The 139447-nt window shown below is 43.3% G+C and overlaps 12 protein-coding genes across 14 annotated transcripts; 7 read left to right on the forward strand and 5 right to left on the reverse strand.

Annotated features, from left to right (window-relative positions):
• Positions 1 to 5011: 5011 nt before the first annotated feature.
• Positions 5012 to 13410, reverse strand: LOC128438422 (outer dense fiber protein 2). The gene is made up of 17 exons (XM_053420996.1): positions 13194 to 13410; positions 11941 to 12057; positions 11694 to 11821; positions 10645 to 10774; positions 10388 to 10519; positions 9899 to 9973; positions 9733 to 9804; positions 9496 to 9612; positions 9111 to 9326; positions 8623 to 8732; positions 8167 to 8302; positions 7953 to 8063; positions 7518 to 7781; positions 7161 to 7261; positions 6889 to 7051; positions 6390 to 6515; positions 5012 to 6287 (listed from the first exon to the last, which is right to left on the reverse strand). The coding sequence occupies exons 1-17, from the start codon at positions 13350 to 13352 to the stop codon at positions 6141 to 6143; spliced, it is 2304 nt and encodes a 767-aa protein (XP_053276971.1). The 5' UTR covers positions 13353 to 13410; the 3' UTR covers positions 5012 to 6140.
• Positions 13411 to 16992: 3582 nt separating this feature from the next.
• On the forward strand, positions 16993 to 19955 carry si:ch211-51h9.7 (uncharacterized protein LOC558400 homolog). The gene is made up of 2 exons (XM_053420729.1): positions 16993 to 17973; positions 19708 to 19955. The coding sequence occupies exons 1-2, from the start codon at positions 17556 to 17558 to the stop codon at positions 19860 to 19862; spliced, it is 573 nt and encodes a 190-aa protein (XP_053276704.1). The 5' UTR covers positions 16993 to 17555; the 3' UTR covers positions 19863 to 19955.
• An 8-nt stretch (positions 19956 to 19963) lies between these two features.
• On the reverse strand, positions 19964 to 23784 carry seta (SET nuclear proto-oncogene a). Its single transcript, XM_053420728.1, has 8 exons — positions 23553 to 23784; positions 22328 to 22385; positions 22019 to 22161; positions 21795 to 21898; positions 21601 to 21714; positions 21246 to 21416; positions 20927 to 21058; positions 19964 to 20838 (listed from the first exon to the last, which is right to left on the reverse strand). The coding sequence occupies exons 1-8, from the start codon at positions 23623 to 23625 to the stop codon at positions 20815 to 20817; spliced, it is 819 nt and encodes a 272-aa protein (XP_053276703.1). The 5' UTR covers positions 23626 to 23784; the 3' UTR covers positions 19964 to 20814.
• LOC128438236 (serine/threonine-protein kinase N2) lies at positions 21018 to 37697 on the forward strand. The gene is made up of 20 exons (XM_053420727.1): positions 21018 to 21028; positions 25863 to 26050; positions 27257 to 27408; positions 28498 to 28714; positions 29852 to 29968; positions 30436 to 30545; positions 32989 to 33132; positions 33381 to 33450; positions 33534 to 33705; positions 33796 to 33927; positions 34471 to 34533; positions 34636 to 34693; positions 34772 to 34863; positions 35125 to 35301; positions 35762 to 35824; positions 35904 to 35980; positions 36254 to 36396; positions 36860 to 36991; positions 37183 to 37263; positions 37494 to 37697. Exons 2-20 carry the CDS (start codon positions 25888 to 25890, stop codon positions 37695 to 37697), a joined length of 2367 nt encoding a protein of 788 aa, XP_053276702.1. The 5' UTR covers positions 21018 to 21028; positions 25863 to 25887.
• Positions 37698 to 40093: 2396 nt separating this feature from the next.
• LOC128438240 (palmitoyltransferase ZDHHC12-B) lies at positions 40094 to 45522 on the reverse strand. Of its 2 annotated transcripts, none has more exons than XM_053420731.1 (5): positions 44960 to 45522; positions 44087 to 44220; positions 42881 to 42973; positions 41541 to 41704; positions 40094 to 41073 (listed from the first exon to the last, which is right to left on the reverse strand). In XM_053420731.1, exons 1-5 carry the CDS (start codon positions 45054 to 45056, stop codon positions 40758 to 40760), a joined length of 804 nt encoding a protein of 267 aa, XP_053276706.1. In that variant the 5' UTR covers positions 45057 to 45522; the 3' UTR covers positions 40094 to 40757. The 2 variants fall into 2 exon arrangements, with proteins under 2 accessions (XP_053276706.1, XP_053276705.1); XM_053420730.1 differs by having other exon boundaries at positions 41541 to 41707; positions 44960 to 45521.
• A 1020-nt stretch (positions 45523 to 46542) lies between these two features.
• slc25a25a (solute carrier family 25 member 25a) lies at positions 46543 to 53761 on the reverse strand. The gene is made up of 10 exons (XM_053421575.1): positions 53500 to 53761; positions 51867 to 51993; positions 51649 to 51736; positions 51442 to 51553; positions 50167 to 50325; positions 49197 to 49349; positions 49005 to 49112; positions 48721 to 48888; positions 48343 to 48493; positions 46543 to 47911 (listed from the first exon to the last, which is right to left on the reverse strand). Exons 1-10 carry the CDS (start codon positions 53659 to 53661, stop codon positions 47727 to 47729), a joined length of 1413 nt encoding a protein of 470 aa, XP_053277550.1. The 5' UTR covers positions 53662 to 53761; the 3' UTR covers positions 46543 to 47726.
• Positions 53762 to 54684: 923 nt separating this feature from the next.
• Positions 54685 to 57204, forward strand: LOC128438143 (tripartite motif-containing protein 16-like). The gene has a single exon (XM_053420571.1). It carries the CDS (start codon positions 54788 to 54790, stop codon positions 56462 to 56464), a length of 1677 nt encoding a protein of 558 aa, XP_053276546.1. The 5' UTR covers positions 54685 to 54787; the 3' UTR covers positions 56465 to 57204.
• A 1359-nt stretch (positions 57205 to 58563) lies between these two features.
• Positions 58564 to 69008, forward strand: LOC128438532 (E3 ubiquitin/ISG15 ligase TRIM25). The gene is made up of 4 exons (XM_053421115.1): positions 58564 to 58717; positions 59987 to 60106; positions 61100 to 62913; positions 66220 to 69008. Exons 3-4 carry the CDS (start codon positions 61246 to 61248, stop codon positions 67984 to 67986), a joined length of 3435 nt encoding a protein of 1144 aa, XP_053277090.1. The 5' UTR covers positions 58564 to 58717; positions 59987 to 60106; positions 61100 to 61245; the 3' UTR covers positions 67987 to 69008.
• Positions 69009 to 70892: 1884 nt separating this feature from the next.
• On the forward strand, positions 70893 to 93390 carry eeig1a (estrogen-induced osteoclastogenesis regulator 1a). Of its 2 annotated transcripts, XM_053420784.1 has the most exons (12): positions 70893 to 71027; positions 71136 to 71412; positions 83866 to 83986; positions 84798 to 84827; positions 85923 to 86039; positions 86302 to 86348; positions 87124 to 87275; positions 88155 to 88262; positions 88521 to 88716; positions 88847 to 88968; positions 89433 to 89502; positions 90254 to 93390. In XM_053420784.1, exons 2-12 carry the CDS (start codon positions 71270 to 71272, stop codon positions 90297 to 90299), a joined length of 1152 nt encoding a protein of 383 aa, XP_053276759.1. In that variant the 5' UTR covers positions 70893 to 71027; positions 71136 to 71269; the 3' UTR covers positions 90300 to 93390. The 2 variants fall into 2 exon arrangements, with proteins under 2 accessions (XP_053276759.1, XP_053276758.1); XM_053420783.1 differs by lacking the exons at positions 89433 to 89502; positions 90254 to 93390 and having other exon boundaries at positions 88847 to 89405.
• Positions 93391 to 98065: 4675 nt separating this feature from the next.
• LOC128438757 (C-X-C motif chemokine 10) lies at positions 98066 to 99718 on the forward strand. Its single transcript, XM_053421441.1, has 4 exons — positions 98066 to 98225; positions 98651 to 98768; positions 98926 to 99006; positions 99470 to 99718. Exons 1-4 carry the CDS (start codon positions 98153 to 98155, stop codon positions 99531 to 99533), a joined length of 336 nt encoding a protein of 111 aa, XP_053277416.1. The 5' UTR covers positions 98066 to 98152; the 3' UTR covers positions 99534 to 99718.
• Positions 99719 to 104502: 4784 nt separating this feature from the next.
• On the reverse strand, positions 104503 to 112599 carry cnot6l (CCR4-NOT transcription complex, subunit 6-like). The gene is made up of 12 exons (XM_053420947.1): positions 112485 to 112599; positions 110600 to 110721; positions 109666 to 109852; positions 109135 to 109220; positions 108826 to 108915; positions 108586 to 108654; positions 108306 to 108463; positions 107756 to 107910; positions 107406 to 107557; positions 106335 to 106556; positions 105680 to 105882; positions 104503 to 104724 (listed from the first exon to the last, which is right to left on the reverse strand). Exons 2-12 carry the CDS (start codon positions 110709 to 110711, stop codon positions 104503 to 104505), a joined length of 1656 nt encoding a protein of 551 aa, XP_053276922.1. The 5' UTR covers positions 110712 to 110721; positions 112485 to 112599.
• Positions 112600 to 113492: 893 nt separating this feature from the next.
• On the forward strand, positions 113493 to 120300 carry mrpl1 (mitochondrial ribosomal protein L1). Its single transcript, XM_053420847.1, has 9 exons — positions 113493 to 113541; positions 114380 to 114488; positions 114639 to 114906; positions 115787 to 115870; positions 116212 to 116283; positions 116991 to 117102; positions 117241 to 117341; positions 117520 to 117601; positions 119953 to 120300. The coding sequence occupies exons 1-9, from the start codon at positions 113511 to 113513 to the stop codon at positions 120054 to 120056; spliced, it is 963 nt and encodes a 320-aa protein (XP_053276822.1). The 5' UTR covers positions 113493 to 113510; the 3' UTR covers positions 120057 to 120300.
• Positions 120301 to 139447: the final 19147 nt, after the last annotated feature.

Here is a 139447-nt window from a genome sequence, read left to right on the forward strand (position 1 = left end):
CGTGTGCTTTGTCAGGTTAGGTCTGTGTCCCCTCTGGTCTATACTGCAGCCAGCCACCAGGGGGCAATCAAGACCCTTTAGCTTCCCTTCTGGGAGCTGTCATGTTGCTGTTATATCTGTATTTTCATACAGAGACTGAATGTAATTACTCGGGCGACGTCCCTGTTAATGATCTGATGTGATAGACGACACACACAGAGACACACACACACACACACACACACACACACACATAAGCACACACACAAACACACACACTTAGTAGAACTGAATTTACTAATAGGAAACATTGTATTTATTATCCTTTTGACCAGGACTGGATTTATATTCATCTAGAAAAAAACGGTACTTTCCACCAGAGATGATTTAACTGTTTTCTCTCATTTGCATTTCTTGTTTTCCCAGCGAGCAGAGATGATACAGGTAAACAGCAACAGGTGTAATTCTTCTACTGTCTCTATGTATGCAGTGGATCATGGTTAAAGTCAGTGGAGCTGCAGTGGAGGAGAAACAACAACACCTCCGTCAGCTCCACTGAGACGCTGATAATCTCCCGATTGAGACGTCTGATCCATCTCTGCTCCACGTTGTGAGAAACTCAGGTAAGGTGGTTCAACCGTTGACTGTGTGTACAGAATGGAGAGGGACAACCACAGTGACCTGGATCGTGATTTAAATACAGCATGTTTACAGGAAAAGCTATTTGCAAATATGTCACCAAGTTTTCAAGAATCAACTCTCATCAGGGAGGTTGATATAAATGTCAAAGTTTTTGGAATGTATTGTGTTACAGCAGCAGCACATTGTTGACCAAGCAGGTGTCAGGACAGCGAGTGAAGCTCTTAACTGAACAAATCAAACTGTCTGAAGCTGATCACATGTTTTTTTAATGTCCTCGTCCTGCTCAGAAACAGAAACGTGATTTTAGAAGCCGCGAGCGTCTCGTCCACACGTCGCCTACGTCCTCTGCCTTTCTGCTTCTCACACTTCCTCTCCCAGTGACGCACAGAGTTTGACACTCTCCCAGTTCGTTGGCTCTTTGTTGGAGTCACCTCTATCCTCCATGTTAATCACTGCTCTGTCACACGGAGGAACCTCTTCCTCCAGCACAGATGTGTTCATCGCCCCCGTCTGCCCTTCACCTCCACAGCTGCATCACAGTCAGGGGATCAGGACGGAAAGAGAGAAGAAGAAACAGCCGAGCAAAGCAGAGCAGTCATCAACGAGGTGTTGGTTGCTCTGTGTGTGTGTGTGTGTGTGTGTGTGTGTGTGTGTTTAGGTGTTGAAGGGATTTCGCAGTGTGAAACCTGAAGGACACAATCTGCTCCTCAAGCCTCTGACTGTGCTCATAATTCTTCATATTTATAATTATAACCAGCGCTGAGATCGACTGTGAGATGAACTAAACCACAAACTGTAAACAAAGATGGACGACTGGTCTCCACTTTCTCCCACGGTTCAGAAATGAAGCTTTAATTACCTCGGATTCCAAATGACCGTTTCAGCTTCCTGTGGGTAATAATCTCCGTCCACACTGAAGTCACATGACCATTTACATACACTGGTCATGTGTCGTAAACAGGAAGCAGATTGTTGACTCTGTAGTTGGTTGCTTATTTACAGAAAATACTGCAAATGATGAGAGCAGAGGTTTTTTTTCTTGGAGTAACGACATTGTAATAACGTTTATGCCGCTCTTACACTGCCCCCTACTGGTCACGTGCATACTGCAGGCCCATAGCATCAGTTTCTAAGGAGTGTGCACGACCAACGCTGCAAACACAACGTCAGGGTGAAATCTCAACTCATCAACTTTCATCTCCACGTCTCCGTCACCTACACCTGCCTCAACCAGAGCGGAGGACAACACCTGCACATCTGGATGGAGACAGTGTGACAGGAAGTGTTCACACTCTGGTGTGTTAGAGCAGAGTGAATGTTCTGGAGGTCTGTCGAAGAAATAACACACCTCATGGACCCACATGTTGTTTTCCCACATTAATCATCCAGTGAAGCACCAACGCTGCTCCACACACACACACACACACACACACACAGATCATCATCTTCATATTTATATTCGATATAAACATCCTGTTGCAGCTGAGGTGTATATTAAACTACATATTATAAAAGAAACGCCAACATAACTCCTGTAACACTTAAACCATCATATTCTTTTAGTCTATGGTTTGCTTTAGTCCCATGATCTGAACTCTCCTTCAGAACTCTGTGTTTGTTTTCCTCTTAGATTTTTGAATCATAATATAAATGCAAAGTAAGGATTTGGCCTTGCTAAATATGAATATATTTATATAAAATAAATAACCCTGAATAACAAATGATGCCCTGAACTTTGCATTTAACCAAAACAAACTGTCTAGAGCAAAATGTCATTAATTACAAGAGGTTTAAGTGAAATGTTGAACCTGAGCACAGAGAACGTGTCCATAACAATAATATCTCTATTTTAATTGATTAAATAAATAACTGATTGACTAGGATTGTTATTTTGTGGATTGTCTCTTTTACACGTGGCATTTTTTGTACTTTTGTCTTTTCCACGAGAGGAATCTGTCACCTGCGACTCTCCCTGAGGTTTCTGTGGGTTCTGTTAAATGAGGGTTCTCAGTTTTTATCCCGTGAAGCTGCTCGTTAGTGTGAGCGGTGGATTTGACTCTTTCAGCCGGGACTCGACACGCGTCTCCCTCTCCTCTCCTCTCCGGCAGCCGGCAGCCCGAGGCCGGAGCAGGAAAGACCACATGAACTCCTGGATTAGATGGAGCTCTAAATATTTGATGAGCTGCTGTGTGTTTCCAGCAGCTTCACGGGCGTCCAAGGTTACAAGACTCTGCAGCTTCACACACACGCGGTGACAAGGACAAACACACACACACACACACACACACTCAGATAAACACACAAACAGACAAACACACAAACACACTGTCAAGTATGTACACATATTTGTGCGTCTATACTTGTGTAGAGCCCTACGGTTTGATTTTCTTCCAGACATCCACCAATGCACCAGGAACCACCAGGAGAGAAAAATCTCTCTCGACATTCTAAAGGACAATAAGATGTAGTATTTTGAAGAAGAAGGGATGAGGGAGCGAGGGCAGCAAGGATGGAGGGAAGCGGGATGATGTGGAATGATGCCTGCAATGATGGGTGAAGGAGGTTGGTGGATGTAGGTTGGAATGAGAGAAGGTCAATGCATGGATATGGGGGAATGAGGAGGAAGGGATGAAGGGAGGAGGATGAAAAGATAAGTGTTGTGACCGTTTTCTTTCCTTCTCTTTCTCTGGGGAAGGGAGAGGGTGGGTAGAATAATCTGAGACAGATACATATATATGTCCATACACTTGTTATACAAATCTTCTCATAAGCCTAAGTTAACTAGAGTTAACAAAACCAGGCGGAAACTTCCTCAATGTTTTGTGTCTTCATTAATTTAAATCTTTGGACTGAGCAGAGGAAGATGATTCACAAATGTTTTCTTCTCATAGATCAGTCCTCTTTCCTGGGAAGTCAGTGAAAATGTCAGATGACATCCGATATCACAACGTTAAAGAAGACCCATGTCCCTCCTCCAGGCTTGGTAGAAGTCCGGTCGGTAGTTTTTTGTGTTATCTTGGCCACAAACAAACAAACCCGAGGATATGAAATACTATCAAAGAGCTTGACTGGATTAACAAGTAAAAGAAAAGGCAAAGTATTGATCCGCTCCTGAAAGTAGTGAAGAACCACCGCCTGCAGGCGTCATGACTCCACGCTGGTGTGAACGGTTCCTTCACATTCAGTCAAGCTGCACCAGATAACACACACTCATAAATATCAGTCCACTAAATATAACTTGTTTTTACGTATTACTCCCTGAGAAGAATGTTCAAAGGTCTCATAATATTAAAAAAAGGAGACAAAAGAGTTCCTTCCGGACTCAAACCATCACCAAGTTTCATGGTTGTGTGGTTTTTGTGTTATCTTGCTAAATAAGAAACCAACAAATAAGAAATCCCCATGAAGAAATTCTGGTGTTGTTGATTTAAAATCGAATCTAAATCTTATTTCATGTGAATTCTGGTCAGTGGTTTGGTTCCAGAAGTAGAAAAAAAGGAGAAATGAATCCACATGTGCTCTTGAATGTTGTGTCACTATAGAAATAACATGGAGGGAATCCGATTGTAATGGATCCAGTCGTCTGTGATCGATCTGGATCTGATCATTGGTTCAGAATCACAGGAGCAGTGACGCCGTGTGTTTAATGAATCTGAAGTGATTTAGAATCTACTCACTGGAGCCCAGTGAGAAACCATAAATGAGCGTTTAGGGCTCGATGGGCCAGATGGTGCCGTGAGTTGAGGGACACATTTTAATTTGATTAACCAGATGTCCTCCTGTTCTTCATGTTTATTTGTGATAAAGAGACGTTGACAACATCGTGTCAGACGTCTTGTTTCTTTAACCGGCAGATGGTGGAGACAGAAGAGTCCTCCGGCAAGAGACACTTCCAGGGACCCGTCCAAGCTTTTTAGGGAGACTCTCCTGCTTAGCTGCTCTTAGATCAGATCAGATCAGATCAGAACATATCAGATCAGATCAGATTAATTCTGTTTTCTTTTTGTTATGATATCAACTTTGTCAATAAAGGTTCTGTGAAATTAAAGTGACTGATCTTTGTTTCTGTATCGTCCAGCTTCAACATCACAGTCCTGCTGCAACACGTGATCTGTAATGAAATGTTCTTCAGCTTCATTTTTTACTGTTGATAGTTGAGAGTTTCTTTTTTCTTCTTCTTTCCTAAATAAAAGCACCTGAGTACTTCAACACTGTGAGAGGACGTCTGCTGCCACACTGTGGACAAAACCAGAGCTTCAGCCAGGGTCAGAGTTAAACACAATAATTACAATTTTAAAATATATCACTGAAACTAACAAATGATCATCATAAAGATCAAATAGGATTATATGAAAATGTATTTTATTGGTAAAATAATCTTTGCCTTGAATATGGCCATAAATATAACTATTTCCCTGTATAAAAGTAGTCCTGTGTACTCAAATAAATACCAGTACTTTACAGTATGAAGCTGTACATCTTCTGCTACTGCAAATATTTCACAATAAAGCCACATTTTTAAACAATAGAATGGATTCGGGCAACAGAAACGCTGGAGTGCTTTTATTTGAAGCGCGTACAGAAAGTGTTGCAACTATTTATATTTGTGGCATAAATCAATAAATCATATAAAAATCAAAACATAATTTGTTTCTGTTTATTCTGCAGGGAAACACAATTTGTATCTGTTTATGACACTTACGTATTTATAACACTTCCAAACCCGTTTCAAAGTAAAAGCACTCCAGTGTTTCACTTTCTAAATAAATAAATTTGTTCGAACAGGGCTTTTCAGATTTGTATCGACAGACCGGAAGTCCTGACATTCAGTTTAGTACATAATTCAAATTCTATCGAAGGAAATGCATTAAACATTATTTCCAGATGAAAACCAATTTATCTAGATATTTTGGAGGGAAAAATAAGAAAATGAACGAAGCGAATCCACAACTAAACGAAGGTCGACAACTTAAAGTGTTTTATCAATTTATAAAATCACTCGAAAGTCATCTCAAAGTTTAAGAGAGTCATGAGATGTCATTCAGATGATCCACCAGAGGGAGATATCTTGAGGTAAAGCTTTTGAACCCCAGACTTCATGGAGTTTCCAGATCTTTAAAAGGCAAACCTCTTATTTGTGTTTCATTTGATGATCAAACTTTCATTATCTGTGGTCGATCCAAAATAAGTCAGTGCTAGAAGGGCGGGTACGTCAATGGGCGCGTCCACGTGACTGCCTCTTGTCCAGTCGTGCACGCATGATGCGATCTACCCACAATGCCTCTGCCATCGACCGGTAGATCTCTGCTCTAGAGTCTCTACCGCAGTCTGTGTAGAGGGGATCTACCTCCTGATGACGTGAAAAAAGTTATTTACTCCAAACAAAACAATATTCTTTTCATTAAATAGAAATCCTGTTTAATTTCATCAACAGTGTAAGACTCATGTAATAAGCAGTTACTCATTAAATGTGATTTAGATCTGCTATGTTGTGGGATGAGCGTGGGTGAAGTTTGAAGTCAGTCTGTGAGCAGACCGTCTCCGAACACGTTTCTGTACGAGGTCTTCAGGAACTGGACGTAGTTCTGCAGACTGCAGTTTGTGGAGTCCGACTGCTCCAGTCTGTCCTTCATGCTCTGCAGCTGACTCTGGAACTGACGCTCCATCTGGAGAAACAGAGAGGTCACAGAGATACAACTTATCCACATCAGCATCATTCCCCTGTTTTAATCCTGTTGAAATGTTGGGGGGGGGGACAGTGACGCTACCTGCTCCTTGCTGCGCTGGTGCTGACTCAGCTCTGTTTTAGCATGACTTAGCTGGTCCACCAGGTCCAGGGTTTTAGACTGGGACACTCTCTCTTTGGCCAAAACCTTCTGCATGTTGTTGTCAACCTGCAGACCAGCGAAGCACAGGGTTTACCTGACTAGAATATTACTTTATATACATCAAATCACTCAAAACAGGAATAATGCCTTTTTATCATCACATTTACAGAACAGAATCCCAACCAGAGTGAGTAAATTACTGATTATATTTAAACTATGATTATATTCATTGTTATTGAAGGCCACTGGTCACATGTAGACAACCTATTGGACCCAAGCCCAAAGACAAACATAATAATTCCTGAAGGTAAATTTGTGAAAGCAACACGGAGACACCAAGACTTTTTGACACTTTTGGACATGTGTGAATAACAAAACTGTCGAGGTCATCAAGACTGGGAACGTGTCATATCAGACCAGTGACATGCTGGTTTCACACCTGTCTCTCTGCAGCGTCCAGAGCTTGTTGCAGCTGTCTGGTCAGAGAGCTGCACTCCTGCATCTTCTCCTCCAGCTGCTGCTGAACGCGTTGGACTCCGGCTTCTTTTGAGGTGAGAGCCTCAGACATCTCTTTGTGTTCTTCCCTCGTGTCCTCCAGGCTCCTACAACACACAGATCAACAGTCGCTGTTTTCTGCAACATGTGGAGGGATAATTTATCTCAGAAACATATGTGCACGTGTTTCAGAGATAGTTTTATAAGCGTTGGCACCTTTCTATGCGGTGGATGGTTTCTTTGAGGATGTCGTTTTTCTCCTGAAGCCGCAGGTTCTCCTGCTGAAACATCTCCAGCTGAGCGTGTTGTTGCTTCACCTGTGGAGGAAAACAAACCACACTGAGTCAGCCATGACAGAAATCCACCTGGGGCAGAAGATCACCAGGTAGAGCTTCTCCACAGCGGCATGGGTTTGATTTAAGACCCAAGCATTTAGTCCCCCCTTTCCAGCACCTCGAATATCACTATCAAAGAAATGCCCCAAAAACCTTTAGCCTAAAAAGGAATCCACTTCTACATGTTGTCCTGGTGGCCTGAACTATGTGAAGATGTTTCCAGTGTCCTGCTGTGTACCTGGTGCCTGACTTCAGACAGGGCCGAGCTGTTCTCCATCGTCCTCCGCTCGTGGGCGTCGACCTCCTGCTGGGCGTCTCGGAGCTGCTGCTCGGTCCGGCTCAGTCTGTCGGGCAGCGCCTCCAGCTCGCGGAGTCGGCCCAGCAGCTCCCTCCTCACCTGCTCCTTCTCCCTCTCCAGGCTCACCTTCACCTCCTGCATTTCCTTCTGCATCATCTCCAGCTTCAGGCAGTACTCCTCCGACTCCAGACGAGCCTGCTGGACCTGAACACAACACACCGGTTTCTCAACATCGGATCTGTCCGTGCAGAAACCTGGATCTGGATCAGCACTAATTTAATAAGTGATTTTAGTGAACTAACCCTCATTTAGTATTTAATTAGCTGTGTGTAAAGTTTGTAAAGTGACGCAGCTCCACTGAGAGTCAGTCCGTACCTTCTTCTTGTATTTCTCAACCAGGTCTTCATACTTTTTGATGGATGTCTTCAGCTGATGAGCTTCAGTCTGAAATCCCCGGAGTTTCTCCTCGAATGTTGTAAACTCAGCCTGAAAATGACATAAATACCAGTTAAATACACTTTCCTCTAGTCGACGGAGATTATGAAAGATTGGAAGAAAAAGCCGAGATAAAAAAAAATTCTGAAGGTACCTGGAGTCTCTGGTTCTCCAGCTTGGTGGAGGCGTTTTCATCCATGAGGTGATGAAGCTGTTCCTGGGACTTCTCCCTCTCCTGCCGGGTCCGGTCCTCTGCTGAGTGAAGACGGTAATCCAGCTCGTTCACGTGGCTGCGATGGAGGAAAGGACGATCGTGAAAGAGTAAAAGTTAGAGTACAATCAAAGATACTTTTTAAATCTTAACAGTTTTGCTACACAACATTGTGTTTGAGACTCAAGCTGTTTGTTGTCAGTTCTATTTTCTCTCAGTTGTAATTTTTTTGTTGTGTAATTTATCTCATGACCAAACTTAAATCAAACCAAGGAGCAGTATTATGACTGTAGCCCTAACTCTACCACATTATGAGAAATTCAAGTGTGTAAAGGCCAAATAAATAAATCATATTGTCTGTGCACATCCTGATGTTTACACAAAAAAGAGTTCCCTCACAGTTTGAGAACAGACACTTCCTCCTCCAGCTGCTTCTTAGCAGCCGCCTCTTTAGAATGTCTCAGGCACCAGTCACTGGATGTGGCCAGAGCTTGAACCAACTGGGTTTCCTTTAAAACAGAGAGAATATTATATTTATTAGTGTTTCTCTACTTCTCTATCAAACAGTAGCACCAGGAAGGCCCCTGATTGGTCCAGAAATCGATCTTCTCTAGGGCAAGTAACTGGAACACACAGGTAGAGTCATAAAGAGTTGTCTCCAGAGACAAGAAGAACAAGGAGTCCAGCACCAGATGGTCTGAAGTCCACAGACCTGATCTCAACCTCACAGAGTTGGACTGGGATCATGTAGAGAAAAATAAACTGGTGTTTCCCATCCTCTGTAATGTTCCATGTTGATAATTTATTTCAAACCTCACAGATGCTGAGGAATGTGGAAATCATCCATTAAACTCCAGGATTTTGTGGAGGCGGCTCTGAATACTGACCTTCTCCTGAAGTCTTCCTTCCATCTCCCTGGGGGCCTGCTGGGTCACCGGAGCTTTCTGGTCTCGCCTCCACTGCGTCTCCTCGTGGTCCTCCTCCCTGCGCTGCCTCTGAGTCTGTAGCACCTCCTGCTTCGGCTCCTGGTTCTCCTGCATCCTCTGACCCGCACAGGGAAGCGGTGCTGGCGTACTCCAAGAAAACGGTTCCCAATGCGGTCCCTGAATTACCTCTGAATAATTAGGACTTTGCTTCTGGACAAACATGTTGCTGTTTAATGTTTTTAAATTAGGTACGGACCATATAAGCAGTAACAAGGTTGTATTTGTGTTTGTTATTTAGTTTTTATATACATAAACTGCTGAGCTGTTGTACTTTACGCTCACAGACCTGAATCTGAGCAGACATTCGAGCCGTTCCAGCCTCAGCTGTGTTCATCTGAGACTCCATGTTGTTGCGTGTTGACTCCAGGATTCTCCACTGCTCTTCCGTCGTCTTCAGGTTGTCCTGAGGGAAGCAGAGGGTGAGGGTGAGTTTCTCCTTTATGGACGACCTGAGGATGAACCTGTATCCGATGGTGTGAGAGACATCAGAAACAAAAGCACTGCTCCACTTTTCATTCTTCACCTTTTCTAAGTCCAAGTGCAGAGCGAGCCTGGACGCCTCTTTCTCCGTGTTGCTGAGTTGGGCCAAAAGTCGCTGTAACGGGAAAAACAAAAACATGGAGGACGTCCTGAGATGACCTGGTGGCACGTGAACACATGAACCAAGAGGTGATTAACAAGTCGCTCACAATGTTCTCAGCTTCACTGTCGGCCATTCTCTTCTTCAAGGCGTCTTTCTGTTCGGACCAAGCCAGTGAATCTCTCTGTGGATTAAAGCAACAGCAAGAACTATTGAATATCAGTGTTTATGGGGGAAATGTATAATTCTTTAATAGTTTCTCTATAAACAGAAATCATATCAACTCGTCATTTTCTTTTTCGGTTTCCTTTCTGTTTAAATGGCTTTAATTTGGCAGAGTGAACTCACCCAGTCAACAATGGTCCAACCAAGATTTTAATTTATAATGAAATAAAACAGTAGAATTCTCATATTTCAGATGGAAGCAGCAGATTTTTGGAATTCTTTGCTTCGTAAATGACTTAAACAATTAATTGACTATCCGAAATACTGCTGTTACTTATTATCTGATTACTTGTTTTGCAGTTTCATGCGAACTAGTTGTTTTGAACCTTTGAGAGTCGTTTGAACAGAACTCCGGAGAGGGTTAGTTCTGTACCTGGTTCTGGGTCCACTCTCTGAGGAGCTCCCGGAGGCTCTGGTTCGTGTAGTCGAACATCTGTAACTTCTCCAGCAGCAGCTCCTGCTGTCGCCCCACTGAGGCTGCGTTCAGCTTCGACAGCCGCTTGTCCTGAACCACAAGCAGATAAGTGACACCGTGAGCATGTAGAGAAACAGAAGTTGTCCTCTGTGCATCCATCATCCGTTGTGATCCACCGTGTACACACAACAATCCTTCTGGTGGCAGATTACAACCTTAACGAGGCTGTCGACAGTCTCCTTCAGGGCAGTGAGCTGATTGGCTACTGTTACGCCGTCGATTTCTGCTTCTACTAAGGCCCTCAGGAGCTCGTCCGTCTCTCCATGTGAGCTCCTTGAATCCTGTCTGTCAGCAGGAAAACAGAAGGAAATCATAAGAACGAGTGTGTTACACAGATGTCCTCGGAGGTATACGTGTCATCGGCTCGTATCTGGCTAATTTGCTTAAGTACAATAGGTACTTATCCTTTACTTGATTATTCACATCTTATTTAAACTTCCCCTCAAATCCAAAATGACCTCAACCTGCATCAGTATTAAAAGAAGTACTTTAACATCCATGACTAGGGACAATTTACTGTATTTTTAGGATCTTGAATGCTGGGATTATACTTTTGTTGGGAGTATTTATAAACTGTGGTACTAGAAGTTATGTAAACTTAACTTTAGTAAAGGATCTGAGTACTTCTGCAACTCGACATGACTGACAATGATTCTGAAACAGCATAAATACGACAGCTTTTCAGTAAAGACTAAAGAACTACTCTATGTCCTATAACTTTGTATAAATTGATCCTATTTTACTAATACTTTTCAAACTGTCTATCGAAAATCTGGCAACATTCTTATTGTAGGACTAGAAAAACCTAAATGAAAGGAGCTGTTTTTACTAGTGTTTAATCATCATCTCTAAACTGTATGTATTGTTATTTGCTTTACTCTAGAATGGGCCTTTTATATTTAAATACTTTATATTTAAAACTTTATATATATATATCAGGAGCGGTCCCTCTTTACAGAGGCCGCCACCGTTTTTACAGTAGCCCAGACTGGACAAACCAAAAACCCTTTGAGTTTTTATAACTGAACGCTACCACAGGTTCTCTGTCATGTTTGGAAGGAAAGGGTGAGGTGAGCAGAATTCAGCTGCAACATTCAACTTCACCACTAGATGTCACTAAATTCTACAAACTTGACCTGTAGGTTGTGTTTGATTTGAATATGGGATATTCATTTGAAGCTTTGATGTTTGTCGTGGCTCTGACCTCTTCAGATGACGGACGTCTTCTTCCTCTCGGAGCAGGACGCTGAGGGTTCTGGGAACTGGTGTCGTGTTCTCCTCCTGCTCCTCTCCACCACACCGATGTCCGGACTGAAGCTGCGCTCGGCTTCTCTGAAGGAGAGACACAAACAAACACAACTCATGCTCGGTGAACACACACACAAATAATGAGGAAGGTTTCATGGGTCAGTTTATTCATGGTCTCTGGTAGACAACATAAATAAAGAGACCTGGCAGGAGTGTAAGCCCAGGTCTTTACGGGAGGACGGTCCTCCTGGAGGAATCCACGGAGATCGAACCTTATGCCTCGCTCCATCTCCCTTCTTCTGATAATCTTTTGTCCTGTTCTGCAGAACATGGAGACAAATTCCTCATAAGACGTATTATAGCGTCAGCTTCCTCTTCTTATGATGTTAGAATATTTCATTGTAAACACAGGTAGAGACACAAAAATACAACATGTGTTTGCGTCCCTTTGTGGATGTTTTGTGTGTCTCTCATGATTTTGAACAACTCGACGTATAACAGAATATACTTAATAGACTGATTGATGTGCATTTGAAAATATGCTTTCTTTATTCAGAGTGTTAGTATGGGCTGGTCACAATCACTCCAGACTTACACTTGACTTGTTCATAAAGCTGCTGTATGAAGAAGATGATGAGGAAGATGAGGAGGCATTTCCCGGTCTTGATTCTGAGTCTTTAACCTCTGACGCTGAGGACATAGACTATTTTCTACAGGTTCAAACTGGGAGTTGTGGGTGTGTCCTGGAAATCCAGCTCTCCTACATGAAGAAGGAACCTTTGATGATATGGGAGAATCATCTTCTATGCCATCAAAGGAGTCATGATTTCTGTGAGTTAGTTTTAAATTTCCAAGGAGTCAAGATGACAATCACCCAATTGGAAGTTGATCTGATGAAAGCTCTACGAGGAGTTTGTTCAAATAAACGACGTGTAAAACGGCCACAAAATCAAAAAAAATGGCCGACTTCCTGTTGCGTTAATGAAATTAGTGTGTTTGGCGAATTTTCAAGTATGTTCAAGCCGTCAAATTTATTTCCCTAGAACCAACAGAAAAACGATAGGGCCTTTGAACTGTCAGTGCTCGGGTCTTAATAACAACTAATACTAATCACAATATGTCAAACTAATGAAGTGGCTCCTACAGTGGGAGTTTTGTGCCTCTGCGATCATTTTATGAATTAAATTTGACATTTTATCTCTTTGTGGTAGTTTTTTGCATCTATGTTGGTATTTTGTATCGCTTTGTGTTAGTTAAGTGACTCTATGTTGACATTTTGTGTCTCTTTGTGGTTGATTTGAGTCTTTGTTGTAGTTTTGTGTCTCTGTTGACATTACAGAAACTGGCAAGAACTAACAAATCAGAGCAAAACAAATCAGAATAACTGAGCTTGTGAATTTCAAATATGATCTTCACTGTGTATTGTAGATATTTAACACTAGATCATCGCACGTACTTTACACGTGCAGTAAAACTGTCGGCCTGTGTTCCCAGTTGAACGAACCAGTGTAACCAGCTGCGGGGGTTTGCTGCTCCTCACATGCACGTGCACAGGTGTGTTCCCCGCTACGTGGACATGACCCGGAGGCGGTGGGGGGGACTCCCTGGTTCTCATTCTGTCCAGACCCGTTCACACGTCACATCATCATCCAGGGTTCAGGTTGCTCTTCTGTCTGCGGAAGCGACGTTTGGTCCGGTGTCCTAACGAGCCCGCTGATTGGCTCCTTAGCAGAACCTCGTTCTGTGATTGGGAGGGTTTCCATTTGCCTCGCCCCTGGTAGCCGTTGAGAGGCGTTCAAGGACCGTTGATGCATTGTGTAAACTTTGTGTAAACTTTGAGTGTGTCACGCAAGAATTGTATAGAAAACTGTGTCTCTAGTGAAAAGACAATTTCCTGGTTAAGATAAGGAATAAGAAGGAAATTAATTCAGATTTTAAATACAAAAGCAAAACTGGTTTCAAACAGCCTTCATGAACACAACAGTGAGTTCAGTGAACTCCAGTTTCTAACATTAATAATCATCTTTATTTATAAGTGTTTTATTAAACTGATTTGTTGTTTTCTCACTTCAGGTTGGGCCATTTATGACAAGCACATCATAGTAATATACTACTTACGACTGTTATATTATAGTAAGATACTATTTATAACAATTGTACTATAGTAATATACTATTTATGACGACCATTTCATAGTAATATACTATTTATTATACTATGTATACCTTAATGTATGCATTGAACCCTTAAAGCTCTGTTCTGTTTAAATTACTTTGTTTGCTTATGTTTTTTTTTTTTGTCCAGCCGAACCCAGTGTATGTGGATGAATGAATCTACAGTTGACTTTGTGTGATTTAATGTAAATTCCATGAGAAGACAGGTGTTTATTATTTATTCTAAACCCTTCAAGAAGTGAGCTTCAGGATTTACAAGCCTTTCCCCCATTTATTTTTTAAAAACGGAATTGTAACTGTTTTAATGAAAAAACTATTTCCAACATCTAACATTCTAATGAAATACTTCTGGCATAAATTGCATCAATCAACAGTTGATAACTCATTTGGGATCAACTGATCATTTTAAATTTCTTTACTTTTAACAGAAAAGAAGTCATGTTTATTTCAGCCTACAACTTCCATTTTTTAATCCAGATAGGAAGTAAGAAAACATCATGCTTTGTTGCCCTCTGGTGGTTTTATCAGGGAAGGACACAATGGTACATACTAAATGCAGCTCCTTCCTTCCCCCTCTCCAGCCTCACCCTTCACCTTCCTCATCCCTCATCCCTCATCCTTCATCCCTCATTCCTCATCCCTGCTGGAGCTGGACACAACTCACCGGTATCTAAAGATCTGATCTGTCCGTGCAGAAACATGGATCTGGATCAGCTTCACAAGATCTGAATGAGATCCTTTTGAATTTGTGATTTCAGTGAACTATCCATCAATTGCTGTTTCTTGACTAATGGCGCTAATGGCGCTAGAGGCACTAATGGCGCTAGACCACCAGGTCTTCATACTTTCAAGTCAACTTCCTCAGCTAAGTCCCCTGAGTTTCTCCTCCTCCGTCGAATCAGCCTGAACATGATGCACATTGTAAATAAAACGCCAGTTGAATACATTTCCTTCAGTTGACAGAAATGTTGAAACAGTGGAAGAAAAAGCTGTTAAAGCTGAGATGATTCACGAACACTGAGTATTTACAAGTACAAGGAGCTTTATTATGACTGTAACCCTAACTCTAGAACATTATGAGAAATTAATTTGTGTAAAGGCCAAATAAACTACAACAGATTCATATTGTTGTTATACTAAATCATAATATAATCATAAAACTGTCCTACAGACAATCAGAGATGATTCTGTGGCACAATCTGATAAATAAAAAAAAATTCTGACACGATTGTCTGCGCACATCCTGATGTTTTACACACACATTACACAACCAACACACACACAACACAACAGCTCCTCCTCCAGCTGCTTTCTAGCATACTTCTCCTGAAAATAATCCTGGCAACAGTCATCAAATTAGGTTTCCTTTAACATGGAGAGATTATTATATTTATTAGTGTTTCTATACTTCTCTATCATACAGTAGCATCAGGGAGGCACCTGATTGGTCAAGAAATCATTCTCCTCTATGGCAAATAACCGGAACACACAGGTAGAGTCATAAAGAACTGTCTCCAGAGACAAGAAGAACAAGGGGTCCAGCACCAGATGGTCCGAACTCCTCAACACAGAGTTGGACTGGGATCATGTAGAGAAATGGAAACTTGTGTTTTTAACTGTGGGGCTGTGATGGAGCCAGTTACGACTGTGAAGAGTAAAAACCAACACTTTACAGTTGTTTTGCTTTTTGAATCTTTAGTTTCGGAAGAAGAACACATCAAGCACGAAAAGGGCGGTAAAAGAACAATGCTCCAAGAGCCGGAACCAGAATGAGTTATTCTTCTTCTTTCCGGCAGACTAGGCCACGTGTAGCGCGTTGCTGCCCCCCACCGGTAAGGACGCATCACTGCAGTTCATGCCCTCAGTTTATATCTTGCGATAAGAATTTGAAGTTTTAAGGAAGTGCCAGACTTCCCCAGCTCTCTTCTTCTCACACATCCCATCAGCAAGCAGTGTTTTTACAGGAAAGGGTTCACTACCCAGTTTGCCTTTTGCTATAAATAGCTCCCTACTGTCTTTATCACAGAGTGGACAATACATCAAAATATGTTGGACAGACTCCAGGACTCCACAGTTGCTATCTATCTTTCCCCACAAGCATCATCCCACTCGTCCACAGGGCCCTCTGCTGTCTCCATCCCACTCTTCTGGAAGATTTCAGGATCAGGCTTTAATGCCAAGCAGAATTACACATGCAAGGAATCTGCTGTTGGGTATCTTTGTGGAAGTATATATATAAAAAATAAAAGACAAAAATTTAATGTCATAAATAAATAAATTAATGTAAAAATACTGCTCCAGTGACATTTGCCAGAGACAAACTGTCTTCTGATGACAACAAGGGGATTCTCCATGTCACAAAGTGTGAGGGAGATTTCTTCAGTCCAGCTCCAGCAGATGAACTCAAAACATGAACAAATTGTTTCACCATGAAGTAAAATAACTGTTTCTAACCTTCATAAAAACATATTTTGTGTAAAAGTGTTTTATTCAACAGACAATGGTAATAGTCAATCGGTTGGCAAATATATTATAGTAACATACTATATCTAACAACCATATTATAGTAATGCACTATTTACGACAAACAGATTAACATGTAATAGCTGCTATTAAAGTTAGCTGCTTTGCTTGATAGTTTTAAAAAACACTCAAGACCTATTTCTACGATCTTGCTTTTAATTAATTCCGTCTGTTTTATTTATTTTTTCCTGATTCTTTGTTTTATAACTAACGTGTTCTAATTGATCTCTTATTCCATGTCTTTGATTTGATCGTACTTTGAGCAGCATTTTATGTATGACAGGTACTGTATAAATCAAATGTGTCATTATTATAATATAATGTACTATATATAACAACCATATTATAGTAATATACCATTTCTGAGAAGCATATTATATTAATATACTATTTATGACAATCATCAGATAGTATATTATTATAATAATATGCTACATTTTTAACCATGATATATACTATACATATATACACCTTAAATAACCTGATACAGTGGCTCTGACCTGTGTTTACGTGTGCTGATTGTTGCTGCACTGTGGGTGAAAGACAATAAAGTTGACTTATCGTGTGATTTAATGTAAATTGTGTTTATTTTAAAATCACTAAGAAGTGGGAGCCAGACTTTTAGGTCTTTATTAAAAACAGTTTTAATCAAAGAAGTTTCCGGGACCAGTGGACTCCATGTCGCACCGAGGGGAAGCGGCGGAGTCCCCCGGCCTCATGGAGGGTTTCCCTGGGGCTGAGTGAGAATCGATCCGTGTACCTGAGGATCGTTTCTCACTCATCCAGCTGCTGAACATCTGCTTCTCCTCTGGTGCTCACTCGGAGCAGGACACGGTGGAAAGGACCGTGTTTCCTGTTTGTTCACATCGCACTTCCGAGCCTTGGCTAGCCCTACAGAGCGAGCTAATCTATCGGCCTGTTGGTTAGACATTAGCTTCAGTTCATGAATCACTATATGTCGTGTTGTTATGTCTGTGCTGTCAGTTGTTAAACAGCCATGAGATGAACTGTTGACAACAGGGCGCGACTCGACGATCCGCCTCGGCTAACAACAAAGCTAAAGCTAGCACGCGTGACTGCTAGCTTTAGCGCTAGCCGTCCATGTGCGTGCGGGAGCAGCGATGCGGTGCGTGCGGAGGCTGTGGGGATTCACATTGACGCTGATCCACGTCTCCGCGGTGCTCCTGGTGTGGACCGGGGCTCCGCGGGCCGGGGAGGCGTGTGCTGCCGCGGAGGAGCAGCGGGGAACCAGCGCCGACGCCCTCCTGCTGTGCCGGACGTGCGGACACGAGCTGGCGACCGGGGCGGACATTCGCTCCGTCCCCAGCCGACTGGCGCTGTCCTCCCGCAACCACACGCTGCCCGGGGGCCGGCGGGTCAACGTGCAGCTGTTCGAGAACCCCCACGGGCTCCGCTTCGAGGTGTTCACCTTCAGGAAGGCGGATGTGGATCAGCACTGGCCGGCGGACAAACACTTCACCTGGTTCCCCGGGTTCTCGTGGACCGCGGCCACCTGTCCCCGGTGTCGGACCCATCTAGGTGGGTACCGACCTGCAGACTGTGGTACCGACCAGGAACAGTGCACACACCACAAATCCACACATTTTATTTTATTTGGCCCATATTCACAAATCATTGTGTGTCTCATAGGGCTTAAGTTAATTTAACTTTTCATTGTTCAAGTTAAGTAAATCTTGATAAATATATTCAAACCAGAACTTTACTGTTTGTATTGGCCACAATCTATTAATCAGAATTAATTAAATTCCTCATTGAAAACTGAATTGAATACAAATATTTAAGCCTCACAATATAAGTAGGGTTGAACAAGTGTTGTCATTATTAAATCAAACTCAATATCCCCAAATTCTAATTTAATCCTTGTGTTGGTTTGATAAGACATTTGAAATCACTATTCTCACTTAGTGTCTTGATCATGGAGCAAATTTCAAGATATAAATAAATCATATTAAATGGTGACAATACAGAACCGGGATCAATGCAGCACATTGTCAGTCTGGTTCATCAAAAATCCACTTGAATTTTAAAATGCTCATCATCAAACAGCTGTTACTGAGGTTGAAGCCAATCCTGGTGAGAAACAAATTATTTTCCACTATCAAGAAACATTTGAATGTCAAGAAAATAAAGACTTTAACCTGGTTAATCAATCAATCATATTATGTATGAATAGCCCATGTTCACAAGTTTTCTCATAGGGCTTTTAGTTAATTTAACTTCCCCTCAAGTAAATCTAGAGGGGAAATACATTCCAAACAGAACTTTACTGTTTGTATTGGCCACAAACTATTAATCAGAATAAATTGAAAACATTAAATTCCTTCTTGAAAGCTGAATTGAATTTAACATTCATCCCTCTCAATCTAAGAAGGGTTGAACAAACTACATACCCAGACTGACTTAATTTAATTATTGTGTTGGTTTATTGAAATCACAATTCTCACTTATTGTATCAATTATGAAGCAAATAGTGAGATGAGATATATAGAAATAATCTTAAATGATGACTCAATTGGGATTAGTGCAACTCATTCAGGATGTAGTACTGTCAATCCTATTCATGCTTGTGACAGCTTTATATTTATAATGAATGAAATTACACAGTATAATGCAACTTGCATTTATGTCTAATGTTTTCCAGTGAAGACTTAGTAGATTATGAGACTTAAGGTCTTAATTATGGTGTTAATGACTTTGAACAGCGGAGCTACAATAATTAATAAAAGAAAACAAACTACTTTGATGGTTGAATTAATGTATGAGTAATTAGTTTAAAGCAAAAATGCTGAGGATTAGATACTTTTACTTCACTAATTATTGTCAATTGAAAGTCTTCTTACTTTTGGACAGTTGTGTTGTGATGGATATTTTTCAGTCTAATTTTATAAAAGACACTGGTCAACTGGTGATGAAAATAAACCTTATTGAAAAGCTTTAACACAAACAATACATTATTTAAATTTGACCTGCTCAAGTCATTTTGTAGATATTAAATTTAGAGCTAAAATATTCATTTTTATTGTCTGGGTTTAATATATGTACCTTAACTTTGGAGAAAATAGTACTGAAGTTGCACCTAATATAAATACCTTAGAAATTCTAATTTACAGTCAGCAACTCATTTTAAATTTCCTCACTTTTAACAGATAAGTAATTTGTGTTGTATGATCCACAATATACTGTGGTGCTAATTTATTAACATCTTCGTCAACGTGTGTTTTATACCAGTGATTTGTCTTCCCCTCCCTCCAGGATGGGCCTTCCAGCCGAGCGTCTGGCCCAACACCATCACAAAATCTCAATTTGAGGAGTCAGATCAAACCTTCGTGGCTTTAATCACCCATCGACTGCTCAGTGAGGACTTTGCTTCCAGCCTGCTGATGACTCCCAAATCCTTCACCAGCTGATGGACTCTTGACTGTTCAGTTAACCTTGGTGCCTTCTCTGTGACCTTTCCCTTAAATAAATGTCTATACGCCTCCTTGGTTTGAAGACTCCCACACGTGTGTACACAGTAAGTTTTATTATTGTAACAAAGCAAGTTGTACACCTCAAATTTAAAACAGTTTCTTTTCCCCCCGGCAGAAAAGGAAAGGGTGATTATATGTAAATTCTTTGAGATAACAGGTGGTTTGTTTTAAACCCATGAAGCAGTGGGGCCAAAATTTACAAGCTTGTTTTTTTCCATTTTGTTCTTTATTAAAAATGTCATTTCAAATCTCATGGATATCTGTAAAACAATACAATGAAAAGAAAGAAAAAAAAAAGTCCCATAGAAATGATGTCAAAATAACCACTCTCCCCATAACCAACATACTCCTGCCCCTCCCCAGCTTACCCCACCCCCCGCCCCCTAAACATTACAAGTCAAAAGGAATGAGCTGGTACTTGTTAACCACATAGGGGAAAAATAACAGTTTAAGGGACCGACGCCCCAACTAAAAAAATAAAAAACATGGGGAAAAAAATATATCGAGGTCTGCTAGCGCTAGGTCACTACACCATGGCTTTAGTCAATTTACCACACAACCTTAAACAGAAGGAATTCTGTGTGAAGTATCTTCAAATTCTACTCAGGATGCCGTGCTGATACTATTGCAATACTTTTTTATTATCATTTTTTTAGATGACTGCGGGGATGGTACTCATATTTCAGGGCAAAGTGCCATTGGCCTTAAGATGAGTCAAAGGAGAACATAACATGGCACCAACAGGTGAAGAGGCTTCAGAATGGAAAATGAAGCACACACAATAAAAAAGGAAAAAAACAAAATAAAAAAAAACTTTGCTCCCTAACATGAGTGGAAAAAGCAAACAGGGAATCGAAGGTTGAGGGTCTGGGTTGGTGAAGTTATTTCATTAGTCATCTTCTCCCTCGTCATCCTGCAAGAGCAAGTAAATACCGGATTGTCAGTGAATGTTCAAAAATTACTGCAGACATCATGCGTTTTCTTTACTTTTATCACATTACCTCTCCATCTTCTCCATCATCCTCTTCGTCCTCCTCTCCATCTTCATCGCCTTCCTCGTCGATGTCCTCCAGACCCTCTTCATCCTCTTCCTCGTCTTCCCCTTCACCTTCTTCGTCATCCATGTCGGGAACCTGGGGGAAATAATCACTGTCAGCACTTCTGTGTTTCAATAGTAGAGGATGTTATGTAATTACAGTTTCCTGTTGTGGAACAGCTCAAACATCTCTGCTCATTGTGGGAAATGGCATCCAGGGAAATTAATATACCACTAGAGTATGAGCAGTAATAAGCACTTTTATTTGCGTGTCATAAACCTACCAGGTAGTACTGCAGAGGGTTGGGCCAGATGTCGTCCTTGATGACCTCCCCAAGCTCATCAGCGCCAGCGTCGGCATGATCAGTGAACCAAGTGAAGAAGCTCTCTGGCTCTTCGTGTTGCCTCTTCCTGCCGGCTTTGTTCTGTGTCTGGCTGGAGCGCTTGGTCAGGTCCTACAAATTATAGAACATTTAAAATGACTGCTCACCACAGGTGGTCTTGCTTTGATTGAGCTCTTAAGTAGTTCAGGTCAAACGTTGTCAATGAGGGACAATCATAATAGTGCTGCCCTGCCTCAGGTCTCGTCATATAAATTACTTTAATGGCAAAGACAACATAATAAAAAGACCAACATACCTTTCCTGACTTCCATTTGATTTCTGTTGACTTTGAAGATGGGTCTCCACTCTCGTTCAGATGGAACTCTTTGGAAAGTACTTTGTTTTCGAAGTACGGATTTTCATCGAAATACTAGAAGACAGAATGCACTCAGGTCAGAACACAGGAAACAACTTCTTGGTGGTGCGAGCGTGCAACAGTACAATACTTACAAAATCTATTCTGTAGCCCGACTTGATGTCTTCAAACTCTGTCACCTCCACCCGGCTCAGGTAATGAAGCGCTTCTTCATCTTCCTCTCCCAGTAGGGCAGATACTGCAGGGGAAACATTCAACAGAGCAAACATCAACTTCAATCCTGGTGGAAGGTCACACAAACATTGCTGTGCATCTAAAGGCTTCCAAAAGACCAGATACCTAATCTTAAATCACTGACCTTGTGGATGGTTGACAAACGTGGTGACCCAGAAGTTGGGGATTTTGGCGATCAGTTCTGATCTCTTCTGAAAGAATGGCTGACGGAGTTTGTTGTATTTCTGTTCTACTTTGAGGATCTCCTCACTGGCTTGCTCGTTCAACCTGAAAGGAGAGAATTAAAGAAACTATAAAAAACAAATTAAAAATATCATCCCGGACTGTTTGTTCTCAGTCACACGGCAGAAAAATTATTCCCATTCCTATCATTTCAATAATACATTTTATTTATACACTAACCCTTTAACCCAATAGGACAAATTTAAATTACCTGTCAATTTCATTCTGAACTTCGTCGATGTGTTCAATAGCTTCTTGCTGCTCTTTCTCTGTGGGACAGAAAAAAACAAGAATTGTTAAAAATACATAGAACTTATTATTACAGATAAATTAAAATCATCAATAGAAACATACACATCATATTACAAATCTGACGATTATCTCATATCAAAAACGTGTTTATTTACTTGTTCCCGCTTAAAAAACAAACGACATTTCTTAATTTAAAAGTCATATTTGAACCATTCAAAGTATTTAATTAGCCCACAACTAAGTTCCGTCTGTGGGATACGTTTGTTGTACACATGTTTCCGGATCTCACGGGGTAACACGCCACGGTTTCGCGGTAGATAATGGTAGTTTGTCCGGATCTCCGGCAGATCGCACGCCGGAGGTTCAGGCAGCGCGAGGGGCCAATGGCTGCAGCTCTAGCGGCTCAGGCAGGCACCGTTTCCTGCCGGTTGCTGTCGACGAGGCCGCGTGGTTTAAATGTGGGACATCGGACTGCACACACACGCAGCTGCGGTACCATGAGAACAGATAGCCCGGGGTGGACACTCACAACCGCCCGCTGCCCCCACAGCGAGGTCCGGGGTGCCCCCTCCCAGAACCCGGTTACAAATATAAAAAATTTCCCGCGGGGCTGGAGGATTTAAAAGCTTCTCAGTCCGACACAAAACACAACGTCGTGCGCTAGCGTTAGGTAACATCACGACAACAACACGAGCGGGCTAGTGGCTAAAGTCCGAATGAAAGGCGCAAATTCCCCCGGTTATTAGACACAATAACACTAATGGGGGCTCCCGCCGGGTGGTGCGGGGCGAATTAGCGCCATCGCGCAGAACAATGACCCCCTAGCATCGCACACGGCCACTGGGTCCGCAGCCGTCGACACAACTGGCCACGCTGGTGATGCTAACTCGGCTAGCTAACATGGCCTCTCTGCACCCGGTGTGGATGGAACAAGGAGTAGCGGCATGCTAACGAGCTAATGCTAGCTGCTGCTGCCGCCGAAACGGGAACACACGCAGCGGTCTCCCGGGGAAGAGAGGCCAGGGGCCTCGGTGCGAATAAATAAAAAGCAAGCCCACGCAGTCGGTGAGATCCCCGCAGAACCGTGGCACAAAACCACGTTAGAGAAAGAAAGTGAAAATGGCGGTGAACAGGAGGCCGCCATTCTCTCCCCCACCCCCCCACACGCCACCACCACCACTTACCGGAGGTTTCGTCCGCTCCGTCATGGTTCGAGTTCAGCTCCTTTTTACTCGCTTTCGCCGCCGAGGCCGACATGTTTCCGCGCGCTGGGGTTGACCGAGGTGCGTCCGAGAGGGTGGCGGTGGATCTGGTTTCTCTCCCCCGAGCAGGAGCGCGCTAATCGGGCGTAAAAGTTCAGCGTGGAGGAGCCGACAACGTGCTGCCTTCCACACAATGACGCTGCCGAGGAGCGAGGAAGTCACGGCCCGCGCCGCTCACGCGCTCCTTTCATTGCGCCGAGCGGAGCGGCGGCGAGCTCCGCCTCCCAAAGTAGGTCCCACTGCGCGGGCCCGAGCTGCGCGTGCACGCCGCTCCCCTCTCCCCAAACCTCCGATTTCCACTTGTCTACAGCGCGCGCTTAATTTATATAAAGTCAAATAAAGAAAAGAGGAAAGTGCGTTAGTTCAGGGCGAAGCAGCGGCGGGACCGACGCACGCTTAAAGGCCCAGTGCGTGAGGGTCAAGTGAAATGGATCTATGGGCAGAGAATGAATGTAGAACAAGCCCACTGATCTAAATTGTATGAATTGTTGTTTTCTTTACCCTAGAATGAGCCTTTATATTTAAATACTTTATAAATACTTAATATTCAGGAGTTGGTCCTCTCTACGGGGGCCGCCATGTTTTTTTTTTTGACAGTAGCCCAAACTGGACAAACTAAACCTTTTGAGTTTTCATAGCAACTGAAGCTACAGCAAGTTCTCCTTCATGTTCGGAAGTGGAGAGGGGGAGATGAGGGGTGTTCAGCTGCAACCTGACACTTCGCCACTAGAGGTCACTGACTTCTACACACTGAACCTTTAAAAAACATTTCCTGTGAACACTGCGTTTATTGTATTTTGTTCAAATAAGGGTCAAGTTCAGAGAACATTTCAGTTCACTAATATCAGGGCTGGCATCAAAAAGCCTGATTTGAATCGTGCTTCCTGCCAACTGTTATCTCTGTGGGTGTTATTTGTATAATCCAGAAAGTGAAACCACTCTGACAGCATTAATAAACAGGGTGTTTTATTAGAGGTTGAAGCAATGTCTGAATATTAACCATATAACATATAATAGGCAGTTATTCAGTGAGTGGGCTGCTATGCTGTTTGCATAATTATGAGAATATTATGTGAATATTGATGATGTTCAACTTGAGCTCACAAGTCTCCATTGTCAATAAGACAGCTGAGAGGCGCACAGAGCAGCCATGTGTGTGTATGCAGACATGACCCCCCCCACACACACAGACAGACACACACACAGTGTTTGTCAGAGGACCTCCATGTCCAGGATCATGTTCAGTACATCAGCAGCTGCTCCCTCATTTCCTGTCCTGTGCATGTGCATATCGACTCCATCACTGTGGGTTTTATTGTCTCTGAAACTCTCTGTCTCGTCCGAGCAGGATAAACAGATCTGCTAAATGCTGCAGACTGTTCTCGGCCCCGTCCCAAACACAGAAGCAGCAGCAGCTCGGTGTTTTCTCTTTTTTGGTTGGTGGCAGCACAGGAACATGTGGTCACGCAGCGGCCAATGCCGAGCCCAGAGCAGGCGATCAGCACTGTCAGAGCAGCAGCAGCAGCAGTGGGGCTGGCACTGGAGAGGAACTCTGCCTTCCCCCTGCAGAGAGAAACCCCTCTAGAAGAGCGAGAGAGAGAGAGAGGGGGAGAGAGAGAGGGAGAGGGAGAGAGGGGGAGAGGAGGAGGGGGTTTGCTTACAGAGCAGAGGATGAGGATGCAGCGTGAAGGGGATGTTGCAGAGGAGGCTGTAGGGATGCACAAACAAACAGGAGAACATGCTGTGTGATCCAAATCTCAAGATGTAGGAGCTGCACCAGAGGAGCCCTCAGACCAGACTGTGTGAGTGTGCGTGTGTGTGTGTTTGTGTGTGTGAACGCACCATAACAGCAGCAGACTTGTTATGTTTCAAGGATAGTGAAGGTGGAGAGGCGCAACCTGAGAAGCCCCCCCCCCCCCCCTCCCTCCTGCACTTCCACAGAGGATGACAGATTAGTCCTTATTCAGCAAGGAGCCTGAGCATCTCTCTGAGGTGAGTGAAGTGCAAAGTCATACTGTCTCCATCCGGTCGGGACCTGCTGTTCTCACTTAGTCCACTTGTTCTCCTCCCTTATGGAGCTGAGTTGCATGTGCAGCACTGTCACTGGTGATCTCCTCTGCTCCACTTGTTATGGTAAACTATGGCTGTGTTTTGGTCGGTGTGTTGTGTGTGACTGTGCCTCCTGCCCACCTGAAGTGTCAGTGGCGATGAAGTCGGGCTTGTTGTCTCTTGATGTGATGTCGTTATCCAGGATCAGATGTTGTCCACAGCTCAGCAGATGCTGCAGGATAGCCGCTCCAAGATCGAGCTGATCCGGCTTCAGATTATCAGAGTCACCCAGGCTGGCAGCAGCAGCAGCAGCAGCGGTGGAGGAGGTGGAGGTGATGATGGTTGCAACCACGACAGCTCCACTAACAGAGGTCAGAGTCCTGAGTTATTCCTCCTTTGGTCACATGTGATACACTGGATCTGAAAAAGCACGAAATCAACTCAAAAAGTCAGAATTTGCTTTATACTTTGGGGACAAGACATCTCTGTTTGAAATGATGTGTTATTACCAGACGAGGTGGAAAGAGGCATCAGATGAATCAGCGTGCAGATACTACATGTATGATGCTATCATGATAAATGTCACATTATTATTTATGATAGGTTTAAAGACTTGATATTGTTTTATTGCCCCTAATTTGTTTCCATTTTAAACCCTTAAAGCTAAAATATTTATCTGGTTTCTCTCCTGGGGACAGAATGCAGACATGTGGTTTTAAAATCGTATGTTTTAATGATTCAATTCACCCAAAGGTCTTATTGTCAAAGAATCTAATTCATCGAGGAGTTGTAGTTTGACGAGCTGCAAAAAAACTGGTGATTTTAATGTCAGTCCCTCAAAAACATGACTGTGAACACTGTGTTTATTGTATTTGGTTCAAATAAAGGTCAAGTTCAGAGAACCTATCAGTTCACTAATGTCAGTGCTGGTATCAAAAAGCCATATCTGTTGAACCGTGCCAACTGCTGTCTCTGTGGGTGTTATTTGTATAATCCAGAAAGGGAAACCACTCTGACAGCATTAATAGAGACAGACAGCAAACGCCATGATTAAATTCTGAACTGAGGATGTGTGCCGTTTGAAAACCCTCAAACCAACACTGACAGCAATATCCTCCTGGCTTGAAAGCGAGAGGAGGAAATAGTAGATGAGTAACTCTACACCCGGTTTCCTCTGCTCACGTTTCCCCTCCCTGACTCTCGACCTCCATTCTTCTCCTCGGCTCCTGACTGTCGGGCCTTGGCGGACGTACGCGCTGACCGAGTGCCTTTCTAGGTTCTTGGGAAACTCACAAAAATGTCTCTAGAAACACCCAATCTCTCAATTTAGAAAGAAAGTGAAAAGGCAATGTTGGATCCTCCCCCTTAATTGCACCCGCTCCAAAAGGTGATAGGCTTCTCTTGACCCGTGTTCTATTCTTCCACCAAGTGTCAACAAAATGGGTTCTGTAGTTGTTGTGTAATCCTGCAGAAAAGCAGACACACAGCAATGAAAACATAATCTCATGGCGTTAATACTGTGTCACTGCTCTGAACTGAATTCAGTTTTCTCCCCCGTCCTCGTCCCTTTCCCTCAGGAGTGTCTCCGGTCGCGGTCGCTCCTGTGGACGCTCGTCTGGCAGAGCTGCAGCACCACATGCAGAGGGAGACAGATGCTCTGGTGCTGGCCAAAGATGTGGTGAAGCAGCTGGAAGGGATCTCCTCGCTGGACCAGAAGGCGCTGACCGAGGTGGAACCCTTCAAATACGTTATATCTCATGAGCAGACAGTAATGATTTCAATATTTGCTGTCGAAACATAGAGAAACACTGGATGACAGAGTGTGAAGTTATATTCAATTAATGTTTCCGATTTGAATTTGGTGTAAAAAAGAGCTTGTCTCATTTGACCTTCAGGGGAAAACAACCTCTAGCTGTAGAGAAAGACGTCTCCTTGGCTGGAGCGACTCGGAAAAGAGCTGATTAACCGTTTCGAAGGCAGATACAGATATTTTGAGATCGGAGCTGACACTTTTAAGTCGGCCTCATTTTCCTGTCAAAACAATCTTGAAGTGAGTTAGTGTGAAGGTGGAGAAGCTTCTCAACGAGTCGTTAGATCGTAAAAACAGTTCAGTGGCACCAGACTGACGATCAGCAGCGTGTGTCTGCGCTTTATAAATCATGTGGATTCAAACTTAGTCTTACTGCCGATCACTTTCCATCACTTCTATTCAGTTTGTGTGGTAAATAAAAATAATCTAGTAGCACTGTTGGAGCTTTAGCTGTGGAATCGGGTCTGTATTGTAATTGTTTTTGTAGTAATGAGGTCTGAGTGTGGTAGATTCAAAATCTGACATCAGATTTTTAAAGTCACATAGAAATAAAATGGAAATGTGTCTTATGGGTTTAAATTTGTGCCACAAATGGCAGATACACCCATAAACCGAAGGTTCACTGATTAAAGTGATGATAATTAATTAATCTGTCTGATTTTATTCCTCAAGATCCATAAATTAGTTTCTGTGAAATCAGTGAAAATATCTTGCAACTTGGTGAGGGTGATGGATTTACTCACCAAAATGTTATGATTTCATCCCTGAGTCATCCAACATCTTTCCATTGAGGTGTAATCTGTGTTGTTTTTGTTAGATCTCGCTTACAAACAAACAAACAAACAAACAAACAAACAACGTTCAGTTGAGAAAATTCCCTGAAGGAGGTCAAGAAAGAAAAAGTCAATTCCCCTTAAAGTCTAAAGTTAAAAGTCCCAAAAATACGACACAGCCTCGCTATGTTTAAAAAGAGTAAACACAACAACGCGATGTTTATCTTCCCATCAGGCCCAGTCCCGGGTGCACGAGTCCTCCCAGAAGCTGGACCTTCTGAGACGGTCCCTGGAGAAATGTCTGGAGGAGAAGAGCCAGGAGCCGGAGCCACAGCAGCCTGCAGGGGGCGTCCACCCCTCACAGGGACCCCCGTCCTCCCAGTACCAGAGACCTGGATGTCCCCTGTCCACCTCCCCATCCGTCTTCTCCATCAGACCTGCCTCCTTAACTGGTATCAACACACAATGTTTTCTGAAGAGAATCATATCCATCTTTTTTTAAAGGTCCACATTTACCTTATAATGTCCAGGAAATACCGACATGGTTCTAAATATAGAGAAAGTAGCAAAACACCTTAATTTAGACCCAAACTAAATATGAACTAAGTCTTCTTTTGGAGAATTAACTTAAATTATTATCCTGTTCAGCTACACGCCAATTAATTTTAAGTAATTACTGAAGTTAACTTGAACACTGTTTGTATTTCCTGCTTAATTTGAACCAGATTATAGATTTTAACCGGACATTGTTTGCACAGCAGCTCTTTGTCTTGTTCTTCTTCTGTAATCATCTGAAAAATGACCATTAATTCATTCTTCACTTATTATGGAAACTTCCTTCTAAATCTATGCTGCATTATGGATGGAGGCAGATTTCAGTTATCAGGAGCTGCCCTGGAATGAGCTGTAATATATGAATTGGGGGAGAAATTAGAGTAAAATAACAGATATATAATCCTTGATGGAAACACCTGGAAACTGTTTTAAAGGACGTCACTCTGTTCAGCATTGATCTGAAACACTTCGAGGGAAACCTCAGCGAGTGGTATCATGGACGACCCGGTGTCTGATCACGATTTGCCGTCTACTGACCTCTGGCTGTGGATAATCTGGACGTGTAATCTGTTGGTTTTTGGACGGTTCAGTTGTGAGCCAGTCGCTCGGCGGCAGCAGAAAGAAAGAAAGAGGCTTTTTGATGATGTAACGAGGAGACAAATCCTTGAGTTGCTCTGTTGGCAGCGGGTAATGAGGACGAGTCTCAGGGCGGTGAGAGACACTGGGGGAGATTTTCTGCTGCACGGCTGTTAGTGCCACGGTGAAAAGAAGAAAATGAGGATGTGAAAGCTCCAGACAGCTTCTGAGTCAGAGGCCCTGACTCAGATTTATTCATGCTGACGAGTGAAAGGTTTTATTTTGTAAATGCTGCCTTCACTTTGTTGGACTTTCTTTCCTGAGGTTCATTGCACTAGAGTCACACTCAGTTAGTTCTGGAAGGTGGAACCGCACTTTGTTTCACTTTATGAGTTATTTTCTCATAAATTCAGAATTTTAGGGCTAAACTTGAACTTTGGTTTTGTCTCTTTTTTAAGGTAAACTTGAAGTGAAGCTTCTCGGATGTGAGGATTTACTGAAACCTCAGACGAACCCGGAGCAGGAAAAGTCTGGGGACGGTTCATCAGCTGCTCACAGGACGGAGGGACATCCGGGTCAGTGGACCTTTTTGTTCTGGAAGAATTTAGTTTGTGGTTTTACATGTGAATGTTTTACAAAATATTTCATCTTGTTTCCAGCCTGGACAATAAAAGAATATAAATAATCATCACACACATTTCATCAAAAACTATTCAACATTATATCAATGTAATGGTTATGTTAAAGCACAGATCTATGTGTTTTGCCTTTAAACCACATCTTTTAATAAAAAATTATCTTGATATTGTTTTTGGCCATATCTTCAAGCTCTATTGTTTCCTATGTACAGGAAAGATATTCATAAAGAGTAAAAACATATTTATTATGAGTTATTACTTGGGAAGGATTCTGGAAAGAACTGTATTTGGGTAGTAGAGTAAAACAGAAAGTTCAAATTGGTAAATTTCCAGTCGGTTGAATGTGTAATATGTGATTTTTCTAGTGCTGCCTCGTTCATGTGTTTCTATGTGTCCTCCCACAGCAGAGATCAGTGCAGTGCTCAGGCTGGACGGCAGGGTGGTCGGCCGGACGCGGTGGGCGACCGTCAGCAGACTCTGCTGGGATCAAACGTTCTGCATCCAGCTGGAGCGGGTGAGTCCACGGCCGCAAACCTGAGGTCAACCGGACGATGACGTTTACATGAACATCACAGAACTCTGCGTTAGAATCTGAAACGCGACACCAGTACAACAATGCAGCCACATTGGGAACATATCCATCCATCCATCCATCCTTGCGTTTGTCCGTCTATCCATCTATCCATCCATCCATCCATCCATCCATCCATCCATCCATCCATCCATCCATCCATCCATTCTTGCATCTGTCCATCCATCAATCCAAACCTGAGCAGCACCAGCCTACATGTCTTTGGACCGATGGAGGAAGCAGGAGTACTCAGAGAAAACCCATTCAAACTCCACACAGACAGACCCCTCGCTGAGCTGGGATCTGAACTGGGAACCTCCGTACTGTGTGGGAAGTGTTAACCTGGGGACAGAATGTATTTGAAGTGTAGCCTCCCCCCGAGGCTTGACCCCAGCTCCACCCACTGCATGATTTAGAAGAAATGCTAAAAGCTGGGGAGGGGTCTCTTTAGAAACCCTCCCGTCCAGAAGCCCCTGAACTGGGCGTTAGTGGGATGAGAACCATGTTGGTCCTGAGTCAGGTCAGCTCAAGACATTGGCTCCAGCCCCAGTTACACCTGAGGCCGGAGCTCTTGTAGCCAAGGCAGTGAGGGGGCAGGGTGGAGGCCTCTGAGACGTAGTATAACACTGATGTGGGCCAATGTCAGCCGACGTTTGAATAAGTTGTAAAGCTCTGTGATGTATTTTCCATATTACTCCTCTCCCACAATCTGCACAGTCCCTGACTTTTGATTCTAATAGCTGGGATTCAACCAGTAGAGGACAGTCAATCTGCAGATTTATCACACAAAGAGTCACTTTAATGTCAAGATGTGGACCTGAATCAATCAACAGCTCAACTAAAGGCCTTCAGGTGTCTGAGTTACTCTTTCTTCCTCCGACAGAGCCTCCAATCAAATTTCAGTGTGAGTTTGCTGCATCGTTTTTTACACCAGAAAAAACCTTCTAAAGACAAATCGTGCTGAGCTCACTGAACAGCTGAGGTGGACTGGAGCGAAGGGAACTTGACCTCAGTCAGGATCGGAGCAGGACTTTACTGGGAAAGTTCTAAAAGTGGAGCCGCCATCTATCAAGATCTATTTGTTAAATCCTGAACTAATCGATGCATGTTGGATATCAAAGGCCCAAATCTGCAGTAGATAGTTTTACTCACTTATTTTTAATGTAGAAATTAGACAATAGACAGAAACTCCACCTCAGATCTCTGCAGCACAGCTTCCAGCACCAGGGACTCATGTCTCATGTCCCACGCTCGACTCGTCCCTCCTTTGTTTCTTCTTCCCCCCCGATCCTCCTGTTTTCTACCTGAACTCAGTTTTATCACAGAGCACGAGCTGAGACGATGTCAGCCCCCCCCCCCCCCCCCCCCCCCTTTCCCCCCAATCGAGACAGGTCAAACACAGCAAGGTCAAGATCCGTGACGCTGGAGCAGAAACAAACAGCATCAGCAGCTGTAGAGTCACTGCTGACGCACATGTTACAGCAGCAGCAGCAACAACAGGACAACACAAGGGCACCGAGTGGGACAGACACACACACCACATATGGAAACATGACTGGGACAGGAGGATTTCTGCTAGGACTTAACTATATAGTTACTAGGATCTTCTTTCATGTTCAAGAAGGTTTTTCAAAGTTTTATACATCATTTAAACAAATAAAACCAATTAACTCACTCAAGCTCTGAATCCTTTTAAAAGACTTGTATTTTACTTGTTTTTTCCAGTTTATGTAACCAAACATCTGCCTCACTTCATTTCAGAGGGAAAATATTTGTCATCTCACTCCACAATGTTTATTTGACAATTATTACAGTTACTTATTACTCATACTGAAATATCTTACACACAAAACCAGATAGGATTTGGTATATATATATATTTTTACAACAGTATTTTAAGTAGTTATATCTTTATAAGTTCTAAAATTAAAATTATATTAATATATGGCATACATAGAATGAAATGAACCAAAAAACATCTGTATTAATGTCTATTTACTAATGATATTTTTGCTGAATGCAGTACTTCTACATGCACGAGTATATCTTTATATTGTTGTATTTACTCAAGTTAAAGCTGCTTATACTACTTGGACTTTACTCGAGTTTACACCACTTTATTACACTTCTACTCCACCAGATTACAGAGAGAATATACAGCTGAATATATTACACTCTGCATCCTGACTTATCGTTGCAGTTCGGGGTAAAACCAGAAGGTGTCTCCCTCTCACCTGCAGATAAACATTCGTCTCTGACTCTGAATCCTCTTGATTCTCAGAGCTCAGAAGGTTGTTGCAGATTTTCATCTCCTCCCTGGTAACAGTGTGATTGCAGTTGTCGCTCTTATTCTCCTCTCGTTTGTCTGTCGTTGGTCTGTGATCAGTCTCGAGAGCTGGAGGTCAGTGTCCTCTGGCGGGACCGGGGCGCCATGTGTGCCGTCAAGTTCCTGAGACTGGAGGAGATGATGGAAAACCAGAACGACAACCAGGGTCTGAGTCTGGAGCCGCAGGGCCTCCTCTACGCCAAGGTACCTATAATGACCTGCCCCCGGGGTCAAAGGTCAACTCAAGTCTCCTCAGGCTTTTACTCTGATGGAGAACTTGTATAAACAACTCAAGTTCTTCAAGTGATGCAATATATACACTATTTATTGCTGTCCATTTCATATTGAGCAGTAGCTCTTAGGATCGATATTATTGGCCAAATATGACATGTCTGTCCATTTTAGTGTCAATGCCCTAAAAACTCACATTCTTCTGTTGTGTTTTGTTCCAGCTTCGGTTCATTGAGGCCGTCGTGGAGCCGAGGCTGAGACGCCAGCGCTGCATCTTCACTAAAGAACGAGGTAAAGAACCAACCACCTGCAGAATCCACAGCTTCCATCGGTTTCTCTGCTGCTGCTGCTGCAGTGAATCGTGTGTCTTACAGGGAAGAACTTCCTCAGAGCCGCTCAGATGAACATGAACTTTGCCACGTGGGGTCACCTGATGATGAGCATCCTCCCTCACTACAGCTCCTTCACCACGTTCAGCTCGACCCCCGACCCGACGGCCAACAGCACCGATGAGAAGGAGCCTCCGATCAGCGCTCCACTGCCGGGGTCAGAGGGAATCTGAGCATTCTCAGTTTTCATGATGATAGTGAACATCCCAGAGTGTTTTGACTGTCTCTCCTCTTTCCTCCTCTGCAGTGAAGCTCCAGTGATCAGACTCAGCGTCACCGAGGATCCTCCTCCGCCCTCCAGCCCGGAGCCGAGAGTCGAGTCTCCCACCGTCACCCCCACAGAACACCACCACACCTCATCTGAGCCTCCACTGCAGGAGGAACTGGTGACTGACCATCAACCTGACCTTCATTTACATTTCACGAGACTTTCAATTTGAGGGTTCTATACTTGTGTATCGGCTCTTGGAGGCTTCACGTTACCTGAGATTTACGCTATGAAGTTATTTAAATGATTTCTCTAGTTTCACAAATAACTTTGTGGTTATTCTAAGAGATTCAGTGAGATTGGTTCAGGATTTTAGATCCAGGAGAAACGGAGCTCGGGTTCTGCTTGTTGCACATTTCCTAAAAATATCTATATTTAATTATATCACGTTTTTTATCCTTTGAGGGTTTTGTATTCTATATGTCCATAGTACTCCAACGTACTATTTAATCATCATTTCATATGAGCTTTTCATTGTCCTCATCTAGATTACACAGGTAACATATTACTGTAAATACTGTAAATTTACATTGTGATCTAGGTTATAACAGCCTCGGTTCTAACTATATGGGAAAAAAACTTCTTCAGAGCAACTTGAAAAACAAGAGAAATGTGTGATGTCTGGATGTGATTTGTGTGAATGACTTGTTTTCTCTTCTTGCAGTCGTCCATAAACAACACAGAGGAAAGTGAAGACCAGCCTGTGTCTGATCTCAAGTAAAGACACACACACAAACACACACACAAACACAGGTATACACAGTTACACACACCTATATGTGATAATGCCCTAACAGACTTTTATTCATGTTTCACAAGGATGCACAGGGAGGATTTCCGATATATCTCGGTTCTGGGCAGAGGACACTTTGGGAAGGTAAACGGACTCAAGGTTTGATCCCTGGTGCTCGTGACACTCCATCACATCCTCCTCAGGGGTTTCTTCTCTCTGCAGGTTCTGCTGGCAGAGTTCAAGAAGACAAAGAAACTTTACGCCATCAAAGCCTTGAAGAAGAGAGAGATCGTGACTCGAGATGAAGTCGACAGGTGCGTGGGTCAGTTTATCCAAATTACACTAAGAGAAACCATGTGGTGTTTTTCTCTATGGATTCTATCAAATGACAAAATAAAGATTGATTAAAACAATAAAACAGTGTAAAGATTAAAACAGATATTTAATCTGATCACATCGGAGCTGAAGATCTTTAAGACGTTATGAGAAGCAGTAAAATCAGATTAAAACATGAAATCCAGTGAAGTGAATGACACACAGAGGAACTGGTGTGAATCTGATCTGTTGTTCTTCAGCCTCATGAGTGAGAAGAGGATCTTTGAGATGATCAACGCCTCCCGACATCCGTTCCTGGTCAACCTCCACGGCTGCTTCCAGACCAGCGACCACGTCTGCTTTGTCATGGAGTATCTACCCGGCGGCGACCTCATGATCCACATCCACAACAACGTCTTCACCGAGGCCCAGACCAGGTCTGTGAGTCGCCCTGTCGCTCAGAGATAATACACATCTGTACTTCCGCTTCCACAGAATCATTTCAAATGTTAGCACAAATGTTCACTTGATGATTTGCATGGTCAAAGGTCAAAGGTCAAGGTCGTAGTGGCGTCATGAACCACGTGTTTGGCCTCTTTAACCTCACATCTCAAGTCTGCCTTCAGGGAATTTCCTCAACTGTTGACCAGTCGTCACTTTGAGTCAAAGATGAACTGATTTGATTTTAGTGATCAAAGGTGAAAGGTCAAAGGTCCATGAATCTGGGATGTAAAGCTCTTGTAACTCAAACTGCACTGGTTGATGGAGATAATTTAAATTCTGTAAGATTATAAGATCCCACTTCATCTCTAGGATCAAGAAGATCCAGTGAACAAAGTTCTCCAGGTAATTAAATGTTCAGCGTCATAATCTAAAACCTGTCGTTGTTGTGTTCAGGTTTTATTCAGCGTGTGTTCTTTTGGGTTTAGAGTTCCTGCATCTGAATAAAATCATCTATCGGTAAGTGACGACTGAAGATTCTGCTAAACGTTCTGCGGCTGCCGGTTTGAATCCTCATCCCACTTTGTGTTTGTGGCAGAGATCTGAAGCTGGACAACCTTCTGATGGACGCTGACGGATTTGTGAAAATCACAGACTTCGGACTTTGTAAAGAAGGTGATTTGAGCCCTGAATACATCCACTTATATAAATATATATACTTCTACACATCTGACCTCAGCCTCTGTGTGTTTTTAAACGCGATTGTTTGGAATTTAAAATCATTTTCCGGGAAATGTTCTTGATCGTAGTTGAAAATCCAACTGAAATTAGATGTTTAAAGACCATTTATCACCTGCACACTCACACTACACAAACGTATGATTTTAAACTACTAAAAGTTAAAATGTCCAGAAAGAGGTAACGAGAGAAACAACGTTCTTTCGACAGGGATGGGTCACGGAGATCGGACCTCGACTTTCTGCGGGACCCCGGAGTTTCTGGCCCCCGAGGTCCTGACCGACGACAACTACACCCGGGCGGTGGACTGGTGGGGGATGGGCGTCCTGATCTACGAGATGCTCGTGGGCGAGGTGGTTAACGCCGGTTCAACTCTCACTGGGGGAACTTGAGAGCTGTTGTTTAGCGTTTACAATCGATCATTTGTTGTGTTTTCTTATTTGCTGCTGGGTTTTGTGATTTGGCTCCATCGTACTTAAACAGCTGATTCAGACAAATCCCCAGCAATGTGTTCAACAGGCGGGTTTTATTTTTTGGAAGAACCATCAGACCAGAGTAGAAGGTTCTTCCAGGGTAAATAACATCCAAATCAAAATGTGTCCAATCCAACATCATTTCCTGACGTTCATTAAAGAAGCAACATGTCAGAGAGGATTTTTAGGTCACAGAAAATTAATAGAAATGAGAGTTTTCAGTTTAATTGTTCTTGTGTTGTTTGTATGATGTTGTGTTGAAATTGTATATCCATTGAAACAATAGATTTCAATGGAAACCAGATGATTGACTGACACTCTGCGTCTCTTTCCCTCCTGACAGTCTCCGTTCCCTGGTGAGGATGAGGAGGAGGTGTTCGACAGCATCGTCAACGATGACGTCCAGTATCCCTCCTCTCTTCCTCCCGACGCCGTCTCCATCGTCCAGAAGGTATCGAGCCACGAGCAGCTGAACGTGGGACATGTTTAAACCTCAGCTCCACACTTTGAATTTCCCCTTCAGCAGCTTTAAAGTCCGAAAGAGTCAAATACAGTTTGAATCTATCACAATAACTTTATATTTGTGTCTGAGGTTTTTGTGGATTTTAACTCAGCTTCACGTTATTTTGTGTTTTCAATAATAAAAACCTGGTTTGTTTTCTGCAGCTTCTGAAGAGAAATCCTCTGAAAAGACTCGGAGCTGGAGAGAGAGACGCCAACGAGCTGAAGGGAGAGAAGTTCTTTGAGGTGAATCACATGTTTGAACTTGTTAAAGTCACCTCTTCTTGTATTTCATTATCTAGACGCTGTGTCGGATGGGATTCTATATTCTATTTTTATCTGTATGTTATGAAAGTTCAGTTTGTGAAACTCTAAGACTAGAAAAAGGCACAAAAACCATTTAAAAAATCAGCCACAACTAAAAAGAAAACACGAAAGTCTAAATCTGTGTGTGTCTGTGTGTGTCTCTGTCACAGACCATCGACTGGGAGGCTCTACTGGCCAAGACGGCCAAACCACCGTTCCTGCCGTCGATCACAGAATCCATGGACGTCAGCAACTTCGACAGCGAGTTCACTCGACTGCAGCCGATCCTGTCGCCTCCCTGCAAACCCTCCGGCCTCTCCGCCGAGCAGCAGGAGGCCTTCGCTGGCTTCGACTTCTGCGCTCTGCACGGATGAAAGACAAGGAGACTAGGGGGGGGGGGGTAACCAGCCATCGTCTCTGAGGTGCAGATCGTCCCCCAACGGCCTGAACACAGAGTGACTCATCACTTCCACAGAAACATCAAACAAGGAGTTTCAATGGGAGCAAACAGTCGAAACCCTTTTGCATCTTTTGCTCTACTGGTCGGTCGATGAGTCAATTGACATCAAATCAATCCAGGACAGTTTCCATGATGGATTTCAGATGAAACATTTGCTCATTTCACCCCAGACGTGAGCGTTTTCCTTCATTTTCAACTGGTTCTTCTGGTTAAGCGACATTTTTCCTCAGCAGTTATTTTGACGTGAAATCAGAGGTAAACCCCAGAGTCATGGTTCTGTACCTGAACACAACAGAGGCTTTATTAGTGGGTTTCGTTAAGCGTGTGTTTACCTAATATTACAAATCAAAATGGCTGCCGTCCGGCCTCGGGTAACACGTACCAGTCGCTGGTTTTTAACCATCAACAAACCTTCAGTTCCCTCAGAGACCAGTGAAGTACACCGTGTACATGATACTGAATGTGATGACCCATCACTTCATCCTTCACCTGACTGCCACTCACAGAAAGTTTCCCTCTCTGGTCTCGAGACGTCTCCATGGCTGACTCCGCCGACTGTTGTCACTTTCATCCCGTCGACACCGAGTCGTCCAATCAGGCAGCTTCTCCTTCTTTCTGTTTTCATTTCGAACACAGACAGTGATTGTAGATCTTTATATTCTCTTTACATGTGTTCCAGCGCTCGACTGCTCCTGATGTCGAAGCTCATTGACGAGACGAGTTCAGGTGAAACGTACAAACAGAGGAGCGTGATCGGACAGAGGCCGGAGCAGGAGATTATAACAGTTTCTCCTCTTTCATTTAACATCTTTTTTTCCTTTTTGGAGTTTAATTTCAATACTGGAATTTGAGATATCGTGTTTAAGAGGCCACTGTGACCTTTGACCTTTGACTGCCCAAATTTAATCTGCTAATCTGTGAGTAAATACATCCACCAAATTCTGAAGGATTCCCTGGGGATGTTCCTAAAACATCCAAAAATGACTGTGATTTGTGAGGTCGCTGTGACCTTGCCCTTTGACCTTCAACCCCCAAATTCTAATCAGTTCATCCTTCAGTCAAACTTGAAGTTTGTAACAAATTTGAATTAATTCCCTCGAGGTTTCCCTGAGATGTCGTGTTCACAACAATGAGGCGGACAAACAGACAACCCAAGGACATGTCTCCGGCCTCTGGGCTTGATTTGTTTTATTCATTCTTAGATCTAAAAGATTACTTTAGTAAATCAACTAATATAAGATAAAATCTCCCGTACAAGCTGTGAAACACCTGCTTCTCTGCACTAAACAGAAAACAGGTCAACTCCCTTTATTTGATTCTGTTACAGAACACATGATGAGAAACCTTCCCAGTCCTCTGACCGTGAACCTCTGGGAGCTCCCAGTGAGCTGGAGACTCCGCTGCTCTGTGGCCTTTGCTCATCACGTTGATTTGAATCTTTCAGAGGTTAAGTTGCCGTTTCTATGCATCACTGTGACAGGCTTCGCCCACTGCCTTGACCAAACAGACAAAACGAGCAAACACACTTTTCAAATATAGCTTCTTAAAAACGTGGAATCCCACGTGGAGAAGTTTCACGTGTTTGTCGAGTTGTTCCGTCGTAGCAAAGACGCTCTGTTCACATATCAGGCTCCTCCTCTAGAGGCGCTGTTTTCTGTTCCCACAGTAGAGGTGCATGGCACTGTGCTGAACGGGTGCTCTAGGAATCCTGTAATCGCTAGCGGTGTAAAAGAAGCCATAGAGAATCTAACATAGCCATAATAGTGAGAGATATCTGTATTTTCAACCTAGCAAATCATATTCTGTGATACAGAGCTGTAGTGATGTCAGTGCAATAAAAGAGGAAGAGGAGGAGGAGGAGGAGGAAGATGAGCCCTCTTATTATGTAGAAGGGAAAAAGATCTTTCAGCTTCCAGTTGGTGGTTGAAGGAAGGTTTGAGGATTTAAAGGAAACCGCTGCTTCATTCACAAAAAGAGTAACTTATAACTTAATATACCATTTTTTTTAATTGGTAAATTCACTGTAGTATCTTGTACTAATTAAATAAATATATATATATCATAAAATGTATTTAATAAAATACTTTATTTTACTGACAGATAACAGTTAGTTTTAATGTAATCAGTGTTTTTGCTGCTGATTGGTTCAAGTGGATGTTTTTCCCTGAAGTTCTAAACTACAGAGGAAATTCTGTGTTTCAAACTGATGATGAACAAACTTCACACTCGGCTCTTTAATACATGAAAATATCTCTTGAACTACTTTCCTTAGAACGACGTTTGAGTATAAAGAGACTCAACGTGGAACAGTTTTAAATTTAAACAGGATTGAAGAGAGTTTATTTTTGTTTCTATGAAACTTTGGTCGATACAGAATTTGAACCATTTTTAATTTAATTACAAAAGAATCTCGATTATTTAAACTAAAATAAAACAACCAGGTTCTAAATGAGTTCAGCATCTGATGCTCGCGGCTCCATTTCCATGATCAGAACCAAATTACGTAGATGTTTATTCGAAATATATAATTATTTTAACATATATGAGCGATAGTATGAAAAATACAGGACACATAAAATAAAGTGACAAAAGTTTCTTATTAGTTGTAGAGTTGTGAGGGCAAATCTGAAAATGTATTCAAGCTGCAAGTTGCTCTTCAGTCCAGAATGTCCCCTCGTGTCCATGTGTCCTGCTGAAGTGTCCATGAGCAGGACGCAACCAACAGGCACCGGTTTAGCTGCTGTAGCACTTTATGTTAATGCTGCTGAATGTTACATGTTACTTGTGTGTCAGTTCTGTACTAATGTGTAAACTGACCTGGACTGTCAGTGTGTGCAGATGTAATCTATTACATGTGTATCATCAGTGGTTTAATGTTCTCTCGTTGTCAATAAATACAAAATCGTACAAATATCGTAGAAACAATTGTAAAAATATTGGGCTCCATCTGGAAGTTGAGTTCTAAAAAGAAGAGTCAGGCTGGATTCAGAGTGTTTCTCTTGTAGACCTGCTCCCACATCACCGTCCTGCAGATGCAGAAGAAGTCCAGCAGGTTGCAGAAGAAGCCGCGGTCGAACGGGTTCTCCTCGTGCTCGCAGTTCTTCAGGTACGAGATGCGGTGGCGTGACATGAACTCCCAGGTGGTGCAGTTGATGGACGCCAGGTAGAGGTGGCAGCCCAGCAGCAGCGCCGCCACCACGGAGAAAACCCCCACCACGAGCAGCGCCGCCAGCAGGAACCCGTTCAGCCGGAACCACAGCTCCCACGTGGCGCCAGGGGAAAACCCCGACCTGAAAGATTCACAGGATCACATCATCACCAGCAATCAAATGGTTTCTTCAAGGCTCAGGTGATTAAGATCTTAGATTAGATTTGACGTCTGATTTAAAATCTGATTCGAGAACTGTGGAGCACTTTGTTCCACTTGTGTTGCTTGTTTTCTAAATTCATTGAACTTGTATTTTACCTGGAGTTTATTTCATCCCTGTTACTGAAGTGGTTGATCTTCTAAAAATCTCCTTTTCCATTCACTTAAACTTTCTCTATTGTTGTTGTTTCTTCAACAGCTGGTCTCACTGCCTCTTCTGTCCTACGTGCTAAATTTAGATCAACTTTATCAAACGTTTAACAGAGTCGGTCAAGTCCCTGACTTTCTCCAAATCTCAACTGTTACCTAATGTGTCAGAATGTGGGAGAGATAAATCTACAGCAGAGTTTACAGTCCCCACATGAAAAACTTCATCACTCAGAGACGTACAGAGCGATGTGCAGAGCCCACAGCAGAGCGAGCAGCTGCACCAGCAGGTACACGATGAACCAGCGGTGGTTCCGCTCTCCCACACAGTTCTCGATCCAGGGACAGTGGTGGTCGAAGCGGCGGACGCAGTGCTGACACGTCTGACAGTGCTTCGCTCTCATTGGCTGCTGCGCGACAGAGAAAGAGAGAGAGAAACACAACTTACTACAATTCTGTGTTTGTATTTTATCAAACTGCAGAACAAAAAAGTAAACCTCTGAACTTAAGCAAAATGTAAAGATATAAAACTACTATATAAAAGTCGTGTGAGGTCACTGTGACCTTTCGCCAAATCGAATCAGTTAATCTGTCGAAATTAACATTTGAGCCAAAAGGATTCTCTCAAAGCGTTCTTCAGATAACATGTTCACAAGAATATAAATAAATAAGATAAATAGATAGTTTATTGATGCATAATAATTTAATTATTATCATTAAACACTACTCATGAAATGTCTTTAGACATAAATACAGCTCCACATGTTGTTTAAGGGTAAAACCCTCCAAATAATAATTATAAATACAAAACGCATTTTCTGCTCAAATGCTTTCCTGAATCAAGCTGAAATATACAAAGTGTGATGATGTCATCAGGTCCTTGCATGATGTCATCGCTCTGGAAATTTCGACAGACGCCAGAATAAAAAAGTACGAGAAGTTGAAAGAAAGAAAAGAGAGAGAGAGAGAGAGAGAGAGAGAGAGAGGTCTGGAACGAGTTGGAATGGTTGAACTTGGTCTAAATCCCAAAATTACGATTATGATGAAGAAACTATGATGATGTGAAAATAGTGTAACTGCTGAGTCAACGTTCACACTGATAATCTGTCAGCTGAAGACGTATAATCGAGTATTTGTCATCTATTATTTCATTGTATGGAAATGCACTGGTGGCATTTTATGAGTGTGACTTTAAATTCTTAAAATTCTTAAATTTCTAAAGTTAAACTGTAACACAGAGTTAAATTTCTTTCATGACCATGGAAGTAAAAGTTTTACTAAAGAATAAGTTGCACGTAACTACACAGGAGAAAGAACATTTCTGTTGATCCCCGACCTGCTGCCCTGATTTGAATCCTCGTACCTCGTGGTGATAAGATGTTCCATCGAGCTGATTGTGATTGAGCTTTTGCCAAAATTGCTAAATACTCGAATACGAATTGAAACAGATCAAGATAATAAAACTTTTCAAAAAAGCTCCAAAAGGAAAAAAGAGGAGCAGAATCAGTTTTAAGTGAAGTTGTGTTAATGACAAACTTATGTGCAGATTCAGATGTTGTGTTACGCTGGCAGCAGCCGGTTACCTGCAGCAGACAGTATCCACAGCGCCGCAGCCGGGGGGGGGTCGAAGTCTGAGGAATCATTGATTCCATTTCCTCATTTGAACCCTCCACCCCCTGCAGGACATAGAGGGATGTGGGTCACACGTATACAGACAAGTACACACCCGTACACACGTACACACGTACACACACGCACACCTACACACGTACACACAATGATGCCAGGTGATGCCAGGAGAAGGTCGTTGATATTGGAGAATCGTGAATCTACAGATACTTGCGGCTACAGACAAGAAACTCAAGCAGGTCCCACTGTGCAAGTGGATGGAGATTTACATTATGAATTTACTAATTAACACATGTAAGAAAGTTATACATGAAAACATTTCACAAATGATTGATAACTAATGATTAACACTCTGAACTAAATACAGAATATAAAGACAAGTGGGGAAAAAAATTTCAGGCAGAAAACATCTTAGTCATTAATTTATGGAAGGAATTATTTTGACTTAATAGATAGATAGATAGATAGATTACTTTATTCATCCCCGAAGGGAAATTAAGTCGTCATAGCAGCCGGTACATTTGAATACAATAAAATACAATACAATAGAATAAAATATAAAATATAAAATATTGCAGTAGAAAGAATAAGAACAGAAACACAAGATAAATAGGTAGATAAGGTGCAGTGGCAGATGATGGTAATAGTACTGATGATATGATGGTAAATGTTATTGTTAGAGAGTATATAAAAAATATTACAGTATATATAGTATGTAATGTATATATGATAGTAATTATACCAAAATAATAGCAGTATATAGTAATAATAGCAACAACAGTATATATAATAATAATAATAGTAAAATATAATAATAATAATAATAACATGTACACATGTATAAATATGTGTATATAGACTTATATATACAAAGAATATACAAAGAGTATGATATAATATATGATATATAGTACGGGTATAAATATAAGTATTTGGCGATACAATAGATAATAATAATATACTATGAGTGTGAGAATATGTAAACAGAGTGTGCAAAAGACAATAACAAACACATCAGATGTGTCAGAGAGAGAGAGAGAGAGAGAAAGAGTGTGTGGATCCCTCGATGTTGATCAAACACATCAGCAGATCAATTAATCAATTAACAAACAAGCGTCCATATCATTTTACGTCGACTTGATTCTTTCTGTTTCTCTTACCTTGACAGTGTCGGTGAGAACGAAGCCAGGGTCCATCAGAGAAACAGCGAAGTATAAGAGAACAGACATCACGACCAGGAAGAAGAAGAGAAGCGGCAGCAGCAGCTCTCCTCGCTCCTCACACCTCCGCAGATCTACACACACACACACACACACACACACACACACACACACACACACACACACACACACACACACACACACACACACACACACACACACACGTAAAGTAAACTCATGTACTTCACGTACCATTCATGTAAAATTAAATCTCACCTACAGATGGATGATGATATTATGTAGAGACAGTCAGATAAGCTCTTTAAATTGCTGGAGGGAAACTTTAATATTGGAAATTGCAAATAGTCCCAGTGTTTGGTTGTTGTGGTATTTTTTTTATTAGCCTTTGTTTGAGATTAAAAACCTCTTTAACCAGAGGCCTGGCCAAGAATGGCAGAAACACCGTAAAAGTAATTAACAGAAACATTTAGATGAGAAACATTCAAACGTGATCATATAAATAATAAAGATAATTGAGGGTCAAATGGAAAATAAATCAACAAAGCTTCTCTCCCCAGTTTATATTAAATACTGGACATTTTTCCTCTTTGAAACCATTAAGCAAATGGCAGAAGACCATGTTTCTTGGGTTTAAATGAAACTGAGATTTCCATTAGTTGATTTATTAATTGTGTCATTTGTTAGATGAAGATCTGTGTTTTGTTTTAGCAGCTTAAACTGTCAAATATACAGTAAACACTAGTAAAAAATTCCCCAATGAACTGCAGTAGTACAAAGTACGAGTATCCATGAGAAGTACAAGTATAGCATGTAAGCTAGGGACTGGTCTTATCCCAGTTGGAAGGGACTCACCAGTGTCGTGCAGGAACAGGATGAGGGTCGTGACCCAGGTGAGCAGCGTGTGACCGGCCCGAACCAGGAACCCGGTCCGAAACATGCTCTGCACCATTTCACCCACATGTACAACTTCTCCACCAGCACCGCAGCTAACTGGTGAGCTAACTGGTGAGCTAACTGGTGAGCTAACTCTGTAGCATCGCTAGCTGCCCTTTAACCACGCAGGGAAGTAGGCTGGGGAAATGAAACATGGATTTTAACTGTGCTAGTGAAACACACATTCGTTTATAAAGTCACCGTGGAGCTAGTTACTGAAGTTAGTGCGTGTTTCATTCACTTGTTTTAAATCTGGGTTTGTTGTGTCGCTCCAGGAGCCGCCACTTCCGTGTTATGGTACGGCAAACAGCGAGGGACAAACTGTGCGGGGGGAAACGCAAACGACCTATGGAACTGAATATAATGTTGTTTTCCTGCGTTGCTGTTACATAACAACACTTTACATCCTCTGATTAATCCCAGTCATTAAACTATCCTGCTGAGCTGCATATATAAGTACCAGTTATAATCCCCATCATTGCATAATGTCATAAATACTGTAAATAATATCATAAATACTCAAGGTCACAATGTAATCATACAGTTTCCCTGGAATAATAATATTGTGACTCAGTCCTTGTTTGTGACTTTACTCCAAAGTACAGTGAGGTAATCTGTCACTGATCTCCTCTCTGCCCGGGACCAGTTCAGGAAGAAGGTGAAACTGTTCTCGGAACAGTCTGAGCTACTTCTCTCCATCTTGTTAACATTTCACTTGTTTTGGGTAAAACATTGTAGGAAATACCATTGACATTAATAAGACTGGTGTGAAATCATTTCAGCAATATTTCGATTGGGAGACTGACAATTTAACTAATTGGTGTTTCTCTTTCCCTGTAGATAATCAGACGAAGAATTTAAACTTACAAAAAGTTTAGAATGGTTTATGGTTAAAATATAAATGTATATATTAAGTTGACTGGAAGGATCATCATTAAGTAGAAGTGTACATAGGCAGTAATGTAAGTATAATTATGCTTATGGGAGAATGTGTAGGGAAGAGCTGTGTGGGGGTGTTTCCCAGTGAAGGATGAGGACTGAGTCAAGGATCCTCAGACAATGACTTCAAAATGTTTTACTGCTGATGTGTCACCATCCAGTCTGCTGGGTTCCCAGGGGGAGGAAATTAAATGTGGCTGTGAGGAGCTCTTCAGATGCATCTTTGACAAGTCTTCAGAAAGTCCTGCTTCAATTCCACTTCTGTTTTTAATCACATGAAAAACCACTGGATTTGTATATGAGGAAAATACCCTGTGACATCTGCATTCAAGTTCCCAGAAACGTCAGATTAGCAGAACTGGCAGCTGAGAAATGAAGTGCGTTTAATGACTGAACTAAAAGCTGCTTCGGGCGGATTTCCTCTGGTCGTTGTGGTTAAAGTGAAACTCTGCTCTCAGTCATTTCAGATACTTTGACAATGATCTGCTCTGTCCAGGTTATAACAGAACAACCAGCTCTTTCATATTGAACCATTAGAAAAAAGGAACACCCAACAAGACATCTGACAAAAAAAAAAATTGCATTTATTTGCATGAAAATGGTCCATTAAAACATTTGACAATTCAAATCTTAATACCTGGATTGAAGTGACATTCATTCAGAGGCTGTTCCAGCATCGATTAAAGTGCATTCGTTGCTCATCCTTCTCAAACCCTTGTTTTTCCGTGTCTTCTTCTGTGCATCTGAAACAATAACCTGCCCTTAAACCTGAGGTGAACATTGAGACATATTCTTTTTTTCTCAAAAGGGCACAAACAAATCTCCACACATTAACAGACATAACCTGAAGCTGATTGAGCATCTAGAACCTCGTCAGCCACAGCAACACGAGTACAAGTTCCAAACCCTGTTTTCAACACGGCACCAGACAACTATTTAGTGTTGTAAGTCACAAGTTAAGGCCGTTGTCTGGTGTTCATTTCCCACCTTAAACACAATCACACTGCATTTAAAAAAAAAAAAACTGTTCTCAATTGCACTTTTGGCTCTTCAGACAGGATACATTTACGAACCGGCTCGCTCTTCTATAAAATAAACAATAAATACGGGATTGGGTGGAAATAAATACTCCAAAGTCATTCAGAAAGTCATGTCATCCATCCATTCATGCAGGAAAGAGGTGTAGGGAGCGCAAACTCACTTGTGCAAAAATATTCTCATTAAGTGACACTTAGAAATACTCTGTTTGCCTTGAACACTGAATATTCTTTTCTTAACTCAAGTTAATCTGCTGGTGATGCGTTTTTAACTCAAAAAGACCGAAACACCAGAGACTGTAAGAGAAGGAAAAGTGGACATTTGGTTCAAAACGGCAAAGTGAAGACAGAGCAAACACTTTTGGTCCTCGACTTACAGTCACTCATCCTCCTCGTGGTTCAGCTCCACCACACGACCTCTTAAAACATAAATAGCAGCAGTCACAGTTCTGACGACCTGAGCTCACAGAGTTCATATCCTCCACTTTGGCCTTTCCAACGTTCAGTGTCCTTTCTTTTCACACGTCAGTGGACATTCACAGAATGAGGAGGCCCCCACGAACCCCCAGAGCGACCAGAAGCTCCCGGGATTCCCTTGCATTCTCCGTGGGAGAGGGGGGGTGGAGGGCCTTTGTCACTTAACAGGTGACATTCACTTGTTTGGGTGAGGGGGCACATGTCATTTGAGCTTTTAGAGTCACATGATGGTGTCAGCGTGATTTGACTCCCAGCTGGGTCTTCAGGTGCTCGTACACGACGTAGCTGATGCTGACGGCGGGGATGACTTTGAGGAAGTTGGGGGCCAGGCCTCGGTACAGCCCGGTCGGACCCTCACTTTGCAGGATCTGTCTGAAGAGACCCGTCATGGTCACGTTCTGGCCGCCCTCGGTCGCTGCTGTAGAATATAATGAAGAAGATATGTTATAAATTAATAATGCAGTGATTAATTAAATGTGAACGATTTGAGAGCATCCTGGTTTGTCCCTCGTTTAAAAAGAAACTCTCTACCCGTAAACCTGAGCTTCAACTGATTGATCTGTTTCAGATTCTCAAATGTTTGATATTTTATTTGTTAACTTTTTAACTGTGGTGCGTGTGTGGCGTCACATTTTAAGATGCTGAGTCGCTTAAAATAAAAACCCATTTATTGGTCAATACATCTATGAATCATGTCCTCCATCCATGATATGAATGCTCCTCCCCAGTTAGGTGTGGCCCTTAGGGAGATGCTACTTCTCTAAATCTCCTTTTCAAATAAACTTGTACAATGTAAACATGTGCATTTAAAACCTGCACGCTGACACATCTCAGGAGCGAAGGCCTCACCTTGTGCTTGCATGCGTGTTCGGACCAGAGCCAGAGGATAACTGGCGAGCTGACCGCACGTGCTGGACACGGTGCCGCAGCCGAGGAGGACCAGGACGCCGGGATCTGAGCTGTTGGTGCTGTACCGCTCTATGTAGCTGTTCTTCAGCGTCTGAGAAGGAACAAGAAGGAGAAATGTTGAGATGAGTGTTTGGCTGCGGTTGCATTCCATCGGATGGTGCTATGTAAACCCGTCAAGTGACAATCAGGGTGTGTGTCGAGTTCCTTCTCAGGCTGATGTGAGTGGGAACAAAACAAGTGTGAAGAAGGCTGGAACAGTACAGACACAATCTGAGGAGGTCATAGGGGTCAACAGTCAGAATGGTTGCGACTGCTCACCTCATAAATGGCCAGGTCGATGCCTGCGTAGGGGATGACGCCGAGCATGTTGGGGATGAAGCCTTTATAAAACGCACCGAGTCCTTCTCTCCTAAAAATCTGCTTGGCACAGTCAGAGATTCCAGAGTACTGCCCGGTGTTCCTCAGAGCCAGACGGGTTTTCAGGACCTGGAGACAGAACCAGAGGAGAAAACGTCTGTTTAATACGACGGTAGAGTTCTGAGAAACAAGGTTCCCTAATTGCCTCTCAGCTTAAGAGCAGCTGCAGTTGAAGTGCCGCTCACCTCCATGGGGTAGATGGCGCTCTGGGCCGTCACTCCTGCCAGAGAGCCGGCAACAAATCGCTCCACGATGCTCAGAGTCTCCTTATCGCTGCCGATCAAATGTTTAATCTGGAGAGAAATAGAGAAGGAATTAGCGACAGGCGACTAAAGTGGTTTTAAATCCAACGCTTGCAGATAAGCACGATTCCCTACCTGCTCGTACGCCATGAACTTGAGCGCCGTCTCTGGGGCGATCTTGATGATGTTCACGCCGTTGCCTCGCCACAAAGACCTCATACCGCCCTCTTTGATCATCTGCATCATTCCGCTCATGATACACATGTTGTTGGTTCGAGTTCCATAAACCTAAGAAGGAAGAATTGGATCAGTTAGGTTGAAATATTGAAACAGGAAATCCACTGCTACCTGGAGATCTGCTCTGAATTTACAAGCAGGTGAAATTAAAATGGAAATCGAAATTTTGGGGTCAATTAGACACGAAGGCCAAGATTTATTTGACCTTTTAAAACCTGGGTCGAAACTGTTTAATCCACTGATGGGACAGAGAGTAAAATGTACAAGTCAAGCATCTATAGGGCTCCAAGTCGACGGGATTGTTCCAAAGTCAACGTTCCAGATAGCGAATGACGTAAATAAGCCATTGACACAGATCCAGAATCTGCACACTTCGACCTTCTGTGCATTGATGACGGTTGAGATTACGCAGCAGAAGGAACGGTCATTGGTTTCCCAACGTGGCCCCGGACTCTGAGCCCTCTCTCTGTTAGACATTAACTTATTTATTGCTTTCAGGCAGCGCACGCTGAAGCAACATCCCTCCACTTTGGACGTGGATCACTAATCGTTCCACCTGCTGCCGCTAAGAAAGACCCCCAGGAGAATATCCTTCACGTTTCCATATTTAGAAATCTGATTTTTAAAGTTAAACTCTCAGGATTAAGAATAAATAATGAAGGGTTTAGTCGTGATGGTTGTGAACGAGGTCATGTGACCCACGAGCTGGTGATAATTCTCTGCTGCTGCAAACAGTGAGCTAGAGTTTCCTCCCGAACTGTCCATTTCACAAAGTCCTCCCCATCTAGTTCAGAGCCAATATATTACTCAGCTTTTGGTTCTAGTTAATTTAATTTGACTTCACTGGGTTTGGATGTGGGCGTCTTACCTGCATCATGACTTTGACTCGGTCCAGGGGAGCCGTGCACGTCCTGGAAACGGCTCCAGCTCCTCCGCCCGCGACCAGGTGCCTCCACCACATTCCACTCCGTTTCTCCTCAAGGGTGAAGTCGTCCGGCACCATCAGGTTCTCGCCCACATCGAACATCTGCAGGGAAGACAGGGAGGGAGGTTTAGAGACACGGTAGATTGAGATGAGAGATGAACACGACAGACCACAGAGGGAGAGGTCACGTGGAATCGTCTTTCTAAACTGGCACCAGTCGGTAAAAACCTCACATGCACACCTCAGTAGTTGACCAGTAGCCACAGAACGGGTCAAACTGGGTGGCCTTCACCAACCACCATGATGGTTTTCACACATACCACAGTATAGATCAGGACTTAATTGACCTCAGTGGTTAATCACAGATAATCACCGCCCGGCTTAGAAATCGGAGCCATGCAGATTGTAAATGAGGCTCTTTGGGCGAAGGTCAAAATACAAGAGTCAGCAAGGAGATGAACTTGAAAATGATGTATACCAGGAACACAACTCAGGCTGACCAGTGGATCTACTTAAACCTGCAGATGTTGATATGTGCCAACAAGAGTTAAAACACAACATTATTGATATGCTGAGCAGCCATACATTTCAAGTTTGTGGTGGGAAACAAACCCGTAGCCACAGAGAATTAAACATGTTTTTTCCCGCAGCCTTTAGTTTGACCTGCTGGGTTTGGAAACTCCAGCTTCCCTCTTGGCCCTGGTTCATTCCGTCAGTGTCTCATTTACACCAAGCAGAGGCTGTTAGGCTCATTAGAGGCACAGCGTAAAAATAACTTGTACAAAACCCAAGATCACAGCGTTTTTCTCCTGAGGGAGCTGCTCTACATCGGTTCTGCCTCCACCCGCTGCTCCCTTTTACATAACAGCCAGACAAACAGGCAAATCCTTCCGACATAATCCTTCTAGAATGGGAGCAATTCCTCGCACGTCCTAATGGAGCTTAATTACTGACGCAGGATGTTTGCTGACGTCGCCCTCCAGGGCCGCCGCTTCTCAATTGACCCCCCCCCCCCCAGACAGAAGAGGCCACATCTTACGCATGTTGATTAGGTCCAGATTGAGAGGAACAATTATCAGGTGCTTTAAGACCCTTATCAAATATAATAATGTGTGAAAATGTACATAAAAGTGGGAGGTGAAACCAATGAATCCACTTTTGGCTGTCTTGGATCTACGCTGTTCCCTTTAGGGCTCCGGTTCTGTCTTTCAAACTCACCGTGGAGCGTTTCCAGTAGAGGATGATCTCAGGAATGGTCTCCGTCTTCTCCACCGTCATGTAGTTGCTCCAGTCTTCACTACAGATAGTTATCATCCCGTTCTTATCCATGCTAAAAAAGGAACAGAAAGAAAACCAAACTAAGACTGGAGACTCTACTTGATACAATCCAAACCTTCAGCGGACAAAGCGGATGAATGAAATCACCTTTTAAGGGCTTTCTCTGCGTGCTGCAGGGAGACGTGGACTCCGAGGTCGTGGAGGGACTGCATGAACTCCCTGGCGTCTACCTGGCCTGAAAAAGTGACACAAAAAAAAGGATGTGAGATAAAAAGGCATCTCATACCGAAAATGATCAACTGACACAAACTGAAAGCAACGGAAATAAAAACCGAAACCTCAGCACGGAAGCAGCGGCCACGTACCAGCATTGTTCCTGTCGACGCTTTGCACCACCAGCTTCAGGTCCTTCTCGTAGTCCTGCAGATAGTGAACAAACTCCTCAAAGTCCAGCTGTCCATCCGGGTCCTTTTCTTCCCCTGTGAAGGTTTTCTGTGAGGATCAGAAGGACACAGGCAGTGAGACAAGGCCCCCTGGTTGGTCGGGTAAGAGGACAGAGCAGAGTCTATATAATAATAGCTGTTGAAGAACTAAGAATTAAGTGTTGGGGTAGTAACAGTTTTAACAGTCATGTGCAGCCACTTCTGAGATGTACTCCATGTACAATATGCAGCTAAAAGCCACATAACAGACAACCAGTCCATCGTGCAGTTCTGAACACGACACTGTTCCCTGGCTCCTGTTTCACGACCCCACAGGACAGCTCCCTGACCCATCTGCCAAGTCACAGCGCACCTGATGTGCTTGAATGACGCACGTCTCTCCAGGACCAGGGGTATTAGGTAGTATCACCCGGGTCTAGCTTGGACCTCAACCACAGGCCCCCACCTGCCAACGGCTGTAATCTCATTTAAGACCTCAGATGTCAGGCGTCCCGAGCTAAAACGAGACTGAGGACAACCGGCATTCCTCCAGCCCACTGGCCAGAGCCGACACCGGACCCGCCGCCCCCGAGGGCAGGCACATGACAGAGTAATGAAACCCGACCTCCACCAAACTACCTGGCACAGAACATATACATGCCACTGGCAGAAGGGTTATAGGGGAAAGGGAAACCTGTGTCCAGTGATTGTACAAGACTGTCGTAGCAGCTCTGCACAAAACCAAGGTTATACAGGAAGCTAAGTGAAGCTGTCACACTAAAAGTAATGTTTACTGATAACTCGTTAACTTTTAATGTAAACAACTGAAAATCTGACAGGTCAGCCTCTCATTGACCACAATTGGAGCCTGAGTCAGAGTTTTAAGAATCGACTGTTCCTGGTTTCAGAGAAGTGCATCCGCAGGTTTCAGTAAAACAATAAATGCATTGTTATTTATTGAAGTTTACACACTAGAGCAGAATTAATCAGATTTGGTGGGGAAATGCTGCAGCTCCTCAGGTTCCAATCTCTCGCATAAGTTTTTCCTTTGTCAGATGAAACTCCTGGAGTGAAACACATTAGAGTTTCTGACTTTTAGCACAAATCATTTTGGATTAGACCCAATTCATTTATATTTTAGGATACTTTTTTTAACCGGAGCAGCTTCCAGATTGAAATGTGGCTCGTAGCGACGGTTCCTCTTCAGGGAGGAACTTCCCTCAATGATTGGCGCCGGTTCCTTTGAAGTTTAGAAAAACCACTGAACGCAGGAAAAGACTCTGTATCTTAATAGAAACTCCGAGTTAACTTAAAGTTGAGCCAATATTCAGAGTTTAAAGTGTTTATAAAAAGTGATAAAGTCGCTTGTAGCGCGTTTTCTCAGAAAGCCGGTCCCCTGTCTGTGAGGCCTAGTCGTAAGGCTGGTTAGCTCCCGGTGCTAACGCGATGCTAATCCGTCCTGAGCCCGGAAAGAAGCGATCAAACGCCGCTCAGACTGACCGGCTCAACACAACAACTGATCCCTGATCCCAACCAGCGACCCCACAGGTTCGATTCCCACGTCTTTTTGTCTCACCTCTCTCCATCGCTGGTAGGTGGAGAACTCCTGGGAGGGCAGGAGCACGCTGAGCCGGTTGAACACGGACTTGAGCTCCGAGGGGAGGCCGTCGGACTCGAAGTATTCCACCGCCACCGGGTCGCAGTTGGCCACGGGGACGTAGAGGCACAGGCCGAGCATGTTGGCGCCGGGAGAAGGAGGCTGAAAGCCGGGTAAATAAAGCGAGCGACGTGGAGCGTGTGTCCCCCTGACCGAATGAGAAGCCGACGGAGGAAAAGCCGGTTAACCATGCCGGCAGGACACGCCCCTTCCCGGAATACTGCCACGTCACTGGCTGCCCCGCCGGCTCCGTTCACGTCATTTTACTACTGCCAATCGCTGAGCCCGCCCATTCAACCGGCTCGGCTCCGTGGGTCGGCCACAACCCCTTTCGACGTAGGGGATTGGTTGACGATTCTATACCATTGTAGAATCGTCGACCAATCCCGTTCCGTCTTACGTCCCACGCGTCGAGAATTGACCAATCCTGGGAGGTCTTTCATTCAAACTGTGGCTGAGGCGAAGATCAGTCGCAGGAGGCTAGAAATGAATAAACAAACAAATAAACAACAACAGCAGTGAAACAACAACAACAATACTACAACTACTACTACTAATCATCATAATAATAATCATGATCATCATCATCATCACCATCATCATACTCATCCTCATCATCATCATCTTCATCATCATCATCATCATCATCATCATCATCATCATCATCATCAATACAAAATGAACTAATGGATTCTTTGTGCTGTTTTGGTATGTATGTATTGTTATGATGTGTATGAGTTGTGTGTGACAACTGTTTACAAACCAACTGGCCCCCCGGGGACAGTAAAGACGACCTTAACCTTAACTTATCCTTTATTCTGCTTTTTTAGTTTTTCATTCTTCGTTGAGTGAGTTAGTATTTGTATTTTTTACGAGGTTTTCTCTGTTAGTTTTGAGATGTGCTTTATAGATAAAGCTGTGATTTATTATTATTAAATGCATTGTTACTGTGTGTTGTGAATGAAGGATAACACACTCTGCCTCTCACTGAATCTCCTCTTAACACCAGGTGTGAAATGCAGTAAATCCTGAAACACCAACAACTTCTTCCTCAAACACAACCAGCTCCTCCCAGGCAGGATATGTCTGTGTCTCCTCCCTTCACAGGTGTGTCAGTGTAAGAGCCAGTGAACAACAAGCTGTGAACTGTGGGAGCTGAGTCCCTGCAGGAAGTGAACGGGTTCTACAGTCTCTAGCAGCAGCTGAAATGGCGCAGCAAGAAATTCACCTGGACAGAGAAAGATTCTGCTGTCCGATCTGTCTGGATCTACTGAAGGATCCGGTGACTACTATCTGTGGACACAGCTACTGTAAGAGCTGTATTAACACCCACTGGAACAAAGGGGAGGAGAGAGGAAGCTACAGCTGCCCTCAGTGTAGACAGACCTTCACACCGAGGCCTGTCCTGGAGAAAAACACCATGTTAGCTGATTTAGTGGAGGAGCTGAAGAAGACTGGACTCCAAGCTGCTCCTGCTGATCACTGCTATGCTGGACCTGGAGATGTGGCCTGTGATGTCTGCACTGGGAGAAAACTGAAAGCTATCAAGTCCTGTTTGAATTGTTTGGCCTCTTATTGTGAAAAACACCTCCAGCGTCATCTTCAGTCAGCTGCATTGAAGAAGCACAAGCTGGTGGAGCCCTCGGAGAAGCTCCAGGAGAACATCTGCTCTCGTCACGACGAGGTGAGGAGGATGTTCTGCCGCACTGATCAGCAGTGTATCTGTTATCTCTGCTCTGTGGAGGAACATAAAGACCACGACACAGTGTCAGCTGCAGCAGAAAGGACTGAGATGCAGAGAGAGCTCGGGCTGAGGAGACAGACAATCCAGCAGAGAGTCCAGGACACAGAAAAAGACGTGAAGTTGCTTCAACAGGAGGAGGAGGCCCTCAATGTCTCTGCTGATAAAGCAGTGGAGGACAGTGAGAAGATCTTCACTGAGATGATCCGTCTGCTGGAGAAAAGAAGCTCTGATGTGAAGCAGCAGATCAGATCCCAGCAGGAAACTGAAGTGAGTCGAGTCAGAGAGCTTCAGGAGAGACTGGAGCAGGAGATCACTGAGCTGAAGAGGAAAGACCAGGAACTGAAGCAGCTCTCAGACACAGAGGATCACAACCAGTTTCTACACAACTACCCCTCACTGTCACCACTCAGTGGATCTACACACTCATCCAGCATCAGGATCCGTCCTATGAGGAACTTTGAGGACGTGACAGCAGCTGTGTCCCAGGTCAGAGGTCGACTACAGGACATTCTGAGTGAGACAGAGACAGAGATTTTACATATTATGTCTCAAGTGGATGTTTTACTGCGACAACCAGAGCCAGAGACCAGAGCTGACCTCTTAAGATATTCACAGGAAATCACACTGGATCCAAACACAGCAAACAAACGTCTGTTATTATCTGAGGGAAACAGAAAAGTAACATGGATGAGAGAAGATCAGTCTTATTCTGATCACCCAGACAGATTCACTGTTTATTATCAGGTCCTGAGTAGAGAGAGTCTGACTGGACGTTGTTACTGGGAGGTCGAGGTGGGGATGAGAGGAGGAGGAGTTCGTGTAGCAGTCACATACAAGAATATCAGCAGAGCAGGAAACTCAGATGAATGTTTATTTGGATCAAATGATAAATCTTGGTCATTATATTGTGGTGGAAACAGTTATAACTTTTATTACAACAACATCAAGACTCCAGTGTCAGGTCCTGTGTCCTCCAGAGTAGGAGTGTACCTGGATCACAGTGCAGGTGTTCTGTCCTTCTACAGCGTCTCTGACACCATGACTCTCCTCCACAGAGTCCAGACCACGTTCACTCAGCCTCTCTGTGCTGGAGTTAGGGTTTGTTCTGGATCCACAGCTGAGTTCTGTAAACTCAAATAGACTTGAGTCATTAAAAGCAGTGATTTAGATTCTGTGTTTAAATCTTTAATTTCTTTTGTCTCCATGTTTGTTGATCAAAGTTTGTTGTGGTGACGTTTCTGCTCCGCACAGAGATCAGCTGTCAATCAAACACTGACCTTCCTTTATCACACATATTCAGTTCTCACTTTGTAAAGACAGAAATCTATAATTACACTGACATGAATGTGTTTGAAAGAACTAATGTTGCTGTTATTTTCTTAATCAATGTTAAAATGTGGAATATGACCAAAATGGCCACTAAATGCAAATGGCGGGCTTCCTGTTGCGTTCTGAGGGGCTCGGGGGGGCACCGTTGAGCCACGCCCATCGTAAATTACTCCAGAATACGTACAAAACATAGTTCAACATGGGACATTCAGAAACAAGTTATAAAATAAAATACCATCAATAATCATGACGTGAGTGATGACGTGCAGAGACATGTTTTAAATTAAAAAGTACCGTTGATAATAATGATGATGATATAATAATCAACAGAAATAAACTGAAAATGTGACGATGAGGCGATTAATGTTCAAACTTAATTAAATAAAATAAAAATGTCTGATTTCATCTTCTGATTCTGATCTGAAAAGTTCAAATAATCAATTGCTACCAACATCTGTAAACTGAGGCCGTTGGGCAGGCGAGTGTTTTAAGTATCACAACATCTAATGTATAAAATAAAACATAAAATAAACCTGATTTATTAACCTCAAGTCATCCTGAGTGTTTCATTTGCTTGTGTTGCCACAGCCCTGCTGCCACACACACTATATAACAGTGTATGTCTAAATATTTACACACTGTATTCTCTCTATACCTATTTTCCTCTTATATTTTACTTTCCATGTTCTATACAGTTACTTCTGACCTTGTTCATCCTATGAAAAATAAAGAAAACATCATGAGGTCACGATCTGTGGAACTAAACTGGGAGATGGACGAGAGCCAAAAGCCCCAAAAGGTGCTGAAGAAACTCAGAGAGCTGAACCCCGAGTCCGTCAGCTGATCCTGGGTTTATATAACACACACACACACACACACACACACCCTCTCTCACTTCAGTGTGGAAGAACAGACGTCACTAAAACATTTGTGGCTGAACTGGAGCAGGAAATGATTTGGTGTCCACACACTTTGGACCAAGCATCAGATTCAGTTACATAATAAAATATCACCACGTCCACCAAAAGTTGTGTTTCATGTTAAAGTGGACGAGGACGTGTTTCTCTGCAGCTTCACTGACTGAATGTTCTGCAGCTGGGATCAAAACTTTCATTTAGCTCAGATACAAGTTACTAGAACCACTGATCAATATAATAACTACTTAATCCACTTCACTGGTTATAGATTATGTAATCAACTCAAACCTCAGGAATTCAATCTTCACTAAAATCCATGTGTTGCTTAAATGGGCTTGTTTTCCTCACCAGTGCAGCTGTAGTCTACATAATAGTTTTCTCACACTCATGGACGGTCACCGCGACCTTTGAACTTTGAAATCAATTCAGTTCATCTTTGAGTTTAAATAACAGCTGATCAAAATTTGACAAAATTCCTCAACGGCAGATATGAGATTTGATGTTCAAGATCCCAAACACTTATGTTTAAGATAATGCGTTGTGAACACAAACCATTAATGCAAATTTTTCAGCTTCTTTTTGAATCTTTAACAAATAATTATCAGGCTCATAGAAATAACTTTTTACCATATCAAATAATTATTGGATATGAATCAACTTGAGAAGTATATTTTGTTAGCTCTCTAGTTGTTTACCTTTAAACTTCTGAACATTTATTGCAAGACAGTTTTTCTTATATACAATATAATCTAAATATTATCATTATCTGGTCGTATAAGCAATATTGTGCTGGAAAATAAAGAAACCAAACAATGACAAGGTAAACATTTTACATAAAAATACAAAAACATTCAAAGTTAAACTCAAAAAGTCATAATGAAGAAAATGTGCATAATAACTCAATAAACTAAATAAAGAGTTTTCCAGTTGCATCTGATCCTCTCTGGATTCAAAGTGTCTGATTGAACCTCCCAGTCTGTTTGTGACACCAGTTAAAGTCCAGCGTCAACACAAACATGTTGTTCTCTCGCTCATTGTCGAATCCGGTGGCGTCACAGAGCCGAGAGTAAACGCCTCCAGGACAGAGCAGCACTTTAACCTGGAAGGAGCTGAACAAACACCATCACATCTGACGGAGAGGAACCAGGTGAGAGGTGAACGGCTGCTCCGTCACAACCTCACACATCTGGACTGAGAGGTTCTACAGCTGGATTAGGAGGTTTTTACTGTTCTTGTGGAGAAACATCTGTTTTCATTAGTTAATCTTATCTGTGGATCATTTAAGTTATAAAAGTAAATATCATATATGATGAAGAGATAATAAACACAACCCCCACACACCTTCAGGAGCTGTATGATTTATAAAAACACATTTTATCCACAGCTTCTCTCATGTACATGAATCCAAAGTGAACGAGAGAAGAAGCTGAAAAACCTAAAATCTCCCAAAGGCCAAATAAACATAATTATATACAATTAAAAACAGAGAAGACGAGAGAAAGACGATTAATAAATGAAGTTGAAACCGTTAACTGTAAATAAAGAATGCAAAGGGTAAAAGACGGCAGGAAAAACATTTGTCTTTAGTCTGAAGGATGTCTCTGAATGGTTTCTTCTTATATCATTCTTATCTTGTTTTACAAAACAATGTAAAAAATATGGCAAAACATGTTTTAATATTGACATATTGGATTTTCCCTGGCAGTTGAAAATGCTGTTGATTTATTGATTGTTAGATTGTAAAAAAAGTCTTTAATGACTCATCCATTTCTCACATATGTGTTCTGAAATATACAAATCAGGCCTTAAATTAAATAAGGCATCATTTACATAATTAAACATAACATTTCAGTGAATGGAACCTGATGCCTGCTTTTCTTACGTTTATTTTTTGTTGTTGCATTAACCAGCTCGAGATGTTTTTCCATCTTTGAATTGTGAGTGCATCATATCACTGGAATAGAACTCGAACAGAACACAAAGTTCACACAGAGATCTGCTGCTCTCTGTTGGCTGACCTGGAATCTGCTGCTCTCTGTTGGCTGATCTGGAATCTGAAGTTAAAACTGACCAAGTTTAAGCTGCTGCTCAAATTCACTCAGTTTCATTCTCATGTTGGAAAGTGAAAATCTTAGAACCTTGAAAATGGTTTGACTCTTTTTCCAAATATGGAGATAAACCTTTCTTTATAACAAAGATAAATATATATTAATAGATGTATATTATATTATGTTTTCACACTCATTTAATTTAAAAAGTTGATCTGAATTTGTAAAATGAAAACAAACTGAGGCATCTGTAATGGAAACGAGCCTCCAGCCCTTTAAAGGCTGGTTTGTTTTTTTCTCCCATGAAAATATTACAAAACATAATCATATTGGTAACTGATTGTGTCTAATTCTATTTTAATGTGTAGAGGCACATGTAACATGTATGACCACACGGTGTCGCTGCTTCACCTCTGAGGCCGAAAGGTGTCAAGTCAACGAGGGTGAGACAGTAACGGACCGGATGGTGGACAACTTTACCTTTCAAAGTAAGATCCCTCAACGTTAAACCATGAATTATTGTTAGTGATTTAAATTGTTCAATGAAATAAAACAATAAAAACAACAGTAACAACTATAATACATATAATAATAATGATAATTGTTGTATTATTATTGTTTGGTACCTTTTAGAACAGCATTATAAAGAAGCCAAAAACAACAGTATCCTTTTAAAAATAAAAGACAGCAAGTAATAAAGTAAAACATCTCCAGTAAGACAATACATTTAATAAAAGTGATGTCACGCCCCTGTTAACCTGGGGGATTGGTTGACGATTCTACGCCATTGTAGAATCCTCAACCAATCCCGTTCTGTCTTTCGTCCCCCGCGTCGAGGATTGACCAATGCTGGGAGGTCTTTCATTCAAACTGCGGCTGAGGCCAAGATCAAGAGCAGGAGGTTGCAAATAAATAAATACACAAATAAACAACAACAGCAGAGAAACAACAACAACAACAATACTACTACTACTACTACAACTTCTACTAATAATCATCATCATCATCGTCATCATCATCATCATTAGCAATAGAAAATAACCTAATGGATTCTTTGTGCTCTTTTGTGTATGTATGTATTGTTATGATGTGTATGGGTTGTGTGTAACTAGTGTTTACAAACCAACTGGTCCCTCAGGGACAGTAAAGACGACCTTAACCTTAACTTAACCTTTATTCTACTTTGTTAGTTTTTCATTCTTCTATGAGTGAGTTTGTATTTGTTGTTTTTCAGAGTTTTTCTTTGTTAGTTTTGAGATGTGCTTTATAAATAAAGATGTGATTTATTATTATTAAATGCTTTGTTACTTTGTGTTGTGAATGAAGGATAACACACTCTGCCTCTCACTGAATCTCCTCTTAACACCAGGTGAGAAAAGGCCGCTGTGAAATGCAGTAAAACCTGAAACACCAACAACTTCTTCCTCAAACACAACCAGCTCCTCCCAGTCAGGATATGTCTGTGTCTCCTCCCTTCACAGGTGTGTCAGTGTAAGAGCCAGTGAACAACAAGCTGTGAACTGTGGGAGCTGAGTCACTGCAGGGAGTGAACGAGAGAGGGAGGAGCAGAGATCTGTATCTGTTCAGAGGAAGTGAAACTGTTCTTCAGTCTCTGGCAGCAGCTGAAATGGCGCAGAAAGAATTTCAACTAGACATGGAAAGATTCTGCTGTTCGATCTGTCTGGATCTACTGAAGGATCCGGTGGCTACTGGCTGTGGACACAGCTACTGTAAGAGCTGTATTAACACCCACTGGGACAAAGGGGAGGAGAGAGGAAGCTACAGCTGTCCTCAGTGTAGACAGACCTTCACACCGAGGCCTGTCCTGGGGAAAAACACCATGTTAGCTGATTTAGTGGAGGAGCTGAAGAAGACTGGACTCCAAGCTGCTCCTGCTGATCACTGCTATGCTGGACCTGAAGATGTGGCCTGTGATGTCTGCACTGGGAGAAAACTGAAAGCTCTCAAGTCCTGTTTGAATTGTTTGGCCTCTTATTGTGAAAAACACATCCAGCGTCATCTTCAGTCAGCTGCATTGAAGAAGCACAAGCTGGTGGAGCCCTCGGAGAAGCTCCAGGAGAACATCTGCTCTCGTCACGACGAGGTGATGAAGATGTTCTGCCGCACTGATCAGCAGTGTATCTGTTATCTCTGCTCTGTGGAGGAACATAAAGACCACGACACAGTGTCAGCTGCAGCAGAAAGGACTGAGAGGCAGAGAGAGCTCGGGCTGAGGAGACAAACAATCCAGCAGAGAGTCCAGGACACAGAGAAAGACGTGAAGCTGCTTCAACAGGAGGAGGAGGCCCTCAATGGCTCTGCTGATAAAGCATTGGAGGACAGTGAGGAGATCTTCACTGAGATGATCCGTCTGCTGGAGAAAAGAAGCTCTGATGTGAAGCAGCAGATCAGATCCCAGCAGGAAACTGAAGTGAGTCGAGTCAGAGAGCTTCAGGAGAGACTGGAGCAGGAGATCACTGAGCTGAAGAGGAAAGACCATGAACTGAAGCAGCTGTCAGACACAGAGGATCACAACCAGTTTCTACACAACTACCCCTCACTGTCACCACTCAGTGGATCTACACACTCATCCAGCATCAGGATCCGTCCTCTGAGGAACTTTGAGGACGTGACAGCAGCTGTGTCCCAGGTCAGAGGTCGACTACAGGACATTCTGAGTGAGACAGAGACAGAGATTTTACAGATTGTGTCTCAAGTGGATGTTTTACTGCCACAACCAGAACCAGAGACCAGAGCTGACTTCTTAAGATATTCACAGGAAATCACACTGGATCCAAACACAGCACACAGACAGCTGTTATTATCTGAGGGAAACAGAAAAGTAACATATATGAGTGAAGATCAGTCTTATTCTGATCACCCAGACAGATTCACTGTTTATCATCAGGTCCTGAGTAGAGAGAGTCTGACTGGACGTTGTTACTGGGAGGTGGAGGTGGAGGTGAGAGGAGCAGTTCGTGTAGCTGTCACATACAAGAATATCAGCAGAGCAGGAAGCTCAGAATGTATATTTGGATCAAATGATAAATCTTGGTCATTACGTTGTGGTGGAAACAGTTATAACTTTTATTACAACAACATCCAGACTCCAGTGTCAGGTCCTGTGTCCTCCAGAGTAGGAGTGTACCTGGATCACAGTGCAGGTGTTCTGTCCTTCTACAGCGTCTCTGACACCATGACTCTCCTCCACAGAGTCCAGACCACATTCACTCAGCCTCTCTATGCTGGAGTTTATGTTGGTTATGGATCCACAGCCGAGTTCTGTAAACTCAAATAGACTCCAGTCATTAAAAGCAGTGATTTAGATTCTGTGTTTAAATCTTTAACTTCTTTTGTTTCCATGTTTGTTGATCAAAGTTCTTCGTGGTGACGTTTCTGCTCTGCACAGAGATCAGCTGTCAATCAAACACTGACCTTCCTTTATCACACATATTCAGTTCTCACTTTGTAAAGACAGAAATCTATAATTAAACTGACATGAATGTGTTTGAAAGATCTAATGTTGCTGTTATTTTCTTAATCAATGTTAAAATGTGGAATATGACCAAAATGGCCACTAAATGTAAATGGCGGAATTCCTGTTGCGTTCTGAGGGGCTCGGGGGGGGGCACCGTTGAGCCACGCCCATCGTAAATTACTCCAGAATACGTACAAAACATAGTTCAACATGGGACATTCAGAAACAAATTATAATATAAAATACCATCAATAATCATGACGTGAGTGATGACGTGCAGAGACATGTTTTAAATTAAAAAGTACCGTTGATAATAATGATGATGATATAATAATCAACAGAAATAAACTGAAAATGTGACGATGAGGCGATTAATGTTAAAACTTAATTAAATAAAATAAAAATGTCTGATTTCATCTTCTGATTCTGATCTGAAAAGTTCAATTAATCAATTGCTACCAACAACTGTAAACTGAGGCCGTTGGGCAGGCGAGTGTTTTAAGTATCATAACATCGAATGTATAAAATAAAACATAAAATAAACCTGGTTTATTAACTTCAAGTCATCCTGAGTGTTTCATTTGCCTGTGTTGCCACAGCCCTGCTGCCACACACACTATATAACAGTTTATGTCTAAATATTTCCACACTGTATTCTCTCTATACCTATTTTCCTCTTATATTTTACTTTCCATGTTCTATACAGTTAGTTCTGACCTTGTTCATCCTATGAAAAATAAAGAAAACATCATGAGGTCACGAGCTGTGGAACTAAACCGGGAGATGGACGAGAGCCAAAAGCCAAAAAAGGTGCTGAAGAAACTCAGAGAGCTGAACCCCGAGTCCGTCAGCTGATCCTGCGTTTATATAACACACACACAGACTCACACACACACACAAACACACACACACCATCTCTCACTTAAGTGTGGAAGAACAGACCTCACTAAAACACATGTGGCTGAATCCAAAGTGAACAAGAACTTGTGCAAGAGAGAAGAAGCTGAAACACCTAAAATCTCCCAAAGTGCAAATAAACATAATAATATCCAATTAAAAACCATGAGGACGAGAGACAGACGATTATTAAATGAAGGTGAAACAATTAACTGTAAATAAAGAATGCAAAGGGTGAAAGACTGCAGGAAAAACATTCGTCTTTAGTCTGAAGGATTTCACTGAATGGTTCTTCTTATATCATTCGTATCTTGTTTTACAAAACAATGTAAAAAATATGGCATAACATTTTTTAATATTGACATATTGGATTTTCCCTGGCAGTTGAAAATGCTGTTGATTTATTGATTGTTAGATAGTAAAAAATGTCTTAAATGACTCATCCAGTTCTCACATTTGTGTTCTGAAATATACAAATCAGGCCTTTAATTAAATAAGGCATCATTTACATAATTAAACATAACATTTCAGTGAATGGAACCTGATGTCTCCTTCTCTTACGTCTATTTTTTGTTGATGCATTAACCAGCTCGTGATTCTTTTCAATCTTTGAATTGTGAGTGCATCATATCACTGGAATAGAACTCGAACAGAACACAAAGTTCACAGAGAGATCTGCTGCTCTCTGTTGGCTGACCTGGAATCTTCTGCTCTCTGTTGGCTGACCTGGAATCTGAAGTTAAAACTGACCAAGTTCATGTTGCTGCTCAAATTCACTCAGTTTCATTCTCATGTTGGAAAGTGAAAATCTTAGAACCTTGAAAATGGTTTGACTCTTTTTCCACATATGGAGATAAACCTTTCTTTATAACAAAGATAAATATATATTAATAGATGTATATTAAATTATGTTTTCACACTCATTTAATTTAAAAAGTTGATCTGAATTTGTAAAATGAAAACAAACTGAGCTATCTGTAATGGAAACGAGCCTCCAGCACTTCAAAGGCTGGTTAGTTTTTTTCTCCCATGAAAATATTACAAAACATAATCATATTGGTAAACTGATTGTGTCTAATTCTATTTTAATGTGTAGAGGCACATGTAACATGTATGACCACACGGTGTCGCTGCTTCACCTCTGAGGCCGAAAGGTGTCAAGTCAACGAGGGTGAGACAGTAACGGACTGGATGGTGGACAACTCTACCTTTCAAAGTAAGATCCCTCAACGTTAAACCATGAATTATTGTTAGTGATTTAAATTGTTCAATGAAATAAAACAATAAAAACAACAGTAACAACTATAATACATATAATAATAATGATAATTGTTGTATTATTATTGTTTGGTACCTTTTAGAACAGCATTATAAAGAAGCCAAATACAACAGTATCCTTCTAAAAATAAAAGACAGCAAGTAATAAAGTAAAACATCTCAAGTAAGAAAATACATTTAATAAAAGTAATGTCACGCCCCCTGTTAACCTGGGGGATTGGTTGATCATTCTATGCCATTGTAGAATCGTCAACCAATCCCGTTCCGTCTTTCATCCCCCGCGTCGAGGATTGACCAATCCTGGGAGGTCTTTCATTCAAACTGCGGCTGAGGCTGAGATCAAGCGCAGGAGGTTACAAATAAATAAATAATCAAATAAACATGAACAGCAGAGAAGAAACAACAACAACAATAATACTAATAGTACTACAACTTCTTCAATTAATCATCTTTATCATCGTCATCATCATCATTAGCAAAACAAAATAAACTAATGGATTCTTTGTGCTCTTTTGTGTATGTATGTATTGTTATGATGTGTATGGGTTGTGTGTAACTAGTGTTTACAAACCAAATGGCCCCTCAGGGACAGTAAAGACGACCTTAACCTTAACTTAACCTTTATTCTACTTTGTTAGTTTTTCATTCTTTGATGAGTGAGTTTGTATTTGTTATTCTTACGAGTTTTTCTTTGTTAGTTTTTAGATGTGCTTTATAAATAAAGATTTGATTTATTATTATTAAATGCTTCTATTTGATTTGACTCTAATTGTTACTGTGTGTTGTGAATGAAGGATAACACACTTGCAGTAAATCCTGAAACACCAACAACTTCTTCCTCAAACACAACCAGCTCCTCCCAGTCAGGACATTTCTGTGTCTCCTCCCTTCACAGGTGTGTCAGTGTAAGAACCAGTGAACAACAAGCTGTGAACTGTGGGAGCTGAGTCCCTGCAGGGAGTGAACGAGAGGGGGAGGAGCAGAGATCTGTTTCTGTTCAGAGGAAGTGAAACTGTTCCTCAGTCTCTGGCAGCAGCTGAAATGGCGCAGCAGGACATTCAACTGGACAGAGAAAGATTCTGCTGTTCGATCTGTCTGGATCTACTGAAGGATCCGGTGGCTACTGGCTGTGGACACAGCTACTGTAAGAGCTGTATTAACAACCACTGGGACAAAGGGGAGGAGAGAGGAAGCTACAGCTGTCCTCAGTGTAGACAGACCTTCACACCGAGGCCTGTCCTGGAGAAAAACACCATGTTAGCTGATTTAGTGGAGGAGCTGAAGAAGACTGGATTCCAAGCTGCTCCTGCTGATCACTGCTATGCTGGACCTGAAGATGTCGCTTGTGATGTCTGCACTGGGAGAAAACTGAAAGCTCTCAAGTCCTGTTTGAATTGTTTGGCCTCTTATTGTGAAAAACACATCCAGCTTCATTTTCAATCAGCTCCATTTATGAAGCACAAGCTGGTGGAGCCCTCGGAGAAGCTCCAGGAGAACATCTGCTCTCGTCACGACGAGGTGATGAAGATGTTCTGCCGCACTGATCAGCAGTGTATCTGTTATCTCTGCTCTGTGGATGAACATAAAGACCACGACACAGGGTCAGCTGCAGCAGAAAGGACTGAGAGGCAGAGAGAGCTCGGGCTGAGGAGACAAACAATCCAGCAGAGAGTCCAGGACACAGAGAAAGAACTGAAGCTGCTTCAACAGGAGGAGAAGGCCGTCAATGGCTCTGCTGATAAAGCAGTGAAGGACAGTGAGGAGATCTTCACTGAGATGATCCGTCTGCTGGAGAAAAGAAGCTCTGATGTGAAGCAGCAGATCAGATCCCAGCAGGAAACTGAAGTGAGTCGAGTCAGAGAGCTTCAGGAGAGACTGGAGCAGGAGATCACTGAGCTGAAGAGGAAAGACCAGGAACTGAAGCAGCTCTCAGACACAGAGGACCACAACCAGTTTCTACACAACTACCCCTCACTGTCACCACTCAGTGGATCTACACACTCATCCAGCATCAGGATCCGTCCTCTGAGGGACTTTGAGGACGTGACAGCAGCTATGTCCCAGGTCAGAGGTCGACTACAGGACATTCTGAGTGAGACAGAGACAGAGATTTTACAGATTGTGTCTCAAGTGGATGTTTTACTGCCACAACCAGAACCAGATACCAGAGCTGACTTCTTAAAATATTCACAGGAAATCACACTGGATCCAAACACAGTAAACAAACGTCTGTTATTATCTGAGGGAAAAAGAAAAGTAACATATATGAGTGAAGATCAGTCTTATTCTGATCACCCAGACAGATTCACTGCTTGTCATCAGGTCCTGAGTAGAGAGAGTCTGACTGGACGTTGTTACTGGGAGGTGGAGGTGGAGGTGAAAACATTAGTTTTTGTAGCAGTCACATACAAGAATATCAGCAGAGCAGGAGGCTCAAATGAATGTCTGTTTGGATACAATGATAAATCTTGGTCATTACGTTGTTATGGAAACAGTTATATCTTTCATTACAACAGCATCCAGACTCCAGTGTCAGGTCCTGTGTCCTCCAGAGTAGGAGTGTACCTGGATCACAGTGCAGGTGTTCTGTCCTTCTACAGAGTCTCTGACACCATGACTCTCCTCCACAGAGTCCAGACCACATTCACTCAGCCTCTCTATGCTGGAGTTAGTGTTTATCATGGATCCACAGCTGAGTTCTGTAAACTCAAATAGACTCGAGTCATTAAAGCAGTGATTTAGATTCTGTGTTTAAATCTTTAACTTCTTTTGTCTCCATGTTTGTTGATCAAAGTTCTTCGTGGTGACGTTTCTGCTCCGCACAGAGATCAGCTGTCAATCAAACACTGACCTTCCTTTATCACACATATTCAGTTCTCGCTTTGTAAAGACAGAAATCTATAATTAAACTGACATGAATGTGTTTGAAAGAACTAATGTTGCTGTTATTTTCTAAATCAATGTAGAAAGTACAAGCACTGAAAAAGTAAAAATGTGGATTGTAAATGCAAAATGGTGAGCTTCCTGTTGTGTTCTTGGGGGGCTCGGGGGGGCACCGTTGAGCCATTTAGCCACGCCCATTGAAAATTACTCTAGAATACGTACTTTTCACCACTTTCTAATTGTGTGTAAATTTTGGTAAGATTTTGATTATGTTAAACCCTCAAAAAAACAATTAATTTACCTGAAAAATAATAATCCTTACAATTTCAATAGGGCCTCACCCTGTCCCACTCTGTTCGGTGCTCGGGCCCTACAAAACAAAACATAGTTCAACACTGGATATTCAGAAAACAAATTATAATATAAAATACCATCAATAATCATGACGTGAGTGATGAAGTGCAGAGACAAGTTTTCAAATTAAAAAGTACCGTTGATAATAATGATGATGATATAATAATCAACAAAAATAAACTGAAAATGTGAGAATGAGGAGATTAATGTTAAAACTGAATTTTGTTTTCATCTTCAGTTATAAAGCAGAATGAAATAAACTGCTCCAGCTCAAACTGAGTTAGTAATGAAATAATAACAGCAAGTCAATTTGTATTTCTGTATGTGAAAATAACTTGAACAAATGAAATGAAAGAATTCTGATTGTGATTCTGATCTGAAAAGTTCAATTAATCAATTGCTTCCAACATCTGTAAACTGAGGCCGGCGAGTGTTTTTAAGTATCATAACATCGAATGTATAAAATAAAACAAACAATAAATCTGATTTATTAACTTCAAGTCATCCTCTCTGATTGTTTCATTTGCTTGGACAGCAACAGCCCTGCTGCTACACACACTATAAACCAGTTTATGTCTAAATATTTACACACTGTATTCTCTCTATACCTATTTTCTTCTTATATTTTACTTTCCATGTTCTATACAGTTAGTTCTGACCTTGTTCATCCTATGAAAAATAAAGAAAACATCATGAGGTCACGAGTTGTGGAACTAAACTGGGAGATGGACGAGAGCCAAAAGCCAAAAAAGGTGCTGAAGAAACTCAGAGAGCTGAACCCCGAGTCCGTCAGCTGATCCTGGGTTTATATAACACACACACAGACTCACACACACACACAAACACACACACACACACACACACACACACACACACACACACACACCCTCTCTCACTTAAGTGTGGAAGAACAGACCTCACTAAAACACATGTGGCTGAATCCAAAGTGAACAAGAACTTGTGCAAGAGAGAAGAAGCTGAAACACCTAAAATCTCCCAAAGGCCAAATAAACATAATTATATACAATTAAAAACAATGAGGACGAGAGACAGACGATTATTAAATGAAGGTGAAACCATTAACTGTAAATAAAGAATGCAAAGGGTGAAAGACTGCAGAAAAAACATTCACACAACTTTTATTTCTGTCGTCTTTAGCCTGAAGGATTTTACTGAGTGGTTTATTGTTATGTCATTCGTATCTTGCTTTACAAAACAATGTAAAAAATATAGCAAAACATTTTTTAATATTGACATATCTGATTTATTGATTGTTAGATAATAAAAAATGTCTTTCATGGCTCATCCAGTTCTCACATTTGTGTTCTGAAATATACAAATCAGGCCTTTAATTAAAAAAAGCATAATTTACATAATTAAACATAACATTTCAGTGAATGGAACCTGATGTCTCCTTCTCTTACGTCTATTTTTTGTTGTTGCATTAACCAGCTCGTGATTCTTTTCAATCTTTGAATTGTGAGTGCAACATATCACTGGAATATAACTAGAATAGAAGTTCATGTTGCTGCTCAAATTCACTCAGTTTCATTCTCATGTTGGAAAGTAAAAATCTTAGAACATTGAAATGGATTTGACTCTTTTTCCAAATATGGAGATAAACATTCCTTTATGACCAAGATAAATCTATATTAATAGATGTATATTATATTATGTTTTCACCCTCATTAACTTTAAAAAGTTGATCTGAGTTTGTAAGATTAAAACAAACAGGCATCTGAAATGGAAACGAGCCTCCAGCATTTTAAAGGCTGGTTAGTTTATTCTCCAATGAAAATATTACAAAACAAAATCATATTTTTAAACTGATTGTGTGTATTTCTATTTTAATATGTAGATAACATGTATGACCACACGGTGTCGCTGCTTCACCTCCAAAGGCTGAAGGGTGTCAAGTCTTATGTTCAAGTCAACGAGGGTGAGACAGTAACGGACCGGATGGTGGACAACTCTACCTTTCAAAGTAAGATCCCTCAACTTTAAACCATGAATCATTGTCAGTGTTTTAAATTGTTCAAATGAATCCAACAATAACAAAAACAACAACAACAACAATAATAATACATATAGTAGTAATGTTAATTGTTGCATTATTATTATATGGAAGCTTTTAAAACAGCATTACAAAGAAGCCAAATAAAACATTATCCTTGTAAAAACAAAAGACAGCAAGTAATAAAGTAAAACATCTCAAGTAAGACAATAAATTTAATAAAAGTGATAAACAAGAAAGTAAAAGACTAAACATTTCAAAATAGAAAATAATGAAGGGAATCGAACATGTGGGAGAAAACTTATGGAGAAAACCGATGTTAGATGTTTATATTTATTTTGATACCAGCCGGAAGTGAGTGTGTGTCACCGTGAAGTTCCTCCCCTCGGTGGCGAAACGAGCAGAAAGACGTGCAGCGTCTCTTTCAGGCTGGCGTTGTGTTGTGGTGTGGTGTTGTGTTGTTGTGTGGTGTTGAGGAAACTCCCGGGACCAGACATGTCTGCAGGTTCGTTTCTTCATCACATTCAAACCGCCCGTCTTCATCATTTCTCCTCCTAAAACACGTGGTTTCTCCTCCTTCTCCTCCTCCTCCTTCTCCTCCTCCTCTTTCCAGATTTCTGCTCCGGAGAATCATCGCGTGAAAACACAAAGTGAAGCAAAACAAACCATCAGCAGGAGCCGCGGACATCTTTTAACCAGACGCCCGTTGTGGGTTCGAATCCCCGCGTGGTGCACGAGAAGCTCGTCATGGCGTTTTTCGTGAAGAAGAAGAAGTTTAAGTTCCAGACGCATCTGACTCTGGAGGAGCTGACCGCGGTGCCCTTCGTCAACGGGGTCCTCTTCTGCAAACTGCGGCTGCTGGAGGGAGACTTCGCCGCCACCTCCTCCAGGTAAAACGCGTCTAAATCCACCGGGAAAACCGGGTTCGAGTCCCGCGGTCCGTGCAGAGATCACCATTCCTCCTGTAAAGTCCACCCAGGACTTTTAAAGGAGATGAATGTTGAATTTATTTACATTTTATTGGACTTAATAGAGTTTAAAAGTTGTCTCTCATCTATCAGATTTCATATAGAGTGATTTCTCATGTTTTCATCCATTGGTCTTCATTTGATTTATCTCCCTTTTTAATATTATAAAGATCTAAAATAGACTTAAATCATTTATTTTGGCATCTTTGACAGATTTACGATGCAGTTGTGGTTGATTCATAAAGTAAGAGGCTGAAAGATCTAGAATAATACACTTTTGATTCAACATTCACAGCGTTTACAAAGGGCTACACAAACATGACAACAAGAAACACACAAAGAGACTACAAACGGAAACCAGTTCTTGCAACAACAATGGGTGAAATAAAGCAAACACCTGATTAAAAGCAATATAATAATATAAACATTAAAATACAGCAATAAAACAGACAAAAGTCAGAAGTTAAAAAACGTTTTAAAAGAGGATCTGAGGTGATTCTGTGATTGACAGAGGGAGTTTTTGACATAATAATTGAGCAGATATACTTTAGAAGATGTTATCAAACCCTTGTGAGCAAGAAATGTAATTGAGGCTTTATATTTTTCAGTTTAATCATAAACTTAATAATAATAAAACTAGCAGTACAAAGAAAACCCCATTGTGTTGTGGATGTCTTTGGTTTTATAAAGAACTAAAAGGGACTAAACTCTTCAGTTTTGTGTCTTTGCTGTAAACCTTCTCTGGGTTCTCGCTCCTCACAGCTCAGACTGTTCCTGAGTCAGATTTAAACGCTGGGTGTTGCCATGTTAAGTGGCCTCGGTGTGTATCTGATCTGTCGCCTCCGCTGGACCAACAGACCAAACACGACCACATCTCTGAAACCAGTTCCCACTGGGGGATATGATCTCTGTCGACTCGCTCTCAACCTGCTTTGAACAAACCCTCTACTCTCAAACTGGGATGTGATGAACTCTGACCACTCTGGTTTGTTTCCTGGACCTTTCATCTCCTAACCTCACAAAACTCCAGATTCTCCTTTGACCTCGATAGCATCGGCCACTTTCATCTCCTCTCCCTTCCCTCGTGTCTGATTCAGAGGATGAGATAACACATCCTGGGAAGTGACTTCAGATGTCAGTTCCAGAGGTTTACTTTTTGGTTAAAAGGTTAAGGTCGGGACACGCTGCACATCTGGAGTCAGTCTGACCTCCGTGACCTCTTTACACCTGTGAACTAACAGCTGCTGAAAGAGTCTCCCGGCTGAAGCACGACAGGAAATCATGACGTCTTTTCAAAATTGACGTCTTCTACGTGCGTGACTCTGCTTTTTTTTCCATCCTGAGATATTTGTAATCTTCTGATTTCACGACTCGCTCGCTGAGTTCAAATATCGGATTCGGGGAAAGGGGAAAATGTTAAGGGAACATCCCAGCCCCTCTGGAAACTTTCAGGATAATGTCTGAAGAGGCTTCATCCTGGTGTTTCTCTTTATTCTAGTGCACCGGCTCCTCTTCACACTCTTTGCTTCACAGCCTCTGAAGCAGCTCGAGGCTTTAAATTGTCGTTAGGGATGGACCTGATGTCCATGGGTCTGGTTTTAGATCAGGGCTGAGAAAGATACTCCACTTCCAACTGTGTGAGTGTTTGTGAGTGTGTGAGTGTGTGGGTGTGTGTGTGTGTGTGTGTGTGGAGTTAACATGAGTGAGTTCAGCTTTCCCTTTTTCTTTTTATTGAGTCTCGTCCACACCCAGTATGTGTGGGTCTGTTAAACTTTAAATCCCTGAGGCTGACAGGCTGCGGACGTGGGAGAATGTTTTTCCTCGGTGAACGCAGATCCAGCTCTGTGGAGGAGCTCGACCTCCCGGCTCTCACGCAGCACCGTGATGGAGTCTGGTAGAAGGGAAAGTAAACACGGATCAGGAGAAGATCAGAGTTTAAGTCTCACAAATACTTGAGTGAGGCAGAGATTTGGGATTTTACTGTTTATTATTTGTGTTTTTTCTTGTTGTCGTGGAACATTTAGTTTGTTTTCTGTCTCCACCTCAATGTGTTCCTGACTTAAGATAAAGATAAGAAAGAGCTCATCATGAATCCCCAGAACTCACGACCATGTTTCCTCTTGTGGAATATTTCCCTGCATGAGCTCATTGGTTTAAAGCTTCTTGGTTTGACCCTTTGTCCAGATGTAAAAACCATGTGGATCTCTGGGTTTGGTTCAGGACCCGATCCAGAGAAACACCCAAATCTCAGATCAGCTGAGAAACAACAAACCGAGTTCCTCCTCCGTCCGTCTCAGGTCCTGTCCTCTCTCAGGGGTCGTCCTGCTCTCAGGGGTCGTCCTGCTCTCGGGGGGGTTATGTAACAGATCCTCCCTCCCATCGCAGTTATCATCTCTGTGACGGAGAACAAGGGCCTCTCAGAGGAGGAAGAGGAGGAGGAGGAGGAGGCGATGGCGCGGGGAGGCTCCCGCCGCAGCAGCAGACCCAGATCCAGTTATGGCACAGATCTGACAGAGCCAGTCTTTGTGTGGGGGGGGTTTGTGTTGTGGTCGACGTGCACTTTGCATCACATGCTGCAGATGTGACCGTCCAACTCACTGACCCAGGGACTGTTATCATTTGACCTCTGTGAAATCTGCAGGACATGGACGTGTCAGCTCAGTAGAAACATCTGGAATAACTCGCTTCACGTCCAGTGTGCTCATGGCTCGCTGCAGATGTTGTGTGATCAATACTATCATATCAGGATGTGAACTAATGTCAGCAGAAAGTTTAACAACACAGTTAAATCCTTGAGTCAGAAATCAGAAGTTCTCATCTGTTTTTTTTGTCTTCTCATTCATGTAAAGGAGCAGATTTGCACTTGATCCGACTTGAGGACAAATGCATTGAGGACTGGTGTAAATAGACGTCCCTGGTTTAGACCCAGCTGTCTGGTCTTTGATGATGTAACTGACTTCATGCTGTCGCCACAGACACAGAAGACCTTTTGTTCTCGGTCCCTGTGGCTGAACTTGTGTGTGTTTTTTTTTTTTTTTTTACAGTTGTAGTTATACAACATCGAGCTGTGCTGTTGTTTTACATCCTTTAAAAAAATAAAGAAGTATTTTAATTACTAACCCACTCCTGTTAATTTGATATAAACTGTTGCTCGTTGCGTTAAAGGAGAACTTGAGAAGTTGTTTGAAATCCTCTGAACCACTTGAATTGGTTCCACGTGTTTTGGATGTAATTGCTCACAGCGTTGGTTGTGTCTCGCCGGCTGAGGCTTTTTATTGTCATTAGGCATTTTTGTGTTGTGTGTGTTTGTTGCAGAATGATTCCACTTCAGTTTGACAGTGTGTTTTCTAGCTGGTGCCTCTGAGGATCCAGGTTGGTTCACGACCCAAAGCTTTTCAGACCCTGCAGAGCGGCTGGTTCACAGACGGTTAAATAAGTTAGTTGTCGACCAACTCCAGACACAGTTGGTAGATCTTTTGAGATCTGTACATCTTGTCTTGTACTCAAGTCATTCATCTTTTAGGAAGCTGTGGTAGCATCAGTTGTGTTGCAGAGATCAAACCTGTGACCCATCTCAGTGGCCACATCCTCCACAGCAGCATGACTGGACTGGCAGCCAACCGCGTCCTTCTGTTACTCAACGATGAGTTCAACCTTCTTGGGCCAAACTATCCCAGCGTTGAAGCTAACAAGTCGAAGCCGATGGTGAAGCACAAGCTGGTGACGCAGATAGGAAACTCTCTGTGGAGCAGAAGGTCTCATCCCGGTTCAGCCTTCACGATCCATCCAGTACGTGGAGTCCTCCAAAGGATGCGACCCCATGATGTGTTCCTGTGCTTGAACCCTTTATCTCTTCTACAGATCCACGTCCACGCTCTGTGTGTTTGTGTCTTCACAGCACATTTATCTTTAGTAACAGAACATCAGTGTAAAGTATTCCGAAGCGATATGGACATTGGGAAACACCCACTGCCTCCGTCCAGTCAGATCTGCTGATGGATCATGTGTTCTTCACTCGGACTCCAGATGGTCTCTGTCCTGATCCAGAAACAGTTTCACTGCAGAAACGATTTTCCACCTTTTATCAGCTACGTCTTGTTTTTAGTGTCACGTTTACATTTACAGATCATTTCTTATCCACACACTCCTCCGGACATTTCCACACCACTGCACGAAGGCCCAGTTGTGAAAAGAGTGAAGACACAACCACTACACCCCTGATTGCCCAGGGAGGGGAGAACGAGGATTTCTGTATTTATTATAAAGGCCAACAGAAAAAAAGCAGGAATGTTGGAGCAGTAGGAGGCAGCGAGCGGCTGAGAGGACGAGGTGGCTGGGTTCAGAGAGGCAGAGGTGAAAGTCTGAGTGGAGCATGCTGCAGGCAGCGAGCGCCTCTGATGTGGCAACGTGGACAGATTGTGTTAATTTCCTGTTCTGATGATGATTTAGCGTTGGCGCTGCAGCAACACACACACACACATGCACACACCAGACTTTCACATATCTACAAAGAAGCTTTAAACACACACCCCCGAGGTCGTTCGTGTCCAACTGTAGTTTGAGAAGAGCTGCCTCTAACATCTATTGTCTTCATCGACTAATAAGTCATTAGAATAAGTAACCATGCAAAGAAATAACATTTTACATTATTGTTGACAATTAATTTACTTTGTCAATTAACCTATTCATTGATTTTTCGGCTGTCAGCGTCAATTCTCAAAGGGTTAACGTGGCTCAAAGCATTGAGGACGAGTAGATCATCTTTATTTGGTACTTTTGTTCTTGAATTCATTATTTGTATGCGACTGTTTGGTGTGGTGATTTCAGAGAGTGCTGGTTTCAGAGCTTCCCAGTAGGCAGGTTCAGGATACCAGTTCTCTGGACTCTCAGGAGAACCAGGAACTCTCGGGTGGAGTTGGCCGAGCTGCTTCCTGAACCGTCTGTTTTCAGGCGGCAGCAGCACTTCACTGGTTTGACTGGTTGTAAACGGCCTTGTTCAAACTTTCTGGTGATCCCTCGTCTGCTTTGACCTATTCAACATGACTCATGCTGGAGATGATGATGATGATGAAGATGGTGGTTTGCTCTCTCTACCAGGAACTTCGTTGTTACAGGGAACCCCCTTCTGGGACCTGATTGACTCTTGAGGTCTGAAATGAACAGCATGTTCTGCCCAGTGTGCGTCACATCAGGAGGTTCACATGTTCCACTTGTCTGCAGCTGGCATGTTTACAGACGTGTTGCACGGAGCAGATGAGAGAGTGAACATCACAGCTGCAAAAATCATAACTCCGGGTTTTGAGTTCACCACATAAAACTTGTTTTGCTACATGTTTTTATATCTTTTCTCTCAAACTGAATCTTTACCTCCGACAAGCTCAGGTCATTTATTTACATTTTACACATTAAAACAGTGTAAATGTTTTTCTGCTTATTATAAAAAAAAACATTTAAAACAGTTTATTTACAAACAAATTAATTGATTTATATCTTAACTTTATCGGTTTATGTTTTCAGTTATTTTACAACAACCCACTTTTGTCTTTTATCATTAACCTTCAATTTAATTTGACTTGTAGCTTGGACTCAAAAGTTTAAAATTATACAACATCACATGAAGAAAAAGGCCAATCAGCCGCCGCTGGTCTGTAGGAACATCCCATCTGCCGACAATCATCCAATTAGAATCATGGAACTGGAAGTGCAACCTGATGGTCTCGTGGCTGAGACCCCGACTCGGCCTCCACATCATTGGCCGACCATCTTTCCAAACATTTCCTGTCAACATGGAAACCATCTCTGATTTGACAGTTTTCCAAAAACAATGGAATTAATTTACTGTTGATTTTGAGCTGTACAGTGTCACTGAGAGCGAGAGCTGTCACTTTACATCACCTGGTCAGGGCTCTCAGGATCGAGGAGAGAGGAGGATAGAGCCCAGTGGATGAAGGAGGAAGGAGGAAGGAGGAAGGGGGGAGGAGGAAGGAGGAAGGAGGAAGTCCAGAGAGGAGGGACCTCTTTGTGGAGGGAGGGGTTAGAAATCGACTGGGACAAGCGGATCCTCAACAGCTGTTTCCTGTTTTCCTCTCACTTCACCAGGCCCTTCAGTGTTCTGCTGGGATGTGAGGGGAGGTGTGGTGTGGATGGGCTGTGTGTGTGTGTGGGGGGGTGGGGCTCCCTCGTTTCGGTGGAACACAGAGTCAGAGCTTCTCTCTCTCTCTCTCTCTCTCTCTCTCCCTCTGAGGCCGAGCTCCTGTGTTTTATCTGTCTGAGTTTTCCTTTCGCACAAAGAGAAGATAAAATGAAATCCTGTGATTAAACGCTAAACAGATAAAATGTCCAACTTCCTGTTGGTTTTCCCGCCTCAGTCATCGTTAAACAGCGATAAACTGACTCCTTCGTTTTCACTGGTATGGACCTTGGGTTGGTCCTTGCACCGTACAACACAAGATAATATATTTAACGACCTCTGACCTCAACAGCAGGGTGACGCAAAAAGACGACCACACAGATTAGGACACAACGATCCTCCCCATGAAGGAAGAGTGTCTGTTAACCTCGTTCTTCTCTGAGCCCGGCCTGAGATAAGTTCAGTGACATCACTGTGAGATAGTCAGCGTTATTTTGACTTGACAAAGCTCCTCTTGTGCCGCGGACAACATCATATCCCAGTTCTCACGGCTATGCATATTTCAAATGTGTGAAATTATTGGTTCTCCACAGAAGTTACACAACATGTTGTTGTATGTTTTAAACTGGAACACTTTCAAGCCTTTTTTGATTCGTGCAGCACATTTCCAGTGAAGTTGATGAACGCAGGGCGGAGGATGGAACACACGGTTTGTTTTAAGGTCATTGCTGATGGCGAGGATCGACCCTGTGACCTCTTTGGGGACGGAAACATCCGAGTGACCCCTCGCCCCTCCTGCTGCTGACTGGTGCGTCCTGACGTCACCCCCCCCCCCCCCCCCCTGTTTGCTTCCTCAGCACTCTGCTCTCAGTGCTGGTTTATCTGAGCCCTTGATTCGACCCGACCCGGCCAGGCCTGCTGTTTGTGTTCCTGCTGTGACCGGGGGGGCCCCCAGGAGCCACGCAGCCAGGATGGGAGATAAGGATCCTGTACTGCTGCATTGCTGACATGTTAAGTCATCACATGGTGGGGGTGGAGTGGGGGGGATAGCTCGAATCAGGGCTTTCATATTTACACTTGGGCCTTTCAGCTGAGGGATGAGACACAACTGTGCTTCTTCTTCTTTAGTCTGAATTGCGCTGTAGGAGTTTATTTTATCGTGTTTGCTTCAGTTTCCCTTCTTCAGAATCAGCTCGGTTTCAGATCCACTCGGACTCCGCCCGGGTTCCTCACAGAATTTTGTTAAACTCGTCATTTTGAAGCCAGATTGAAGATTATTCTTTTGGCTGCAGGAAGAGAATCAAAACAAATCTGATTCCAGTTCCTGTAACTTTGAGCAGCTGGAGGAGAAATGGGGAGAGAGTCTGAAGCAATGGTTTTTCTATTCCCCGGAGGAATGATTTCACTTTTCTGTTAAGTGAAAACTTATTCTTCCATAACTGCTTCATATCTTTGTCGTGGTGGTTTTGGTGGAACGTCCTTTTCTACTCCGTTAAACTGTCCTTTAGATAACGCAGGTCAGAAATCGTGTTGGATTTGATGCTACCGACATCGGAGGCGTCTCCACCGACTAAACAGTTTGACTTTATTCCAGAAGTCTAAACTTTATGGGCGGCTCAGAGAGAGAGACAGTTATCGACATGAACTCTCTTTAAAATTTACTTGCAAGTCAGAATTGTTGATTGGAACAAAGTGAAGATAAAAATAAATCCTGCAACAAGATGTTAAAATAAACTAAAGCAGGTAAAAATAGATGTTTGAATAGCTGTTGGACTCTGTGCTACTTGGGTGGTTCAGGTGCGGGGGGGGGGGGGGGGGTTAACCTCCGGCCCCCGTGGTTCTAGATAAGTATGATTTCTATCCTGCGATGTTATGAGATCTAGATGATTTGAATCCAGCTCTCCACCCCCGCTCCAGGCTCTGTTAGGAAACGTCTTCCAGTCAAACCTCTCCCCTCGTTTCCCGACTGTATCTCCACAAATCATAATCTGAAGAAGAACGAACGCCATCTCTTCTCTTCCCCGTCTCCTCTGTACGTGCTGATAAATCCTCTGTTCCTCAACTCTCTCTATAGTCAGATGAAGATTTAGATTTGGCCTTTGAGTCTCGTCCCTGTTTCTTTAATTTGCGTGTAATTGCTCATGATGCAGGAATTTGAGCTTGTTCTATTTTTGTGGCGTGATTACATTAACTGGTGAAGCTTCGGGGGAGAAGTCGGCCTCGCTGCAGACTGTTCGCTCTGATGTGTGTTTTCAGTTTGAGGTTCTGAGTCTGAGGTCACTGTTGGATGTCCTCTCGATTGGGGATTGTTTTTTCGACACAGCTGATTTTGTTTTTTAAACAACATTTAACAGTTAAGTGACAAAGAATCGGAGCTGCTTCGCCCCAGGGACAAAAAATAAATCTGATCTGACTTTTACTGTCATCGGTTTGGAAATGTTTGTTTGTTGGACGCAGCAGTTTCTCATCTGGTTCGACTGTACAGTGTGATGAAAGCACTGGCTGCAGGACAGGGAAGAGGACACACACACACACACACACACACACACAATCACTGTCTTTGTGTTGTTTTTTCCCCCCTCATGTCGGAGCTCAGTCCTCTGTCACTGAGAGTCTGCTGCAGAAGAGCTGCTTGTGCAAGAGAAGTCTTAACACAGCGTTAAACTCCCCAAATCCCAAAGATTGTGCAAACTAGAAAGAATTAAGAGAAAGTATTTTGAAAGCAAGCAGTGATTGATAGATTCAAACATCCCAGAGACTCCTCTGAACTCTAAATACAGATGGAAGACACGTCTCACTTATTCCCATTGTATATAAATGAAGCTAGAATATCCCGGGTGCAGGTACAGCCATCTTGGACTTTTAACAATCCAGTTAAAGGCTTCAGTGTCAATGGTGGTGATCACGGATTGGAGCCGATGGGAGTTTGGACCATGTCCCATCTGCTAACGTGGAGGAGACAGGGTTATTATGGCCTATACTGCTGCTCGCCACCAGGGGATGATACTTAGATATGCAGTCTTTGCCCGAGCCCCTTTACTTCTTCATTTCACATCAGAGTTGTGCTTTAACAAAAGAGTTCTAACTTCTCTGTGACGCTGGATGTAAGCTGACAAAACACGGGACTGGTGTACGAGTGGTCAGCAGGCTTCCTGATCCAGTGTCAGGTTTTAATCTGGAGCAGATCAGACTGGAAACTGGTTGTTTTGATAACACGTGTGAACAGAGGCCCAGAATAAAAGCTGAACCGGAGGATTTGTGTAACGTGTCGCAGCCCCAGCCGGCTCCGGCACAGAAAGAAATACCAGCGAGGATTAAAAGAGGTGCAAAGGTTGCAGGTGAGATTTGGAACCAAGCGTCCGGGGGCTTATAAAAACGTCGGAGGCTGAAAGGGAGAGTGTTGGTACGAGCGCCTCCTCCTCCTCTGAGCTGCTGGCAGAGCGCTGGTGGGTTCGAGGAGTGTGAGGTTTCCATGGAGGCTGAACAAAGCCATCTGGACTGAGGAATGTGGTGTGGGAACGCTCGCCATTACACACTGGAGAACCGAGAGCGTGCAGAGAGGGGGGGGTTCTGATAAGAGCGGAGAGAGAGTGTGTGTCTGCACGTGCTTTAGAGTTTCTGCTCTTCTGAGAACATCACTTGTTTCCAGGGATTGATGCATGAGGACATTTCCACCTCCTCTCACACCCAAGTGTCCGTTCAGGGACGAGAGAGAATGTTTACAATATGACTCAGAGTTTTTTCTGTGTTTTGAATCTTGTTCTAAATCCCCAAACAGGATTTTTTTAAGGGTTAGGGGAATGACTTCTTATTAATTTAATTTGTATGGAGTAGTATTTGATTAAATAAAGAAAAAAGAACAAAGCCCTGTGAGGTTAGGAGGAGGAATGTTGAAACTAATGCTTGTTTGCATCAGAGATCGATATATCAGCCATTTGTTGTTTACAAATTCATCTTAAAATGTTCCAATTAACAACACATTGCAGTTTATTATAATAAGAACCTTAAAGGACTTTTCAAATTGGACACTTTAAGTAAACAGCAGCACAAAAACACCTTGTACCTCCATATTTTATATATATCAGCTGAAACCAGCTTCAATTACATTGAATACAACAGCTGACACACAAACAAAAGTCTCCTCAATGTGGAATATTTAAAAAATACTTTTAAATGCACAGGATGTCAATAGTAAAATGTGTAAATATCAGAAGAGCTCAACTGGAAGTCCGTCAGCTTCGACGTGTTTTCCCAGAAAAGTGTTCAAAATGAATGGAGGTGATGGGAGGAAGAGGAGGAAGGAAGGAAATGAAGTGGGAAGAATCGCACAACAGAGAGACGGTGATGATGGTGAGTTAGATGAGAGGGGGGGAGGGGAGTGTGAGGAGCAGCTGCTAGTCTGTAGTTCACAATGTGTGCGTCTTTGTGTGTCTGTTGTCGTGCACGAGTCATTTGCACTGTCTGCCCCCCGAGACCAAAAACCCGAGAGCTGCCTCGTGTGCAGTGAGGTTACTGCAGGAACAATGTTAAAGTCAAAACAGAAGAAGAAGAAGAAGTTCCGTACAATCATAACAAAGGAAACAGGAATAGATGAGTTTCTATCTGAGCTGCTCTGTGATTTATGTGAAACCCGGAGAACTCAGCTGATCCACGTCTGCTCATCACGACGCCGAGCTGAGCAGACACGTTCCCATGTGACACAACATCTACACAAATTGCGGTGCTCTCCAACCAGACGGCATTTAACTGAATCACCGTCATTTTGTCGACCAAAACGTTTTAAAGAGCCGTGTGGATTCTCATATTTTAGGAAATGATGAAGATTTCTCTGCTCCGTCCTGTAATTGGCACGTAGCGTTGTGTCGTAGGACTGAGACGTCTCTCTCTCTTTTGGGACATCTGCCTGTTTTTAGCACCAGAGGAATTTATAATTAACTTCAAACAAACCAGTGAAACACTCCCTGTCAGCTGCTGACGGAAATACACAACTGCTCGAGTGTAACGTGTTGTTTTCTCAAAGGATAAACATGTCTGAGTGTTTTATAGACTTTTTATATCTTTAAAACGAGGCCGTCATTTGTACTTTTTAGAATTGAAGGCTGTGCACACACGTTTTCTTGTGTGTGTTTGTGAATCTGCGAGGCCAAAGCTTTGTTATCTCATAATATTTGAGACACAACATTATTCAAATGTCAAAAAGGTTGTTTTGCGGTTTCCTTAAATCCCAGATCTTTAAGTTTAACCCCCAGAGATGCAGCCAATGATCTAATTAGACCAAGACAAATTCTCTAATTATTTAAATAACAGATTGTTGGATCTGTTTCTTCAGCTCTACACAAGTGTTGTGTTACTGTATAGACTTGTGTGGCTGCATGAGATCAGATTTTGAAGGGGAAAGTTTTTTGGGAACATGATAAATATCACACTTCATATGTTCTCTGTTATTAAGCAATTTGGGATGTTTGTGTTTTTAGTCACGACAACACAAATCCACATTCTCCCTTCTCGTGCTGCTGCCGTGTCTCTATGACATTTCGTCTGGAATTTGTTGAGCTGCCTTTCACTTCAGCTTTTGTGTTCGGGGACAAACGGATCAGTGACCTGCTCAGTTGTTGTTTTTTACACACACACACCCCTTGTTTAACCACCAGCGAACCAGGATGCATGGACGCTTAAAGCTTTTCCACTGACACTTGCAGTGTTTTCTCAGAAGCTGGGGGACCATTGTACACTTGTTTCCTCGAGAGGGTTTGCTCTCCTCAGTGAAGCAGGAGGGGAAACAAACCAGTTGACACGATGAAAAGAATTACCGCTTCATCTACCTGCTAGAAAAACTGAGTCCGGAGCTCTGGGAATCGGCTGCGTTCTCCAGTTAGTTTTGGAAAAAGTTGCTCACAACATGTTGGCTCTGATGAACGTGATCCCCCAGTGGCCACGCTGGTCATGAGGCTGTGAGACAGAGATGACATAACTGGAAAAATCCTGCTGTCCTGGAGTCAGGCGGCTGGAGCAAATCAGAATTAGAAGTGGCCTAGAAGTCTTGAGAATGTTTGGGTTGGACCTTAAAGTCAAGAAGAGTAGAGGGGGAAACTGAACAGGCGATTTGAGTAGATGTCTTAGAACCAGAGGAATCATATTCTCAAGACGTGAGAGATGTGCAGAAATAGACGTTTACAAAGCAGAATAACAAAGTTGTCATCGCAGGGATTCATGTGTTTGTGTTGTTCTGTTCCTCTCTCTTACAGACAGGAGGTTCAGGAGAACTGCGTCCGCTGGAGGAAGAGGTTCACCTTCGTCTCCAAAATGAGCGCCAACCCCCACACGGGAGTCCTGGACCCGTCTGTGTGCAGAGTGTCCGTCAGAAAGGTTCGATTCCCCGACGTCTGCAGATAAACTTAGTCAATACTGTTGTCTCACACGGGCCTGGGAATTGAACCCCGATGATTAGAAAACCACACGTCTGCTGAGTGGGAACAAAAACCATCAGCAGTTCTGAATGTACCAGAGTCCACTCGTCCATTGTTCATTGTTTTAGAGACAAGACAACAAGGGGAAGATGCCATCGGGTCGTTATTAATATGTACTATGGATTATTAATGTACTTTATAGACATTGTATTGACTCAGTACTTAGATTCACATGTTTGCTGATGTCTGGCTTTTTCCCAGTATTGGACCAATTTCTGATGCTGGTATTGGAACATCTCTTGCGTCCAAAACCCTCCAAATATTGAATGTACTATTGTTTAAGACCAAGAAAGGATTAATAAGCTATTCATTGCAGCTGTAATATTTTGGATAACCCTTGTTTTAATGGCTGTATTAACCATGTCAACAGGACCTATAGTAAATCCTTTTAAATGATGTTTTAACCATAGTTGTATTTGACCTTTTGGACAGATTTTTGTATTAAATATAAATTCTATGCCCAACTTAGAAGAACATAACTGATCATTTTGGAATCAGTTTGATCCCCTTCACATGAACAAACCTCAGAGTTCATCAGGAGAGCTTCTCACGGAAGCTTCCTGTGTGGTGCTCAGGAACCATGAGCGTGGTGCCGGTCTGTACTTCCCACTCTGTCGCTGGAGGCCTATAATTGGAGGCCTCTCTAATAATATAAAGTTGGATCAGTTGAATCACTGGGTTCATTCCTGTCTTCCTGTTTTTCCCTGCAGGAACTCAAAGGAGGAAAAGCATATACGAAGGTAAGGGCCAGTGTCTCTCTCCCTCCCCCCCCCCCCCCACACACAAACACTTAGCCTCAGATGAGTGTGTGTCTGTCGCTGTACGTCTCCCGATGCGTGTCATGTAAATATTAGCATTTTCTCACAGCCCTGTGACGAGTCTGCCAACATCCCGATACAAACACAAATCATAAACCTGTTCACCCATCTTCACGTTTACCCGGAATCCCCCCCCCCCCCAGATAGATGAGTCACGCCTCCTGAATGAAACCCGAAGGTCAAGCTCCTCTTGGAGGTAAACCTTTGTGGCTCCTCGGAACGCCGCTGCCCAACAGGAACCGTTTCCTCTGTTTTCACCCGCTCTCTGTTTAGATTTCCTTCGGCTAATTTTACCCCTCGCTTCCCTCCTCAGAAGTCGGTTTCCTTAAATACACACCTATGAAAACAGGAGCGCCCTGAAGAAAGGGAAACCTGGGAGGGAGAAGAACGGGGAACCTTACTCCTGAGAGGTTTAATTTAAAATAACAACACAGACAAAGGCAGTTCCCACGTAGACATAAGCTGCTGTGGAGATGGAGCTCCAGCAGACGGACACTTCTCTGTTATCTGAGGCTGAGGAGAAACTCACACTCAGCAGGTCAGAGGTTTTCACATTCTAAGAATAATGACGCCTGTTATTTAAACTCACAAGGCCGCCTGATCCAGAACCAGACCAGAACTTATCAGGTTCCTTCCTTTTTTCACCATCTTGGTTTCCTTTCCAGAAGTAACCACATTTGGTGGAACCTCCTCTTTCTGCAACCTGAACCGATTGGACGGCACTAGCTGTCAATCACACGGTGTCCAAACCACAATACACGCGGTGCTCTATCTTCAATTCAACCTCAAACTGTAAAAACACAGGTTCCACATCTCCGTCTGACGGTCGATGCTCAGACTGACGTGTGGTTCTTTGCTCTCTGTCATTCACTGAATCTTCAGAAGCTCATGAGCTTCAGGAACATGAAGGTTTCTCGTGGGCTAATTGAAGGGTGTTGCAGAAACAGGGAGTCGGGGATGAAGGCCGTTCCCATCAGTGGCTCTAGAAATAACTCTCTTCATCTTCCTCTTCCTCAGCTGGGCTTCACAGACCTCAACATGGCGGAGTTCGCTGGCTCCGGCTCCACGGTGCGCTGCTGCCTGCTGGAGGGATACGACACCAAGAACACCCGGCAGGACAACTCCATACTGAAGGCAAGGAGCAGGGCAGTGAGGGGGGGGTGATGCCCTCGTGGTGTAAACATGAATTTGAATGTGTGATAATAAATTCACGAGGTCCCAGAGCCTGAAGCCGGCTCGACCATTAACTCTGAACCTTTGACCTTTGACACGTGACCTTTTCATTGATTGCTTCCACTTCACAAATTGAGTCTGAAGCAAACAGGAGCTGAAAGGTTGATGTGGCTCTGAATTATTTTCTACTTTTAAACATATATATACTTTTTATTTCTTACAGGTGATCATCGGGATGACCCTGCTGTCTGGAGATCCGTGTTTTAAAACGTGAGTAGTTCAAATCTAGACTCAGGACTTTGTGTGTGTGTGTGTGTGTGTGTGTGTGTGTTTGTATGTGTGCGTCACAGGGAGATGTGATAAGGTTTTAAACCCTTTGAGCTCTGCAGTCCGTGAGACGTGTCAAATGCTTCATATCTCTCATGTCTGTACAGCCGAAGATGAACGATTATTAAAATCAATAGACCAAATGAGATAAGATCGATTTTAAAAAGGAGGATGGAAACAAATCTCTCCGATGGCCAATTACAGGCCTTTTATTTCTTTATCGCCTTGTTTTTCATTATTAAAACAATTAGAAGAAATATCTGGATTTTAAACCAGTAACCAAGATCAAAATAATTATTCCCATATTTAAAAACGACAGATTTCCTGCACATTACATTTGTACTAGTTGACATAACAGCATGTGACTTTGTGCGTTTGATTTTTAAAAACTTTATTAAATTAATGAATCTCAATTTATCTTTCCCATGTTTTTATAAAGTCAAATTTGTCCCAAGTGTCCGTTACAATTAAATGTCAAGCGCCATGTGTCCTTTGTGTGTTTTATGTATATTTACAACCTGTTAACCAGATTGTTCAACATGTTTGATGTTTGTGCGTCTCTGTCCTTCGTTGCTGCAGCGACTCTGTTTACTCCCGGTCGATAAAAATGAATCTTATCTTGTGTTTGTGTCGAGTGAAGCCGAGCCGCAGCTTTGTGCTTCGTTTAATCTGTTCCATACTGATAAGTTGTGTTGTGTTCTCCCCCCCCCCCCCGCAGGCCTCCCAGCACAGCGAAGTCCATTTCCATCTCAGGACGAGAACACACCCTGCAGCTGGACTGCAAGGGGGAGGGAACAGCTGAGACTGGGCCCACTGGTGGGGTTTCACTGGGCCGCTCCGCCAAGCCTCGACCCTCCATCGTCAGCTCAGGTACCGCGACAGGATTGTGCTCTTATAGCAGATCACGTTTAGGATCTGGGTCCAAACTGACTGTGACACTTTACTCAGGCCAGTGGCTCCAGTACTGACCCACTGCAAGACCAGTACACACACATGACCAGGGGGGAATGTGAAGTGGAAACAACGTGGAGCAATGACCTGATGATGAAGATCAGTTCTAGACAAAATAAGACTGTGTTGTGTCTTTTGTGTCTAAAATACTAAAGTTTGTAATATTAAAGTGTAGATATCAAAATATATTAAAACTCCTGTATAAACATGTCGAGTATTTGAATGTTGAACTTTCAGCTTCGCCAGAATAGATTTGATTGAGTGATTCAAAAGAATTTAAGATATAATTTGCTGCTGTTCAGAATCAACAAAAATCAAATGAATCCAAATTAAATTCCATATACGGTAACATTTTGACGTTCACATTGATTTCAGATGAAGTTTAGACGGAGATCAGATCAAATATTATTCAGCGAACTAATAAGCGTCACGTCGAGTGTGTTTTAAATCAGTTCACCTGTTTTTAGAACTATTATATATGATTTAAATGTGATAAATCAGATCTGGAGTCCAGTCTTTCAGATCTGTGTCCAACCTGCCCCCCCCTTCAGCCAGATGTGTTTCACATCTTCAGCCAAAATGTTCTGGGAGAAGTTCTTAAAACAAAACCTGTTTTGGTTCCAACTTGGAAATCAGGAGAGAGTTTACGTTTACCGATCGGCTTGAGTGAAAACCAACGAACTCTCTAACTAAAGCTTATTGTTCTGCTAATCGTGCAGAAGAAGTTGGAAGTTTCATCTCAAATCAAATACACATGAAGTGGTAACATGTGTGTTGTCCTCCTGTCTCTGCCTCCAGGGCTCCTCGATGAATCCGAGGTGAATCATCCGTCTGGTTCTGCTGAAGTCTTCCAGTCGGGTCACTCCCGTAACTCCAGCTACGCCAGCCAGCAGAGCCGGATCTCAGGTTCGTCCCAGCGTCCTTGTGATGGGTTTTTATATTTCATATTTCAGAAAAGTGGAGAATTTAACACTAAATCTGATGGGTCTTGTGATTTTCCTAATCCAAATTCTAGTTTAAATATCAATAATGAATATATAGTAGGAAACCCTCTAGATTACAGGAGCCTCTAACTTTCTCTGTGTTGGTTCATTGTAAATTGTAACACAACCCAACACACAACCTTGTGAAGTCCTCTCACGTGTGTTGTGCTGATCCCTGCAGGCTACAGCACGGAGCACTCCTGCTCCTCCAGCCTGTCGGACCTCACCCACCGCAGGAACACCTCCACCGGGAGCAGCACCTCCGGGTGCCCGGGCTTCACCGCCGACACGCCACCAGAGGGCGACCGGGACGCCGGACGTCCTGAGAGACCCCCCCGACCCCCGAGGCCCCTCCTACCCCTCAACCGGCTCACCAGGTACACGGGACTGAGGGGATTCATATTCATCTTTTATTTAGATCCAATAAAACGACACATCTGTTCTAACTCCTGTGTTTCTTCTCCTCTCCTTGTTGTTGTTGTTGTTGTTGTTGTTGTTGTCCCTCAGGAGGAAGCAGGACTCGGTGGAGACTCACCCTTCTTGGGTCAATGACACTCGAATGGACGCTGACGACATCGTGGAGAAAATCGTCCAAAGCCAAAACTTTGCAGATGTCAACAACACTGAAGGTAAATCGATAAGGACACCTGGTCTTTTGTGTGTTTGTGAAGTTTCTGACAAACGTTGTGTTGTCGTTGCGCCTCATTCGTTTTGTGTGCGACACAGAAGAGAAACGTTTGACAGGATTTTTTACAAAGAGCTTCTGCCAGAGGACGATGTCGTCTCAAGAGGCTTGATGGGAAACGCAGTCTTAATTCAGATAAACACCAGCAGAGGTGAAATCACTGTTGTGCGTCTCCCTGCTCGACACGGCCTCGCTTGTTTATAGTGAGTCTGTTCGTGTGAAGCTTGAGATGTCAGCGTATTGCACTGACATGTAAATAAGTGGATAACCCTGCTCCATGTTTGGACCGAGCTCTGCTCCACTTTCTCCGCTCTGGGTTCTGTCACCTTCTTTATTGTCGGCGCGTTGAAGCCGGTCTGGTTTCTGTCAGACGGCTGCTGACCTGGAGTCTGTGTCTCTGCCTCTCAGACAGTAACCTGCGTCTGTTCGTGAACCGGGACGGAACCACGGCGCTCAGCGGCATCAGGCTCGGAAACAGGTGAGACGCTCGGCTCCTCGCCACTTCCTGTGTCTCTGATCACTTCCTGTGTCTCTTATCACTTCCTCCTGTCTGCGTGTCGCTCTCTCTTCTTCTTTTTTCTCACTTTCATTTTAACTGGAGAGCGATTTTGAGATTTAGTCAGAGAAGCATTTACTACTCGAGAGGCAGAAATACCTGTTTGTGATTAGAGAAGGAAAACCTACAGTGCCGACCGGTCAGCTGACATGAAACTTTGAAGCCACCATCTTCCTCATTTGTGGAGGATGGTGGCTCTTTGTTCAATAATCCAATTCCCCTTTGCACAAACTGTATTTTCAATATGTTCCGGTTCCACGTATCTTCACAACGGAACAACAAATCTGTTCTGCAGGAAATCAGATTATTTGGAATGAATCAAAAGGACTTCAGCTGCAGGAGCGATTCAGTTCAGTGCTTTAGTTCATTTAACAGGAGTCAGAGTTATAGTTATAGATATAGGGACTTTTTGTCTGAGATGTTTATTCGTCATTGGAAATTATAGTTAGCTTATAAAAAAAGCAGAGTAGGATTTGTTTGTTTGTTTGTTTGTCACAGAAAACAAACATCTTGTCAGACTGAGATATTTCAGCGTTAGTGAGTAAAACCTTTTTAATCTTTAACAAAAGGGCTTAAATAGAATGAACAGGTTTGAAGCTGCAGGAGGAAACGTCACATCTTGACTCACAGAGCGAACACACACTGATTGTTGTGCCTGGTTGTGTTGTTGCAGGGTGTCTGCCGGCGGCTACGAGCCCGTGGTCATCGAGAGCCATTAAACCCCCGAGCGGCAGGACCAAGGCGGGTCGACGTCCCGGGGGAATCCTCCCCGTCTGTCTTCCTCCCTGTCTGTCCCCGGAGCTCCAGCTGGTCTGGACGCCTCTGGAGGGACGTCCCTCGTCAGTTTGCACTTTATGTGAAATGCGCGGCAGCACTTGCCTCCACTCCGTTCAGCGGTGTTTGTGATGCTGAGGGCGACTCAGAGTCCAAACATCACGCCATCGTTCCATTTGACCTGTGAGGTGTTTTTAGATACAGACCCCAGAACCATCCATGTGTCCCCTGGTCCTGGTTCTGACCGGTGCTTCATGCTAACGCTTCAGGACACCGCCGTTCAAAAGTGTGAAGGAGAATTCATGTAGCTCAAATTAAACCAGGTCCCAGTTAGATAAGAAATCTGGTTACTGCCCTGCTGCTCATAGTGAACCAGGTCATTACATGTGTGATCTCCATTAACAAGCACAACCCGGTTCCTCTGAACAACCTGCAGAGACCGAAAAGCTCAATGTTTGTGTTTCTTTTCCAGTCGTGAGCAGCTCCTGCGTTTCCTTTCTTCCTCTTTTGTATTTTTAACTCTGTGACTTCAGCAACGTTAAATCTCCACAGACTTGACAACCTGCTCTGAGTCCCTGTCCAATAGGGATCCTGGACTCAGCTGCTTGTGCTTGTAAGTGTTGGCATGAAGCTCAGATCAGTTTCTATTGTCTTTGTGTTACTACAGCACATCAGGGACTCGGTTGGTAAAACACATTTAGGCCTAAATGTAAAATGGGCACATTCCCTTCTTCACTCGTTTGTTTTTATTTCAGGTTTGAGTTTTCTTTGGCACTTTGTCCTCAATCTAGAAAACCTAACACTCAGTGAGATGCACATTAATCTCATTTACACCAAATGGACGAAGGAGTTAAAAAGCAGAACGGTTGTGACCTGGTTCTGTTGCTGTCTGAGCTAAAATAGAGAGCGGCTGTGGAAAACTACCATGTGTTTGTGTGAGTTATGGAAACTATATTAATATCCATCTACAGACAGAGAACAATTCCCAACTGCTATTAAAAGAGGAAGTGAGGCTGAGGCTGAAGCCACCGGACGATCAGGGGACGTATGGATGATTTCTCTGTTTGTTCTCACACGTGTTCACAAACTGGTCAATTTGTTTTCCACTTGATTTATTCCCACAGTGTTTACAGAGTTGCCACGTCACCTCCACAGTGTCACCAGCTCCCAGTGGTTCTCCTGTGAACTCCGGTTCCTCTGTGAGTTACAGTCACGTGGAGCCGCAGTTCACTCTCATGTTTTCTAACAGTCTTTGATTGTAGACTGTAAAAAATAAAGATGGACGACTCCAGTAACTGTCACTGTCCAGAAGCTCATCTCAGACACTTCACTACAAACATCAGCGTGATGAGAAATTCCTAAAAAGACAGAAACCATCTTTTTCAAATCTGGTTCCTGTCCCGTCTGCTAACACGGAGGAGATGGAGCTTATGACTTGTACTGCTTCCAGCCACCAGGAGGCGATCAAGACCCTTTTGGCTTCACTTTGGGGAGCCGACCTGTCGTCCATCTTTAAATACAGTCTCTGTCTATTGTGTTATTTTCAAACCATCTCACGTTTCAAATCCCAGTTTGGATTTTCCTCTAAAACCTGTCGATTCCCATCCTCAGCGATCATAAACACCACTGATCCACCGACTCACTCTAGATCTGCCCTGTCCCCTGTGGATCGGGGGGCGAGCGGTGGAGCCACTTTGTGCCTGATGTTCAGTTTCTCTTAAATGACCCCGAAGCACGATGACGAGGGCGACGACCGAGTGCTGCGATGGCGAGGAGAGAAATGTGCGTCTCCTGTTTGTGTTTGTTTAGTTTCTTCTCTTTTTGGTTATGTTGTGGTTAGAACTGTGGTTGAGCACCGAGCTGCTGCTGCTGCACCGTCGCTCTATCACCACTGAGACAACAGTCACATGACTTCTCCTCACGCCCTCGGCCCTCAGAGGTCAAAACCAAATGTCAAATACTCAGCTGGGAAACAACTCGATCTGTGGTACAAACTGTTCTGTGCTCAGTGACGAGGGAGTTCCTGCAGTGGCTGTCAAAGTCTTTTGTTGCCCCCTGGTGGAGCAGCTGCCTGCTGAGTTCAGGTCCTCCTGTGTTTGCAGGGATGTTCACACAAAGTCAGGTTGATGCGTTTCCACGTCTTCAGATGAACGAACGCCAGGAAGAAGGATTCAGTGTCAGAAACCAGCCGGCTGGTTGATGCAGTGGATTTTTGTTTTTGTTAGATTCAGAAGCAAAGTTTGAGGTTTTATTTGTTTTTTTTAATGTTTTTTTTTCCGACAAGATGCAAGCAGGAGGATTTAGTTTTGAGTCTTTGACATTTATTTTTTGTAAAAAGTTTGGAGAAAAGTCAGAAACACGTCATGCTTGTTGTTCTATCTGCACAAATCTGTTGAATTGGGTTAAATAACAAAATGCTTATTTTTGTCAAAAAACCTCAAAACTGTAAATGCTCACGTCTGAGAACTTGGAGCCAGCTAATAATTAACAATTAACAATTAACGGACGCAAACGTAAACAAATAATTTCAGTCTCAGTTTATCTGCATCAGGAGAAACTCAAATGAGCCTTTTGATCGCAGATTAAATCTTTTTATTAACGACGTTCTTCTCCGGTGACGCAGCAGTTTTCTTTTTTCTCGTTTCACGGTTTTTCGCCACTGGTTGATTTTTTCACGTTGTTTATTATTCTCACGTTTGGGGATGAACCACTGATCGTATATATTCTGAATTTGAGTTTATGTCACCACAGCCTTTAGTTTCCTCTTAAAGCATTTATTTATACATGTTTTATTTCTTCTCATGTGATCTTCTGGTTGTCGGGAGGTTGGTTATAAGCTATGCACACGACTCGTCTCCTGGAGCTTTTTTCTTTTTGTTCTAATAGTAAATCTAACAAATTATTCTACGGTAACAAAGCTAGTATAATCTAAATCTACCCGAGTTGGAGATGTTCCTCCAATCACCTCGTAGATACTGCCATCTTTTATTATTTTTTTTGCAGAAATTATTTCTAAGCAATAAAAATCTAATCTCAGTTTGTTTCTGTGTCGTGTTTTCGATCCTCAGTGTTGATTTTAATGTCTCTAATCATGAAACACAACAAGATTTAATATTTAAAATACCATTTTTAATATAGATATTTGAATTTTACTTTACTTCTTTTGAGTTCATCATGTCCTGTGTAATATTTCAGTGAATTTGAGGGATTTAATGGTATAAAAAGGATATTATACAATTATGCACATTTTTTTTTAAAGCGATTGAGATATTATTTCAGATTAATATATAAAAATGAAAACATGTTACAGGAATATGTCTCAGTGCTGAGGAGTGTATTTAATAAAAAAGCAGATCCTTACAGACCTATTACAAGTTTCTAATTAAACCATCATTTGAAGGTGAGATACACACTCACCGGCCACTTTATTAGGAACACCTGTTCAATGGCTTGTTAACACAAACAGCTAATCAGCCAATCACATGGCAGCACCTTGATGCACCTAGACGAGGTGAAGACGACTTGCTGAAGTTCAAACCGAGCATCAGAATTTGGAAAGAAAGGGGTTTTAAGTGACTTTGAACGTGGAATATGGTTTATGGTTCCAGACAGGCTGGTCTGGGTATTTAAAAAACTGCTGATCTACTGGGATCTCTGGGTTTTACAGACAAAGGTCCAAAGAAAAGAAAATATCCAGTGAGCGGCAGTTGTGTGTAGAGAAAATGCAAGGTGTACCTAATAAAGTGGCCGTTTAGTGTAAATCCCACATTATCTTCGAGATACTTGTAATTCTGTCCTTTCAACAGTAGAGGGCGCTGTCACAACATTATTGGATGGAAACCCGGGTGCTTTTTGATTCGCAGTTATTTTTCTTCAGATCATTTTAAAAACATCTCTACACCACAGGCTCAGACTCTGGTATTTGGCATTAATAACTTAAACAAACACAAAACATATTATTTCACCTTTGTTCTGGAGCTGAGTTGTTAATCTTTGCATTATATAACATAACATGTCATTTGGCAGATGCTTTTATCCAAAGCGAATTACAATTAGTGCATTCAACATCTATGAGGAGCTATTTTAGGGGTCCAGTATCTTGCCCAAGGACACTTCGGCATGCAGATGGAGAAGAGTGAGGATTGAACCGCCAACCTTCTTGTTGGAGGACGACCACTCTACCCGTAGGCCACACCTGCCCAGGGGCATATATATACATATACAGCTGTTATTTGCATTGTATATGATATTATTTGAATACTTTATTTGTTTTGGGTAGTTAACATCCATGAGACAAATTCTGATTTGAGAACTATACACAAATAAAACTTGATTGATAAATATGAGACCGTGTTATGAATCGTCCACTGTGAATAAAGATGGCCGACCCGTCTCCACTTCCTCCTGTTGTTCCTGCAGTTCAACCAAATGAAAGTTTTAAAGTCTAAGAAGAAAAGTACAAGAAAGTGAAGCTTGGCTGATGATTGGAAAATAGAATTAATATTTCTCTGCATGCGATAGATAATCTGCATCTTAATCATGTAATGAGTGGGCAGCAGTTCTGTTCCATCGAGACAAGGTTCTGTGATTCACACTGCCACCCTCTGCTGCACTCAGCCCTCTTGTGGTTCACACCTCTCAATCATCGACTCAAATCTTTACGTCTCTCGTGTACCAAGCATTAAAACAATAAACAGCTCCCCCCCCCCCCCGGTCTCGTATGAATCAACAATCCTTCTCGTTCTCACCTTTAAACCAACGTATCGGGGATTTACAGTAAATTAAGACGTGTGAGCGCTGCAGCGTGTGGTTGAGAGTTTCCTTCTCAAAGTAAAGCAACGAAACAAAGTGTGAGACTGTGATTGAGAGAGATAGAGATTTATTAAAACGTGGGCAAACACTGGGAATCGAACTACTAACTATCGCAACTTCTAAAGTGTCCAGAACATTTCAACCTTGTAGATTTAATTATAAAACTGATAAATGCCTTAAATCCCGTTAACGGCAAAGGGAAAATAGATTTTTTTCATGCAAAGTTTCCGTTTTACAGAAATAAGTCTTGTGGGTGAGTTTGAATCTCGGGGGGGGGGGGGCTGAACATTGTGTTCTGCGGTTGAAAGTCTGGACTTTTTCAACCAGGGGTTTCCTTTGTTGGGTTTAAGATACTGGCAGAGTGTGTTGAAATGACAATGAACACCCTAATATTAGAAGGTGGCATATTCTGAGACAGGAAGTCATGAGGAAGTGTCTGCAGTGTGGAGGGGGGGGGATAACTTTCCTTTTCACAGCTGGATACTTTCTCTTCTGCTTCAGCGAAACTTCTCCTCGTGAATTCTGAGTTTTGTTTTATCTAGAAATTGAGGAGAAGTGAAATACAGTATGTTTCTTCTTCTTATATATTAAAGGTCAATGCAAAGTTTACATTGACAGTTGATCAGTTGTGTATCTCGTTTACAGGCGCCTGGTTTTAAGGTCTGAGCTTCACGGGAGTTAGTCGTCTGGGTTTCTCAGATCATCTCCTTCTCGTTTGTTCCACATCCAACATGGTCACTGTGAGAAGCAGCTGGTCACTGATCACTGGTCACTGGTCACTGGTCACCAGCTGTGCCCCCCCCCCACCCCCCACCTGAACCCTCCAGAGGTTTCTGTGTCTTTGTGAATCCATCTGAGCTTTAACCACGACCTCTGCTGAACGTCTGGACCTGATTCTCTGGAGCTCATGTGTGAAATCATCTTTAGAGACAGGGCGAGACGTTGAGACGCCCAGAGGGAGTTGAGACATCCAGAGGGAGTTGAGACATCCAGAGGGACTCGAGACGCCCAGAGGAAGTTGAGACTTCCAGAGGAAGGGAGGAACAGCTGAGTCCACACTAATACGCTCTTACCTGCCCCCCACCCCCCCCGGCACCAGGAAACTACCTGAATCTTTTCTCTGGTTCAACATCTTACTTATTTCACTTTCTGTGCTGGAGTCTGCTCCTCTACTGTCAATTAAAACTGCACATCCCTAAATATTATTTCCAATATTTCATACAGGACTCAGATTTAGAACATGGACTCTTAGTGTTTTTTTTTACGACATATTGATTTAATTATGTGGAAATATACATTTTTATTGAAATCGTGCCGGTAATATTCACCAGAGTCCTGCCCTGGATGATCAGGGGGTCCTCAGTGTGGTCTCAGTAGAGTTCAGTGTTTACTTCACATGTCAATCAATCAATCAATCAAATGTTATTTGTATAGCCCATATTCACAAATCACAATTCGTCTCACAGGGCTTTAACATGGTGAGACCTCCTCTGTTCCTTAACCCTCAGCAGGAGTAAGGAACAACTACTAAAAACCCTTTAACAGGTAAAGAAGGTAGAAGCCTCAGAGAGAGACACATGTGAGGATCCGTCTCCCAGGATGGACGTGTCTGAGGTCATCTAGTTTTAAATCTTGAAATATACATCAGGATTATTGTCATCAACGGGAACAAAAGTAAATTATTTACCAGCAAGGATGGGGAAGAGAATAAAAATAAAACTTTTTGCTTCTCCAATATTTAAATATTTTCTCCTTCCTGATTTCAAACTGGGACGAACCCACAATCTGTCCAAGGCCAAACTTCACTGTCTCCAGTTGTTAGAGTTTCTACAACTGTAGAATTCAATGGTTCTTTAATATTGAAAAGGCTTTATCAAAAACATTTTTGATAAAGCTTATAGTTAGAGCCGGTCCAGCTTCTCTTCCCAGCTTCTCCTTCCTCTTCTCCATCGTTATCTCATCAAATAAATTCATATCTCATCAATACATGTTACTGATTTGAATTCTTCCCCGGAGTCCATTTGCCTCATCGCCCGCAGATCCAGGGCCGCGGCTGTGGCCACATCGTGGATTATGATCTGTGGATCGCTTATCAGAGGTCGTAATGGCGGATTCTGTATCGTGCTGGCTGATCGTGATAATAATGGTAGGTCCTTTATCGTGTTGGCATCAGATTCTGGTGGTGGACCACGACCGAGGTGGCAGCTGATGATGGATCCTAACTGGCGGCAGTGGACAATGACTGTGGACTTTAGTGGATCCGATCATGATGCTGGATCATGATCTTGCTGGCTGCTGACCATAGATCACATCATTAGATCACAGCAGTACTGCCTGATAGGTAGTATTTCTCCTCAGATACTCAACCATAAATTACAATAATCCATAAATTCACGGACCTTCAGTTATGCTTCAAAATGTTAACCCTTATCGATGCTGCTAAAACCTTTATCCTGATGATGTCCTCCTCTACATGTCTGTCCGTCCTGGGAGACGGATCCTCACATGTGTCTCTGAGGTTTCTACCTTCTTTACCTGTTAAAGGGTTTTTAGTCATTGTTCCTTACTCTTGCTGAGGGTTAAGGACAGAGGAGGTCTCACCATGTTAAAGCCCTATGAGACAAATTGTGATTTGTGAATATGGGCTATACAGATAAAATTTGATTGATTAATTTTGTGCACTAAAGCTTAAAAAAAAAAGAGTTTTACAGACTTAACTCAACCTGACACTTCAACCAACTAGTGATTAAATAAATAAAATAATGTAGGACCTTGTTTTATTTAAATTGCAGTGATGGGTACCGTCCCACATGGGAAAAACTAAATCCAGCTTACTCAGCTAAATGCCTGGAATTGATCAATTTTTACATTCTGTCGAGTCAAGAGGAGTTTTTTCCTCCTCACACTTCCTTCTCTGCTGCTTTATAAACCCAGAGCTCCTGTGTCACATCCTCACTGGTGCAGAGCGATCAAAACAGCCGACAAGATGATGATGATGCAGAAACCCCTGCTGCTGCTGGCGGCTCTGACTCTCTGCTGCTGCATCACCTCCCTGCACGGTAAGAGGATCACTGTTAATAACATAAACAGTGTGATTAATAACATGATGACCTTTTCTCTGTTTAAGCAACTCGAGGAGTTTTCTCCTTGATTAGTTTTAGTATCATTGTACTTTGTAGTATCTTAATGAAACAATAAGGTGTCATCTGCATAGAGGGATATTGTTCTACTCTTAAGAACTACTGTATATTTATAGTATATTGCACACATCTATTGTTCCAGTTACTAATTTAAACAATTTTCCGTTTAATTATTGTGTCTTGAAAACACGTTTTTAATGAAAAATTGTGCAAAACCTATTAAATCTTGTAGTTTCTGCAGCTTTCAGTCAGTTCTTCAGTAAATGGAGTAAATTAGACCCCCTGTGGTCACATGACCGAAGTTTCATGAGTTAACTCAATTTTAAATTTGAATTTCCTCGCAGCTTATCGCAAGCGCGGGTGTCACTGCATCCAGACGACCAACAACCAAGTCCCTCGAAAGTGCATCAGGAAAATTGAGGTGATCCCTGTTTCGGGTCAATGTCGCCAGACTGAAATCCTGTGAGTAGTCGTGACTGATTTCATAAAACTGTGGGTATCAGATATAAAGAGTTTTATTTCACGTCATCAAAATGAATGAATGATCTGCTGCTGTGGAGTCCTACTCTCACTCCTGAGGAAAGTTCATCACTCTTTCATTTCACTTGTCTCTCACCAGGATCACAAGGAGAAACGGCCACAGGGTGTGTGTGGACCCAGAAGAGAAGTGGGTTCTCGAACTGCTCACAAAACTGTACAGGTGAAGACTTTGACTTTGTTTTTTATGAAAGGATTAAATGATTGATTAAGGTTTCAGGGTTTATAGATATGATTAAAAAATAATCATCACAATTTTAAAAAAAAAGGTCACATTTAGCTGTGTGTAGGTTTTTTCAAGGATTCACTTGTCAGTTCATCTTCAACAGACACAATGATGATGGCAGTGTTTTGATCCAGGATGTTTTGGTTTCATTTCTTTATAATGGGAGGAAGTTGGGATGTTGTCCTCGATCTTTATTTACAATCTGTGTGTTCAAAGGTCAGGCTGCATCAGTGGGAGGGCGCCCTCTAGTGCTGACCAGTGATTATTGCAATAACAGACATTTTGCCTTGTCTAATTGTATAATACTGTATATATTTAAAATGTCATCCCCGATCACAACACAACTCCAAACTACCTGATCACTTTTTAATTAATTGATCTCTTTTTGTTTTAATTCCAGCGAAAACGAGACCTCGAGCAGAACCAACGTTTCAACCAACGCTTCTTCAAAACTCGACGCCTGATCACATCCTGTGGCTTCGTGTGACTTGAGGGATTAACTGCAGGAGAGTGTATTCGTGGTCCAACTTAAAAAAAAAAAGATTTTTCTACTTCATATTTGTCCATTTTGCCATTTTAATATAAAAAATGTGATTTGATTCAAAAACGGATTTTTTAAATAAACATGTGATGGTAACATTCTCTAAAACTGCGTCTCTGAATAATTCTTCTTGGTATAAATGAACAACACAATCCGGTTTGTCCTGCTGTCCACAACGTGCTGGTTACTGATGTGTTGTTTTCATGAAGAAATAAATCACAGACGAAAAGTCTCTTGAAAAGTGACAAGTTTATTGCCTACATGAGGAGGTTGTGTGTGTGTGTGTGTGTGTCTGTGTGTGTTTGAGGTGTAACAGCTCACATGTCAGATACAGCTGTAGCCTTTGTAGACGTCCATCACTTCATACATGTAAATATCAACTCGGATTTCCTGTATATATATATATATATATATATATATATATATATATATATATACATATATATATATATATATACATATGAGTATTCAATTGGCAGTTCTTAATCAGTTTTTGGTCATTTATGCCTTGTACAGATCTTATTCTAGTCATTTTCATACAGCAGAGGTGGCTTACAACAAACTGTTTAGCAGTGCAGGGGCCCCCAGGAGCCACCGAGCACCCCCCCCCATACATCTTGTACCAAAGGGTTCTTAGTGGAAAAAACTGCCATCTCCAATGTGGCAACTGAGAGAAAAGGGCTTTCCACTTAATAACTTTAAGAAAATACCCAAAAATAACATCATAAAATGTGAATTCACTTATTCATACATTTAATTATTTGGAATCACCCTGTAGGATTTTAGGTAAAATATATTTCATGTCCAGGTTAATTACATTTCAATAAAAAAACAAAATCAACTTAATTTAGGGACTTTTCATTGATTTTAAATCTCTTTATTTATATATATTCATCCATTTACATGTATCAAGTTCTTTGGGTGAAGTTGTTAAATGACCTGATGACACAACTGAGAACAACTTCATTCGTTTGTATTAAACTGCAATGTGCAGCGGGAACTCGGCTTTCAAAATAAAAGAAGGACCTCTACAAAGGCTAAACCTGTATTTTCTTTGTCGTGTTGTCGAGTCAGAGAAACACAAAGTCAAGCGCCTCCACCGACACAACACAAAACCTCCACTCGTCCCCACAAGCCAACGCCAATTTAGTCTTTGTGACGTTTAATCATCAAAACACGATGCACACGTTGAATTCCACAGAACAAAACCCGCTGTGTCTGATCCAGCTCCTCACCACAGAGCTGCAGCTCCACCTCCCCCCCCCACACCGACACCGACACCGACACCTCCCGTCTGTGGTGGAGGCCGAGCGACTGAAAACCAGTTTGGTGAAATGGAAACTCAACATGCGAGACACACAGATCAGGTTTGAGTGCAGCTCTTTAAAATCCTCTGGAGGAGTAAAGTAGCACCTTGAGTTGGTGACTGCTGGTGGCGGCTGAGGGACATCACCCAGTTTCACTTCACTGCACTTTTAACACATGAATAAAACAAATCTGCTGAAAGTTGCTGGGAAGCAGCGACTTTAAAATACTTAAAATGTTTCCAGGAGCAGAGAGTTTACAGAAATACCAGCCGGGGGGGGGGATTCCTTAAATCTTCTCCTTCTTAAAATTGACAGATTCCCAAATTACAATTTTTACTTATACAGTCAATCTGACTTTTAAAACGTTTTTACCATTTCTTGTTTCCCAATCAGAAATATATATTTTTTATTGGCCAGATTTCCACAAATTAACCAGAACACCAACCTGTGCATCCTCAGTGTTGTTAACGAGACATTGACACAATGAACAGGACACACCCTCTACACAGCAGCATTCTAGAGGTCGTTTCAAACTCAGTTCAAGGTCATAATCTCTGGCTTCGTGTAATTTACAGGTTAATCCACTGCGAGGGGGAAACATTTACACGATATCCTTTGAATTCATGTTCCCCGGTTTGGATGCAGCGACCCGATTGGACGCCGTCGAACACGTGAGAGCAGCTTTGAGACAACAGAACAGCTCTTCAGATAAATCCTGATGTTCCTCAGGGAACATGGAGGCGTGTGTCTCAGGAGCACGCTGCTGTAAACCTGAACAAACGTAACAGTCATAACAAAAAACTAAAAAACAAAAACCGGGGCCAGATAGTGAACGACAGGATTCTTTTTTTTTTACATTCAGAACTTGCATGCAATGGCAGTTTAGATAATCCTGTGGAGAACACAGCTCGTTAATCTGCAGCAGGATCAGCAAAAGAAAAAAGGAAAAAAAACACAAACGGGTGAAAGTGTGGATTTCAGATCTGCGGCAGAAATGAATGATCAGTCCTCAAACTCTGAAGTGGATGGATGGATGGATGGATGGGTGGATGGATGGATGGATGGATGGATGGATGGATGGATGCATGATGGCGCTGGGTTAATCTGAGCGTCTTCGTCTCATGGGCAGTGCTGCTGTTGGAGGAATTGTACAAACTAGGCACGTTGTTTGTAGAAAGGTCACGTGATGCAGAGCCGAGCTGATGAGGCGTGTGAGCACGAAGCCGAATGAACACATCAAATAAAACAAAATCAAAATCTGTCTCGAGAGAAAAAGCTTTGAGACGAAGAGAAATAAAAGCCATCAACACAAACTGCTTTCAAACCTAGAACTTTGATTTTCCTCTCAAAGACCCGGTGACACTGAGTCGTACAAAGTACCAGTTAAAAGACTTCAGGGGTTTTCCAGACGGGTGGAGCTATGGTATTCACATATGAAATCACTGGGCAAAGGAAAAAGTATAACAAGTACATCTATGGACTTGTGACGAAGACATACGCCCCTTTGTCTGGAGAATGGTACGTTCCCCCCCTCGACATGTGAAAGACGCCCTGTCCCCAGAGACAGTTTTTCATTTCTGTACAGCTGTTGTACAAAAAACAAAAAGTCAGAGAAACCCTGTGAGGTGAGTAGAGGAGTGAAGTATAAGCCTCAAAATGCTCACGGGGATCGATCGCTCTGGAACCAGAGGCCGACTCGTTCAAGTCAAATCACGTGCAACCCGAAGCAGAAGCCGACAGCGCCCCCTACAGGCCAGTTCAACTGATCTGAATGTGGGGGTCGGGCTACAGCTTAACTCCTGTGAGTCGCTCTGCAGAGACCGAGCTGGGAATCGAACCTCAGCTTCTTCTCTTCGTACCAATCAATATGATTTAGATTTTTCTTGATCGCTGCCTCGTTAATTATCTCACGACGCTGATCTCACATTCTGGAGCCACTGGTTTAGAAGAGGTTTAACACTTTAGAAGTTTGGCTTTGAATTAGTTTTTGTTCTTTAAATAAGTATAAATAGGTCCTGGAACTAACCATCTGATACTTGTCTCGAATGTCCTAAAACAAAACCAGATGACGATGATGTTTTAAAACCTTTAAAGAGTCTGAACCAAATCAATTTCTACACTTTTTGCATCGTACTCGTTTAATTTGCCAGATTTGGGGACTGGATCATACGTGCAGCGGTGGTTTTATCAAAAATGCACCAACACGTGGGACTTCAACAACATATATGCATGTAACGCTCATACCTGTGCTTATAAAGGATTTTCAGAATAGCTTCCTGAACGGCTTTGCTCGTATGACGCGACTCAGAGAGTCTGGAGGTTGAGAGGTAATGCTCGATGCATAGAAGAGCCCTGAGTCCCAGTGTACGTGAAGGGCTCTGGGTTCTAGTCCCCTGACACAAAGTCACAGAGTGGAGAGGAACCTTCTGGGAAATACATTCGCCTCCTGCTCTCGAATCAGGAGCAGATTCTTCGCAGGAGCTTTTATTTGTTTTGCCCTCTGGCAGCGATAATTAAATATAATCTTAATATCTGCAGAGTGTAAGTCACTTGTTGTTTGGGGGGGTGGGAGGGAGGGGGGGGATTCTTTGGCCAGTCAGGTGCTGGGAGTCAGGACGATGCTCTGAAGACGCCGGTCACGTGCAGAAGCTAAAGCACATTGTGTGTCTGCGTCAGGACTGAGGTGCTGATATATTTCCCGTCTTAAAAACAATTCAAAGTGTATAAGGTGGCGGGGGGGGGGGGGGCAGGGCGGGGGGGTAAATTTGGGGGTAAATTTGGTGGCAATGTAAATCACAAGTTGCATCTTTTACACTCGTCCAGATTAACATGATACGTCTGTGACGATCGAGGAGAAGGTTCAACATTCATGGAAGTGAATGGACCTGAGGGGAGGGGGGGGGGGGGGGGCAGTCTGAGTGCCCCCTGAACTGCCCCCCCCCCCCCCCCAGTGCTGTATTGACCAGTGGTTTATCTACCTGTGGCGTGAGGTGATTCCAGCTTCTAGTTCCCATGAAACAAACCAGTTTAGTGTTACAACAAAGTTATACTGTGTTTTTTTTTTTAAAAGCATAGTACTTTAAAAAGTATTTTCTTTCGTATTGTCGACTTATGTATTTTAGGGTTTTCTTGGCTGTTCAAAAATATTAAAACATGTACTGATGTAAACAAACCTTTCACGTCCTCCTATAACAATCTGAACTTATTGTGTTGATGTGTTTGTAGTGCGTTAAGTTGTGTTGTTTAACCCAAATAAAATTCAGAGGATATTTCTTAAAAAGGTCGACGGCAAAAAGAAAGCAGCTTCATCCCGAGCCCAACATTTGGTTTCTAAGGGGGAGTGGGGGGGGAAGAAAAACAAATACACATTTACAGTGTGCAAAAAAAAACACAAAGAGGAGCAACAACCAGGGCGAATGCTTCACTCCTTCTGGGTCAGTGTGTCTCAGGGCTGGAGAGGGTTGGATGGAGTCTGAGGTCTATCGTGATCGGTAAACTGTACAGGGTCCTGTAGAAAGCTGGGGGGGGGGGGGCAGTGTTTAAAAGGTGGGACAGGACGGGTGGGCGGGGCCCCGTCAGGCTGCACTACCTGTTGACGGGCAGGTGCAGCCCGTTGAGGGGGTTGAGCGGGTGGGGCAGGGAGGGGCGCAGCTCCAGCTGGGCCAGCAGGGAGAAGTGGTCCGAGGGGATGTGGGGGTGGGGGCACCCCGTGATGTTGTTGTCGGTGAGCCACTGGCTGTCCAGTGGCCCCAGTAGGCCCAGTACGCTCATGTGGTTCCTGGAGAAGAAGATGTAGTCGATCACGCCCTGAAGACACAAACACACAGAGTCAGAGAAACGGTCACATGGTCGTGAATCAGATCAGAGAGCAGCGATAGAACTTTTCCTTTAGAACAAAGCTGTTGTATAACTTTATCTAACCACAACCCAAAATACAATGGACAGGGATGAGAACATAGCCTGAAACTGTGAGTTTGATATTTAGTTTTTTATAAAGATGAATTAATCTGTAACAGTGTATTTATCATGTTAAAATGGATAATTTAACGATGGTTTTATCAACCTCTCCGGTTTCCATCTTCTCTCACACACAGCTTTGTGTGTTCGTCTGTCAGCTACACAAAAGTTTCCTGTTTTTTGTTTTGTGTGACGTCTTATTGATCGAGACTCATTGTGTTGTCAGAGTCTCCTGCATCACAGCGGATACGTCTGCCCACTAATGTGTTGACTCATCTCTTGTTATTAATCGGTCGTGAATCATGATCTTATTTGTCGTCACTGGTGTAAACGCCCACAAACCGACCTCAGTGATCATAAATCTGTAAAGACGCCGTGGTGAAACAGGAAACTCCACAGAAAACACTGTTGAGCTGTGGGTGGTTATTAGTTCAACGCCCTTTGACACCAGCAGTTTCCAAACCTTTGACACAGAATGGGCGAAGTGTGGTTTCTACACTTCAAGGCCACAAATCAGCAAGAAGAATCCCCCCAATTTCCATTATTCGCTAACAATCTATAAAAAAATCATAATAAAAAATTCCAGTATCTATTAGTATCTATCACCATCAATCTATTAACAGCCTTTTGGAAAAGTGCTTACTCTGTGGAATTCAATTCAAATGGCGCCAACTTATTAACAGACTCTCTAACGTAATGAAATGACATCATCTGGCAGAAGAACAACTGGAATCCGAGAGTCTCACTCACAACATAACGTACAGTTTGCCTTGTTAAACAACCAGCTCATGAAATACAGGTTCACCTTGAAGTCGTAGGTGTAGTTGGTGTAAGGCATCAGGTTGCTGTCGTAGGCGCTCTTCAGCTGGAAGCTGTGGGTGATGCTCCCGTCCGAGGTGCCGTTCTTGCCGTTGCAGTTGAAGTTGGTCAGAGAGTCGCTGTAGCGGAGCTCCTTGAAGTCCTTGTGGTTCTCAGACACGCCTCCGTTGCTCAGGAACTCAACCACACCTGCACAAGAGTAAAACTTCCATTGCAAAAGGTGCATCACGTTAATCCTTCTTATTTTGGTGGCTGTGGCTGAGGGGTAATTTCCCCACTGTGGGACTATTAAAGGATTCTATCTATCTAGAGTGGTCGTCCTCCAACCTGAAGGTTGGCAGTTCGATCCACAGTCTGACCCATCTGCATGCCGAAGTGTCCTTGGGCAAGATGCTGGACCCTGAATTCCCCCCCATAGAATAACAAAGTGCTGCGAATAGATGCTCTGTATGAATGTGTGTGTGAATGGGTGAATGTAAAACTGTCTGTAAAGCGCTCTATAAATACAAAACCATTATTTTAAACGACCGTAAAGAGGCTCGCGCTGTGTTGATCAAACTGTTCGACACAGTTTTAACACAACATGGGAACCAACCAACCAGAGTGGGAGGCTCAAGCGTTAACAGGGGCTCGGGTCCTACCGGAGTCGGGCAGCGAGTTGAGGTCGGCGCACAGGACGATGGGCACGGAGGAGGGGTCGGAGGTCGGCGAGCCGGTGGAGCCCGCGGCCCTCTCAGCGATGCTCTTCAGCTCCGACAGGAACATCATGGTTTGGATCAACTTCACGTCCGAGTACTCGGGGTCCCAGTGCATGTGGGCGTTGGCCACCAGGATCAGCTGCTTCTCCTGTGGAGGCTTCATGCCTGGAGACAGAAGAACCCACTGGATTAGATCAGTGACAGAAATCAGGACCTGGACAATTACAACCTGAAACAACCCTCAAATGTTAATGAGCAAAAAACGAAAGGAATTTGAAAGGAGCTATAAAAACATCACATCCCGATAAAGCTTTACATTTACGAGAATGAGGAAGGAATTTAAAACTAAAGCCAGAACGTGACCTTTGTTTATGCAAGTTGAGAAACTCAAAAGTGCTGAGACAGTAAAATCAAAACTATTACAAAGAGATTTAGGGAATTACAATACATAGAAATCAAAACACAAACGGGAAGTTCTGGCTATAAATTGAGTTTCACATTGTCAATCATTGTCAAGAGAAATGAATGAACTGATTACAACTGATCATGTGATCAAACCCCAACACAAAGAGATCTGTGAAGCAACTGACCCCTTGTGGCGAAATACAGAATAACTTATTAGATTTATCTGCCACAGTGCAAGTGGGTAGATTAAATATAACTCATAATGTAAAGATATGATATTTTAAAGACAATATTAAATGTAAAAGTGTATCTGTCTTTTCAAAAGTATAAATTTAGACAAAAGGAACAAAGATGACATCACCTGGAGCTCTGAATATGTTAAACGATTAATTGAAATAACAGTTGTCAGATATATTATTAACAATTATATACATATATATATATATAACACTGGAGCAATCTGGTTAAACTGGGGAGAAGTAGGGCGAGTGTCTGTGAAGCTCTGAGGCCCAAAGCGTCTCCCTCTGGATCTCAGAACCAGAACCAGAACCAGAGCAGTGATGTTCCCTCCTGGGTTCTGGTCTGCACAGTTCACAGATCAGCTCTTACCGCCGGAGAACATGTCCTTGTTAACCTCGAGCAGCACGGCCACGCCGATGTTGTCTTTGGTCATCACTCTGTTCAGCATGACCTCGGAGCCCTCCGAGTTGGCCATGGCCACCTGGTTGAACTCCACCGTGTGTTTCTGGATCAGCGTGAACCTGCAGGAGGGAACACCACCAGGCATCAATATCCAGGGAGGAGAACTTTGATCTATGAATCATTCACTTCATAGATAAATCATAGAATTCCTGCTGACACCACCTGCAGGCACAGTGTGGTCTGATAATCTGAGTTCGTTTTCTACCGATGTGAACGTGGCTCAGTCCAGAGAACCACCTTCCACAGTGTAAACTCACTTCTCAGTCTTAAAGAACACAGCGCAGCCGTCCACGTGTTTCCTCTCCTGCTCAGAAACCAGTTTGGCGCGAGACTTTGGACAGAAGTAGCCGTCGTAGCCGTGCTCCTTTAGCGTTTCCAGAAACATGGCGTAGTACTGCTCCGTCTCCACCTCCTGCAGCGACACGGGGACGAGAGACGACAGCAGTGAGTGAAAGGAACAGGATGTGTGAGTGAGAACATTTCTTATTTTCTCTGATCACGATGAAGTTACTTCCTCCTTAAGATGCATTTTTAATAACAGCAAAAAGCAAGTTTTTAAATCTACAGATCAGCTCTATCAGCTCAGCTCAAGAAGAGGACGATTCACAGAGAGCGAGTGGACGTGTTGATGTTTTTAAACACGTGAATGAATCAGACCCGGAAAATCTGCTGCCGTGTTCTTCATTGGTCAAATGTAAACTCTGGAAAAGCTTTAGACTCTCGATACATTCTGCTCTAATGGTCGTCTGATTAGTTTTTCAAAATTTAGCTTAAAGCTGTGGTTGTACCAGGAGCCTCTTTCTTTACCTGGAGACTGATGATGTCAGCGTCACAGCCGGTGATGTCCTCCATGATGCCTTTCTTCCGGTACTCCCAGTTGAGGGCCCAGGACGGACAGTAGCCGTACAGCTGCCGCGTGGCGTACTTGTCACACAGCACGTTGTAGCACATGACCGTGAACACGGCTGCAGGACGGACACGTGGAGGACACATTAAACCGGATGACAGAATAACGTGTCACTTACAATGAGACTGTAAATGTGGTCTTGACTCCAGCAGGCTGAAGGTGAAACCGCTCCCGTCTTACCTGCCGGCATCATCTGGTCTCGCTCCTTCAGCGCGATCCAGGGTCTTTGGGGGAGCTGCTCTGGGTGCACTGGAAACCGGAGGAGGAGGAGGATTAGTGCTCATTTGTCCACGACTAACACAACAGTACACCAGCTGTCGTGTACCTGTGGTGCTCAGGTGTACAATAAACCACAGGGTTAAATATGCATGAGTTCCAGTAAGCACTGGTGAGGTGAGGTGAGGCGCCCGAGCCGCTTACCGGCCAGATTGTCGAGCATGTAGTTCAAGAGCTTCCTGGTTCCGTCCGGCTCCTGGTACAGATTCAGGATATCTTGGGACAAAGGATTTCCTGCACAACAGTCACATGAATAAATTAACTAAATATGAAACATGCAAAGAATTTCATTTTAAGAAAGTCCGATCCATCCAAAGACGTTTATTCCGCACAGGAAACAAACCAATATTGTGATATTTAGGTTTAGACCAGAGTGTAAAGTCCAAAAGTTAAACACAGATTAAACCAAGTTGTTTGTCCCACGTGATGGAACTAAGATCAGAAAGCACTCACCTTTCAGCCCCAGGGTTTGTAACTGGAACAGCCTCCCAAGCTCGTAAGGCAGAACTCGCAAAAGATTGTTGTTTAAAAGCAACTCCCTGCAACACACAGGACACACACGTCAACCTCTCTGTCACAAAGCGGTGATTCCTCGTCTCTGATGCAACTTCCATTGTCTTTCAGTCAAAATGATTTGTCCCTGCTCATCATATTCGTTTTTGTGTTACATTTTGAGGTGAGTTGTGTTTCTGAACACTTTCACAATCTCACCAACACATATTTTCTCTTCTATGCTTTGGGAAAGTTTGTCCCATAATCCTCTGAATGAACAATTTATCTTTAAAGAAAGGACATGCACTGTTAAGTAAAATGAAAGATATAGATCATAAGTATAAAATTTAAGCAAGAGAATATTTTGAAAAGAATTTGGAACATTCAGATTAACTCATCATCGCAGTGAAAGGCTGTTTGGTTTTCATGCAGGCCGTTGCTTGCGGGGACGCTCATGTGTCCCTGATGTCCCTGAAGGTGTCTCTGACCAACCTGAGAGCGACCATGTTGCCCAGCTCGGCGGGCAGGCTCCGCAGCTTGTTGGACGACAGGTTCAGGTACACCAGGTGTGGCAGCTTGGCGATGTCCGGCGGGATGCGGCTCAGGTTGTTGTCGTTGATGTGCAGCGCCGTCAGGTGAGTGAGCGTCCACAGCGAGCTGCTCAGACTCCTCACCCGCCCTGCGTCCACACACACACACACACACAAACATCAGATACACAACCTTCTGATCGGCTCAACACTAAACAGACTGTTTTAATTTTTGACCTTTTCAGGACAGAACAATATCTGATTCAGTTCTTCATTTGGCACATTGATGCTTCTCACAGGGAAAAACCACATGAAACAACAACCGGAAAAACATGTGACACAAAAAAAACACAATTAAACCAGGCTGAGAGAATCCAGCAGAGTAACCCGACACTGGTGGAGAACTCTGGGACCAGTTTAAACAGCTGAATTAAACCAGCTGAAAGAAAAAGGTTAACGTTCTCCCTCAGTAGCTTCATTCAGAAAGAAATCTTTGTGATGACACTAGAAACCTGATGAGCACCTGGTTCTACGCTAAATTAATTTTTCATCTTTCAGTTTGACATTCGTTCAGTCACAATCCTCAGAGGCCTCGTGGTCCCGTCTGATCAGAGACCATCTGAGGGTCGGTGTCGAGAGAAGTTCATCGTATGGTTCACACATGTTCCTCGAACCAGCAGGAGGAGAATCCATCTTTTCAATGGGGGCTGAGATTCAGGATTATTTATTATTATTAGTTTCCTCTGCGCAAGAAATCAGACAATTCAGCTCCGCTTCGATTTCAACAGAAACCAAAACACGAACCAAAACGATCCCGACACGATTTTAAAACCTCAACCTGCTCAGCCGGGACGTTTCTGTGGAGGCAGAACCAGAGGGGAGTGAGTTAGACTGACCAGAGATCTCCAGCTCAGCCCAGTAAGACTTCTTCCCATTGGCTACGTCCTCGGATGACATGATGGTGTAACATCGGCGGGGATCTGGAGGGTCATATTTTTCCTTTGGCATACCTGTTAATCTGAGAGACAGAATTCAGAAACCGATGAAAAGCCACGAGCAGGAATCGGTCCTGTGCTAAAGAGAGCAGACAAATAATGATAAAAGAAATTAGAAAAGGAATAGAGCGGCATTGATTTATCAATTAATAAATAGCCGATCGGCAGACTCTGGATTGTGGCATTTATAAACTATGTTCTGAAAACATATATTCAAAACATTGAATCAATAAATATACAAAATAAATACAAAATAATCAATGGCCATTATAGCCCAAAATAAAAAGCTTACACTTTATAAAAATCTATGTGGTTTAATTACGATTTTTTTTAAATATTATATACAAAATAAATTATTTAACATATATAAAATATTTTTCTAGGTGTGTAATAATGACGTGTTTGGTCTTGGGCATTTTGTTTAAAACAAATCTGCTAACTATTTTTAGTTTGAAAAACGTCTTAAATCTTTAAATAACTTTCACAGTTTAAAAGTCAAACATCCAAACATTTAAGTTTAAAATAGACAAAAGCAACAAATCCTTATTGTTGTATAAGACTAAATACAAAGTTACAATAAAATACAAATAAAAACTTGCTCAGGCTGTTGACTGTCAAGATGAATAAAGAAAAACCAAGATACATCCTCTGTTCTGCAAGTATTTATACACAAGAAAGTGTCTGACGTTGATAATAGTAATACAGGTGGTATTTCCAGGGAATAGTACTTAATGTGAGATACACTGTGTATCTCAGTGATCACGTTGTAAACATAACGGATACACGATGTGTGCCATTCTGGATCTGCAGTGACACGTCCAAAGGAAAAAGAAAGTGTAATAACAATAAACTGTAATTATTTATAAATATATAAACACGGGGAAACACTCAGTGCAACAGTTACTGAACCTGCTGCTCATGCATGAAGAGTTATTAATGATATTTATTACACAAGAAACACATTCTCTGCACCAAGTTTACTTATACTTTTAAATACTCTGGGGTACGTGTTGCTCTGTACTTCAAGGGGGGGGGGGGGGGGGGGGCTGTACTTGTGACAGAGTATTTTTACATGAAGGATCCCAGGGGCTCTTACTGGAGCTGCTCAGTGAAGAAGAAGTTTCTTATATAACCTGTTTACACGGGACCGGGTCACAAGTTGGCGGCTGCCGGCGGACACACACACACACAAACACACAACCCCACACAACCACACACTGATCACATGTGAGGGGTTTAAACTCGGGGACACTGCATGCTAGAAGCAACTGGGAGTCTGCTGCTGGGAGAACTGGGAGTCTACTGCTGGGAGAACTGGGCAGCTGCTATGGTTTAAGACGTGTGTTGGTATTAGAACAGCTGAGGGGTTCCAGACACAGCTGTCATGTCAGAAGTGACAGGGCCCCGTGCGGGGGGGGGGGGGGGGGGGGGGGGGGGGGTCTGAGCAGCTGTCACACCGGGGTGAACGCACTCTGGAAGGGGGGGGGGGGGTCACGGCTCCACGTTATCTGACGGTAAACGGTTTGAAAACAGCGCCGGTTCCCGGTGCGAGCAGCCGCCGGGTGAGCTCCGATCCCTGGCGCCGGGTCAGTGCGGCTCGCGGCGGCAGGAGCACACACCGCCCGGGACCCAGCGAGGCGGAGCGCGGGGTGGGGGGGGGGACACAAACACACGAGTCAAGCGAGGGAGCGAGGGGGGGAAAGCGGGGTTAAGAGCGTGACTCTAACCCGGGACAGTCCCGGGTGAAGGGTCCCGGACCCGAGGAGAAGCTGCGGAGGGACGTTACCTGCATGCGGGGCCGAAGGAACACGGGTCACTGGCGGAGCCGGAGGAGGCATAAGCATCGAACCCGCGCAGACCCTCAACGTCCCGGAAGCACGGGGAAGAACAACAAATACGGCTTCCGCTCGTGCCCGCGGCGCGCCACACCGATTTCCATCCCCCCCCCCTCCCCTCTCCTCTCCTCTCTCTACTTTCAGCACCTGTTCTTCAGTTCTGTTTATATCTAATATTGGAAATAATAAAGTGAAAACATGGGGCTGACAGGCAATAATAAATAAAATATATACAATGAATATATATAATGAACAACCTCTGATGGAATTAAACTGATGCTTCACTGATGGAACACACTTAAAAGTATATAACTGTACTCAGGTGTATCATATATTTAGGGTATTGTACTAATATCATAGTGGTATTAGTGCTGGACAAAAAAAATGTAATATACATTTATACTTAGTAATTAGTCGATTTTTTTAACTAAGGAAAGGTGAAGTTTACTGCCCAAATATATCAATTTCTACTGAATAATCATAACACTTAAAATATAAAGTATATGACTGTACTAATGTGTATCATATTTCTAGGGTATTATAATAATATCATAGTGGTATTAGTGTAACACAAAAACTTATAAATAAACACAAAACATTAGAAGAGTTTGCTGCCTCAGATTTGATGGGGTTATAGTTAGTTAGTACAACCAAACCATTTCAATATCTAAATCAATATTTTATAGACGAACACACCCACGTGTTTTTTCCTAAGAAGATATGAATATATGGAAGCGAGTGTAGAATCCGGCACAAAGTGATTTCACCAAGTAAAACATCTTCAACATATTACATTTTTGTGTGTTTTACTTTACACGATATAATTAAAGTCTATACAACTTAAATTCACCATATATTATATTATATTCTCTTTTTAAAGATCCATTAGATTATCACTCTTTAAGATTTGTTCCTCCTCGGGCGGAACCATTGTCACAGCCTCGCTGTTTCCACCCGGAGCAGAGAAGTTCCCAGACATGGCATCCTGCACGCGGATTGTGTGGAAAGGTCAGCTGCTCCAGTTTAATTCACTTTAGTGGAACTGGTTTTAAACCAGTTCATTTATAAGATAAGAGAATAATAAACTGTCTATTTGTGTGTTTGCTTCTGTGTTCGCTAGCTCACCTGGTTGAAGAACACAGAATGTCCGAGCCTCGTCGGGGGAAATGTGATATTCTGAATTTTCTCTAATTTACTGAACAATTCCACACTTTGAATAACATCGCGTGTGGTCGTTTCAGAATCAGTGACATTTTCTGTTAAATTCGGCTTTAATAGAATTAACGTGGCAGCTTTTAATTCAACGCTAATAGTCGTTTTGGGGATGGAGTCCCCGGTCTGTGCTGTGCGTTCCTGAACCACAACACGTCGTGGTGGGCGGAGGAGAGAAGCGCTAATGAAACAAGAAGAGTGGAAGTTAAGCTACATTAAGATCATGTGTCATTGGTCATGTGCAGCCGAATTGAAGAGTTAATAGAAGTGATTAGACCTGTCATTGAAAATATTTTTTTTTTTTTATGCGTGTGTTTATTGATAAGAGAGTTTGTCTTAAACAGGCAGATTTCTGAACGAGGTTTCGGGGTTTTAATATCTATCAACGCGAGTGTCTGTAGTTTCAGCCTGTTGTGTTTATAGAAGCCAACATTTACATTATTTACTACAGATAAACACACTGTTCACTTTGCATTATGATCTATTTTACAGATGTCAACATTTCCTCAATATAGTTTGATTCAAATCCACAACAACCACCTGGTTGTGCTTCATGCAGCTCATTGCTCTGCTGCAACGTTTCACATCAGCTTGCTTTTCTTTTTTAAATTCTAGCCTTTTGTTTCTTTTCCAGTTTTGTCAGGATGTCCGAGGCCTCTGCTCGGTGCCGCTGGTCCCAGCTTCACGGGCGTCTCCCAAGCATCACAGAGGAAACTCCCCGTCAGGACCTTTGCAGCCGTCAGGTGAGTTTACGAGCTCTTCCCGTCCAGACTTTGGAGACGTTGTCCGTCTTCCCCCTCCAACAGTCTGGCAGTAGAGCTCGTTGTTATCACGCAAACCATAAAATGAAGACGAGGCCTGACGAGTCAAGTATTTTTCGACTTGTTTGTCAGGACACAGAAGAAAGACAAGAAGGAGGAAGCGGAGAAGGAGGTGAAGAAGGAGAAGAGGGTAATCGATGATGCAGACAGACACAAGCCCTATGGCCGGACGGCGTGGGCCCCCGTGGATGACGTGTACGTTTTGAGGCACTACCCCAGGACCACGTACAACCCGGCGGAGGCCATCGAGCTGCTGAAGAACTTCCAGGTGTTGGACTTCACTCCGCTCAGTCAACCCGTTTACATCGACCTGAAGCTGGACATGAAGCTGGAGAAGAAGGTAACGAGGCTGTAGCTGCTCTCCTTATGATTCTGGAGTGAAAAAATTACCAGACCTCAATTAACAATCGACAAATCAATTAGTTGATTCTCAGAAACAATTATATGTATTTTATTTTACCAGAAATATAGAAATAGTGACTAAAATACACAATAATGGTTGATGAACTGCTGCTTTTCTTCAGTGTTCTCAGAGTTTATATCGTCGCCTTTGGCTCTGGCAGGTTGTAAAGGGTATTTTAAACTAATAGTTACATTTGATAGACTAACAATTAATACGTATAAAATAACAAATGTGCTAATTTACATCTGTCATCCATTGACAGGTTAAAGAAAACTAACATGAGCCAGATACAGAACACATAACAAATACAGACTCCAGTGTATAAATACACAAATAGAGAAATGGACGTGACACTGAAGGCCAGATGTAAAGTGACGTCCCTTAGCTGACAGCACAGTCTGTTAAAATGGAAACAGCTTCCTGTTAATCTCCTGGAGAAGCAGCTGGATCCTCACTATTGACTCCGTGGTCCCGCCGGCGTTTGATCACCTGCCAAAGTGTCTGTTAGAGACAAATGGTTTCAGACTTGGCAGGTTTGTTTGGCTCCTGTTCCCCTGGTACCGTTATCACCTCGCCTCCACACAGCACCCGGATATTCACAGCTTCAATTTCAACAACACAGGCAGGTTCAGGTTAATCAGCTGAAACAGCCGTGAGACAGAGGAATCAAAGCCTCGGGAGTTTGTTGTTTCCTCGAAACGATAACCTGAAGTTGGTCTGTGATTGACACGCGACCCTTTTTTTGTGTGTTCTCCCCAAATCGTGTGTTTTCTTTGAATAAATATATTTATTATTATTGTCATTATCATCCTCACAGAAAAAAGTGGATTCCTTCGTGAGCACCGTGCACTTACCTCACCCCTTCAAAACGGAGATGAACAAAGTTCTGGTCTTCACTGAGGTAACTCTCCTCTCCCTCTCTCTCTCTCTCCACCCTCACTGAATCTTAATTTCATAGCCAATTGATCGTGTGTTGTTGATGAATTGTTTTAGTATCGTCTGAGCGTGATTCATTTGTCACCCGGCTCGTCGGCGCTGAGCGGGGGCCGGGCTGGTGAATGTGTTCTGGTCACAGAGACCCAAACCACAAGATGAATATTCCTGACAAGCAGCACAAGTGGTGGCTTTGAGACATAGAAGTGCTTTTTCACGAGCGTAATGAACGAGGCTGTGGTGGTCGGCCAGACGCCGGCAGACCCCAGGTCAGATCCACATGGGTAACAACACTGCTTCTCTCTGCAGGATCCGAATCAAGCTAAAGTTGCTCAGGAGAACGGGGCGGTGGCTGCTGGAGGAGCAGAACTAATACAGCAGGTGAGTCAGACATCACACAAGAAGTTCATATTGAGTTAATTTTACTTTCTCACTTTTCTTTTTGTCGGATTGTAATGAATTTACTTTTAAAATATGTTTTTCCAAGTCCAAGCAAAGTTAAAATGACCAAGAAGAAGCCATAAACGTATTTTGTTTTTGTTGGACAAAGCGAATAGCAGTGAAAATAACAGTTCATCCCACCTATGATCAGTTTAATTATTTTTTGGTGAAGGTTTAGAACATTAAACTTAAGAATGATGATTCTACAAAGTGGTACATTGGTATTTTGCTGGTGTTGGACCACACACTGATCACTAACTGCTGTTCAACAGCACTGAGAGGAATTCATCTCGGCAGCGACTGAAAAACCAAACATCAAACTTTCTGGCAGCCGCGATGACGTTGTTAAATTCCACCTTAACAGTGGTCATCACTCAAAATGCTGTAATCCTTCATGTGGGGGGGGGGAGGCTCTGTAAGAGACGTATGTGGACCTGGAAACGACATTAAGAATTTTGACGGATTAATTCTCTGTTTATCAGTTAAAGAAATCCCCCGGACAACATTTCAGAATAAGAACCAGTAGAAGAGCTGAGGACTGAGGAGCTTGTTCTGAATGTGTACACCGTTTATTCTCTCTGTGCATCAGAGTCTGTGAAGTTTCATTTAATCCGATCTGACTTTTCTTTTCTCCTTTCTGTTTCCAGATCTTAGACGATGAGATTTCAGCCGACTTCTACGTGGCCGTTCCAGAAATCCTGCCGAAGCTTCTGCCGCTAAAAAACAAACTGAGGAAGAAGTTTCCAAAGAGCAAGAGAGGTGAGAGAGGCTGAGCGTGGAAAACACCTCGTCCTGTGTGTGTGTTGACAAATTGAGACTTAACTTTGAAGAAGAAGAAGGTCAAAGGTTTGTTATATTAACTCATTAGATGTGAATTCTCTCTCTGTTGTCTCGCAGGTTCCGTTGGCGTGAACATCCCCAAGATGCTGGCGTTGTTTAAAATGGGTCACGAGTACATGGTGGAGAGCGACCGCTTCGTCAGGACCCAGATCGCCACGGTGAGTCGGGATAGATCTGCTCCCAAACACAACAACAAACAAAATGAACCCACAACGTCTCAGATACGAGCGCTGTCGTCTCAAAACACGAGAAAAGACATAGAAATGCTTTTATATCAAGGACATTAAGTTTCAGTATTCAAAGTTTGCTCCTTCCTGTTTTCTGCCCTCTGCACAGCTGGACATGACCAGAGAGCAGATCTTCGCCAACCTGCAGAGCATCCTGATCGATGTCTGCTCCCACCGACCGGCCAACATGGGTACGCCCACTAAAACCAGTCCACACCACATGTTTGACCACTGACACAGAACCACTGCTCCCCCTCTGTCAACAGGAACTGACCGACAGCTCTTCAGAATCAAACTACACCCGGGTTATTGATTTCCTTTTGCTGTCAGAGAGGAAACGCTTTGACATCACAGTCAGTCCCCACATGAGGCTGCAGGGGGCGCAGCTGCTCAGTCCACTAGTTCCACAGGTTTTCTTTAACGAGGAAACGTGTAAAATGGAGGTGATTTGAAGCTGCAGAGTTTTCCTGTAAACACAGATTTGAAACGACCTCAGCTCACGACCTGCAGGGGGCAGCAGGGTGACTTCATTCTTTTCTCTTCATTTTCCCCACTTTCCTTCAATAACCCGGCGCCGAGGCTAATCGTCGGCTAATGGAGCCTCATTAGAGCGAGAGGCTTAAATGATCTAAAAAATAATTGACTCTGAGCTTCGCTAAACAAAACGCCATTAACCGCGCCCCGACTGAAGTGAACTGCAGAGCTCTCAGTAAGTCTGATTGAGGAGGCTCGTGGAGCAGCGGCCCTTTGTGACCTGGAACTCCTCACATCAAGAGCTCTTACATTTCCCATTCATCTCAAGTCCCTCTCTCTCTCTCTCTCTCTCTCTCTCTCTCTCTCTCTCTCTCTCTCTCTCTCTCTCTCTCTCTCTCTCTCTCTCTCTCTCGACCAGATTGCCGTTTAAGCTTGTGTCTCTTCAGCAGAAAACTTGAAATCAGTGACTGTGGACTCTCGTGCAGGTTGAGGGCTGTTTACAACGGGGGGGGGGGGTAATTTGTTTGCAGAGCAGCTTTCCCAGCAGCCCCTAGTTAGTTCTGTGTTCTGCTAAAAAAACATTTGCCTCGTGGAATCATTTGATACAATGAAACTTAATTTAAGTTTAATAGATGAGCTGACACACATATTGCTCCTTTTGCACCTGAAATACCTAAATATGAAAATAATATGAACAGGTGAGATGAAAAGGAACAAAAGAGAAAAGGATGTTAAACGAGGTTCAACCTGTCGCGGTTCAGAAATCCTTCAGAATCATTTTTTTTTTCGTCCACCAGTTTTCATATATTTAGCTTCAGAGCAGAGCGACAGGAAACGTGAGCGGCTGAAGTCTGGTGATTATCCATATGATGGGAGTTCTCACCGCTCCACCTAGAAGTGTTGACGCTCTGCTGAACCCACCGGGGACACAGTGTCCTCCACAGCCACAGTGTCCCCCACAGCCACAGTGTCCTCCAGGCCACACAGTGTCCTCCAGGCCACGCTGACCGGAACGTCCCGCTCGGTGCCTCGTTTCCTTTTCTGTAATTTGAAGCTGGCGTGTTGAACCGAGTCCCCGGGGCCCGTCTGATGGCGGCTGACTCTCTCTGAGTTTGTGCCAGTGAACATTACGCAGCAGGTCAACCCCCCCCCCCCCCGACGAGAGGCCGAATTTGTGAACTTGATTTAGCTGCATGAAGAAGTGAGGTCATCTACATCAACATCTATTAAAGAGTGGTTTGGACAGAAGCTATTGGCTGCAGCAGGAGCCGAACCAAGAGGAAACCTCACAGATAAACACTTAAAACTGAGAAAAGAGCATAAACGCAACGCGTGGGTGAGGAAAAGTAAAACCCCCCAAGGCCTTATGGGAATTATTCATGACAAAAGCTCTTGTGCACGCTGATAAATAAAGACCCGGGTGCAGAAACCAGTAGACAACAGGGGAAATGCTGCTGAAATTAGGATTCATAAGTAAAGACGCGGGACACTGCAGGGAATGGGAGCTTGTTTAAAAATGAAAGAGAGACGGAGGGTGTGTGGGGGAGAGACACTGGAAGCAGCTGTTTAATAGAATCACATTCAAATTCATGCTCAGCCTCATAATGGGACTTTAAAGTTTTCAAAAGCCTCCGAGTTTTTTTGTTTTGATCGTTTCCAGCTTCGGGAACAAAGCCGGGATTATTTCATGTTGGGAAGTTTCTCCTCAGAGAACGTCCACGTCAGTCTGGATTCAGGTTTATCACAATCACAGCAGCTTAATACCAGAAGTTAGAAGAAGAAGTTAGTTTCTCTCTGAATGTTGCTGAAGAGAAAACCATTGATTTTTAATATTTAACTGTTTTTTTTTATTAGCTCTTCCTTAAAAACATATATTTATTCAGTCAAACTTGGTTTCTGTCATTTTAGTGTTCATGGTTCTTTCTTTAGAATATTATTGTCTTTGTCAAACTTTTGAACATCTTCCTCTCTCCTCCTCTTGTTCTCGCCTCCTCTTCTTCCCTCTTCCTCTCTCCTCTTCTTCTTCTCTCCTTCTCTTCCTCTCTCCTCCTCCTCTTCCTCCTCTCAGGACCTTTCATCCAGCGAGCGATCATCGGCAGCCACACCAGTGAAGCTCTGTGGTTCAGAAGTGAAGACGTTTTACCCAAACCAGTGGAGAAGAAGGAGGAATGAGACGTGTTTCCCATTGTATATAATCATTGTACTGAATAAAGTGTTTGTTCTCCTGAGCTGTGATCCTGTAACTATTTTTAATAAACAAGGACAGAGGACAGAAGGTGACTTTTATTCATATTCACCCACAGGAAACTTATAAATCAGCTGATACTGTTTTACCTCTAGAAGTCTAGTGAGGTTTCAGTGAGTGTTCTCTGAATTATTAACTGTGACGTATTAAATCCAACTCTTCGTCCTGTCAGAGCGAGTTCAGCTGCCTCAGAAATTAATTTCCAGATTTCTTTCTAAATTCTTTCCATTTGTTTTCCCCATGTCTTCCGTTCCCCCTCGTTCAATCAGGAACATCCTCATTTTGACCAGCTCATTTCCTTTTACTCTACATGTTTGTAATATGAACGACTGAGTGACAATATAAACTGTCGTGGATCCTTTATAAATAACACAAAAAAGATTCATAAGTCACAGAAGAACAACTCTGTTCATCCTCGTTCAGTTTGAAGCTGTTTTGTCTATAAAACGACAGAAAACACCCAATTTAAAATATTCACCTCTGTTAGTTTGTGACCAGTAAAAAGTCCAAATCAGAAACTACCAATTATTCATGTTTGAGTTCTCACTGCAGCAGGTAGAACCCAGGTGTGGTACTGCCGGTTGAACACCAGGCGGCAGTGTTGACTGAGGCGGTGCTGCTGAAACCAGGTAGAATTGAACTGAGGAGTTTCCTGTTGCAGCTGAAACATCTGCTCATTGTCACCAGAGGAGAAGCTGAACATCTCGAAACTAACATCCTGCAGCAATAAGCACATTTACTCAGATCTACTTTATGATTTATGAGAGAGAGATTTCTTTCTCTCCTTCTTAAAGTCATTCATCCCTTCTGCAGGTGTCCATCTGTCTCATTGAGTTTATTTATTCTTATGCCTCATGTATCTTGTAATAAATGTCTGTTTTATTTTGTATTTTGTTTCTGTTCTATTCCAAATGAATCACCAGCAGTGTGACTTAAATAATAAAGTAGTTTGAATTGAATATTTAAAAGCAAACTCCAGCTCTACATTTTACTCAGACTTTGATTGAATATTAATTAATTATAGATTATTATCTTTCTGTTTATTTATAAATCCTCGACTGTCGTTTAAATCTATTTCATTCCTTTATTAAATTATTAATTCATTAATTTACTTTTCACTGTAATACCTGACTTTTTATCTCTTGTTTTACTCATTATTCTTTTAGTATTTTATTCTTTTATCTTTATTATTTCATATGTATTTGCCTGCCTTTCGTTTTCTTTCATTTCAAATATATGAGGTCAACGATGTTTCCTCACTTCCTGTTAATATTGTTTTTTCTGTGTGTGGATGGGTGGTCTAATCAGTTTTTATTATTTATAATATTTGTACTGTTCTCATTGCTGTTATTCTCTACATCACTTTGTGTTACATTGAGATCTGTTGTACCAATAAAGTCTGATTGATTGATTTACTCCAAAAACTTTATTTCATTGCATCAGTTTTCATTTCTTGAGTTTCAGCTCCTCCAGCTCGTTTGGTGTCAGAATCTCAAACCTGACGTTAAACCAGTGAATCAGAGTTTGAGCTGAACCAGGTCAGTTCTACATGAATGTTTTTCTATCTGTCTCTCCAGCGTCCACACTGACCGTCCTCTGACGCCGAGCAGCTGGATAATCAGTTTGATATGGAGATAAGTTGGAGCGTTTACTGGTCCCAGTGGGGAAATCAAGCTGCAGCATCAGAGAGAGAGAGAGAGAGAGGAGATGAATGAAATAATCACAATAATATAATTTACTCCACGATTCTCCAGATTCTGACCCTTACAGACTGGATTTCTGTGCATTGTATCGTCATCGTCATTCAAAGTATTGACAAGTTTAATGTCCTCCTGCCATTAGAGGGTCAACAGATTCAGGCTGTGATCCACAGATGTTCTGATGTTATTTGTAAGTTTGATTTTGGGATCAACCTCGTCAGACTCACAGCCTCTGAAGGTTCCTGAGGAGGTTCGAGGCCTCGCAGCGTTGCAGCCATATTGAGTTCTGTCACTTAACTCCAAGAAACTTAAAGAAACTCTGCAGAAGTTTGGATTCCATTGCACGATATGGTCTCATCTGATTGGTCAAGTGTCTTTAAGAAGTTTCCTCAGAGTCAAGAAGAGGGAGGAGTCCTGCTGCTGCTGCTGCTGCTGATGATGATGATGATGATGATGAAGATGACGTGAGGCCTCTACGTCAAGTCTCCTCTGATGTTGGTTTAAATCGTCTTTAATGAGGGAAAACGTTAATTATTCATGTGTTTGTCAGAGTTGGAGTTCTTCTGACGACAGACTGGAGCTCAGGGTTTACCCCAAATATCTTAATCCCCCCCCCCCCCCCCCGCGTCACCGGATGCTGGTTATAAATAGTGGCAGGGTGCAGCCGCAGTTAAAAGCAGCAGAAATAAAGCTCGTTCAAAAGCAAAAACTGATCTGATCCCTGCTTTTGGCAGAGGACAAAGGGGCTGAGAGCAGATCAGGTTACTGCCATGTGACACTGAGGAATCTCAGGCCTGCACCGCCTCTGATTCAACATCACACACACACACACACACACACACACACACACACACACACACACACAGAGCTGCACACGTCTAATAATAAGATTCCAGGAGGTTATCAAACAGGCATCAGCGGAATTACACACTCCTCACTTATTATAGATGAAAAATAAGCCCAGTGGAAAACACACTGTAACACTCCATGAATGCAAAGTGCTATAAATACACAAAAAGGTCACAGTGAGAAAACTGGACAAAGTCCCTGTGGAGTCATTAAAGTGACACCAACGCTGATAAAATTAGAAAAGTACAGCGCCCACGAGTCAGATGACCAAAACTCCCTGTTAGTACTGTAAACTGTATATATACTTAATTAAAATACATATATATTATATAACTATGGAAACAACAGGAGATACAAATCCCATTAAGTGAGATAAACTAATTAGCCTCCACTGAATAAGGATGAAGTGTGTTAAATTAACAATGAAGTATTTTTTACATGTTTGAAGGCATCACAAATATAAATCATGGTAAAAAGTCTGATATTTAGCATCTCAGGTACATTTTAAGTTCCTAAATTTGAATATTTCAGTGACTATGCAACTTTTTCTTGATTAAAATGAGTTTGTTGACTCAGTGACTGTGAATAAAACAGAAAGTTTCCTCTTTCATTTCCACACAAGATGCATATTATGAGACAGGTACGATAAGATGAAGTTATATAAGATATGTGAATAGGTTATAAACAATGTACAGTTACAGTGTTACAATGCAAAGGGGATATTGACAATATACAAGTCAATGTATACTCTGTAAAGCTAATCTAAAGTGTAAAGATAATATACACACAGTGTAAAGATGATATATTCAGGGTAAAGATAATATTTACAGTGTGTAAACAGAATGTAAACATAACATATACAGTATAAAGAGGTTATAAACAGATTGTATTGTACTAACCAGATTTCCTGCAGTAACTGGGATTTAAATGATGAAGCTATTAATATATATTAAATATTTATTTATACACTGACTTTATATTCCTTCACTAACTCTCTCCTTCATGTGTGAATCCTCAGGGAGACTCCTGCATGTGAGGAGGAGGTGGGACGTCCTCCTGGAGTGAGGGGGGGGGGGGGGGGGGGGACGAAGAAGAAGAAGAAGAAAGACAAGAAGAAGAAGAGGAGGAGGAGGGAGGAGGGAGGAGGGAAGGAGGAAAGAGTGGGGGGGCTCTGGGAGGAGAAGAAGTGAGTTCAAACCTCCGCAGCAGGAGCGCGTAAAGTCCGCTGGTGAGTCCGCCTCCCGTCGTCATGCGCTCTTAGAAGCGTCCAGGTCGCTGCAGCTGGAGGAGCAGAAGAAAAGCTCCGTCCAGCCTCGCGTGTTCCCCCCGCGTTCCACCCGTGATCCTCCCGGTTGCTCCCGGTTCCTCTCGCACCCACAGATCCGTGCTCGCCCCGCGGAGCTGCGACCAGGCGGAGTCCGCAGGAGACGCAGCGGCGGCGGCGGAGACTCGTCCAGCCCCGCGCTGCTGCCTTCCAGCCCGGAGCGCAGCGCCCAGGAGCCGGAGCCGGTGCGCCCCGCGTCCCCGCTCCTCCTCCCGGGGAGGACACAGCCCGGATCGCCCCCGGATCTTCTTTAATATACCCAGAAGGACCTGCTGGAGATTCACACCCCAACACGTCGCCTCTTTTCTCCCTGGATTTGGATTTAATTCCCCCGGTTCTGCCGCCACCATGGCTGGATGGTGGATATTTGCCGGAGCTCTCGCCGGGATCCTCAGCGTCCCCCGCGGGATCTATGGTGGGTATTTGTCGGGTTGTTATGTGGGTCAGGGCTGATCAGGGACCACATTAGAACCAGATCCACTTGAACCACAACCTGTCCTGGTTGCACTCACACTGAAAGTTATTCCCTCTCCCGGTGGAACAGTTTGCATTGATCCACCAGTGAGTGGGACTCATTCCTCAAGTTGCTGGCTGGTGGTGGTGGCTGGTGGTGGTGGTGGTGGTGAGGGGGTTCCCATTGGAGCCTCCTCAGGGACCCCAGCAGGGGGCCAGGACCCCGGGGAGGGATCCACTGAGCAGGGGTTTGTTCACCAGGCTGAGAGAGGAGAGAAGTTTGTGTGACTCCTGCTGAGATGGTGAATTTAAAGTGTGAGCTCTTTCATATTTTAAACATTTTAAATGAATGGATCTCATCTTCATCAGATCGTGAGACAACGGTTTATGGTTTAAATCCACCCTTTTGTGTTAAACTTCATTGAAACACATGTTTAATTGTGTCAGGCTAATTGGAAACGTTAACGTTTTGAAGTGTTGTCTAAAGAGCCCCCCCCACCACTAGGTAGAAACTTGGATTCAGCAGGAAGTCTTTTCCCTGTTTGATCTGCAAATCCCCGAAATCTGCTCCTAGTGAGACCCAGGTCGAGTCGAACTTCAAAGTCCGCTTGTGAGAAAGCAGCTGAATCCAAAGAGGAGCCACTCCGGAGTCAGAACCCAGCGGCTCGGCCTCTGGGATGAAACCCTGCCGGCTGTCAATCATTATCAGACCCAACAGGCCCTCAGGTGTGAGAGGCTGAGATCTGTGAGAAGAAGATTCTCACTCCTCAAACTGTGGAGTGAGAATCTTCACCTCTTCTGCGTTTCCTTAAACATCCAAATCACGCCTGTGAAATCGATTCTGCTCGCGAGGCCTTTGAGCTCTTTAAATTTTCATAACTTCATCAAACCCAGAAGGTCGTCCCCCAGCATGCACTGCAGCCACACTCCCCCCCGTCAGTGGAGATCATAATGCATGCAGAGATCTTGCAGGTGAGAGATCCTCTGCAGAACCTGGACCTCAGGCTCCTGCACCGGAGTCATTAGCATCTCTTCAAGTCGGCGTGGGTCCAATCTGCTTGGCAGCACTTGACTCGACCAGATTCAAACTTTCGTGGAAAGCGAGAGACGCTCGCTCGCCTCCTTCAGCCGGAGAAGGAGCACGTTGGCGTTTGGAGCCAGAGAGTTGAAATGAGTCTGACACTAAGTGGAGAGGAAGGATGACGAGGAGGAGATGAACTTTCTGTGTAGAACAAGTTCTTTGACAGTTTGTTGCTGTTCTCATCTCCGCCTCACACAGGAGATCATCCACTGCATACTTTACCATCTTGACCTCCTGTCCCATGATGCATTGCTTTGGCAACATGCAGGTCTGAAGATATCTTGACTTGCAGTAACATTTTTGGAAGAAATCAGATCTTTAAATGTCTTTGAAAAGTAAAACTCCAGATCCATCAGCACTTAAATGAGGATATAACAAGTTTAAACATAATCACGGACAAAACTTTCACCTTTTGAAGATTATTTATCCTAAATTTAAAAGGTTTGAATTCCCTTTTCACCTGCAAATCACAGTAAAAGTACGAGGTTTCACTTTCCCTGCATCACAAACAGTTAAATCTCCACTTGACGCTTCATAACTGGAGCAAAAGAGAATCTCGGGGGTGGGGGGGGGGCCTCTTTCAGACCCTCTGTGAAGTGAGCGTCTGTGTGATTTGAAAGAGACTCGGGGGTTAAGGCAGAGAAAGGCTGATTACAGCTGATTTCTAGAGAGACCGCGTCAGTTCTGATTCAGTTCTCTGCAGATTCATAACGACTCACGATATAAGATTATAAGTTAAATATGTTATCTTGTTATCTGGATATATTAAAGTGTTATCGTGTGCTGGGGACGTTAAATGTTGATCAAATACAGGATGTAGAGGGCTTGTTAATTTCTCAGTTTTGCGATGATCCGCTCTTCGGCGCGGTTTCCTCCCTGTGATGAAGCTCATCCATATTCAAGGCTCCATCACAAGAAAACAGCGTTTGAATTCTCATGATTCTGCTCATTAAAGAATCTTCTGGTGGAAAATTGGCCTTTTGAAACACGAACACGAGCAACTCTTCATGTGTCAGGTTCCACTAATCCTCTGTGAACCTCCAGCAGAACCAAACCTCCAGTTAAAGTTAAAGTAGAAATATTGGGGTTAATTTATATTTCTTTGTAAAAAAAAACAGTATCTGTCGCACACTAGTTGGAAATATGGCGAAAAATCGATAAAAAACTTCAATAAAAACATCTTTATCATAAATTTTGTGTATTTTCAGCTTCAGTTAAATGTTTTCGCTGAAATGTGCTTTTTGATTAATTCATAAACTGCCAATAATGTCCATGCACATTCCTCATATTGTTTAGAAGTGAATCCCTCCTCACGTCTCAAACTGGATCACAGTGAACTCCAACATTTGACGTGTTAATTAACGTCACTAATTGACTGTTAGTGGTTGTTGATGTCTCTGAGCTTCTGGAAAACCCCTTCAGCAGGTTTGATCCACTTGTGAACATCGGCCCTGAGTCGATCCAGCTGCCACACGATCCTTCACATCTCTCTCTCTCTCTCTCTCTCGGCCTCGGTGCATGAGAACGTTTCTGTAACCCAGCTCTTGTTTTCCCCTCTGCATCATTACGGTAAATGTTAAACTCTCTCTGCACTTTGCCCTGAGGCGGCTCGGCGAGGCCGCGCTGAGGCGTGCGTCTGCATTTCCTCAACATTTAACCCTCAAATTGAGCAGAGATAATCATCAGCGTCCTTCCGCCTAAAGACGCAGTGTTTCTCTGGCTTTTTAAGATTTCCAGGCGAGTGGAGAGATGATGATGATGATTATGATGATGATGATGTGCTGGATGTAAACGGAGATAAGTGCTGAATTCCGAATTGGCAAAGTTTTGAGGGGGGAAGTTGCCACAGGTGAAAACTCACACTTTTGTAAACTCAGTGTGAGGTGTCCTGAAATTAAGATGTTAGAAAAATGAGAGGGGATTTTGTGGGAACACCTGCACAACTTTGACAACAAAATAAACAGGTATACACAGGTTTATTTAAAATGCAGATAAATCGGATCCTTCCTTTTGCCTGTAGAGGAGTTTGTCTTTCTGGATTTTCTCCTTGGATCATGTTTGGTGTTATGAACGCACCGGAAACTGAGCATCTCTCTCACTTCGGAGTCATTAAAGAATGATGAATCCGTCAAATCTATTAGCAGACTAAGATACCAGTTGGTTTTGACCAGTGGAAACCATAAATACAAAGAAATCACATAATACAAGCAAATATATAGAAACTTAAATGAAGAAAATACACTTTTTTTTCCATGTAAATGCATCAATCCTCGACAAGCCCAACAAATAAAGTTTTCCTAATGACAAACTAAAAACCCTGACATCCCTTCCACATGAGATCTTCCCAGTTTGAGGATTTCATGGCTCAGCTTCTCAGAGATATGGAATATTCCCCCCCCCTGTGTTATCCTCCTGCTGTAAAGACATAATGACCACGACACAGGGACTCTCACAGAAACCCACATCCTGGAGTTTGGAGGGAAATTGATTCCTCGGCCGTCTTGAGTCTGATCTGCAGTTTGACCCGAGCGTCTGCTGCCATTACACTCACAGTTTATACATAATCCCTCAGTAGAAAAGGGCTTTGTGACATATCAAATAAGAAAGTGTGATCCTGACTGGACTGTCTGATGCTAACGCTCTCTCTCTCTCTCTCTCTCTCCCCCCCCCCCCCTCTTTCCCTCTCTCTTCTGTCTCAGGAGCTTGTATCTACGAGGGATCTCTGCACGCGGTAGGTGACCCCCCCCCCCACACACACGTTATCCTCCTGTTGTACCTCCTCAGTGTCGCTGGTTGAAATGTCCTCCGTGTCACTGAATTAGGATCCTCAGTGTGATTGTGAAGCCTGATGGGTATTTGGCTCATGTATTATTCAGTGGGACATCACCGGGTTTGTATGAGTGACGGTCGATGCCATTAAGTGTGTGTGTGTGTGTGTGTGTGTGTGTGTGTGTGTGTGTGTGTGTGATGTGGTAGGTGGTAAAAGGTGTACGTACTATCAGTAGGGATTGCTGCACATCCTCTGTTGGCTGAGACGCAGCCGAGAAGATGCCCCTCATCTATAATGCATGCCGGATACTGACTATGTGGATGATAATGGCGATGAGAGAGCTTGATGCGGCGGGGGGGGGGGGGGGAGGGGGCGGGCCCGGCTGCAGGAGGAGGAGCCTCTGGATCCCGAACATCCAGGGTTCTGCTCTGAGATTTGCTTTTTGTGTGTTACTTTAAAGTTTGATGTTGTGGCTTCAACATCTTTTCTCACTGTGTAATCTTTTCTACTAAAGTCACATCTGTTGAACTTCCAAGTTGGCACTGCCAAGGTTGCTGGTTCAGATCCCGGTTAGATTGATTGGAGACTGTGAGTGTTTCTGAAAGTTTGCCCTGCGTTTTGATGAAGACCTGTTGAGCTGCACTCCATCTCCCCCCATGACCCTCAAAGGATAAGCTCTATAGATAATGAACAGATGGACATTACATGGTCTCATTTATCAGAGCATCAGAACTCTTTCTCTGATGTTCAGAGATGAGGCCTCGGTTCCAGTTCATCATAAAGGTTTTGAACATGGTTGAGTTGAGGAACCTATTGACACCAGTCTTTTACCAAACTGTGAAAACTGATTCCCTGTGCACGGGAGCAGTGTCGTGTTGAAACAGGAAACGGAAAAACACAAGTTTCGTCTGAAAAGGTTTAAGTTCTGTGACAGAACCACGAGAAATCTGTACTCATGAGTGTTTGTATATTTTTGGCAGGTTTGTGTCATTTTGAACTTTGAGTTTGATAATGTATTTTATCTGTTTTTATTCTGAGAATATAATATGCAACATAATCAAGAGAAACCTTTATTCTTATAGTCAAAGTTTAAAACATTCAGCTCAGGAAGCAGCTCGGAGTGAGTCACAACTGGAGATATCTCCTCTGGGCTCTCATTGGTCGAACCTGAGGTACAAGGAATGAAACTGCTGCCGTGCACTTTAGAAAAACACCACTTGTGTCTTGCAACAACTGGTAATCTCTCTTAAAAAGCGTTAAACACGGCTCTGAGCGGCAGAGTTGTGGTTCCCAGGCGGAATAAGGAGCAGCTCCTGCTTCGCTCCTGCTGTGTTATCAGTGTAATTACAGTAGAGCCTGAACCAGCGAGCGGTGACATATACCTCCGATCCCGTAAATGCACGGGAACACATCCTGCCTCCCCAGCGTTAGTCTTCCCCTCCGCTTTGAAAACGGGATAATTGTCGGAGCGAGGATGTGAAGGAAGAAACGGTTCAGGCGGGAAGATGGAGGGGGGGAGGGAGGGAAAAGAGAAGGAGGCGGAGGAGGAGGAGGAAGGAAGAGGGGGTTTGTGGGAAAACGGAGACGGCAGGGAGACAGGTGGGACGCCCCTGCATGTTCGGACACGGCCGGGGAAAAAGGCCCTTGTGGAGTTCAAAGTGAAGAAACCTCCCCCAACACCTGGAGAGGTGGGCAGAGGGAGAACACAGATTAGAGTGCAGACCTCGGAGGAGAAGACGCCCTCGGGCCTCTGAGTGTTTGTGACTGTGGTGAATCATCAGAGAAACAACAGCCTGGTCACAAATCATCTGTTTCCTCTCTCTTCTGTCTCCAGACTCTAATTTTACTTTATTTGAGTAGATTTGGTGTTCAGCTTGATTTACGACAAATAATGTCTCCACCGAGCCGTGAGCACAGATCGTCCTGATCGTCCCTCACGGCTGAGTTCAAGAAGACATCGAGGACATTAGGACGGCAGAACAGTCGTGTCCCACAGGTCTTTCCAGCAATTCGAAGTTTTTAGACATGAAAATAATTCTGTCTTGCATCTCCACGTTTCTCTGCAGTGTGTAGGAACCCTGGATCATGTCTTCAGTGTAATATACTGACATGAAGCTGTGGAAACACTGTGATTTTCATCAGATTTATAAGTTTCTTCAACTCAAACCTCACGTTTTATTCACTCACACTCCAAACACGTTAAACAGTTTGATCTCTCTGCATCAATAAGAGTTTATTCAAGGAACTTTCCATCAGTTTTTCTCAATCTACACATTTACGTGCACTTCAGGGAGCAGGTCATCATTTTGTCAAATAACTGAAGTGCAAGAAAAACATTAAAAACCTGTCATCAGGACGTTGGATTAAAGAATAATTACTCTCCTGCAGAACCCTGGCCTCTAATGGCTCATCTATGCTGCCTCTATGTACAGAAAACGTATGGCTGCACAGGGGAATGCTGGGAATGTGCAGTGCACGCTCGACTACAGTTACCACAACACCGTGCCTGAATAGAAACCAAAGGGAGCTCATTTAGAGCGGATCCTCTTGACAGCTGCCATGTGGGAAATCAGACTCAAACTTCATGGCAGCCGCTCAAAATGTCTGATCCCAGAACTCTGTCATTGTTCAGACAGTTGGGTCGTTAACTGATCGGCCGTTTTTTAGATCCTGACCAAACACGGCTTCATCGGAAATCGAACTTTTGTTTTGCAGCGCTGCTCTTGCACTCGTGAAGCTCCTGCTACTTCTTAGATCTGATCTGATTGCTCTCTAATGTTCAGTTGCTCGCCCGAGGAGTTCCTGCCCTCCAGCTTCAGCTCTGCTCGTATCCCTCCCGCTGCTTCTATGTTCGTGAAACCTCTGCTCTCAGGAAAAAAAACGACAACCCTGTCATCACTGGTCAACAAAAATAAACAAAGCCCTGTTTCTTTCCCCCTGTATTTCATGGGAACAAGTCTTCAGAAAAGTCTTCAGAAGTCTAAACGGATCAAAGCCTCTGTGATTGTAACATGTGAGTTAAACAGTGAAATATCCGTCTCTTTGTTCCCATGGCTGAAGCAGTTTGCTTTGTTCAGACCTTCTCCTCAGAGCAGACGTGTTTGACTGATGTTCCACATCTGCACCAAATCACCGACCTGTCAACTGTGTCCAGCTCCCGTCTCTGTGACCTGAGTCTGAAGTGTTCGGGGGCAAAGTGACGTCTTCAGTCACGTCCCCCTCAGGTCGTCCTGAACTTCCTGTGATGTCATATGCACCAAACATGGAGGAAGCAGCTCTTATCAGCAGATATTATATATGATGTTATATTCTGCTGGGTCAGACTGAAGTTAAAGAAGTCAAATTTAATAATCTGTTTGATGTCACAGTTTGATGATGCTCGTCTAAGTCTCCAAATTCAGATGTTTGTCTACAGATGAAAATTAAACTGCAGCTTTATTAATCACTCATCAACTCATTATTCCTGATTCATCATTTAGTCTAAAGAACATCTGAAGATAGAGAGAATCATACTTCACAGTGTTTGTGGAAGCTGAAGCGGATTCTGTCCATTGCTTGTTTCGATATTCAACTTGCACTGATTTTAGAGACCAAAGCAGCAAATCATCACAATGTAGAAACTGGAACTATTAATATTTTAGATTATCTGCTTTTCTTTATAGTGAATCAAACATGTGGCAGTTGTTAAGTTATTCAAATCCAAACAGGAACATTAACAGAAGTAACCAGGAGTCTAATGTTAAAGGTGTTTTATTAGATATAATAATCGCCTTATCATACGTTTGTATTTTTTTATTTTAGTCCAGTATAAGTCAAATAAGCAAACAAGTCGCTACCTGTTGCCAGTTTAACTCATACAGGGATATAGAACTGTGGCCCAGTGCCGGCCCAGTGCTGGCTGATGGTTTGGTTCAATGAGTTAGAACCATAAAACTTTATAGGAGCACTTCTCTTCGCCAGAAACTCTGCAGGACTTTAGGGTCTCATGTCAAATTAGTCAAATCACTGATGTACCGGTCGTTTGTAACGACAAAGCTGCTCAACGGTGAAGAATGTGGGCAGATTTCAAAATAAGGTCCGCTCTCATTGCAGTGGGTCAGCGTGCCACCGGGCCCGACTCGCTGCTGAGATATGGCCCATGGCCGGCAGTGAAGGACGCCGGCACTCGGCAACATGCAGCACCATGTCCAAATATATCACCTGCCCCTCAAGGCTCGAATTCCTGGCATTGCAAGTCGCTGCTACTGAGGGAATCAAACTGGAGGGCACCTTGATCATAGCGCCATCATGACAGAAGGTCTGGGCTGTAAATTCCTCTCCGTCCATCGGATCGCTGGTAATGAAGAACGACAGCGACGTTAAATAATCTGTTTGTCTGTTTGTCCTCCACGTGCTCTTGGTGGAAGGTTGGGACGTGACCCAAGAGAGAGAGGAGAACACTTAACATGGATCAGGACAAAGGAGACAAATTTACTTTCTTCAACATTGTTTTTTTTTTGACATTTTCTCCAATTTCCCAGAGAATAATTCATAAATCTGGATTTAAAAACTCTGAGAAACTCAAATCTACGAGTGTGTTTATTTTGTAGTGGCTGGATTTGAGTTTAAGTGCTGGGTCCTGGCGGAGGTTTGAGCTGTACTGGGTGCGTTCCAGTTTACAGTGATGTTTTTTAATATCATGAATTATCTGCTTCGTAAAACAAGTGTTTACATGTGGAACTCAGAAGTGGGGAACTCCAAACATCGGATCCCTCTGGGCTGTAGTGATCGGAGAGATGGAGCCGTGGTATCGATACACTCCCTCGACCAATCATGAGTCAGTCTTATAGCTGTCAATCATGATGTTTCCTCTCATATTCACGTCATCAAATAACCAAACTTATAAAGTAATAAAGCGGGTCCAGCTGGTCCTGGGAGGGCGGAGACGTCGGCCATGTTATCACATCGTCACTCGTTTGAGTTTGCCTGAGGATGTTTCCTGGATGTCATCCTCCCTCTCTCTCTCTCTCTCTCTCTCTCTCTGTGACTGTGACCATCACATTTAAATCTATTTTGTGTGTTTGTCGTCAGTTTAACACACGATCAGTTTAGTTTAATTAGTGCGAGTTAACTATTAACGTGCCGCTGCGTTGATGTGGAACGGGCGGTTAAACATTTGACTGGAGCTCGGCTGCAGGTTTACTCATAAACAATCAGAAACTCACCTGGATCGCCCCCTGGTGGCTGACGTGTGGTATAGCTCATAAATGAGGCCTCCTCCATGTTAGCAGATGGGACATGAACCAAACAACAAAGTCATTTTACCGCTATTGCACTGACATGTGAGATGTAAACACAACTTAACTAAGTACTTTATAAAAACACCCTCATCAGCAAACTTACACTACAGTTGATGACTCTTGATGAATTTGCTGTTCTAGGCTTATTTCCAGAGTTTTTAAAACGTCATCAGAACATGTGAGACACGTGAAATGCTCGACAGCGTCCGTGCACCGCCGTCGTGTCTCAGGGAGAAACAGTTCTGCAGAACGTTTGTAGTCAGAAGAACCCTCCCAGCAGGGAGTCTGATGGGAGCCGACCGACACGCTTCACAGCTCCAGTGTGATGACGCTGACTGGAGGGTGGACAAATGGAGAGTACAGTGAAGATACAGTGAGCTCTTTGAAACCAGCCTATCTCCGACTCCCTCTGTGCCGAGGAGGGATCCTCAGTACCCGTCGGGGTTCGGTGGTGGAGTATGACATTAAAAGCACTAATGGGATCTGACGGCTGGTGGACAGAGGATGTGTAATACTGGAACAGGTCTGTTCCGAGGCTCCTCGGTGGATTAACATTCAGGCTGTGGTGATCATTTTTTCCTTCACCGCTGACTGGTTCCCCCCCCCACGGGGGCGCCAAACCACCCATGTGATCAGAGGAGAAGCCAAATCAGGCCTCAAGTGTCCCCGGAGGGAGGAGACGTGCAGCGCAGACACACTTCAAGGCTGCAGGAGGGAGCCGAGGGGGAGGGAAGCAGAAAAACACAGAAACTGGGCAAAGGATCTGAAGGCGAGAGGACGAGAGGCTGGGATGGAGATGAGGTGGGAGGTGGGAGGGGGGCGGAGCTTCTCTCAGGCTTCTAAGCTCCGGGCGGGTGAAGTCGCCTTCCTGAAGGAAACTGCAAATGAAACTTTAGAAAACAGCTGCTGATAAAACTCAACATCTGTAAAGACATTGACATTCACAAAATCATCATTGTGGGATTATGAGTCAGTGAAACAGACTTTTGCAGATTAAAACTCGGTGTGTGTGTGTTATCTGTCAGAGCCTCAGACTCTCTGGCCTCAGCCTTCATGTCAGTTAAACTCAGCTGGAGGTCGCCCTGCGTTCGGAGCTCAGCGTCAACAGGACATTCAAAAATAAGAAAAGGTCTTGAAGCCCCGTCTGGGCGGCGTTCAGCTCCATCTTCAAACACCGTCGCAGGATGAAGGCTGCTGTTGAGAAGCAGCCTCTTAAGAAACTTCACGGAGTTCTTTTTGACTTACCGGGTGTTTTTATCTGGTCGATTCTGAAATCCTGATTCCTCCCAACCCAGCACATCCTGTTCCTCCCCTGCTCATCCTCTGCAGAGGTTCCCTCCTGCTCCTGTGGTGTTTGAAGTTCCCCGACATAATGAAGGGTGCGCCGGCCGCACTGAAATCAGGAGAATAGGAGCTTTTCAGAAGCACCGGGGCCCAGGACACACAGAAATAGATCACTCGAGGACGGCTCTACCACCTCTGAATTATTAAGTGGCCCGGGGCTGTGAAGTGGCTGCTCTCTTCAAGATGCTTTTAAAGCCAAAGTCCTGTCGTACTTTTGAGCCAGAGCAGCAGTTTCCCATTTAGTTTTTCTCGGGGGAGGAAGTTGTGCGGTGTTGAACCCGGTGTTGTTTTAGTTCCCTCCTGTCCGTCACTGCGATGGAAGCTTGAAGGTTTCACGACACGCTGAGACGTATTCAGATGCTACAGGTGATAAACTGAAACACTGATCAACCTGACGTTTCTCAGTCTCCTCTTGAAGCCTCGTCCCTCATCGTCTCTGAGGTCACTTCTGCACTAAGTGGTTTTTAGCTTTTCCAGCCCCTGTAAAACTGAAACTAAAAATAGTTTGTCTGACTCCATTTAAGTTAGAAAACTCTGGGGTTGTGTTTTTAGTCTGCACGGACACGAATGCTAACATCTAGCGAGGTTGTGATGCACATGTTCGACCAATCGTGACGCTTCTCCCTGTTTTTGTATCATCAAATAACTAATTCAAACACAAACCAAAACCAACTAACATGGATGAGACATGCACCTAGCCACCAGGGGGCGATCAAGGCCCTTTTCGGGAACTGTCATGTCGTTAATCTTTATCTATCGTCACGACGTGTCCTCCACTCTCACCCGGTGATTTCCTTTTCCTGCAGATGTGTCAATGCACAACTCATTGATCAGTCTGTGAAGTTCATAAAGTTCAGTCCATGTCTGTCCTGCTGCAGAATGATTTTAAAGAAATGTGCTGATGGATTATGTCGAACTGATTCTGCAGCATAAACTGTTTTTTAATTCAGCCGGTCGACTTCCTTCCAGATTCCTCGGTGTCCGGCTGCCGCTGTGCCCACGCATCACACTGCACTGAAGGAGGAGGCCATTTTTTAAAAGGGTAGCGCTAATGTTGGTTTACGTTACCTTGGGGGAGGAATAAAAAAAGGGCGAGCGGAGACACACTGCAGAGGGAGGGGTCACGAGTGGGCCCATGTTGATTAAAAGCATTAATCAGAGCATTAGAATCAGATCTCTTCCATCTTCTACTGTAAGGAGGCCTGGTGGAGCCCTGGTGGAGCCCTGGTGGAGGCCTGGTTGAGCCCTGGTGGAGCCCTGGTGTAGGCCTGGTGGAGCCCTGGTGGAGGCCTGGTGGAGCCCTGGTGGAGGCCTGGTGGAGCCCTGGTGGAGCCCTGGTTGAGCCCTGGTGGAGGCCTGGCGGAGCCCTGGTGGAGGCCTGGTGGAGCCCTGGTTGAGCCCTGGTGGAGCCCTGGTAGAGCCCTGGTGGAGGCCTGGTGGAGGCCTGGTGGAGCCCTGGTGGAGCCCTGGTAGAGCCCTGGTGGAGCCCTGGTGGAGGCCTGGTGGAGGCCTGGTGGAGCCCAGGTGGAGCCCTGGTGGAGGCCTGGTGGAGGCCTGGTGGAGCCCTGGTGGAGCCCTGGTGGAGGCCTGGTGGAGGCCTGGTGGAGCCCTGGTGGAGGCCTGGTGGAGCCCTGGTGGAGCCCTGGTAGAGCCCTGGTGGAGCCCTGGTGGAGCCCTGGTGGAGGCCTGGTGGAAGCTTGGGACCCGGCCCCGCTCCTTCTCAGCCCCTCTGAGGGGGAATCAGAGCCCACCACGCTCCCTGGACTGGAACTAAGCTCTTTTCTTTTCCCAGCAGCTCTGTGCAGACAGGCAGAGCCGGAGTGAAGTGGTGCAACCTTTGGCAAACACCCAGCCGCTGGGCTAATGGGCAAACAAACAAGCTGGCTCCTCCTCCCCCCCCCCCCCCGAACCTCCGGGCCGTCCGGTGGTGGCTTTGACAGATTCATTGCCGAGGGTCCGGGAGGTCGCGGGCCTTTTGTCTCTCACTTCATTCAGAGTGTTTGATTCCCAGCTCGCCATTCAAGCCCAGTTTGCTCCTTATCTGTAAATACCAGCGTGCAGCCCCCCCCCCCCTCCCCTCAAGCTCTGGTTGGTCTTTCTTGCGCCGCTATTCCCTGCGTCTGTGCCTGCAGGCTCTCGGAGCAACAAGTGTTTAAACAGAGAAGCGTTAAACTGATCCGAGCTTTTGTCCCTCGCTGCTCAGACGGCCGTGTTCGCACACGCCACAGATCTCAGACCTGCGCTCCAGCAACAGGGCTCAGCCGCACCCCCGAGGGGAACCCTGTGTTCTGACCTGAATACAGGAAGAGGAACGAGACCCACTTCAGGGACAACAGCCCCGACAATTCCTTCTTTAGTCTGTGAGAAAAAAAGTTGATGAATTCAAAGAGCTGTGAGGACTGAGAGCTCCAGGGAGGTTTCCTCATATTTGGGAGAAACCTTATTGATGGTTTTCAGTTACAAAATGAAACTCAGTTCATTATGCAAACAAATCATCATTCATGCTGTGAGGCCACGAAGCGTCTCTCAAGGATCTGTTACAAAAGCACCAAGAGAAATAAAAGTCTGAATTTCATTCTCATTTCTGCTTTTTATTCCCCGGTGGGTTTTCACAAGAGCCTGAGAAACAGAAATCTAGTTTTCCTTGATTAACATGTGGACGACGAGATGCTCTCATTAGCTCATCTGCACAGTGAGAGGAAATAAACTTCAAGTTGCTTTATGGTCCCTGCAGCACGAGAAGATTCAACACATCCACACAGTCGACCACATTTACACGTTTCAGTCAAATTCAATGTTCAAGTTCCTCTTGTTGCGTTTTCGGTCAGAAAAGTTGGATTTAGAAGAAGACACGTTCAAATTGAGATGATTTATGATCTGATGCAGCTGAACACTTTGTCCAGGTCGTTGTGAAACTAAAGCTCGTAAAGATTGAGTTGCTGCTGATGATTGATTTTTGACCTTTTATTATCGAGAGCTTCTTTTTCAAAAAACACATTAACGATATTTGGGGATGATTCTGCTATTAAGGAGGAAAACATTTCCAATACTGATATTTTTGAAAATTGGCAATGATTCCTTAGATGTGGCTATGACACAAAAATGTAGTTTAACAGTAAAATGTATTATAAATAACTATAAATAAAAAAAAAGCACGTACAACCAATACTAATATGACTCCTAAATGCTGGTTTGACTGGTGGAGGTGGTCGAGCCTCCTGCTGTTGGTTCCCTCTTCTTCCTCTGTAGGAGCCATCACCCCCCCCCCCCCCCCCCCCCCCCTTCCCCTGCTTACAGTCTTTATTCTCTTTTCTTTGGTCCAACCACGGAGTCAACCTCTGGTCAACCACATTTTCCTTTGTGTCTGTCTGGATTATTGATGAAGCAGGTGAAGTGAAACCAAAGTGCCTGCAGGGAGAGAGAGGAGGAAGGTGGAGGCAAACCACAGCTTCTGAGGTCAGGTTTATTTTAGATCTGGGGGCTGTAACTACATGCCACTGGTGTTTCCTATAACCACTGAACCAAGTAAACTGGTTTTTTGATGTCTTGAGTTCTACCAATAAAACCCCAAACAATATTCCCTTCAATATTAAACAAAGCTGACCCACGTCTTCCCTTTCTATCTAAGAAGCGATATAACCATGATGCTAACCTTAACCACGCTGGAGCTGTCATGCACAGACGCCTGCTGAAAATTATAATTAAAATATCATCATTATTAATCAACTCATCATTTCCACCGTTTATAGAAATTAACTGAGAATCCGAGTCTGGAAAGTGAAGCCAATGTGAAAAATCTTCTGGAATGACCAGCAGAGGGCGACTCAACTTGTTTTGAAAAAAAGTCGTGGTGCTTATTATCTTTTCTTGTCAAATCACATTAATTTAATTCATCGCTGTGAAATAGATATTGGTGCAAAAACTTAACTGGATATGAGTATTTAGAGAATCAGGCATCTCATTTTGTTTTTGTGAATGATTGGTATAAATTTCCAAATCAACGACTCGGTGTAAAACTCCCAGAGATTTAAAGCTAAGCGATAAAATCAGGCCTCAGTCTGTCAGAGAGATTTTTTTTACTTGTGATCATCTTTCAGTTTGTGCTCATTAAAACACAACTCCCACTAAAAGGAGCCTGGTGGATTCACTGTCGATAAGCTAGAGCTGCCGATAACAGGTAGGGGCGGATGTTTGCCTCGGGGGGGGTGGGGGGGGGGGGGCCAGACCCGGCCTGTCGATGACCTAATCCCCTGCACTTACCTGGAGGCCGCTGCTCACCTCAGCAGAAAACAAAGCCAGCTCCCCTCTTCACTTCGACCCCACAGGAGGCTGAGATCATTCTACAGATCCCCTCCACCAGCAAATCCTGCTTTAAGATAAAGACAATATGAACCTTATATGATAGACGGATGATGGACACGGCGTGAAGACTTGTCTCCATCCATCAACGCTCCTGTCTCTCCCTCCGTTCACTCTCTCACTATTTCCTCCCATCATTAAGAGACGTTTTCTCTATAT

Source organism: Pleuronectes platessa, chromosome 4 (assembly GCF_947347685.1).
Source record: "Pleuronectes platessa chromosome 4, fPlePla1.1, whole genome shotgun sequence".
NCBI classification, from domain to species: domain Eukaryota; kingdom Metazoa; phylum Chordata; class Actinopteri; order Pleuronectiformes; family Pleuronectidae; genus Pleuronectes; species Pleuronectes platessa.

What these genes read in the sequence shown, in the direction of transcription:
- LOC128438422 (XM_053420996.1), bottom strand. Translation starts at nt 13,352, where the DNA reads ATGAGAACCAGGGAGTCCCCCCCACCGCCTCCGGGTCATGTCCACGTA. An exon ending in TTGAGAAATACAAGAAGAAG is followed by an intron (nt 7,782 to 7,952) that starts GTACGGACTGAC and finishes TGTTGTGTTCAG; the next exon opens with GTCCAGCAGGCTCGTCTGGA. An exon ending in TGTCTGAAGTCAGGCACCAG is followed by an intron (nt 7,262 to 7,517) that starts GTACACAGCAGG and finishes TTTCCTCCACAG; the next exon opens with GTGAAGCAACAACACGCTCA.
- si:ch211-51h9.7 (XM_053420729.1), top strand. Translation starts at nt 17,556, where the DNA reads ATGCGGTGCGTGCGGAGGCTGTGGGGATTCACATTGACGCTGATCCAC. An exon ending in CCGGTGTCGGACCCATCTAG is followed by an intron (nt 17,974 to 19,707) that starts GTGGGTACCGAC and finishes CCCTCCCTCCAG; the next exon opens with GATGGGCCTTCCAGCCGAGC.
- seta (XM_053420728.1), bottom strand. Translation starts at nt 23,625, where the DNA reads ATGTCGGCCTCGGCGGCGAAAGCGAGTAAAAAGGAGCTGAACTCGAAC. An exon ending in GTTTGTCAACCATCCACAAG is followed by an intron (nt 21,899 to 22,018) that starts GTCAGTGATTTA and finishes TTTCCCCTGCAG; the next exon opens with TATCTGCCCTACTGGGAGAG. An exon ending in ATGATGGAGAAGATGGAGAG is followed by an intron (nt 20,839 to 20,926) that starts GTAATGTGATAA and finishes TTGCTCTTGCAG; the next exon opens with GATGACGAGGGAGAAGATGA.
- LOC128438236 (XM_053420727.1), top strand. Translation starts at nt 25,888, where the DNA reads ATGTTGTCCACAGCTCAGCAGATGCTGCAGGATAGCCGCTCCAAGATC. An exon ending in CAGGACGGAGGGACATCCGG is followed by an intron (nt 29,969 to 30,435) that starts GTCAGTGGACCT and finishes GTCCTCCCACAG; the next exon opens with CAGAGATCAGTGCAGTGCTC. An exon ending in CTTCGGACTTTGTAAAGAAG is followed by an intron (nt 35,981 to 36,253) that starts GTGATTTGAGCC and finishes TTCTTTCGACAG; the next exon opens with GGATGGGTCACGGAGATCGG.
- LOC128438240 (XM_053420730.1), bottom strand. Translation starts at nt 45,056, where the DNA reads ATGGTGCAGAGCATGTTTCGGACCGGGTTCCTGGTTCGGGCCGGTCAC. An exon ending in CCTGTTCCTGCACGACACTG is followed by an intron (nt 44,221 to 44,959) that starts GTGAGTCCCTTC and finishes GTGTGTGTGTAG; the next exon opens with ATCTGCGGAGGTGTGAGGAG. An exon ending in TGGGCTCTGCACATCGCTCT is followed by an intron (nt 41,074 to 41,540) that starts GTACGTCTCTGA and finishes TGAATCTTTCAG; the next exon opens with GTCGGGGTTTTCCCCTGGCG.
- slc25a25a (XM_053421575.1), bottom strand. Translation starts at nt 53,661, where the DNA reads ATGCTCGGCCTGTGCCTCTACGTCCCCGTGGCCAACTGCGACCCGGTG. An exon ending in CGTCGACAGGAACAATGCTG is followed by an intron (nt 51,737 to 51,866) that starts GTACGTGGCCGC and finishes TCACTTTTTCAG; the next exon opens with GCCAGGTAGACGCCAGGGAG. An exon ending in GCAGAGAAAGCCCTTAAAAG is followed by an intron (nt 51,554 to 51,648) that starts GTGATTTCATTC and finishes TTCCTTTTTTAG; the next exon opens with CATGGATAAGAACGGGATGA.
- LOC128438143 (XM_053420571.1), top strand. Translation starts at nt 54,788, where the DNA reads ATGGCGCAGCAAGAAATTCACCTGGACAGAGAAAGATTCTGCTGTCCG.
- LOC128438532 (XM_053421115.1), top strand. Translation starts at nt 61,246, where the DNA reads ATGGCGCAGAAAGAATTTCAACTAGACATGGAAAGATTCTGCTGTTCG. An exon ending in CCGAGTTCTGTAAACTCAAA is followed by an intron (nt 62,914 to 66,219) that starts TAGACTCCAGTC and finishes GTGGGAGCTGAG; the next exon opens with TCCCTGCAGGGAGTGAACGA.
- eeig1a (XM_053420783.1), top strand. Translation starts at nt 71,270, where the DNA reads ATGGCGTTTTTCGTGAAGAAGAAGAAGTTTAAGTTCCAGACGCATCTG. An exon ending in GCAGAGTGTCCGTCAGAAAG is followed by an intron (nt 83,987 to 84,797) that starts GTTCGATTCCCC and finishes TTTTCCCTGCAG; the next exon opens with GAACTCAAAGGAGGAAAAGC. An exon ending in CCAGCAGAGCCGGATCTCAG is followed by an intron (nt 88,263 to 88,520) that starts GTTCGTCCCAGC and finishes TGATCCCTGCAG; the next exon opens with GCTACAGCACGGAGCACTCC.
- LOC128438757 (XM_053421441.1), top strand. Translation starts at nt 98,153, where the DNA reads ATGATGATGATGCAGAAACCCCTGCTGCTGCTGGCGGCTCTGACTCTC. An exon ending in TGTCGCCAGACTGAAATCCT is followed by an intron (nt 98,769 to 98,925) that starts GTGAGTAGTCGT and finishes GTCTCTCACCAG; the next exon opens with GATCACAAGGAGAAACGGCC. An exon ending in CTGCTCACAAAACTGTACAG is followed by an intron (nt 99,007 to 99,469) that starts GTGAAGACTTTG and finishes TTTTAATTCCAG; the next exon opens with CGAAAACGAGACCTCGAGCA.
- cnot6l (XM_053420947.1), bottom strand. Translation starts at nt 110,711, where the DNA reads ATGCCAAAGGAAAAATATGACCCTCCAGATCCCCGCCGATGTTACACC. An exon ending in ACAAACCCTGGGGCTGAAAG is followed by an intron (nt 108,916 to 109,134) that starts GTGAGTGCTTTC and finishes ACTGTTGTGCAG; the next exon opens with GAAATCCTTTGTCCCAAGAT. An exon ending in CAACTCGCTGCCCGACTCCG is followed by an intron (nt 105,883 to 106,334) that starts GTAGGACCCGAG and finishes ACTCTTGTGCAG; the next exon opens with GTGTGGTTGAGTTCCTGAGC.
- mrpl1 (XM_053420847.1), top strand. Translation starts at nt 113,511, where the DNA reads ATGGCATCCTGCACGCGGATTGTGTGGAAAG. An exon ending in CACGCGGATTGTGTGGAAAG is followed by an intron (nt 113,542 to 114,379) that starts GTCAGCTGCTCC and finishes TTTCTTTTCCAG; the next exon opens with TTTTGTCAGGATGTCCGAGG. An exon ending in CCACCGACCGGCCAACATGG is followed by an intron (nt 117,602 to 119,952) that starts GTACGCCCACTA and finishes TCCTCCTCTCAG; the next exon opens with GACCTTTCATCCAGCGAGCG.